Genomic DNA, 136917 nt, shown 5'->3' with positions numbered 1-136917 from the left:
ATTGGTTAATTACGCTTGTAACCTTAGGGATTGATCTGTAGGATTAAAGTAGGCACTGACAACCCGATATTTTATCAGTCCATGGGATTTTATAATCACGACTTCTTATAGAGGTTAGGAAGTTAATGTCTGAGTTGTCTCCTTCTTTACTCCGCTCTTTAGAAAAACGTAGTACACTACTCCGGTGGGTCCTACATGAGTTATCTAAAGATCCTAGTGTGGGTTTTACCGTCGTGAAACATTAAATCAATGATGCACCTGATTAGTTGTTTTATTTCTTAAAAGATAATTCCGATAAAGACGAAGGGGGGATTCAAGGAAACCCTAATCGCCGTTAATCATGTGAATCACAAAAACCTAATCTTGCATTCGGCAGGGCAATTTAACCTTGCAATTCTATTCATTTTTATTTAATTTTCGCTTTTGAAATAAGTTTTGCTAATTATTGAGTTGAATGACAATCCCTGTGTAGAACGATACAACTTAATACTTTACTACTTGTTGCAATTTGGTGCACTTGCCAATTTCTTCCATCAAAAGGGCATTTGTAGAAAGGCCTTCATGGGTTTTTCAGAGTATTGGCTTTTCTTGCAACACATCTTCAAGGACACCAATGATCAAGTATTTTGACCTCACCATTAAACATGGAGCTTAAAGATGAAGCTCGACTTTGAGAGCTATTTTTTACCATACAACCACCACTCATAATTTTCGATTCAATTTGAACAAGTTTTATGGAAGAAATTTTGGGGATTTCATATTGTAAATGAGAGATTAAAAAAATTAGGGGAGGAAAGAGTCGTTGTACAATAATCCTGTCTTTTGTCCCTGTCTTTTTCTCACTTTCGGTCAAATTGGTCCCTGAATTTACAGCATAGGACTTAGCAAGCCACGTCACTGGTTAACATTCCATATCATCACTATTAATGACCCAACTTGACGGAGGGACTCCATTGATCAACATTCGAAAAATTTATGGACCAATTGGCTATTTTGAAAAATTCAAGGATGAAATTGACCGATGCATGCAACTTTGGGGATGGAATAGCCTATTCATTTTGCAATAATAATTTTAATTAGTAAATAGTATAATAATATTTATATCTATTGTCTTTCTCAACGCGAAATGAATCATCTCAAAAGCTGTAAATAGAGAAGGTCATCTATATAATTACCAAAATTTCTATTATAATATATTGAACAGATACACCGAATACTTTAATAACTTTCTATTAATACATCCATCAAATTAAGCGTACAGATCATCCGCCACAACCCCAATTAGCAAAAAATTTAGTGTATAGTTATAATATTTGTCTTTCTCAACACAAAATGAATAGTTTTGTCATGATGACCTGGAAATGAACTACAACAGTGTGAAAATTAAATTTGCATAGTTTTGTTATAAAAGTACAAATTTTAAACGAAAACACGTGAAAATGGTAATAATTATAATTAAATTTAAAATTCTAAAGATATCAATCGAGAGAGTAAGACCCCGCAGAAGGATCACGGTGCGACCGGCAGGTGCAACTTGACAAACCGATTAGGTTACCGCGTCCCGATGAATTCATCACTTAGATAGTCTACTTAAAATAATTGAATTCGACTTGACTGTTAATTTTTTCCAAAAAATTAATAGAGTGTATTCAAAGAATCCTAACCGCCACTAACATTCTGCAATCAAAACAGGTAAACTTGCTTTGTTCCCAAATAAGTAACGCGAATTGTTTAGACGAAACGACAATCCTTGTGGATACGATACTCTACTTATCACTTTATTAATTGGTAAACAATTTGATACACTTGCCTAATCCGGCCATCAGGAAGACAGAGCAACAATCCTGAAGGAGGGATTTTTTTTCCAATTCGGTTAATTTTGTCTCTGTCTTTTTCACACTTTCGATCAAATTAGTCCCTGAACTTATGGTATATGACTTGGCAAGCCAAGTCATTGGTTAACATTCAACATCATCATTGTTAATGACCTAACTTGACGGAGGGACTCAATTGATTAATATTAGAAAAACTTATGAACCTATTGCCTATTTTGAAAAATTCAAGTATGAAATTGACTAGTGCATGCAACTTTGGGGATGGCATAACTATTCATTCCGCAATTATATCCATCATTCGTTAATCTAGATATTTAGTACAAAAATAATAATTTTATTTAGTAAATAGTATAATAAATATTTGAATTCTATCGTCTTTCTCAACACGAAATGAATCATCTCAAAAGTTGTTAACGGAGAAGCTCATCAATATAATTAATAAATTTTCTATTATAATATACTGAATAGATACTCTGAATACTTTAATAACTCTCTATTATTGTATCCATCAAATTAAGCATTCAGATCATTTGTCACAACCTCAATTAGCAAAAAATTTAGTTTATACTTATAATATTTGTCTTTCTCGACACGAAATGAATAGTTTTATCCTTATGACGTGGAAATGTATTACAACAGCAGTTCAATATTATTTTATTTTTTAAATAATATATTAATTCGCCATTATTTTTAATCTTAAAAAAATAAATATAGTGAAATCCATGAAATCCATGAAAGGAAATAAGTTGAAGAAGGTTCTTCACTCCTCCTATAAATTCCCCTTCTCTCTCAGCCATTCTCCTCACACAAACACAACCAAAATCTGTCTCCTTTGTCACTGATTCTTGTGTAGTGAAGTTAGAAACTCATCTTTAGCCAAAAGTTTTAGATGCCCTTTTAGCTTTTTTCAACAATGACTTCTACACCAACCCCTCCACCAAACAACTCCTCAGTCCCTGCTGCTCATAGACCTGCTGAAAATCATAATCACAATCACCAAAATCAACAAAACAGTAGACATAGTCACCATAGTAGCCATAAACGTCCAAGAGACCGTTGGTCTTCGTCCTCTAGGCACTATTCCAATTCAAACTCTACACCTTTAGCTGTTGCTGCTGCTGCTGAAGTAGGTGACAATGAAAGTGCGATTGCTGCTGTTGCTGCTGAATTAGGTGACAATGGAAGTGCAAGTGCTGCTACTGCTGCTGGTAGTGGCAATGGCAGAGGCAGAGTTACATATTCCTCCAATTTGCTGGAAGGAAGTCAATCAAGGATGGCTCCTGAATTTTCTAGGAGGAGGTCAACACGGTTCGTGGCCAAGATGCATTCTGGAATGCCGAGGGTGACTCCAAATAAACATCCTCACAGTGCTGCGGCGGATGAGGCACTTAGCTGTCTATTCAAAGCTGGTAATAATATTGCCGCTATTGATAATGTTTTGATTACATATGAACATAAGTTATGGGAGGTAGAAGATTATATTTATATGCTAAAAGAGTTTGGTAATACTCGTAGTCTTTTGCTTGCTACTAGGTGTTTTGAGTTCATTGTATCGAACCAAAATGGGAGGGGTAATAAAGGAAAGTTAGTAGGTGCTATGATTGGCACTCTTGGTAAGTTAGGGGAGATTAATCTTGCCTTGGGATTGTTTGAAAGAGCTAGGCTCGAAGGGTATGGAAGCACCGTGTATTCCTTTTCGGCCATGATTAGTGCATATGGCCGAAATGGGCGCTTCCCTGATGCCGTGGATTTGTTCAGGTCCATGAGTAGCTGGGGAGTTGTACCTAATTTGATAACGTACAATTCAATCATTGATGCTGGGGCCAAAGGGGAAGTGAATTTTGATATAGTCGTTAAGTTTTATGACGAAATGCTAGCCAACGGCATAATGCCAGATCGGCTTACTTATAATTCACTCCTTTCTGTTTGCGCATCGAAGGGTATGTGGGAAATGGCTCAAAAATTATTGAGTGAAATGGACCACAAACGTATTGTTCGGGATGTGTTTACTTATAACACATACTTAGACACCTTGTGTAAGGACGGACAAATTGATTTGGCTAGAAGGGTATTCGAAGAGATGTTGTCGAAGAGAGTCTGGCCAAATGCGGTGACTTATAGTACACTGATAGATGGCTATGCCAAAGCCAACCTCTTGGAAGATGCCATAAACTTGTACAAAGAAATGAAGCTCCGATCTGTTTGTCTTGATAGAGTGTCCTATAACACAATGGTTGGAATCTACGTGAAGCTCGGAAGACTTGAGGAAGCTATTCAGAAGTGCAAAGAGATGGAGAGAAGTGGAATTAAAAGAGATGTAGTAACCTACAATGCACTTTTGTCTGGGTATGGTAAGCAAGGCATGTATGATGATCTTAGAAGACTATTTGAAGAGATGAAGGCTCGAAATATATATCCAAATACGCTAACTTACTCTACAATGATCGACATGTACACTAAAGGTGAATTGTTTCAGGAAGCGATGGATGTTTATAGAGAGTTCAAGATGGCAAGAATCGAGATTGATGTTGTCTTTTATAGTGCAATCATAGATACACTATGCAAAAATGGTTTAATGGAGTCTTCTATTATGTTACTTATAGCAATGATGGAGAAAGGAATAAAGCCAAATGTGGCCACCTTCAACTCCATAATTGATGCATCTCAACAATCGCCAACTTTGGTTTATGGAGTTAATGGTTCCTCTGATGCCATTGACTATCCCATTGAACAATCGTCTCCTATGCTTATTGATGGTGCTTTTCAGAATAAGCCGGGAGAGGACCGGATTTTGAAGATGTTCGAGCAACTTGCTGCTGAAAAAGCTGGTCATATAAAGAAGGATAGGAGGGGACGACAAGACAAACACTGCATAATGTGGCTCTTCCAAAAAAATGCATGAGCTGAACATTAAACCAAATGTTGTCACTTTTTCAGCCATTTTGAATGCTTGCAGGTAAATACTTTGACAATATTTCATCAATTATATATCTTTTGTAATGTGTGCATTGATATTTTCGCATGAATTATAACCATTTTCAAACCATATAATCTGATCCATTTTGATGCAGTCGCTGCAATTCATATGAAGATGCTTCAATGTTGTTAGACACGTTCCGCTTATTTGATAATCAGGTGTATGGTGTCACCAATGGACTCTTGATGGGTTACAGAGAACAAGTATGGTCTCGTGCTGAGATTCTGTTCGATGAAATCATGCGTATGGATTCTTCAACTTCGTGTGCCTTTTATAATGCCCTCGCAGATATGCTGTGGCATTTTGGTCAGGTAAAACGTCCAGCCATTAGAAATTGCTTCTGTTAATTTTCTAATTTGTTTATCTAACATTCTAATTTTCTGTTTTTTTACAATAAAATTGATTTTGACATCAGAGACGCGGAGCTGAAATGGTTGTAACTGAAGGGAGGCGCCGAAATGTGTGGAAAGGCGAATGGTCGATTTCTTGCTTGGATCTGCATCTGATGTCTTGTGGTGCTGCTTGTGCAATGGTTCATTCGTGGTTGCTCAGTTTGCACAGTTCTCTTCTTCAAGGCATTCAACTGCCTAAGTTTGTGAAGTAAGGATCTTTACTACCTATGAATTTTGTTTTGTTTTTATTTAATTGGATTAATAAGATGATTAAATTGTTTATTTATTTTTGCAGCATTTTAGCTGGATGGGGTAAGCACAGCAAGGTCATGGGTGATGGAATTTTGAAAAGAGCTGTTGAAGCACTCCTTGATGGGATGGGATCACCATTCAGAATTTATGAGAATAATTTGGGAAGATTGGTGTCTGCTGGAGAAGAGCTGGCTATATGGCTGAGACAACCTGGTGTTTTCAATATGCTTGTTCTGTATGATGTCCTAAATCTTTGTCAAGCTGCTGCTCTTCAATATTAGATTGATAGCTACATAGCACCGACACTTCAGATTAAATGTGTCTGGTGTCTCACATGTGTCGGCGACACATGTGACTACTTTCATTATTTTTATTTTTCAATTCATTACTAGTGTCGGAGCATAGTGTCTGTGTATGTCTTGGTGTTTCATAAAACCCCAACGTTTTATTGCTTTCTTTGGTTTAAATGCAGTTTTTGAATTTAATGTCTTGTATTTTTTTTCAGTCTTGTATTGCCCCGTTGTAGGGGCAAAAAAAAAGGTGAATGAATAATACTAGTTTGCTCCATTGATCCTTGTTCTTTTTTCCTCAATCTCATTATTTTATTGCAATACTTGAGTTATAGGATAAAGTCTTCTAATTATCATGACAAAGACCATTAAATCATTATTTTATTTTATGATCTGATTAGTCATGATTCAATCGAATCATGACTAACCAGATGCCAAAAAAAAGAAAAAAAATTAAATAATAAGAATGAGATGAAGCATGCAATTGCAGATCAACCAATTCCATCTGGTTCAATTATACTAAGGTAGAATCAAAACCAAACCAACCAACGAGCCGACCGGTTCTTGGTTCAACCTAGTTTTTTCGGTTCGATTTTTAAATCATTAGTTTGGGGTTATGTTGGATGTAAATTGCAATAAGTTATTTGAAGGATGTTCTCTCATTTCTAATGGTGAATTTCTGCTATCTCATTGATTAATGATGGAATTTTCTTACAAATATATCAGTAGACAAAAATTGCTATCAGTAGACAAAAATTTCTCATACAAGAGGATAACCATTATTAATGAATTTGGCTATCAAGCACAGAACTTCGTTTGTACCTTTCAATATATCTTCTAGTCTTCAAGATATATTAAAAAATACAAAAGAAGAAGATTGGCCTAATACAGGCTTTGGGCCTATAATTGGAAGAAAAAATGTCTTAATGTTGTAGTTTAAATTTGGTTTTCGAAAATTATGATTGCCCTAAAAAGATATTTTTCATTCCTAGTAACATATAATATTTAGAGGAAATAGTTGGTTCATGCAAGTGGTTATTTTTTCAAAATCCTACTGATTTTATATTGGGAGTAAGCTGTTAATAAAAAAAAAAAATTCTCCCTTGGTGTTGAAGTAATGGAAAACTAAAATTGATGTCTATGAGATAGTCAGCTTAACGGTAAATAAAAGTTTAAACTTGAAATCGAAATATAAAAATGTTCAGCTAAAAGTAATACTTGCTTTTGGAGATGACCATCATGTAATTTAATTTTTTTTTTGGGATTTTAAATTGAAAATAATTTCTTACAAAATTATTTGTATTACCATTATCACAATGATTGTTTTAATTTTTTTTTGCATTGAAAACAAAATTGAAATGATTTATTTTTACAAGTACTCTGCTCGAATTTACGAGATTATTCATTTCGTGTTGAGAAAGACAATTATATTAAAGTATTCACTAATTTATTTCCCAATTAGGATTATGATGTGGATTAGTACGTATTCATATATATATATATATATATATATATATATATATATATATATATATATATATATAGTATATACTTTAGTAAATATTAATGAAAATTTTGGAAACTATATCTGTATCCTACTCAACTTTGAAATAATTTCATTTCGTCTTGTGGTGGTTGAAAGGTAGTAATGTTGTTTTTAGCTTCGGTACATATATTTGGTGGTCGAACCCGCTCTTATGTATGGGCATCAACTGACTATTTTGTATTAATTACTTGACTGCGTTCTTTCCGTGATTGTTTCGGCACACCTTGTGCTGTAACAATTGTGCTGTCAGTGTTACTATAATTCATTTTTGCTTGTTAAAAAAAACCCATGTGGAAAATAATTGCTCATTCACAATGGAAAGGTTTTGGTGTAACAATGGATGCCTGATTCGGTTTACGAAGGAAATTCAATTTAGGGATTTTGTAAAATTAAGGTTCTTCAATTTAGACATTTGATTTTCAGATTTTTTTTATAAATTATAACTATTAAAATTTTCAATTTAATTTCAATATTATTGACATGGAAATGAAAGTATGATGATGTCACAATGTATAGGATCTACATCATTAATTAGCGCACCACATCATTCAGAAATAAGGAGGACTAAAAAATTTCGTTGACTTTTAAAATAGAGGGACCAAAATACTCCCTCTGTCCCGCAATACTTGACCTATTTGGGAAAAAAATTTGTTCCACAATACCTGACCTTCTCAAATTTTTAAGCTTAATTTGACAAGTTTACCCCTTATAGTTACTTTTTGTGGTCTCCATGTAAAGGTTTGTAGTGGAACAAAGAAAGTAATCATTACTTAAAAAAGTGAAGGTTTAAAAATAATAATAAGGGCAATTCAGTAAAAATATCATTATCTTTCTTTCATCATTACACTTTTCTTAATCTGTGTGAAATGACCAAGTAGGTCAAGTATTGCGGGACGGAGGGAGTATGATTTTAGAAAAAGAGTATAAAAAATTAACAAAACTGAAAATAGAAAGACCAAAACAAATCTTCTAAAAAAAAAAAAAAAACATAACACTAAGATCGCTTCTTTCAAAAGCACCCACCAAAATCCCAAACCTCTCAAAACACTCCTCACTTCACTATCGTTATCCCTCTGATCATGGCAAGAATCGTTGCATCTTCCTTCAAACGCCTCTCAACCCAATTCACAACGCGCCTCCTCTCCGCCACCGCCTCCGTGCTCTCCAATCCTTCATCCCTCACACGGCGTTGTTTTGGCGGAATTCACAACCGCGCCGATTACTCGTCCTGCGCCCTACTCGAATTGCCTTACCCCGACTTCCATCGGCCTACTGAGTTCCGTGGCCTCGATTACAACCACTGGGTCATTGTTATGGACACGCCTGGTGGTGAAGGTGCTTCTAAGAAGCAGATGATTGACTGTTTCGTCCAAACCCTCACAAAAGTTCTTGGATGGTACGTATACTATTTTCTTATTCTTATTTTTTTAGGGTTTAATTTCTTATCAAAATTTATGCATGCATTTCAATACTCTTTTTGGATTATTTTTTCAATACTCGTTTATCCTTTGAAACCCTTATTTTTGTTGTGATAGAGATTTATGTTTTGAAGCCATAATTTTGGTTTTAGTTTGATGGGTGTTATTGTTACTAAATGATTTTTGTTGTTTGGTTTTCAGTGAGGAGGAAGCTAAGAAGAAGATTTACAATGTGTTTTTTGAGGGTGATGAGTTTGGATTTGGCTGCGAGATTGATAAGAAAAGTTGCCAGAAGCTCAAACGTATTTGTTCCGTAAACAATATGGCATTTCAATGAATTATTTTGTTGTTTATTAATCGTTTTCTTGTGTAATGTGTTTATATTGTTATTTATCTTTGAGTAGGGATTCCTGGAGTTATGATTGCCATCCCTGATTCATATATTGGGGATCCTGAGAATAAGGACTATGGCGGTGAGGATTTTGTAGTGCTTTCTTAGTTTTATACTTGATTATTTTCTTCCATGCATTTTGATAGAACCCGTGAAATCAAGAAATGAAACTGATTAATGGAAAATGATGATGAGCTTAAGAGCTATACAATCACAGAATGTTCCTTATCGTGGTGTTCTATCACATTTTTTAGCTGATACTTATCCCTGATCTTTCATACTGATTTGTGTTTTCCTCCTTTGAAGCCACCCACCATTTCTGATCTAATGATTTGTGACCTATAAAACACGGTCACTCCTCGGATTAGGCGTGTCCGGTGTCAGACACGTGTCGTGTCCGACACGACACCGGCACTTGTAATTACACTGAATTATGCGATTTTTTCAAATTATTAGCTGCGTCGGCGTGTCCGGTGTCCGTGTCCGTATCCATGCTTCATAGTTTGTGACAATTTCCTGTTTATTTTTCAAAACTTTGATTGGTTATAACTATGTAATAGATTTTTTTATAGAGCATATTCTTAATTAATTGTAGGCATAATTGAGAGCCATTCACGAAATTTTTGTTTAATGTTCACTACAGTTTCCCTTCTTTTACTTTTCTCTTTATATTTTTAGTTCATCTTGGCAAAGTTAATCAGTAATAACTCTCAATGTCACTGAATAATGGCTATCTCTGAATGCTAATGGACTCATGCAAATTCTCTTTTTACCTCTTCTTTGTTGCTTCACAATTTTATGGAGATTCAAAATCAAACACTTGAAGAAACCACTTTTCCTATGCCCCTATTGAACAAACTTTTGTTAGACCCGAACTCCATTTTGTCATTTTTTTTTAGTATAGGTTAATTAATTATCTCTAAATCATGTTTGTGCAGGTGAATTACTTGTGAACGGAAAGATTGTCCAGAGACCACCTCGCGGTACGCAACATGAGAAGAATCTGATACATACGGAGGAATAGAGCTTTGGTACACGTCAGTTCGCACCAAATTAAAATAGTTCCCCAATCCCCCACTATCCCCGCCCCTGGTATACCGAAAAAAGGGAAATTATTTCTAAGAACTACATGGGATGTGTGTGACTTGGAAGTGTGCCTCCATTTTTGGCTGTTATTTTATTTTAAAATAGCTGGTACTTTCGTTCGTTTAGTTCTACACATTTTTTTCAAATTTATTTGAATCAATACATAAAAGTACCGTGAATCAATACATTTTTTTGGAGATTTTGGCAGAAGGATAACAATGTTGACATTGTATAACATAAATGATTAATTTGGGAGAAAAAAATGACAAAAGTGTTATCTGAAGTTAAGTAAATAACGAATTGTATAAACAATTTTAATTTATATTAAATCTTATAGAAAAACATTAATGTTGCAACAAAAATTACAACTCGATCCTTTAGTTTTGTTTTTTTTTCAAAATCTGAAAATTGGGTTTTTGGCCCAAGTAAAAGTGAGTGAGTTTTTTTAAGCTAAATTCTTTATGTTGACATTAAGTTTTTTGTTGACTGGCTTTTTTAATCACATTAAAAATGGGTATTATCAAGTAGAAAACAAATGAACAAAGTGTTGAATTGTGTTCATTGGTAAATGATTACAAGCTTATTTATACATGAATTAGGGTGTATCATAGTAAACATAGAGTGACTGTATCTAATGAACTCTAATCATTAAGCTTGAGTCTTTGCTTGCTCTCCAAGTTATTTGCTTCATCCTTGTTATGAGTTAGCTTGTGCTCCAAGGTATCATCTTCACACTGACTGTGTAATAGCCCCCCACAAGCTGGAGGTTGATAGAGGTCTAGCAAACCCAGCTTGGATAGTAATATGCCAAAAGGTTGAGGTAACAAAGGCTTTGTGAAGAAATCAGCTAACTGGTCTTTGGAATTCACAGGAAGAAGCTTTAAAATACCAGCTTGAAGCTTTTCTCTGACAATATGACAATCAATATCTAAATGTTTTGTTCTCTCATGGAAAACAGGATTGGCTGCAATATGAAGTGCACTTTGATTGTCACAAAAGAGTACTGGAGGTTTATGGCAAGTAACATGTAAATCTCTGAGCAGGTAAAGGAGCCACTGCAGTTCACAAGCAGCAGAAGCTAGAGCTCTATATTCAGCCTCTGAAGAGGATCTGGATACAGTCAATTGCTTCTTGGTTCTCCAAGAGATAAGGGAATGTCCAAGAAAGAAACATTGGCCACTTATGGATCTTCTAGTGTCAATACAGCCTGCCCAATCAGCATCAGAAAATCCTTGCAAATGTAAAGATGAGTTTCTGGGGAAATGAAGACCTTTACCAGGACATCCTTTGAGGTATCTGAGAACCCTTAAAGCAGCATGATGATGAGTTTGAGTTGGTTTGGAGAGGAATTGACTGAGTTGTTGAGTGATGAAGGTTATGTCTGGTCTAGTAGTGGTCAAGTAAAGTAACCTTCCTACCAGCCTTCTATAAGAAGGAATATCATCAAATGGAAGAGAGGAATCATGGTGAAGTTTGATGGATGGATCAGAAGGTGTTGAAACAGGCTTGGAATTGATAGAGCCTGAATCAGATAAAATATCCAAACAATATTTTCTCTGGCATAATGAGATACCCTGTTGAGAATGAGCAACCTCCAGACCCAAAAAGTATTTGAGTTGACCTAAATTCTTGATCTTGAAGGAGTTATGTAAAACAGATTTAATGTGATCAAACTCAGTCAAAGAGTCTCCAGCAAGAATAATATCATCTACATACACCAGTAAAACTGTAAATGAAGAAGCAGTTTTCTTGATAAACAAGGAATGGTCTGATGGTGCTTGTATGTAGTGATGTTGCAATAGAACAGATGTTAACTTTTCAAACCATTTTCTGCTAGCTTGTTTGAGACCATACAATGATTTCATCAGCTTGCACACCTGATTTGGTTTGGGAGAGGAGACACCTGGTGGAAGAGTCATGTAAACATCTTCTTGCAATTCACCATGGAGAAAAGCATTATTTACATCAAGCTGATGTAAATTCCAGTGATTTATAGAGGCCAAAGCAAGAACCAATCTTACTGTGGTCATCTTGGCAACTGGAGAGAAGGTGTCAACGAAGTCAATGCCTTCAATCTGGTTGTACCCTTTTGCCACAAGTCTGGCTTTGTACCTTTCAATAGAGCCATCTGCATGGTACTTGACTCTATATATCCATTTACAACCAATAGGCTTGACATGTGCTGGTAGGTCAACAAGTTTCCATGTACCAGTTGATTCAAGAGCAGACAATTCAGCTTGCATGGCTTGCCGCCTCCAGTAATCAAATTTGTTTGCCTCAGAGAAGGATTTAGGTTCAGGGTTTGAATGTAAAGAGTTAACAAAACAAGAATGTTGATTAGACAACTTATGATGTGAAATATAATTTGTAATAGGATATAAAGAAGTATAAGCATTATTGCACACATAATCTTGCAGATAAGAAGGAGTATGGGAAATCCTATTTGATTGTCTAGTGGAAACAGGTAAAATGGGAGGAGAAGGAGTGTTACTATCAGGAGAAGGAGTAAAAGGTGGGTCATCAACAATGATAGGAGGAGCAGGAGTTATTTCAGATGAAGAAGAAAGATGAGTGGGAGTGGAAGAAAAATACTCCCATTGAGAGGTAATGGAGGCAGAAGTGCTGGGGTAAGGAAGAATGTGCTCATGAAATATGACATGCCTAGAGATATATATGGCTCTAGAGTGCATATCTAATAAAATGAAACCTTTATAACCAGATTGATAACCAAGGAATATGGATTTTCTGGCTTTGGGATGCAGTTTTGTTCTATGAGCTTGTAATGAAGAAGCATAACATAGACAGCCAAATACTTTGAAAGAAGAAATGTCAGGAAGTTTATGATATAGAACCTGAAATGGGGATTTATTTTTAAGAACAGGAGTGGTAATTCTATTGATTAAGAAAACTGCATAAAGGACAGCATAAGACCAATATGAAGAAGGAAGTTTGGACTGAAACAAAAGGGCTCTACCAACATTGAGAATGTGTTGGTGTTTCCTTTCAACTCTTGCATTTTGTTGAGGAGTTTCAACACAAGACTTTTGGTGTAAAATACCAAGAGAGGCATAAAAGTCAGGAAGCATGAATTCTGGTCCATTATCAGACCTGATGGTTTTAGGGGTGATATTGAATTGATTTTGAATCATGATAATGAAGGATTTAACATGATGTGAAGCTTCAGCTTTAGACTTAAGTAAAATGATCCATAGAAATCTACTATGATCATCAACAATTGTTAAAAAATACTTATGACCATGAACAGATGCAACTGATAAAGGACCCCATATATCAATGTGTAACAATTCAAATTTTGAAGATGCATGAGAAGAACTAGATTGAAAAGGAATATGTTTTTGTTTAGCAAAGTGACAAATGTCACATGTAGCTTTATTATCATTAACAATGGAAGAGTACAAAGATGACATATTATCCATTCTTTGATGGGATAAATGTCCCAGTCTGAAATGCCATAAGGCTTTGACAAGAATAAACTGACTTGAATTACAAGAAACATCAGAAATAGGAGTACAAGGTACATTTATTGTGCTAGAAATTGAATTAACAGATGCTAAATTTGAACTATGAAACTTGTATAAGCCATCATGCTGACTAGCCAAACCAATCATCTTCAATGACATTGTGTCCTGTATAAGACATTGTTTGTCAGAGAAATGAAAAACACATGATAAAGATTTGCAAACTTTAGCAACAGACATGAGGTTCAATTTGAAAGTTGGGCAATATAGAACATTGGTAAGATAAAATTGGGGATTAAAAGTGATAGTACCAGCTTGATTGATGACAACATTAGTGTTATTAGGCAGATTAACATAGACAGGTTTAATGGAATAAAGTGAAGAAAAATGAGATAAATGGCTGCAAATGTGCTCATTAGCACCTGAATCAATAAGCCAATAAGAAGTTGAAGGTAAAGAGCGGGAATGAATACTATATATACCTGCAGAAGAAGAGGAAGCAGTGTGTTCAGGAGTAATGTGATGAGAAACATTCACATGGTTGGTGGTGGGGCTAGGAGAGGAAGTTGAGGCTGAGGAAAACAAATTTGATTGCTGAAGCAAACTTACAAGCTGATTGAGCTGATCCTGAGCCAAACCAATAGAACTAGAAACATTGCCAATACCACTAGAACTAGTAGAAACACTGCCAGAAGCATTGCTTGCATCAGAAGGTTCCACTGAAGAAGCATTAGCTTGAGAATTACCAGTATGATGAGACTGATTGGGAGGTTTATTGGGAAAACCATGTTTCTGGTAACAATATTCAACAGTATGATTGTATCTGTTGCAAAAGGAACAATATCTAGTGGAAGGTTTATTGAATGAACCTCTTCCACGTCCTTGTGGCCTTCTAGCATCAGAGGCATTCACAAGAACTGAACCTTCATCCAGAGAAGGAAGGGAAGGAACCAATACATTGTTACTTTCTTCCTGAACTACCAATGAGAAAACTTTGTTCAAGGAAGGTAAAGGGTCAAGAAGAAGAACTTGAGTCTTCACAACTGAAAACTGATCATTGAGGCCAGTGAGGAACTGAATGATTTGATCTTCAACACGATATTCCTTGTTGGCTCTCATTGCAGCGCATCTACATTGAACTGGACAAGTGCAATTAGGAAGAGGACGATGTGAATGAAGCTCTTCCCATAAAGCTTTCAACTCAGTGAAGTATTCCAAAACAGATTTTGAACCTTGCTTGAGGTTGTTAATGGAGGAACGCAGACTTGCAATTCTAATGCGATCAACCTTTGAAAATCTTTCTTTGAGATCTTGCCAAACATCAAAAGCTGTGTCATGAAAAACTATAGTTTGTGCAATAGAATCTGAAACCGATGAAATAAGCCAAGATTGCACAAGGTGATTACACCTTTCCCAAGCATTTTTGTTAAGATCATCATCATCTGGAACTGGAAGGAATCCATTGATGAAAGGTAGTTTATTCTTCGCGCCAAGTGCACGCTGCATAGATCTACTCCATGCAAGATAATTGGAACCATTGAATTTTGGTGAAATTACCACAGAGTGAGGACCTTCAATTGGATGAACGTAAAACGGAGATTCAGTATCTTCATGTTGATTACGAACCATGATTAATCAAAGAAAAGGCGAAAAATTGAAGAAACAGAGATGATGAATCACGAGAAATGAGAAGAAAAAGAGAATCTCAATGAATAATTGAGAACAGAAACAAGAAGAAGATAGCGAAACTGAAACGAATCGCAAAGAAAAGTGTAGAAAACAGAGCAACGATGAAGCTTGAGCTTCAAGCTTCAATGGCGGAAAACGGTTATGATTGGATCGTAACTAACTTTCTCTCTCTTGAAGAGAGAAACTGATACCATATTATCAAGTAGAAAACAAATGAACAAAGTGTTGAATTGTGTTCATTGGTAAATGATTACAAGCTTATTTATACATGAATTAGGGTGTATCATAGTAAACATAGAGTGACTGTATCTAATGAACTCTAATCATTAAGCTTGAGTCTTTGCTTGCTCTCCAAGTTATTTGCTTCATCCTTGTTATGAGTTAGCTTGTGCTCCAAGGTATCATCTTCACACTGACTGTGTAATAATGGGTGAGTTTTCTGTAGCTAAATTAGGATTCGTTGACACTAAGTGTCAAAGAACGAGTTTCGTAACTTGCATCGTAATAACTTTTTGGCACTATACTCTTCTCTAATGTATTTTATTTTATTTCTTCTGTAGAAATTATCATTTAAAAGATTGAAGTTTTATTCTCAAAATTGTTTGAAATCAAAGAGAAGCATGGAGTCAGGAAATTATGTATCAACTCCCGATCTAGAATCACCTACATCTTCATATGTTGGTTTCAAATCTCCGACCTAATAAACTTTTGGTAGAAATATAGCTATGAAAAAATGGACATGGATACATAAATATGTAATTGTATTATAGTGAAAAAAAATATTATAATAAATATTTTCTATTGACTCTTCATTTTGTGATTTGAATTTCAAACAAAGAAGTTCACTGCTACAGAAATGACATTTCACATCAGTTGAAATCGACATTTCACATCGGGTGGCAACCGATGTAACTAAAGGTGATGTTGTATGTCATTTACTTTTCACATCGGGCAATGAACCGTTGTGATATGTCGAAAACCACATCGGGCGGGCAGCCACTGATGTGAAATGAGATGCAATAGTGTGAAAAGATAGGAATTCACATCGGCTGTACAAAGTAGCCGATGTCACATAGGTGTTATTCACATCGGCAATAATCTGCACCGATGTGAATTTTTGTGTGCTAAAACACCTTTTACATCAGGTGAATTTGCACCGATGTGAATTACCACGTTTTTTTTTAAATATTTTGAATTTTCTGCTTACTAGCCTGGTACAGTACCGGATAAAATCTGCCTTTTTTTCTTTGAATGGACAAATTTTCACAAGATTTAATACTTATAACTTCAACCATACTTGTAAATCAAACAAAACCTTCAAAATCTCTATGTCAACCAAAAAACAAGAAGGGTACATCCACAACAAACAAGAAGGTTCATACACACAAAACAACACAAGAAGTGTCATCCTAGAAATAACATATCTCCCAGCAGTACCAAAACAAAGAAAAAAAGGTCTCTCTCTTCAAGTGCCAACATATGTCTCAGCTAGAAATAACAACAAACCAACAGTACTAATTAAACATCGAAGCATATATCCTCCTAATAAATCCTAAGTTTCATACAATTCAAGAAAACAAGTTGCCCAATCGTTTCGCAAAGCATACAACTCATCTTCTGTTAATGCTGTTGTATCATTGAATACCTACAGTTTGTACAATAGATTAAAATAAGTAAAATAACAATAAAGATATGTCTATCTATCTTAATTTGGAATATATATATATATATATATATATATATATATATATATATATATATATATATATATGGTGCAAACATATGGTATACCTTTATCCAAGAGGTAGTAATATTAGCAGAGACGATGTCTAGCATGTTCTTCATCACATAATATCCACAATCAGTTGTGTTAGGTTGCATCCTTGCCTACAAATGAATTTAATTTTTATATAGTGAATAGATATATAAAAAAAATCACTACGAATGTAACCATTTCATCTACACATACCTTAGGACGAAGCCAACGAACCTTTTTTTTATTACCGTTTGCTAATTGATGAACCTCCAGAGCACTAGGTTAAAAAAATCATCAAAGTAAGTTCTATGTTTTAGTGTTATAGGATTTATAATATAACAAATGCAACATAAAAATACACTTACGCTAAAACAATTTCCTTCATTGTTGTGTTAAGATCTCTGTTAAATGAACAAAGGACAACCAATGTATTATCCTTTGGACAAATGATGATTAATTTCCAATGCCCTCTATACACGTAAAAGAACAATTATTAACGTTTAAATTATCAAACATAAATAAGAGAAAACACAAATTTATATATACTTACTCCATAAGAAATGGTGCCAAGTACGATTTGTTCATATCACGCAACCTAGTTCGTATGTAGGATTTAACTGGTTCTATATTCATTGCGGAGTTTGATTTAAAACTCAATTTTGTTGGGTCCAAAAATCCAAACACATTTGATTTGTTTGTTTCAATACAGAGACGGTGCATACACCTGAATAAATTTGAAATCAATATTAAATATTGTAGTCATGAGACATAACACTAATAGTTATTGAGTTAGAGAGATCAACCTTCAATCAAATAAAAAAAATATTACACAAAATATTACACAAAATATTCTTTGCAAGGAAGGAAGTCTTAATTGTCATGGTCTCTATTACTTTTGAATGCTGCAGAATATATTTTGCAAATCTGAAGTACCATTGTGTGTCTCTATAACCTCTTATGTAGCATGGATCCCAGTTAAATTCTAAACTAAGTTACATTGTAGTTTATAAAGTCTAACAGAATTCTAAACTAGATGGAGATCATTTTTGAGTCATACTAAAACCGTATAAGGACAACCTATAAAGTAAATCTATCAATGACTATGGCATCTATAGAGAGAACAAATTTATCGACGGGTCTTACATAAGTTACTAAATATAGTGCTTAAATAAGTTGCTAAATTCTAAAAATAGAAAAAAAATCAAGAAAAGCATTGAAACCAATAAAATTCAAGAGATATGATAAAGAAGACATTTGAACCAAATCATTCATCACAATGAGAATCAAAACAAGCCAAAAAATGAAAAACCACAAAGAAGACAAGTGAAGAAAGTTCACTAAACACACAAATCAGTTGCAACAGAAAGAAGGGCCACCAGATTGAATTTCAGGTCAGTATAAATTTTGAAGAAAAAAAAAATTGGACAAATTTTGAAGACCTTAATTAGAAAGTGGGGTTAAGCAGCATCAGAAATCAAAATGTGTACACATAGTTATAAAACAAATGGAACATGAACAAAAATGCAGAAATATGCAAGTAGTATTTGAAGTCATTTGACACACAATTCTGGTTCAATTAGGATCCAATCTTAAGTAGTGAAATTAAGTAAATTCCTATAATGAACCAAACATACAATCTATGTAGTACTAACACAATCTATGTAGTACTAACGCAATCACTAGTCACGTTGACACTGATAATAATTTGAGAAAATGAAATAATCGAAAGTAACCACATGTGTCAAAGCCATACCACTCATTATATTTGTGAACAAAACTACAAATAAATAAAATAAAAAAATCTGTTGGTGGAGTAGGGGATAAACGAAGCAGAGACCCAGCAGTAGAGTTTGACGAAAATACACATCACCGTCAACATCATCTTCAAATCAATGAAATATGCTTACTACTTGCTAGCTGGCTTTATTCCAATAATTTTCAATATTCTAATTTAACAACTGTCTACGAAGACAACAAATCTATCAACGACTCTGGCAACATAAAGCGACTTTATCAACAGCTCCATTCTTAAGTTATATAAAAAGAAAATCTCTCTCTAATATTTGAAGTGGATGAATTGACGGACATTGAACATTGAGAGAAACGGCGATTTGGTATCATTCAAGAATAAGTACAAATTAAATTTTAAAACGAGTTCAAAACGAGTTCAAATGGTTTGAGAACTTCCAGTGAATGTCGAATTGCAGAATCACGGTGGCCAATCCATTTGGAAATCGAGATTGGGTTCGAGTTCAAATGAAGCTATAGATTTAGTGATATCTAAAGTGCACAAATTTTAAATTAAAAGTACTAATTTAACACATGTTATATCCAACTAAATAGTAATAGGGTGGAATGGCTTTCTTTGTTCCCGTTAAATACTTACTTGGTAAAAAAGTTGTAAACAAAAGTAACTAATGTGATGCAATGACTACAATCCAACCTTTCATTCTACGATTGGCTTCATGTTGCACAAATTAGAACTAAATTAGCATCTAGTACCCCTAAACAACTCAATTAGTTTTCCACACAGAACATCAACCAGAATCTAGTACACGTTCATTTATGTATATATGATGTAATTAAAGATAAACTTACATGTTCAACATTTGATGGTTAAAGTAAAGGGATCTCAGTTCACATATGATCAGTTGCAAATTGCAGAGGTAGAATTTTTATTTTAATTTTTAACGGCTAAACATATTGGAAAAAATTGACACCCAACCTTGTAAGGCAAGACTGAACAGAATGGCAAACAAGCTAACAAGCCTCCTCATAGAGATACTATACTAACACGAGAAAAACAAGTGTGAACACGAGAGACAACTTTTTACCACTCAAATAGTAGTCCCTAAATCCAAACATTACAGCAAATAAACCACCAGCATTAGACTCCATTGCAACAATGATTCCATACTGGTAATGCATTGGGAAATTATATGACAAAAAGGTCATAAAAAAAATCCAAAGCACGAAGAGACATGAACAAGAGGAATGTAAGATTTCCAAATACAAGAAACCAGAAACAGGAAGCCTTATACACGACCATCAACGACTGAAAGTCAAAGATCAATCATTTCAACAAAATAGCCCTTAATAAACAACTACATCTTCTAAAACAACTATAAAACTCAGCACCACACAAGCAGCAACACGGACCAAGCAATACTCGGAAAAGCATAACAGACCACCGCAACAGACATAATACTTGCAAAAGCCTGACAAAATTTGAGAATTATGATAGCAACACAACAAGAGAACACATATACCCCAACCACACAGTTGATGTATAAATTTTATATGTAAAACTTAGTAACCGCATACATTATTTAACACCATTGATCAGATTTGAGAAGGTACAAATGTATTTCTATTTTGTATATTCTCATTTACTCATAAGTTAGCACCTAAGGTGAAAAAGATATATGGTCATGTATGTACTAATTAGACCTGTAGTCTTTGTTCCAGTCATGTACGCACACCATGAAAAAGATTGGAAACCTAAAAAAAAATAAAAAAAATTACAACTACTCTGAAAGAATATAAAGAAACTATTTATCATCTGAAATTTCAAGCTTAAACCACTAGAACTAGGAAATGTCAACTTGCAGAGTTAAAGGAAGATTCTTACATGACAATTTGAACTTGTATGCACATTGTTATCTTCACATCTTAGGAAAAATAGATGCTCTAAATACTAAATATGAGCTTATAAAAATATCTCAACTCAAAAGTTCAAAAATTAAAATGCTTAAGCATAACAGAACAATTGTATGCGAAAACACTCTTATGAATTCTTTTTCATCTATTATTACTCAAACCAGCATTAACAAAAATGATAATAAAAAAATATATTTTCATAAGTTCGTATAGCTCCAACTCTCATATAGATCCAAAGTTTGAATCCTAATAAATAAACTTTCACACTAAGTCAAACTTATTCTTTCTAAACCAATAACTATAGCTTCAAGTGATTCAGGAAAACAAAGTCTTTAACCTGAGAAAATGAAGGAGGGGAGCTTAAGAAGTGCAAACGATGGCGAAACACGACGATGAAGCCCAATTGCACAAATCTGAGAACGCAAAACTGATATCAAAAAATTACATAGATTCAATTACCAAAACAATATTAATATAAAAAAATAAAAATATCAAAATTAGAACTTTGAAGATTCACAATCCAGATTCAATGAACAGGACAAATTTAAATGCACAAAGCAATGATGAATTAGTAAAAAGGATAACAAAATCTTAAAATAGACACCAAACAAAAAACAAAAACCTCAACTCGGTGAGAACTTACGGCGTACGACAAGAACAACGGCGAGCGAGGACGACAATTTCAAACAGAGAACACCGGTTCTGATATCTTCAAAGCTATGGGTTCACGAATCGGAGATGTGCGTGAATCACAACTTCCAACTGAGAACGAAAATGTCAAAACGAGAACTTACAGTGTTAATAGTGTTCGTGAATGAGAATTTAGTGTCAAAACGAGTTCAAATGGTTTGAGAATTTACAGTGAATGGCGAATTGCAGAATCACGGTGGCCAATCCATTTGGAAATCGAGATTGAGGAACAGATTGGGTTCGAATTGGGTTCGTGAGGGTTTGTGAATGAGAACGAATTGGGTTTCGAGAGGGTTTGAGAATGAGATTGAGGAGATTTAGGGTTTGAAAATGAGAACGAATTGGATTGATTTGTTGATTTGGTGAGTGAGATTTAGGATTTGGAGAGTAAGATCTAGGGTTCGTATGAACATTGTGAGGGAAAAAAGTTGAAACGCGATAATGTGGAAGAGAAAGAAATGGGAAAGTAAGTAAAAGTGTGGTATTTTTTTTTTGAAAAAAAAAATAAAAAAAGTAAAAGTGTGGTAGACTTTTCCCATCAGGTATTATATGATTTGCTGATGTCAAAATTCTTTAATATTTATTTTCCCTTCAGGTATATCTCCACTGATGTGAAACCCTTTGGCAAAGTTCACTATAATTTCAAAAATGCCACCGTGTTGCTTTTGACATCAAGTAATTGGTCCACTGATGTGAATATGCTGATGTTAAATGTCTTTTTTCTAGTAGTGGTTCTTGCAAAGCATACCTTAAAAGGTTTTTTGCAATCTAGATTATCTTTAATCATTTTTACATTGAAAACGTTAGACTAGTCTATTCCTTTTATTTTCTTTGACAGGCCACTTGGACTCAAATTCTTTTTCTGACATATCATCTTAGCGCAATGAAATTGAAGTTTAGAACATATCATCTTGAGTTCGATTCGATCCACATTATGTGACCTTTGTTTTGTTTTTCAGTTTAAAATCTTAGGTACATAAAATATAAAAATAAATTGGATTTCAAATACTGATAATTTAACGCCCCCTTATCAATGCTCCTCACAGTGAGAAGGGGGCACTTTTTTTTTGAATCGACAAATATTATTAAACGCCATCCCATCAAGACGCAAGGTATGGACGAAAAAAGATAGAAATGGTGCCGCATATAGACGGTACACCATAACCACATAAAAACACCCCTAAAGATAAACCACCAAAACACATCACCCCCTAAAGCAGACTCCAAAAAAACAAGCTATGTAAACACGGTATCCACCAACGCCCATCGTTAATTACTCACCCACAAAGAACACACTCAGAATAAAACTCCCAGACCCTAACACCCAAGCTGAACCACATTTTGAAGAGCACCTAACCGAAGGATTATGCAGCTATCACAAACCTCGCGACCTCCGGTCCACCGAAAGAGCACAACACAAAGCCCAAAAACCAACTTAAGTCAAAGAACTGACTCCCGATCTTGAATCAAAAGTGATCGGCCCACCAGACTATAGTACCAAATTAGCAGGGCACCCCTCGCCCCCGGTACACCAGAGAAAACCAAACCAAGTCAAACAAAGATTGCAGCTAGACCCCGACTCCTGATCTTGAAACCAAATAAACCGGCCCACCGAAAACCAGCACACAATATGTAAGAGGAAGGACCTGGCATGCGAAGTTTAAACAACAAGCAAATCAAAAGGAAAAGGCTCAACACAACGTAACACGCGTGTCATACCCTAATTTTGGACCTAAAAATATGTGCTCAAAATGTTTTTTATCCCTGATATGTGTCTCTGACCTTTGAGAGATTGCCAATCTGCTACTGTTTACTCTGATATTTTGCTCTGCTGTATTTGTATATTTCTACTGTCTTTGTTTGAAAATACTTTCAAATGTGATTTTGTCTGTGTTTTCCTGCATTTCAAACCATCCAAAAGGTTCTCTTGCATTCCCAATTGTTTCTGATTAACTGCACTTCTTTTTCAATGTTATTTGCAAAAAATCATGAAAAAGGGTATTTTAGTCATTTCCTGCATTCAAACTCATTTTAGTCCTTGTAAATTGTATCTGAGTCTTTTCAATTTGTTTGTATGAATTCTTGCTTTAATTCCATGTTAAAAAACCTTTTCAAAAATTGCACTTGACTCATTTTGAGTTAATTTAGCCCCTAGAGGCATTTTGGTCATTTCACACAAAATTTTGACAGAGAGGTATTTTAAAATACCTCATTTTGTAATTGTTTCATTTTAGTCCTTTTGTTGATTTTATTTCTTTGGTTTCAATTTACGTTTATTACAAATTACTTTGTTAAAACCAATTTTATTAATTTTTTTTGCATTTTAGTCCTCAAGTTTTAATAATTGCATTTTTAAGCCCTTTTCTTCATTTGCAGATTAGTCCTTCAATTTTCTTATTTTGCAGAAAGGTCCTCAAGTCCAATAAATCCAAAGCCGAGTCACTCAAGTTCAGGGATAGGTGGCGCACTCCTATTGGCTCAAAAAATCATAGTTGTCCTATAAATACCGTCCATCTCATCACATGTGTCAGAGAGGGAGAACCCATTAATCGCACGCCACATCACAAACACTTCCCATTTTTCTCTCTCCATTCGGTTAAGATCAAAACCCAGAGAAACACCAAGAACGTGAAGAATAATCCAAAACCCTAAAATTCCAGAATGCAAATTCAAGATCAAATGCAACGAATTCGTGATGATTCTCAGTGATTCATTGAAGAATCTTCATCATCGAATCATCTTCTCTGCAATTCAAGTGTGAATCCACCACTGTTAGTGGCGAACTCAAGCACGATCATAGAAAATATTCAGAGAAGAAGAAGAAGAGGGATCGAAGGTGAAAGATCTAACCATAGAAGAAGAAGAAGAGGAATCACCGATTTATTTTTGATTCAAGCACTTACCAGAAGAATTTGAAGCTTTCCTAAAGATCTTTCGATTCAAATCTCCGATTAAAATCAGGTAATCACAAAGAACCTCTTTATTTTCATCGCAAAAGCTCAATGAAGGTTAGTGAGAACAAATAAACTGTGAATCGAAGCAGATAAACGAGCCTCAGAACTTGTTCTTTCGAAAAACTTTGAAAAAGATTGAAAAGATTTGAAACCGAATTTCCAGATGTAGATCTACAACGTTTCACCGTTTATTTTCCAGTTTTGAGTTCATATTTGTGTTCGTATTGAAAAAATAATTGGATTAGGGTTTATAATTAAGAAGATCGAAGTTGTTTGAGGGGGTGTCGGAAACTGGAAATCACGCCGGAGAGGATGAAGATTCCAGCGGATCTATGAAGATCCCGGCCGATCTTCATCTTCCCCGGCTATTTCTTTCCGAAAACCGACGAAGGGGAGAGAACCGGTGAGAAGAGAGAAGTGAGAGCTTCTCTCACTAGAATATGTTAGAGAGAGAGAAAAAGAAGAGAAAAGTGAGGAGACTGGTGTGGAGAGGGTTTTATAAACCTCTCCTTCGCCTCTCAACCGTTAGATCTAGGTTGGAGTGGATCCGGATCAATCCAATGGTTGAGAGCTTTCCCTATGATCCGGATCCATTAGGTTTGGGCTTGGGCTTAGTCTTGTACTGGATCTCGTTGCCTTCTCTATTTTCTTGCTATTTACACTCTGTGTCTTTCTTTTTATACCTCCTGCCATGCCTAAAATCCTTTTAAAATTCTACAAAAATTCATGAATGATTCTTGTAAATTTTTGTGGCCTTTTTGTGGAAATTTTGTACTAGAAAAATTGATAAAAAATGATGTGATATTTTCCTTGCTTATTTGTGAAGTTTCATGTTAAAATTTTGTGAAAATTTGCATAATCTTGAGTCCAATTCTTGATATATGTTTGTGACTTGTAACGTGTGAATTTGTGATGAGATTACTACTGTTTTGGTGTGTCTTACTGTATGTGAATATGCTGTGATTAATTACTTGTTTTACAAGTTTTGTTTGTGAATAATAAATGAAAGATGTGTCCAATGTCTTCCTAAAAATGCTTATTATTACACATTTCTTCGATCCTCTTTGAAAAACCTGAATGTATGTCTTTGAAAATGTATTTGATTATGAGGATTATAAGTCATGTGAACTTGACATTTTGTGGTATGATCTTTAGGTATATCTTTCACTTTGTTCTTGCTTGGTTTCATGATGATTTTCTTACTTTTGTTGTAGTGATCTTACTTGCTTTATCTCTTGTTATTATATCATGTGCTACTAACCCTTTTTCCATGTTTCATGTGTCACATAAGCATCTCATATCCCACCCTTTTCTATACCTTAATTTCTCGCACCTTATTTCTTTACGGTTCATTTTTTTGGTGCAAGATTAAGTCCTTGCAAGGATAGTAGTGTGTATCTAGGCCAATGATGTAAAAGGACAATGGACAATAACTATATGCACCGACACTCACCGACACATGCACACATATCATGTGTATGCTTTAGATGTATGCTTAGGGGATGTATGTTTTAGATGTATGCTTAGGAATTGGAAACTTAGGCGAAAATACATTTTCAAAAAAAATATGAACAATCTCACTTGAAAATCTTTTCTCAAAAAATAGGAGTCAAAACTCCTCCCTTTTCTCTTTATTTTCTTAAACGAAAACTTCAATGAATTTTAATCATACTTAGACCTTTTTCGCAAAATAACTAATCATACCTCACATTTTCCAGAGTTTTATGCCCTCGAGGCCTCTCCTCCCCTTTCTTCAAAAATCCATTTTCAAAATTAAAATTCAACCAACAAAAACAAAAACCCTTTTTGGAAGTGAACTACGATTGGTTTTGATCCCTTAAAAGGGTACGTAGGCAAGGAGCCAATACTCCTCCAAATCAAATAAAACAAAAATCCAAACACATTATTCTCCCTCCAATTCTTAACCTAGCAAACCTTTAGGTGTGAATAGCATTTTCAAATAAATAGCATTTAAAGGTAAAGCGTTAGGTGTAGAAAGTAAAGACGGCTCCTATAGAGTACTATAGTTGTTATGGGTGCCTAACACCTTCCCGTAGCAAAAACAACTCCCGAATCTCGATTCTCAAGGGTTTTTCCTCATTTTGCCCTTCCCAAGAAAAAATGGAGATATCAAAGGTTAGAAAGGTCCAAGCTTAATCAATGCTTGACACCCGAAAACCAAGATAAAACAACGCGCCCTCCAAACTCCGTAAACACCTAAACCACCCAAAAAGCACAACCAAGAGCTAGAGACGACGAACATGGATCCGTTTAACAGAGGCTGCCTCCAAAGGAAATCACCCCAACAAACACCCGCCTCCTCACCTAAACAACACCTCCCACCCCCTTAGGTAGGTCATGTCCGCAAATCATTCCGACACTCCAAACCTCACCAAGACAGCCCCACCAACCACCGCCACCACGTCAAATAATGGACATACAGTGACCCCGAGGGGTCTGCCACCAAATCAAGCAAAATCTAACGATACACAGCCACCGGTGCGGACAACCACAACCACTGCGATCCTTAGGACAACAAACGATCCGGGAGTTCGTTGAAGGGGGATTAATCGTGTATGAAATAGATGTCACCACACCTGCACCCGCCGAAATCAGACCACACAGATCAGCAGCACACTACACCACCTTCGCACCACACGACCGTCACCACCATAGTCCACCCCATAACCACCTACACTACAACCGAACCACCCACCAACACCACCGTACCCAACCTCGAAACCACCCAAAACCACCACTAAAAAACCCGCTTCAGCACCACCGAATAAACCTCCACTAAAACCTCCACGAAGCACCACTACCCACCACCAATGCCGCAACCCATAAGACCTGAACCGGAACACGAACTAACATCGAAAGAAAATTCCGACGACGAGAAACAAATTTTCGAAGCTGCAGCTGAGAAAAGAGGACAAAACAACTTTGTTTCTTCCTGCAACAACTTTGTGTTTGCTTGGTCCAGCCGTGTTGGAAAATGTCATGTTAACCGCTAAAAATCCTTGTACAACCACAACTGCAAGTAAATCATAATGGCTAAGCATCCAGGGAAAAAAAAAAGAGCAGCAACAAATCCTCCGTCGGATTTGGAACGGGATCGGAGCACCACCACGGACCCAAAACAGATCTGGAAAAAGGAACACTGTCAGAACTTGGATCGGGATCCAGAAACGGATCTGAAAAACAGAACAAACCAGGGAAGTCGGAACAGCAATAGGAGAAACTCCTCCCACCACCAACAACTCCACCGGATCTGGAACAGAGCACCACCACGGCTGGATCTGGAAAATGGAGCACCACCTTAAGGGGGGAAAGAACGGTGGTGCAGAGACGAAGTCTCGTCGCACCACCACAGCCATGGATCTACATCAAGCTAGCTGGATTTGGATAAAGGGAGAAAAACAAGGATTTTTATCTAGAGAGAAGTCAGAGAGAAATTTTGTAGAGAGAGAAGAGTGAAAAGGGGAAATTTTATAACATTCATAGTGATAAGCGACCAGTTGTTTTTCCTTATTACTATATATACCAAAATTTACAATAGTTGCGGGGATGAGGGATCGTTTTTTGGTGTGAAATTAATTAGAGATAGTATTTAGTTACCTAACTACTCAATCCCTTGTGAAACAAGCAACTGCTTAATCAGTATCAATTTTAATGAACAAAAGAATAAAAAAGTCAGTCAAAAAAAATAAAAATAGATACTGTGATTATTCAGGACATTGACTTTTGAGAAACATCAACAATTGAAAAATTAATTTACGACTAAATTTTCATCTGTTAGGGCCATCTGACAAATCAATGCAACAAAAATAACAAATGAACTGTAAATTATTTTGTCCGAACAGTTACTAAGATTGAATATTTGTAAGGGTCATTTATAGGTAAATCTTCCTCTTGGTTGCTTAATCACCATCGATGTGGGACTGTTGAAAGTTGAAACCAAACTCCACAGTGCTCATGTTTCTAGTTGTTTTTATCTGTCTTGGTGCTGAAAATTTGAATAATAGTATTGTTTAAAACTTTTAACTTGTTCAATTTTTTTATTCATATGGGATTCGTTGCAAAGAATAATTGTTCAATTTTGGATTTAGAACATAACTGAGAGGAAATTGAGCATCATTTCTCCTCTCGTGTCTGAATTTTTTTCGAAGTAAACTGTCAGGCTATGTGTTTTTTTTGGTACACCCGAAGAAGAAAAAAATTACAAAAACAAAGAAAGAAAAAACTATCTAGAAAAGAAGGTCCCACTAGCATCAGCTAGTAGTAGCATGTTGATTCCAGCAGGGGGTGCTCGATGGACCAGAAGGACTCATGGCTGCCTGCACCAAGTTTAGCTAAATAATCTGCACACGCATTTCCCTCCCTTAGAGTATCCAAAACACGAACCTATCAGTCCCTTGCCAGGAGCTCTTGGATATTCTGAATAATTGGGGCATAATGGTGCCAATAATTAACTGTCATGCTATATATGATAATGTTATGCCCTAATTTTGGACCTAAAAATACTTATTCAACTCTTCGTTTCTTGCATTTCAAGCCATTTGATATATCTCTGATCAATTGCATCTCTCTCTGCATTTCATTTCAATTTTATTTGCAAAATTCACATGGAAGGGTATTTTAGTCATTTCCTATGTCAAATTTCTCTCAGTCTTTCAAAATTTTGTTTGAGTCCTTTCAAGTAGTTTGAACAAGTCTCTGTTTCATTCTATGTCAAAATCCATTTCAAAATTGCATTTGAAGTCATTTTGAGTCAGTTTTGCCCCTAGGGGCATTTTAGTCTTTTCAATTGTCAAAGCTCTGTTCAAATCTTAAAAATTGCCTCTGAATCCTTCAAGTTGGTTTAAATAAACTTTTGTTTCAATTCGCTGTTAAAAATCCATTTTTAAATTGCATCTGAGTCTTTTTTAGTCATTTTAGCCCCAGGGGCATTTGGGTCATTTCACACGAAATTTCGGCAGAGAGAGGTTACTTTAAAGTACCTCATTTAGGCCATTGGTTCGTTTTAGTCCGTTTTGTCATTTTTAATCGTTTCGCTTTACGTTGTTTTCCAATTACCAATTTTAATTCATTTTATTTTATTTTTTTAGTCCTAAATTCCTAAAATTTGCACTTTAGTCCATTTTTGTCCAAGTCATTGTCCATGTACACGTGTCAGGTTTTTATTTGTCCAAGAGTTAGTTACGCCACATGGCAGTTTGTCATTGGTCCAGGCATTACAGTCATCAGCTATAAAAGCTGACTCAATGGTCAAAGGTCAAGGTCACCAATCACTTTCTGCACAGTCATCACAAACAGATTCCTTTCTCTCTCTCTCCACATTTTCAGATCAAAGTACCAAATTCTTGATGAACTTGATGAATGTTCATCAAGAACACCAAGAACAAACCCTAACAAACTTTTCCAGAATCAAAATCATCAACACATAATCATCATCACCAAAATCATCAACACATAATCATCATCGCTGTTAACCAATTCGACCTGAATTCACATCAGAATCCACAACGGTCTCAATCATCACCGAATCAGAATCACAATCAGAGAAGAGGAAGAGGTCAAAGGAAATCAAATCGAAGCAGTTGCGAAACTAGGAATAACGAAGCAAGCTAGCAAAAGGATTCAACGTCATCTCCGTTCGTGGATTAACGGCAAGAGGACGAAGAGATCGAAGTTGAAATTGTTCAGAACCGAATCAGGATCACAATCAGAGAAGAGGTAAGGTCCTTGCCTCTGTCGTTGTTGTTGTTATTCAATTTGTCTTTGGATTCAAAATTTTCGAACCCTATTTTCCTAGATCTAGCATCATATCGAACGTTTTTGCGAAAATTGATCCTAAATTCGGGTAGAGAAGGAAGAGAGGAGAAGCTCAGTGAAAATTTTTTTAAAAAAAAAGAGAAGTTTAAGGGTTCCGGTGCGGCGGCGCCGCCCTGTTGGGCCGGCAGCCACCACGCCGGCGTTCTTGAACTCGTCGGAGAAGACAAGGTCTTCTTGCAGAGCTTCTCTCTCTTCTTTACATGTTAGAGAGAGAAAGGGGAGAGAAGAATGAGGGTTTGTGAAAGGTTTTTGGTTATATATCATGCTTGTGCTTCCACGCGCGCGCGTGCGTCCTCTTAAGGTGTACCTGCGCATGTTTTGGCCTTTGGATCTTGGATCTGATCCAGGCGGATCAATCCAACGATCCCTAGGCCTCCTGTTAACCCGCATTTCAACTGGATATGGGCCTGGGTTTGATCTGTCTGCTTGAGTCTTTGTTTTGTAACTTTCTTGCTATTTTAACACTGCTCAGTGCTGTTTACACCACGTTTTTTACCAAAAACCTTCAAAAAGTTCCCCAAAAATTCTTGATGCTTCTCTTGATATTTTTGTTGATTCTTGGTGATTTTTACCTGTTAATATTGGCTGGAAAATATTGGTGAAAATGTTGATTTCTTGATTAGTTTAGCACTTTTAATTTTGTTAAAATCTTGATAAAACTTCCAAAAATGGTGTGAAAGTTCTTGTGATTGTTGTTGATGCTTGAGGCTTGTTCCTTGTGTTATTTTTGCATGTTAGAGGCTGTTAAAAATATATATGGTGTTTCTCATTAGTATTTTCACTTGTTTGGTTAGATTTTTTGTGAGTTTTTACTATGTTCTTGATTCCAATACTTTGACATATGATAATGCTACTTGATGTGTGATTCCATGATACATATACTCTTGAAATTGTGGTTATTCTACTGTTGGATGTGCTGATTTGTGACTTACTTGTGTTACAAGTTATGTAAATGACTCTATGTGGAATTAAAGTGCAAAATAGGCCTAAAAATGCTTCATAATTGCTTAGTTTAATGCTTCTCTCTAATCCTCATGGTTAAAGTTGAAATGGAACCTCTAAAATTGATTGAAATATGAGGGTTAGGAGTTATGTGTTGGCTTTGCTTTTGTGGTCAAATTTTAGGTATATTTTACCTTTGTTTTGATGTATTTTGAAGTTTTTGTGATGTTTACTTGCTTACATTTTTTTCACCATATTACACCATGTGTTACTAACCATTTCATTTCATGTCTCACATATCTCATAAGCATTCCTACTTCATCCCATATTCATCTTACTTCTTATACTTTAAGATTTATGCAAAAATTAGAATGTAATACTTAGGAATTTTGTAATATTTTACTTCATGTCATTTTAATTTCTTGGCAAAGAGGCCATAGAATGTAACTAGGTCAATGATGTAAAGGACAATGGACTCTAATGATGTGCACCGACACAAGCACCGACACATGCACACACATCACTATATAGTTAGAATATGCATGTTTAGATGTATGTTTAGGATTGTATGTTTAGATGTATGTTTAGGCTTTACACTTAGAAAAATCAATTTCAAAAAAAATGTGAATAACATCACCCAAACCATTTTCAAAAGAAACCTTGGGATCAAAATCCCATTGTATTTTCCCTTTTGTTTTCTTAATCAAAAATTCAATGGAAATAATCATACTTAGACCATATTTTGCAAATTACTAATTCAAACTCACAATTTCATAATCTCATGCCCTTGAGGCCTCTTTCTATTCTTCAAATTCCAATTTTCAAACTTAAAATCAACCAACAAAAACAAAAACATTTTTGGAAGAGAACTACGGTGGATTTGATCCCTTAAACGGGTACGTAGGCAAGGAACAAAATTCCTTCAATTCAAATAAAATAAAAATCCAAAAACATTCTTCTCCCTCCAATTCTTCATTTAGCAAACTTTAGGTGTAAATAACATTTCAAAATAGCATTTAAAAATAGAGCGCGCGCGTAGAAATTAAAGACGGTTTCTATAGGATACTATAGTCGTTATGGGTGCCTAACACCTTCCCGTAGCGAAAACAACTCCCGGACCTCGATTCTCAAGGGTTTTGCTTACTTTTTCCCTTCCCAAGAAAAAATAAGATATCACCGGTTTAAAAGGTTCAAACGTAATCAATGTTTGACACCCGAAAACCAAGATAAAACAGATAAGCCATTAACTTTTCCTTGTGCTCAAGCCCAACTTTTGTTCTTCAATATTCAGCACCTTCTGTTTTTAGTTCCCTTTACACTTCTCATATGATTTTATTTCCTTTTCTTGGAGAGGTATTTGAAGAGAAAGAAGGCGATAAAAGAGCAACATTTGTGAAGGAATAGGTAAGATGTTAATACCTGCCAAAATCAAATTAATCTATTACACTGTAAATAAAATAATATTAGTATTAAAGTAATTAATAATCACAACATGTCCTGTTAATATAGTTTTCTATTGCATTGATGATTCAGGGACAATCTATTTGACCATTTTAGACAAGATGATACATGAAATATATATTGTGAGATGAAGCATTACAACAACAACAACAATTTATTTATTAGTAAATCTAAGGCTTTGTTTGCGAGTTTGGAGGGGAGGGGAAGGGAAGGTTTTAACGGGTGGAAAATATGAGGGAAAATAGAGAAATCTTTCAAAAAAATTAAAATAGTAGTTTTTTAGAGAATGATAAATTAATGCTATGATTACTATATTTTTAATTTCAAAAATAATATAATAACATAGATTAAATTTGAAGAATTCATATAAATCCTACAAAACCCCCCAAAACTCTCCTCCAATGCAATTTTTTAGTTCCCCAAATACAGAGGGTTTAGTATTATGAAGAAAAGTTAACCTCAAAAGCTCTCCACTCGCATTTTCCTCTATTTCTTCCACTTGCTCATTCCTTTTTTCCCAAGTCTTCCCTTCCCTTCCCCTCCAAACTTGCAAACAAAGCCTAAAGGTGCCACGTTCAAACATGTAGTAGCTAAAAGTATGAAATGTATATTTATGTTTCACTCTATGAAAAGTAACTCTTTCAAGATGAGTAAATGGATCAACAAAAACAAAGCATATTTTTTATTCTTTCTATAGAGTAATGATTGATCATGAGCTTACAACACATGCAATGAAGATATTGTCCGAGAAGTTATTCAAAGAATCATATGCATAATTTGAGTAGAATGGAACATGCAAATGAGTCGATTGATGGATTGGGTTTACAGTTTAGAATTGAAAGAAAAGTTTAAAAGTAGAAATAAGAAAGAACAACAATGAAATGGCACACATTAACAACCATTATAAAAATTATGGAGGAAAAACAACAAAAGAAACGTAGCATTTACAAGTTAGTGGTGCTTCTTAAAAATTCTAGAGTAGACAAAAATCTTCAAGATTCTAGAGGCAACCCCTCTTCAAGTTCACTCCACTTGTCACTGTTTTTAGGAAACTCGACCTTGATTTTCTTAACAAGCTTATTAGCGCGTCATCAACCTTTGAAACAAAAACAAGCCCATTCACAAGATTTTTCATTGTAGTAAGAGTAGGGAAACAACCATCATGAATCATGTCCATAGCAATATCCAAAGCAGATTCAAACTCCCCACTCTGGCACACAAAGAATCCTAGAATCGTTTCTTCATGTGATGAAACAAACTTGGAGCATGTTCAAGGTCCCCTTCCACACTGAGCGCGAACGTCAAAAGATAATAATCATTAGAAGACGGAATCACTGGCGCCTTGACATATCATAAAATACACACTTGGCCTCAGGAAGCATCTTCAACTTACATAAACCCTCTAGCCTAACACTATAACAGCCAGGACAAAGTTTTATCCCATATTTAAAATACATAGTTCTTATCAACGAAACTAACTTTTCAATTTCCACAAATTTATGTTGTAATTTTAGAGTTTTATTTTATTTCAAAAGTTATTTGGAAATATGTGCTAAACTATTATTTTGGCCACATGTTCATATACTTAGTCAAAGTTGTAAATGTGGGCAGGTACTGGTGCTTGAAATTAGCCTTATTTGTAGTTTTCTCTCCCTACGATTACATTTATTTTTTTGCTTTGATCATGTGTTAATTACTTCCTAATTATAAGGAACCACAAAACTTGCTCACCATACAAAAACCTTACGGTTCTTTTTCTTTTATTTTCACAGTAGAAAAAACATACTTGCTACGGAGAACTTACCTCTCCACACAAAATTAATTTCCTCTTCCTTAGGAAATCAAGTTTAGGTTTCCTGGGTGCATCATTCCTGTGTTTATTAGATTCAAGCTGTTCTGTCACCTCTGAATGTTATTCATATATGGGAAGAACATGTTGTATCATGGGAGGGGGACAGTGACTTTGTCACGCCTCATGTTATATAAAGGATTACTATTTGGAAGGTTAACTATAACCTTTTATGGTTTCGTGTTTGTTCACTTCGATTTTGCCGACTTCAAATCACCGCAATTTTAAGAACAAATAAGTTTATTGTTCTCTCTTTTACCTATATTTTATTGATGCTTATATTTATATATGTTGATTATTATTTAGAGATAATTATTATGACCAAATTTTCCTACAATTTATTCTCACTAATGAAACCAAGGTACTCTAGATCAAAAGTCATAGCATTATGTTTAACACAATTGATACGCATGTCTTCCAAAATGGAGAAAACAGAACTGGTTGAAACAGAAACAACAATATAACAAATAATAACCAAGTTATATGTCTCAACATTGGGTTTAATAGAGTAAATTTTCGGGAATGCATTGAAAATTCGCGTTGCATACGGAGGATTTTTCGCAATAATTGCAGCCATGAGTTCGGAGAGAGTGGTTGTGAAAGCATAGAGGATGACGAAGGATTGAGAGAAGAGGGATGCAGAGAGGCATATATCAACGATAGTTTTTGGATTGGTTTTAGATTTGAACTGGAGACAGAGAGAGGATTGCAGTGCCGAGGAGTGCTTGGGAGAGAGAATTGATGGGCTGTGATTGGTTTATGGATCAAAGATAGGAGTGGTGTAGTTGACAAGACGGTGAGGGGAACTCAGTATTGGGAAGGAGTTAAGAGAGAGGATCGTTGAGTAATGGTGGAATGAGTTGAGAAGAAGACGAGAAGCCATTGATGAAGTCACTCGAACTTGGTTGGTGACGGATTAGGGTTTTTGAGTAGAAAACAAAATCAACGATGGAAACAAAATCATATTGACTATAATATATAAAAATAAAGTATATTAAATGAAATAATTGATTTCATAAAATAACAAATGATTTGGTATCCTTAAAAAAAAACAAATGATTTGGTATCTCGTTACACAACAACCCCTGAAAGGAAGGGCGAAACAAGGAGGACAACGGGTAGGCGAAATGGAGGTTTGGGCGCTAGAGGGGTTTGGTGTTGCTCATATTTTACAAGAGATGCTGACTTATAAATCTGATCATATTAATGAATCGTTTCTGGATTATAGCTAGAACCTGCTTTTTTTGGATCCATCTCACATCAATAACTCGGCCCCTACCACCTATAGGTAGTTTTAGACAAGTTTCCTTTGAGGTCGATACCTGAATCCCAAGTATAGCTCGTAATAATCTATCTTCAGGAGCATATGAGGATTCTTTCGCCATTGGTATAAATACGACTTCCGTTTCTTTAAATTTGTTTCAATCAAAATGATACCGTAGCCTATTCTTCAAACTTGTGACGACTAAAAAGAACAACAAAAATAACAAATGAAATAAACACTTATAATAAGTTAAAGATATAATCAATTTCTTGTATATATATATATATATATATATATATACTTATTTATTTATTTATTTATTTAAAGGATCTATAGACAGATTCTATCTGAATTATAAGATTTGGAGAAATTGGTATGAGTAATGAGAAGGATAGATGTAACACCCTATTTCTATTAAGCGGTAAAACGCGCGAATACATCAGACATATTCTAGAAATAGATGCTACGTCTTCGAATAAACCACAAAACATACATGCATAAAGATCATGTTTACACAATATAGCAGCGGAACATACATATAATTCATAAAACATCTCCAAATAAAAGAACATGATACAATTGTATCCTCCAAATCTCGAATAACAAAATATCTCAACAACTCCAAGATACATAGTCAAAATGAAACAACATGCAAGGACTATCCTAGATCAGAGCCCTAATCTAGACACTTGCATGAAAAAGAGGAACTCCACTCCTCGGCATCAACAAGCAACAACTAAGCATCCTGCACGCCGTCTACCCATCCATACAGAGAGGTAGGCGGTCCACCACAGACCACTGAGGGTTAGCATTACATCATCATAATCCATAAAAGATTTAAACAAGAACATTGAAAATGAAAGATATATGCAAGAATACAAAATAACGAATCATACATGTATTCACAGTATTCATGATTCTCATACCATTCAAACCATTCCATATCATCATTCCAAGTTCATATCAACAAGTGTATCATACACGTATCACATATACATAACCCTCCTTCCTAGAACACTAGCATCACATGATCATTATTATCCCCCATCACTTACATTTCAAGCTATCACAGCATAACAGACATATTCAATCTCTAATCAAGGCATCGACACAAGCTCATCATTTATCAATAACAATCAATGAAAGGATTACTCACCTCATTCTTCACTTAGCATACTTAACTCAACAACTACAGTTCATCATTTCAAAATTAAAAGCAAATAATCATCATCATCAAGGAAATCACCACATCATATGTATATACATATACAATTCTCACTTCATCATTATTATCAAATTAATCATCATCAAGTGGGTTCACCAAGTGTATAAGCACAAACAATTAAGACATGCAATTAGAACATAGTTCAATTATTCACAACCGTCAACAAATTCCACCAATGTACATATACATCAATCCACATAATCACAACGTTCACCAAATTTCACCCATGCACAATTCACCAAGTCACATATTCAAATATGTCACAACTCATCAATTAATCAAATGCATGCAATGTTCTAGACTCTTCTAGATGCATGTGGTACCAAACTCCTCCAAGGTCGTCACCTTATGATGCAACAAAAACATCATTATCAACGGCTATAATCAACGGCAATATGGATACAAGTATCCGGTCAACGGCGATATGGATATAACATCCGACACGACATATGATGCATGAACATATGACTCATTTCACCATGCATATGTTCACAATAATTCAACGGCTATAATCAACGGCTATAAATCAACGGCTATCATCAACATTCAACTATATCATATAGTTTAACAACTTCATACAATTCCTCATAATCAACGGCTATATGTATATACATGCATTCCTCTCCAATCACATCCAAATTAGCATGTATAAACTCATCACCAACAATAAACATTTAACATGTTCAACAACAACATATCATAAACATTTTCATCACCATTCAATTAGTATATATGCATCGACAACAATTCACCACCACTTGACATATACATACATCATCAATCATCTCCACATAAATCAACATATAGTTGCCACATTTCCACATAATTCCTTACAATCCAAATAGAGGAACAAATACAACATATGATCACAAACGTCATATTCATCACTCAACAACCATTCATACATCATCTCATAATCATATCAATCTAATCATAGAGGGTTCATAAGCAATTGGCCCTCAATGATTATTTTCAATCAAGTTCGTCTCAAAAATCACAATATTGAAAATAATTGAGCACCTAAGCCAAAACCAAGTAAACGAGTTCAATTGCCTATGCCATGTATCCTCTCAAGTCACTTGTGCGTGCAGTAGAGGCTACGTAAGCATTTCATCGGCCAAATAGGACGAATTCATGAAAATCACGAAGTTCGTCTCACTTTATCACTTTTCACAAAAATTTCCATTTTCAAAACAAAACAAGTTAGATCCATCACCTCATAGGTTAAATGCCATTAAACACCTTAATTGAACTCATAAAACATAAGTTATTTCTTTCATAAAAGTACCCCTAGATGATTAGAGAGAAGTCCATATACTTAGGAATAAGTTTGGAAACGATTGGATTGAAGACAAATGCATTTTTGAGGTTTCTGGGCTGTTAAAATCGCTTCATGATCCGTAAGATCGCTTCACGATTTTCACAGCATCAGACTGTGCAGAAAAATTTGATGTTGCTGTCAAAATCGCCTCATGATTCGCGAAATCGCTTCATGATTATGACAGCAACAGTTTATGCAGAAATCAACTTTCAAATACGAATTTTCTCAAATAATTGCTATTAAGTCACATAATCCCACTCCAATACTTCCCCATCATTTCCAAAACTTAACCCATTATCAAACCCCTTATAACCACCACTTAAAAAACTTGAAAAATCATTTCTCATTCCAAAATCACTTAACTAGCTCTTCACATAAAAACCTAAGTTTCTTCCCAAAACTTTTCACAACCAAATCTTATAACTAAAAACAGAATTTCATTAAACTTATACCAACACAACAACATCAACATTTCACCTTAATTCATCAAGAATCACAATCCACAATGAATAACTCATTTTCATCAAACTCTTAAAACAACAACTTCATTAAATGGAACACTCATGGCATAATTAACAACATCAAAATCTCTTCATCAATTCATCAATCTTGGTACCCAAAGCACCAATTCAATAACAACATGTTCCAAATCAATAATAACAACTAATGAACACAAATTTATGCACAATTCAACACCACAACTTCAATTCTCATCAAACTTGCTCAAGAACACAAAGCACCAACAACTATGCATTTAAACATGTTAATTCACATACTAACATACAATTATCACATAAATCATGTTCTCAAACATAACAACAACAATTATGCACGAATTTTACAACAATTAGGTTCAATTCATCAATTTAACAAAAATGGGTCAAGAAAAAAAAAGATGAATTATGGTTGAAACCTAACCCTCTTACCTCTAGCACCAAGATTCTCTAACCCAAACTTCAATTTAGCTCCTAGATGATGAATCCCCTCCTCAAGCTCTAACCCTTGATCTTGTTCTTCCCTCTAGCCTCTATCTCTTCTCTTCTCAATGAAAATGTTTGTAACCCTATCTCTTCTCACTAACATTAGTTTATAAAGGCTCACTTAATGGGCTTATCTCACAAACCTTAATGGGCCTAACCCATTTCTAATTCAACCTCAAAAATGTTACTACTCACTTACCGGTAAAATATAACACTAACGGTCACTTAACGGTAATTAAAATAATTACTACACCCTCTCTAGTAACTTGGTAAAATAATAACTTCCACTAAACACTAAAAAATAACTTTCTGCAAAATTACAAAATTGCCACTGCCCTCAAAATGACCAAAATGCCCCTAAGTCCAAAATTGCCACTACCCTTCTAACACCGAAATCTACGATTCCCAACCAAAAATACACGCAGAGGCAAATAATCACATAAGAGCACATATAACACACATAAATAAATAATAAAATAAAACTAGCGAAAGTCGGGCTGTTACAATAGATAGAATTCAACAGTCTTCAAGGGTGTAGGCGTCCAACTCGGAAACTCACATATACTAAGCTTCCTCTTCTTGTAAATCTACACCACAAGGGTGTAGGCGTCCAACTCGCAACTAGAGGGTCAAAATATATTCATAATAAGAAATGCATAAACACATGTATAGATCCGGAACAAAGAACACATCATTTACATTTAGGCATGTATACATCACATACATGAATTATTCACACATTTAAATGTATACCTTCATTTAATAAAATCAATAGGCTTCAATCAACATCTTATAATAACAAGTAATAACAATAAAAAAAAAATCCTCTCAAGGTCGCAACATCATAATCCAATTTCAGAATACATCAAATTAAAAACAAGGTTCTCCGTATAAATCCAACATAGAAAATAAATAAACAACTCCCAAAAGATCCTAATCAGAGCCTAGACTAGACTCCAAAGGAAAAGAAAATGTGGAAGCGTCAAGCTAGCCATCGGTACTCACGCCGTCTGCACCGTCCTCAACCTGCACCTCTACACCATTTTACAGTGGCGAGGAGACCAAAAGACACTGGATGGTAAGTTTACATTCAACATTATGAAACTTCAAATTCAAGTATAATATATTAGGGTTTGAAATATCACAGATATATATTCATTCAATCAATAACATCAAGCATACAAGAGTATTCATAATCAATTAAACACCAAAATTTTTCTTATATCATTCTCAATTCATCATAATCATCAAAATACACAAGAATCATCAATTAGAGAATAGAATCATGAACTCATCTCCACTTATATTCACATAAGGCATATAATTCATGTAATCAAGTATGACACATTTCACATCGACTCATATGCATGCAATGCTCTATACACGACTCTACATACATGTGGTACCATTTTTGGATGTCAGAGTTATTTTACCGATTGATCCCATCAACACTCATTAACACTTAGACTTGACCATGTATGCATGAACATATGACACAACTCCGCATATATTCATACATTATAACGCAAGTCACCAAAATCATCACTTTATACATATATATGTTCATCGTCTTTATTCAACATCATCATCTTTCATCATTTCATATATGTATATTCATCATCAAAATCATCATCAAATTATTCTCATAATCATCGTCAAACACTTACTTCATCAAAAAAACCATATCACTTCATCTAGCTCAATTTACGTTTAAAGACGATCAATCAAATATGTTAGCCAATTCACATTTAAGGAATACATATCATAACCATGCTAACCATCAATCATCTTCACAACAATAGCACATAGCCCCATTCAATATTACACAACATGAATCATTAATTTCCAAAGTTCGCCTATTTCCTATAATGTCAAAGTTCCTCTGTTTTCTCAAATTTACAACATTCAATTCAGTTCGAATCTAAACTAAGTTAAACCAAGCTTAAGTACTCAATTATACATCAATTAACTAAGTTTAGGTTTTGGGATCCATTGGTATGCTTTTAATATTAAAAGACGACGAAAAATCGAACTTCCTGTGCAGGACAGGCCGCACGGTCGTGCTGCCTAAGTGCGAATGACTGGAACGGTCGTGCCACAGGGGAACACGGTGGTTCCAGACTGACAGTACATGATTTCTACATTTTTTTCGTTGTTCGACGTGCGTGACTCTGTTTGCAAAATCGTTTTCGATCCCGATCGTGCCAAAATAATCCTAAACACTTAAACCGTTTTTACCCTGCTGTTTAACCTCATTCCTATTCGAAACAATTTCAATTCAACCCATCTTAAAATAACTTATTTCACATAATCACTTAAAAATGACTTTTAGCTTAGAAACCCGTTTTTCCCAAATTCAATTTTACATCCAAGACTCACAACCAAAACAGAATTTCATACTTATTACTCCTCATAAACAAGTTCACCAACATAATCATAAAGCTCAATTCATCAAAATATCATTTCATGATTAATCATCCATTACTCACAAAATTCACCAACAAACCACAGCTTAATTCAAACATCACAATTAACATAATACATTCCTCGAATTTCAACATACAAACATGTCCAATTACATAACAAGAGTAGCTAGAATTCCTTGCAAAGAGATGAAAGCGGTGTTGAAAACAATTAAGAATCACTCTGTAAAACATAATCTTCCATTGTTAAAGTTATATCGAAGGTGGATGATGTTGAAAAACGGCAGATTCTGCTTGTTCTCATTCTTCTGTTAATATAGATTGGGAAAATTGGGTTGTCTTGCACGACGAAGGAAGAAAAACAATGGGGAGAAGGAAAAATCAACAGCTTCCACAAGCGATGAGGGGAGGCATAAGCGTTTTACTGCTAGTTGTTAGTGGTTGTTTCTTGGTTTTCGTTCGGGTGGCGGATAGTCATCATGAATTTTTTATCTTATAATGTGAGGGGATTGGGGAGTTTAGAAAAAAGGAAAGAATTGAATAGGCTCTTTCTGGACAAACACCCTTTTATCATGTGTATTCATGAAAAAAAACTTGGCTGCGTGGACGACTCAATTGTATCTTCTATTTGTGATAATTCTGGTTTTGGTTATTTTTTCAACCTACGGTTGGGGAATAAGGTTTGCAAAATACTCTCCAATTATCTATGATGATCGCACGGGTCTTTTGTTTTTATATATGTTAAATAAATAAACATTTTGTTAAAAACATACAAACACTAAAAACAATAAATTAACAATTCATATAATCTTACCAAGACATCTGTTTAATTTGCACAGTTGGAGTATATGATGACATGATTTGTTGAATCATGTCTGTCCAAAAAAACTCTTCATTTGCTTTTAATATTTATGGTGTTAACATATTTGTCTATGTTGGAAAATGTGTGTGGATAAAATGCTCCTACAAAAATAAATTACAAAAAATTAACTTATATAAAATCAAAAAGAATATCAACTCATATCAAATTAAAATTACACGTTGAAAGTAAGTAAGATGTTGTAAAGATATCATACCTTTCAAATATTGTATTTCAACGTTGCAGTGTCCATTTAGGGTAACTGAAACTTCAAGTCTTCAAGGTAACCCGATTAATTAGTGACTGTTTTATAGAGAGGCATATGAGCATTACTCCAATTTCATAAATTCCTAAGAATGAATGCAGTATAATCAAAGCAAATTGCTGCATATACTATTGACTATCAATGGTGGAGGTGTAACACCCAAATTGAAAGTGTCTAGAATATTCATTAAGTGCGTTAAAACTGATATTGGATACATTAATTATACAATACAAAAACGACATCAGTCAAGAATTTAGATACAAAGCCAACATGAGTCTTATGTTACATTATTTCTCAAGGATAGTCGAACGAAACTTAAATACAAGTTCATTACAACACATCTCATAATATAACATATGCATCAACTAGAAAGACACAAAGTTGGATCCACGGAAGCACGATCAATCCAAAGCTTTCTCTTTACCTTTGCCACGAAAGACCTGTGAACCTGAACAAATAAGGAGAGAGATGAGACGTAATGTCTCAGTGAGTTCTACCTATTCCTAAGCTATAGGTAACCTCGGGGAAAACCTACGGTTACCTCGTGTCTACAATACAACCTACTGGTTGATTATACGTGTGTGGTCATGCTTGCCTAGACGGTCGTGCATACTAAAACCGTCGTAGTTTCTTCATATAAAACAAAGGTTTAGCTTACATCTTACGTGTCAAGGCGATCGAGGGAATCTAAGATCGCTATACCGAGATACGCTAGTGCATCAAGGCCTAATACTTAACTTATTCATGACACGATTCTAACTGGACGAGTAGGAAAACCTAATATCGTCGTCGGTAATCTTCATAGCTTACTCAAGTCCTAACATCATAACATACACCATCGTATTCATTAAGTTAGAGGTTAGCATTGAACAATAACATTATCTGAGTTCAATTTTTACGGAGAGCCCCGAGGTGGAGTAATCCCGAGCATAATCCCTATCTAACCGATGGAAACCTATCTAAGGTAACATCTGAACTCCCTCAGTGTCGTACGGGCCCCTCATGTGAAGCTTATCCCGTTTCACCTAATGGAAACCCCTTGAGATTCAACCTAGTGTGAATCACAAGAGACACGACACCTACGTCTTACTTATACTTTCTTAGTGAATAGATCAAACTAATCGCTTCACATTCTATCATACATACTATGATGAAGTTCTATTCTCGACAAGCTATGTCGAGGCTCTATGTTCCTTCCCTTGCTTAATTCATCTCCACCCCATCATGTTTCGAGTAAAATTCTCATAAGCCGTTCTTGCTAATTAAGCTAAGATTACCATGATTTTCATTTCAAGAATCAATTGATGTTATGTGCATTGTCTAGATGTTGTTTTGGGGTTATAAAGTTATAAAACGATGAAAGAAAGACTTCGGAATGCACCATCGACCCTAGAATGGACCAACAGGCCAAAAGCATGTTGGCCATTCCAGAGAGCTGCGCTAATGGCGAAAATTTCTGGGCAGCTGTCTGAAGAATTTTGCTATTAGCGAAATATTTCGCTAATAGCGAGTTTCTTCAGGTCTGTGGTGTAAAATTTGAAATTTTTGACCCAAAACTCATCCAAATGGTTCCTGCAATGCACCAAAACATCTAGCAACATATAGAAACAATAATAAACATATTCCATGACAATTTTAACAAGTAATCATCAAGAATTAGCATTAGGGTACCAAAAATCTAACTAACAAACTTGGCACAAAATCATAACTTCCACACCAAGAAAACGCAAACCAAAGGAGGGTTAACTATCTAAGAACTCACCTTGCACCAAAAAGAAGTGAAATTCAAGTATTCTGAAGCTTATACCAGCACCCTAGATATGTAGAGATCAAATTGAGGAAGCTTGCATCAAGTTCTCTTAGTTGTTTTCCATCAAGAATCACTCATTCCTCACATAGATGCTTGCTCGAAGAAGATAACACTAGTAGTAGATGGATTGAAAGAGATGGGAACCAATTAGTTTAGAGAGGGAAGAGAGCAATGTTTTCTTCAAAACCTAGAGAGAAGAAGTTTGAAACAAATGAGTATTTTGGGACCTAAAGTCCTTAAATACTCCTCATGCTCAAATTTCAAAATTGCCCCTAATCTTAAACGCGCGCATTTTATCGTTAACAGGTATTACATCGTGACATAAAAGAGCGGGTTATTACAGGAGGCATATCAGCTTATAACTGCAAATCAATTGATTCTATTTTATCACAATTATTTGGAAGCGGAAATATTGATTCCAACTACTCACAAAAGTACTCACCTATGTTGCCGTTTTTTTTTACAATACCTATTTTTCCGTTATAAGCATGGATGGAAACCAAAACCCTTTTTTTTACCAGAGAGACCAAACATTTAGTGTTTTTTTTTTCTTTGGCAAAAATTTAGAGCCTTGATAATTTTTATTATTATTATTTTAGAAACTGAAGCATTAATTCATCCGCTAGGTAGCAATTGTTAAATTGGAGGGCTAATTTACGTTGATGTTTATTATCTCTAAATGGAAAAATGGATTCATCCACTAAGAATATAAAGTGGTTCTAAGGAATATAAAAAGGTTCATTAACCTGAAAATCTATTCCATAACATCATATGCACTAAAGGTTGTATCATGGTAGTAAAGATATGGCACTAAAGATTAATGGTAAGACATGCTAGATTAGAGTGAGAGGGCAAAATTGGAATGAGGTGACAAAAAAAGAGGCCAAAATAGCAATTTTATTATAATAATAATAATAATAATAATAATAATAATAATAATAATAATAATAATAATAATAATAATAATAATAATAATAATAATAATAATAATAGAAATAGATAGATAGATAGATAGGGGGTATAGAAAACGAAATCGATGGTATATAAAACCAATGCACAGTAGCCAAAAAAATAAAGCAACAGAAAGAGATAATTGTGAAAAAGGAAGATCAAGCTAATTTTCTTGTACATCCAACAACCGTGAAAACCTTTTATTTTGTCTATGGTGCAAATTCAATAACAAAAATTGAATGAGGAATTAGCACATTAAAATCATTGATTGAGAAATAATTAGATACCCAAAATCACAGCAACATCAAGTAACACGAATTTAACATGTAATCATCAATGATCATGGAGTAAAATGAAGAAAACGTCGACCCTTTTCTACCCATTTGTTCAAATAATTCTCATGTGAATATAATCTCCCCCCTTATCTCAAGAATTACCAAAGCTAGCCTATCCTATGAATGAGTCTGTCTCCAATCTTCTCTTCTAGTCTCCTAGAGTTCTTCTTCACCACCTTAGATCCTCTTTGTGCCTCTTCTCTCAATTTACTATTGTGAGTTTCTAACCCTAATTATAATAAGACTACGATATATTTATATCCTCTTATTTGGGCTTAATTTTCGCACATCCACTTACTGAGCTTGATCTCTATCATGTTTATTCTCCACAAATCCTCTGCATTTTATTTGTGGAGAATAAACATGATAGAAATCAACCCTAGTAAGTGGATGTGAGAAAATCAAGCCCAAATAAGAGGATATAAATATATCGTAGTCTTATTAGAATTAGGGTTAGAAACTCACATGAGTAAATTGAGAGAAGAGGCACAAAAAGGATCTAAGGTGGTGAAGAAGAAGAACTCTAGGAAGCTAGAAGAGTAGATTGGAGACAGACCCATTCATAAGGCTAGCTTTGGTAATTCTTGAGATAAGGGGGAGATTATATTCACATGGGAATTGTTTGAACAAATGGGTAGAAAAAGGTTGAGGTTGAACTGCATCTTCACTTGTCAAAACACATGAATGGTCAGTCCAATTACTCTTTTGGGTCACCAAATGTAAGATGGTTATCATAACAATGCAATACAACTTAAGTTTATTTTGAATTATCTTATAAACTTATATGATAGCTTCTAAATAGATCCAACTATTATTTTTAATTTTGGGAAAATTAATTGTACTGAGAGAAATTAGAATGGAATAGAATCATGAAATGTGATAAAATTTAAAGAACGTATAAAAACCAACACACAATCTATTTTTTTTTATCAAAAGAGATAATATTGGGCTTTAAGAATTTGTGCCCTGTTACACTCAGATCAACATAATATTGGTAATGATAACAATTTTAAATATTATTTGAAGCAATGACCTAGAAGAGAACGTATAATAATGACAAATAAAAACAAGAAATTAAAACAGAAAGCTTGTAGTAAAGACAAGGAAAAAAGTATTGATGATCAATACATCAATGATGTTAGATCCAATACTTTTATTCCTAAACTTTTTTTCATAAACTCAAAGTTCACCTGATAATTGAATAGATAATATGAAGCAAAATAAGCATTAAAATCAATATAATCATATAGTTGTCCCTTCGAGGACATCCAATAAAATCACAACGATGCAAGGATATAATCATACAAATATGAATCATATGAACGTATATTATTAATGGTATACCTTTGGTAATTCTTCGATTTGATTATGTGATTTGTAAATTCATTTCTTTGAACATCTTCTCGATCTACACATTTACCTTCATCCATTAATACAGAAATCAAATTTGGGCAACCGATCTACAAAGTTTGAACAAAAACTAAACATTTAGTAGAGTTCATGATCAAGCTATTAGATCAAGAATTAACTGGTTGTAAATCAAATTGAACAGTAGCATGTTGACAACAAGATTTGTTTTGAGAGAAAGTTGACAACAAGATTAATTTATGAACTTACTAGAGAAATTTAAGAACTAATCAACTTTGGATTTAAAGAGGCAGGGAGATCTAGAAAATGATTAATAAAAAAAGAATATCAAAGAACACAAGAAAGTAAAAACATATTATATGAATAATCACTAAAGAAACTGGAGAACAAAGACAAAGTAAAGAAGAAGTGCTATTGAAAAGAATAAGAGGAAATTAATGAGAAAAATTATTGTCGATTCGACCACATTTATATTGAATGAGTATCAAAAGAGAGAATGGGCCTTCAGATTTGTGGACAATGGGCTTGGTTCAATTGAATTCTGCTCTTTACCCAAATAGATTTGCTCATTCACAAAGTAAATAACCAAAATGCCCCTGCGTGAGTTAACTCCCGCAACATGAGTTAACTCCCGCAGCATGAGTTAACTCATGCTAGTGCAAATCTCATTCACTCTCAGCATGAGTTAACTCACGCTAGTGTAAATCTCAGCGTGAGTTAACTCACGCTAGTGCAAATCCTGTGTAAATCTCTGCGTGAGTTAACTCACGCAGGGGCATTTTGGTCATTTACTTTGGGAATGAGCAAATCCATTTGGGTAAAGAGCAGAATTCGGTTCAATTTATGTTAGATACAACATCAGCCAAGGAAAATTGCTTTTCTCCCTTTTGTTTATGCTCATTCCCATCTCAAACTTCCTAAAATAACCCCAACGCGAGTTAACACATGCTCGCTAGACCCAATGTGATTTAACTCACGTTGACCTCCAACATGAGATAACTTGCGTTGGTTTTAGGTAAGCTAACAAAGCAATAATTCGTGACAGAGATGTTGTTTTTTTAAGCCCCTAAACGTGCATTTTTTTACAATATCCATCATCGGCTATCACCACATTCATTTATCACATTCATTCATTCTCTATACCTTATGTTCATTTTTTTAATTCCCAATCATTCACTACTTTTTTTAAAAACATTCATTTGCTCAATGGTAAGTATGTCTTAGAAATATGAATTCATTTTCAAAATAAATCCTAACTAAAAATACAAAAGTATGCAAAATAGATTCCAAAATGATAGAAATGACAAATTTATTTAGTTTTAATTTGATCTCCGTTCAAATCGGGCAATAAATGAAGCATTACATTACATTACATTCTTCATAAAGATGTGGTATCATCAAGTTGTTGGATTTAAATTATATTCAAGAAAGTTTGCCGAAAATGTTGGCATTGAAGTGTCTTATACTTAGTGTAAAAATTTGCAAATCTCTTTGAAAACTCAAAAGAATGAAGAGAACACATTTTGTATTCTACAAAATCAACTATACATGTTCTCACATCGAATTCCTTCATATAAGATGAGTAGTGACGAACATGAATGCATTTCAATATATTAATTTCAAATTAATCCTAATGTCTTGTCAACTGACAAGTTTCAATTGACAGAGGAGTTTGATCAAGCTCAAAACAACATCTTAAAAATGCATTCCCGCTTGTCACACTCATCTTATTTTATGTCATAGTTATAGGCATGACTGTTTTTGAGAAGAGAAAAATAAGGATTGAACCTGTGAGTGATTGTAGTTCCTGGTCTTATTATAAATGAAAGGTATTTGCATAATAAAATAGGGATAATATATTTATTTTTTTTAAGGAAAAAAGAGACAATATATTGTTGAATAAAAAATAAGTTTTGAATGAGCAAAAGTAAGCTTAATCAAAAAGGACATGGTCAAATAATCATGTGCACCACATTTCACATCAACTTAATTTTAAGGTATAATTAATTTATAGGTTTTGTTTTGGTTCTCTAATTAATAAAAATTACGTTTTGGTCCTTTATATAACATTCTGTCAGTCATTTTAGTCCATCTATGTTAATTTTAAATTAAAATGTCTTAGGTGGACCAACATTGTAGGTGGTCCACTGTAGACCTTATTAATTTATTTAATTTATTTAATTTTAGCCTTTTGATCATTTTAAAACAAAATAAACTTTTGGATCATGCAAGACCATTTGATCTAATAATGAATCACCAACACATGATTTTTCTTTCCTTTTCTTCATGAGTTTCATTCTATTTCTTCTTCATCCATATTCATAAACGTTAAAGCCCAGAAGAAGAAAAACGAAAAAAAAAACTCAAATTCATTTTTAAATCTTCATATCTTCTTATTCCAAAACTCATAAATGCCCGGTTATATCTTCCAAATGAACTTGCACTACCATTACTTCAATTTTCTCGCACTAGCTGACTTCTATTTACTTGCTTCTAGTAGGAGAATTCAATTTACTTTTTTCTGTTATCTCTTCCGAATTAAATTCTAATCTCTTCCATCACCATAAAGTTTAATCTCTTCTAAAATGGTTGACAAAAGCATGTCTGAGGGACCAAAACGTAAATTTTATTAATTAGGGGACCAAAACGAAACTTGCAAATTAATTAAGGGATCAAATGTCCAATTAAGCCTAATTTTAATTAGCTTTTGAAATATTAAAGCTTTCAATATGGCTATTGTTGGTAAGCAAGCTTGGAATTAATAACAAGTGTGATGCCTACAGCATTGGCTGCGTAATCAAGCACATCTCATGCCTACAGCAAAACTACACACCATGTGGAGTGAGCTTACGGTATCAAAATTTTTGCAGCCAAAGACAAATCAGTGGAGCATGGCCTTTGTAAACTATGTTTTTGATAAGGATACAGTAGAACATATATACAATAAGTTGATGTTGTCTTCGGTTCAACAACTCGATATGGCTACCTTGAGGGTGGAGAAAAATGGTCAGTACACAGTTCATGGCACATACCGTTGTCGCGTCATTTTTCGGAGATCAAGGCTATTTGATTAGCGTTTGACTCACTATTTTATTTCACGACTGAACATTTTAAAATTTAAAGAAAATGGGAAAAAAGTTCAAACACCCCATTTTGAAAAGATTTAGGGTTCGGGGGTTAGTTACATAAAGGGAAGGTGTTAACACCCTTTATGTCCGTAGTACTCTACGGGAACCTCTTGGTTTTATTTAAATAATGTGCTATAACTTGCTTATTTTTGAAAAAAAGAATTTGAAATGATTAAAAAAAAAAGGGAAGACCTAATTATCTACATTTTATTGATTTGGAAGGACGAGTGTCCTCTGCCTACGTACCCGTGAGGGATCAAAACCTCGTAGTTCGGGGTTTAAAAACTGACGTTTGATTGGTTGAGTGTTTTTTATTAGTTTTGAAAAAAGGTTTTGAAATGAAGAAAAGCCAAGTGGCAAAATAAGTTTGTTTGTATTTTTTATGTTAAAAGGAGACTCAAAGTAGAATTAAATTGATTTAATGTTTGATTAAGAAAACAAAGAAAAAAGACGGCACTTGATTTAAGATCAAGGTTTATTTTAAAAAACTATTTCTGTTTGGGTTTTGTGATTTTTGAATAATAATTGAACAAAAATTAAAACTATTGGAGCATAAAAAATAAAAGCGTAGGTACCTTATGGTGTCGTTGGACCACCACAAGAACCACTAACCTAATCTAGAAACAAAATAAGAGGCATACACACACGCACGCACACATATACCTAAGCTATTACAAAAATACCTATTAATACATTCTATGGTCTGCGAGAAAATAAATAAAATACATTGAAGCCTAATATTTACATTCTAAATTCTATACAAGACATAGAGAAATAAATAAATTACATAATACCTAGTTACATTCTAATTCAATACGAGTTGAAAGAAAATAAATAAATAAAATTGAAATGATGACATGAAAATAAATATGTGAATGTTGGTAACTAAATATCATAAAGAGGAAATAAAACGCTAGAAAATAAAATATAATGCAAGGGGGTATTAACAATGCATGAAAATGATTAAAAAGAGACTGTGGGGCGTCCAGGCAATAAACAGGGGGGTATGCAGTAAGTAAAGTGGAATTGAAGCTGGGCTTAGTGCAAAAAGAAATAAACCGAGTCGGTTTGGCAAGTTGGGTCGGTCACGGACCCTGGAGCGGGTCGCTGGGTAAATGAGCTTGAAATGGGCCGTCTGATTGATCAGACGGCCTGGACTTGATTAGGTGAGAGGCTCCAATGGCCACTGGATCAATCAAAAGATCAAAGATGCGTGGGTGTATGTTGACACAGTGCACCAGCGCACACAGGAATACACAGTGCCTATAAAAAGGCTGTGGACAGATTTCTTTCATTTGCATCAAGTTTTTCTCTCTCTACTCTTCCCTTCTCTCGCCTCTCTCTGTAGTGTTCTTCACCCTATGAGTTTTCCGGCGGCGGTTGGCCGGCCAGGGGTGGCGGCGCCGCCGCCGGTATCTGCCAAATTTGCTTTTTTCTTAATTTTTCGCTGTTTCTCCTCCTACTCTCTCTTCTCTATCATTTTCCCTAAGCTCTCTCTTCTCTCTCCTTGATTGTTCTTCTTTTTTTTTAACGATCTCTTCTTCTCTTAAATCCCTTCTTCTTTTTGATTTATTTTCGAATTTCTATTTCTTCTACTCTCCTACTTCTATTTATTCTAAATTCAAAAATTCAAATAACAAATACAAATCCCTAGATCTAAAAACTAAGAAACCTACCTTTCGTGTGGTTTGTTGCTTGAATCGGTTCTGGTGAGTGATTGTTATGCGATTCTGCGATTGCTGGATTCAAGTTTGTGACTTGTGCTACTGTCAGGTTCTGTTAGTGCGGCTCTCGACCTGATTCTGGCTTGAGGGTCTGCTGTTTGGTGCGTCTGCAGGTTCCTTCTTGCGTCTCTGCTGGTGTCTCCTTGCGTGTCCCTGCCATCCTCTTTTCTTGTGTTGTGCTGGTTATATTTATAGGGTAAGATTTTGGACTTAGGGTTTGTTAAAGAGAACCGAAATTGCCTTGGCTTGGGGAGGAATAGACTCTGCAGATTGGGCGTGATGTGCGATAAGTCGTTTTGACTTGAACCTGGACCGTTTTCTGTGACTCTTTGGATTGAGATGAAGAAAAAAAAACTGGATTTGGATTACTGAGTGTGTCCAGGCTGGGATGAATCTGGAGGCAGCGACATGCTTGATGAACTTGGACCATTTCTTTAATTTTTATGAACAAATACAAATAATAATAGAAATAATAACATGTGAAAATAATATAAAAAGGATTACGCAGACCTTTGGATTTATCTAAAAGAGCGAAATAATTAACTAAAAAAATAAATGACTAATTAAAAAAAAAATGACTAATTAGAAAAAACAAAAAAACAAAAAACAAATTAATTTTAAATAAGATAAAAGATGGAAATACGATTTATAAAAAGATAAGAATGATAGAGAGAAAAGGGCCCGACTCGGAATCGAGTATGAGGTATTTTAAAATACCTCTCTGCCGAAATTTTCATTGAAAATCGGAGACTAATTAAGGTCAGGCAACACGTGTCGGTGTATGAATGTAGGATCCTTAGGTCAAAAATTGGGGTATGACAGATGCCCCTATTTAAGTTTCTTCGTCTGGAGATTCGAAGATGAAATCTTTGATTCGATCGGAGCGAAGAGACTTAAATACAAAGTACACCAATTTTGGACCTAAGATGCTATAAATGCTCGTGAAATGCTTGTATGAATGCAGGACGACAGAGTTGACTTGACTGAGACGAGAAATAACAACGGGATATCCAAATTCGTTGAAGAAAAAGGGATCCGACTCCGCTAGGGGGAATGTAGTTTCACTGGGGAAAGATTGTCTACTACCGTATTGGTTTGGTATGATAGCTTAAGGAAGACGAGACTCTTAACGACATCTCTAGAACAGCTAACGCTGTGGAGGACACTGCTAGAATTGAAATTGATTAGTGACATCACTGGAACAGCTCACGCTGGGGATGACACCATTGAAATTGAAATTGAAATTGAAATGGAAATTGATTAGTGACATCACTAGAACAGCTAACGCTGGGGATGACACTATTGAAATTTGAAATTTGAAATTGAAATTGATTGAAATTGAAATTGAAATTGAAATTGAAATTGAAATTGAAATTGAAATTGAAATTGAAATTGAAATTGAAATTGAAATTGATTAGCGACATCACTAGAACAGCTAACGCTGGGGATGACACTTTTGAACTTGAAATTTGAAATTGAAATTGATTGAAATTGAAATTGAAATTGATTAGCGACATCACTAGAACAGCTAACGCTGGGGATGACACTTTTGAACTTGAAATTGAAATTTGAAATTGATTAGTGACGTCGTGATAAATACGACCATGCATGAATAATGTTGTGTATGATGTGTATGAATGAAAGTAATAATGCGTGAATGTGTGGATGGATGAATGAATATAATGAGTGTATAGACTGGATTGTGCTAGATGAATTTGATGAAACGAGACAAGGCAGGTAAGATGGGAAGCGGATTGACATCACAGTACATACACTCGGCAAACTTCATTGGAGATGATATTATTGCGAACAAAATCGAGCCGTTGACGGGGTGGAGTCTGGCACAAGGTAGCAATTGATGCCCCTGGGGATAAAGCTCATTGTTGACCAAAAATCTGGGAGAAGTCGCCATTTGTAAACCAACACAAAATGCTCTTCCAATGACCCACCTTAGTCGTCGTGCCTTTTCTTGATTTGTTCGTTTCTTTTATTCTTATTTTTTTGAATCCCTAACTTTTGCCTGGATCGCCCTTTCGGGTTTTCAATCCACCGGGAATATATTCCTTTTTTGTGCCCCTAATTTTTGCCTGGACCGCCCTTTCGGGTTTTCAGTCCACCGGGACGCTCTCTATTGCCTAAGTCGCCTTTTCAGGTTTTCGACTTAGCGAGCTCGATTTTTTTTTTTTGAAGGCTTCCCACAGTGTCTAGCCATATGCCCGTTTTAGTAGGATTTAACCCCCCTTGAGGGGAGTGTCGATGCACACTTCTTTTACTCTCTAGCTTTATAACGCACTTATTCGTTTATGCCTTTTAGAGATGTGAAAAAGTTTTAAGAATTTTGCTTCAAAATATTATCATCAAAGAAATAGAAGAAATTTTGGAAAAATGAAATAAATGAGAATTCCAAGTAAAGGGCAAAGGCTCAAATTTTATTGATTGAATGGTGGCCTGCCAAGGGCGAGACTCCATAGATCCTTACAAAATTTTGAAAAATGGTAATTTAAAATGGAGAGGTACTTTGAACTTCATAACCCTAAATTTCTAACAACTTTGAATTCCGCTGCTTTTGATGCTTCAGATTGGAGATTCTTTGATAGCAGGTATGTCTCAAGTGGATTGTGCCAGACTGGATGCAGTTACTTTGTCTTTTCTTTTTATCCTTAATTTTTGCATAGACCGCCCTTTCGGGTTTTCAGCCTATCAGGATGATTTTCTGTTTAATGTCTCTAACTTTTGCCTGGACCGCCCTTTCGGGTTTTCAGTCCACCGAGACGCTCATTCTTGCCTAAGCCGCCCTTTCAGGTTTTCGACTTACCGAGCTGTTCTTATAATTTTTAGACAAAGTATTTCTTGACTGCATCCGCGTTTACAGTACGTGGAAGTTCTTCACCATCCATGGTTTGAAGAGTCATGGCACCACCGGAGAAGGCTCTTTTGACAACATATGGACCTTCATAGTTAGGCGCCCACTTGCCCCTGGAGTCTGGTTGGAAAGTAAAAATCTTTTTGAGCACAAGATCACCTTCTTTGAATTCACGGGGACGAACTTTCTTGTCAAAAGCCTGCTTCATCCTTTTTTGATATAGTTGACCATGACACAGGGCAGTCATGCGCTTTTCCTCAATCAGATTCAATTGATCATACCTACTTTGGACCCATTCAGCCTCTGATAACTCAGCTTCCATCAGAACTCTCATTGAAGGAATCTCAACTTCTACGGGAAGTACAGCCTCCATACCATATACCAAAGAGAAAGGAGTTGCCCCTGTTGACGTGCGTATGGAAGTACGATATCCGTGTAATGCAAAGGGAAGCATCTCATGCCAATCTTTATATGTCACCACCATCTTCTGGACGATCTTCTTTATATTCTTATTTGCAGCTTCGACAGCGCCATTCATCTGAGGTCTGTAAGGCGAAGAATTATGATGCTCAATCTTAAAATCATCACATAACTCTTTCATCATCTTGTTGTTTAGATTTGTCCCATTGTCTGTAATGATCCGGTTAGGGACACCGTAGCGGCAGATAATATGATTCTTGATAAACTTGACCACCACTTGCTTGGTCACATTAGCATATGATGCTGCTTCAACCCATTTGGTGAAATAGTCAATAGCCACTAGAATGAAGCGGTGCCCGTTTGACGCTTTTGGTTCAATCCTTCCAATCATGTCAATGCCCCACATAGAGAAAGGCCAGGGAGACGAAAGAACATTGAGTGCAGTCGGCGGCACATGAATCTTATCGGCATAGATCTGACACTTATGACATTTTCTGGCGTGTTTGTAACAATCAGCTTCCATCGTCATCCAATAATAACCCGCTCTCAATAGCTTCTTAGTCATTGCATGCCCGCTTGAATGAGTTCCGAAGGAGCCTTCATGTATTTCATGCATCAATAAATCAGCCTCGTGCTTGTCCACACATCTAAGCAATACCATGTCAAAGTTTCTTTTATACAAAACGTCCCCGTTCAGGAAGAAATTGCCAGACAGTCTTCTTAGAGTCTTCTTGTCTTTATTGGATGCCCCGAGTGGATACTCTTGACTCTGGAGGAAACACTTGATATCATGGAACCATGGCTTGTCATCAACAACTTCTTCAGCAGCGAATACATGAGCAGGTCTTTCAAGACGTCTGATACGGATCAAAGGCACTTCATTCCAACGATTTACTTGGTACATCGAAGACAGGGTAGCGAGAGCATCTGCCATCTGGTTCTCATCACGAGGGATGTGGTGTAGCTCGACTTTGTTGAAGAAGGTCAGTAATCGTCTTGCATAATCTTTGTAGGGAACCAAGCCGGGGTGACGAGTCTCCCATTCTCCCGTGATCTGATTGATTACGAGGGCTGAGTCACCATAAATGTCGAGGATCTTGATTCTCAAATCAATGGCTTCTTCGAGACCCATAATACATGCTTCGTATTCTGCCATGTTGTTTGTACAGTCAAATGTCAGCCTGGCAGTGAAGGGGATATGTGCACCCTCAGGAGTAATAATGATTGCCCCTATTCCGCTTCCATAAACATTAACAGCTCCGTCGAAGATTAGACCCCATCTTGATTCAGGATCTGGACCTTCTCCGAATAACGGCTCGTCACAATCTTTCATCTTCAGATACATAATCTCTTCATCAGGAAAGTCGAACTTGATAGGCTGATAATCCTCGACTGGTTGGTGAGCTAAATGATCTGCAATGATACTCCCTTTGATTGCTTTCTGGGTACGGTACTCAATGTCATATTCAGATAACAACATCTGCCACCGGGCGATTCTTCCTGTTACTGCAGCTTTCTCGAAGACGTACTTGATCGGATCCATTTTAGAAATCAACCAAGTAGTATGATTAATCATATAGTGACGAAGGCGTTTGGCAGCCCAAGCTAGAGCACAACATGTCTTTTCGAGCATGGAATATCGAGACTCACAATCAGTAAACTTCTTGCTTAAGTAATAAATAGCGTGCTCCTTTCTTCCAGTTTCATCTTGCTGCCCGAGCACACAACCCATAGAATCTTCTAACACAGTCAGGTACATGATCAGAGGTCTTCCTTCAACTGGAGGGATAAGGATTGGAGGTTCTAGCAAATACTCTTTGATGCTGTCAAAGGCTTTCTGGCACTCTTCTGTCCACACAATACCTTGCTCTTTGCGGAGTAGCTTGAATATCGGCCCACATGTTGCAGTCATATGAGAAATAAAACGGGAGATGTAGTTCAGTCGTCCGAGAAACCCTCTTACTTGTTTTTCTGTTTGTGGAGCGGGCATTTCTCTGATAGCTCTGACCTTGTCGGGATCTACTTCAATACCTTTCTGGCTGACAATGAAGCCCAAGAGCTTTCCGGATCTGACGCCAAAGGTGCACTTGTTAGGATTCAAACGAAGTTGATACTTTCTCAGGCGTTGGAACATCTTCAGCAAATACTCGACATGCTCATCTTCAGTACCTGACTTGACAATCATATCATCTACATAAACCTCAATCTCTTTGTGCATCATGTCATGGAAAAGAGTAGTCATACCTCTCTGATAAGTAGCACCTGCATTTATTAACCCAAATGGCATTACTCTGTAACAAAAAGTGCCCCAAGGGGTAATGAAAGATGTCTTCTCTCTATCTTCTGGTGCCATTTTGATCTGATTGTAACCGGAGAAACCATCCATGAAGGAGAAAACTTTGGACTTTGCAGTGTTGTCAACTAATACATCAATGTGAGGTAGTGGAAAATCATCTTTGGGACTAGCTTTGTTCAAATCACGGTAATCAACACACATTCTGACTTTACCATCCTTCTTCGGAACAGGCACAATGTTGGCGAGCCACTGCGGGTATTCTGATGTGACAAGGAAACCTGCATCAATCTGTTTCTGTACTTCTTCTTTAATCTTGAGGGCCATATCAGGACGGGCTCTTCTCAACTTCTGCTTGACTGGTGGACATTCAGGCTTCAACGGCAGACGGTGCACCACAATATCAGTATCCAGGCCTGGCATATCTTTGTACGACCAAGCAAATATATCAACATATTCTCTGAGAAGTTCTATCACTCGCTTCTTGACACTTGCTTCAAGTGATGCCCCAATCTTGACCTCTTTCTTGTCTTCTTCGGTACCCAAGTTGATCACCTCTATTACTTCCCCATAAGGCCGAATGGCATTTCTTTCTTGTTCAAGTAACCGAGAGATTTCATCGGGAATCTCTTCATTCTCTTCCTCTTCCGCCTCAAACACAGGGGATTCAAAGTTGGGAGAGATCATAGGGCTATGTTGTTCAAAGGGTTCATTGATGTTTAATCTGCACATATGATTGATGATTTTAGAAAATAAGTAAATGCAGATTTTTCGAAGGTGATCATATTTTTTGGTTTTTTGTATTACCATTTTTCAGAAAAAAGCACAAAAGAAAAAAAAATAAAACAAAAGTCGGGAACAAAACGACATTTTTATTTAATTGATGATAATTTTTTGAAGCAAATGGCCCTAGATAAATTCACTTTCGCTTGGGGCGGGGCGAAAGGATTTTTTTGAAAAAGCATAAAAAACAAATGCATTACTTGGACAAGTGAGCAACAAAAGGAACATCTACAGCGACCCAATTGTGGCTAGACCCTCCATGAGTCACGAAGCTTCGTGGTATCCCCTCAGGATTGTCTTCAATGATATCATTGGCTTCTGACAGGGCATTAATAAAGCCCGCACTGTGGAAAGTATCTCTTGCTGGCACGACGATATTCCAAGGCAAATCAGTTGACGGAGAGAAACCTAGACCTTCTCGACGCTTGTTCTCTGGCAATTCTATCAACTTCCCCCAGCTTGCAGATCCTCCAGCTTGCACTATGCTCTGAGCATCTTTTATAGAGGAAATAGATGCTTCACTCTTCTTGGTATTCTCTTTTTCCACGGCAAGTCCCTGGAATGACGTCCCCTCAACACTGTCGGCCTTGATAAAAGAGAAAGACGACAAATGGCTTACTAACAGGGCTTCCTCCCCATTCACAGTTATCAGCTTCCCATTATGCACAAACTTCAGCTTCTGGTGCAATGTAGAGGTTACTGCGCCAGCTTTATGAATCCAAGGGCGACCTAGCAAGCAACTGTATGATGCCCGGATGTCTATCACTTGAAATGTAATCTGGAAGATCTGCGGCCCAACTGTAATAGGCAAATCCACCTCCCCATGGACATCCTTCCTCGAACCATCAAAAGCTTTTACCATTACCTCACTTCGTCTTAAAGGTGTACCCTTGTAAGAGAGCTGGTCATAAGTTGTTTTGGCCATCACATTTAGAGACGAACCGGTGTCTATCAGCACATTTGACAAAGTGTCGGTCTTACAATTCACAGATATGTGCAAAGCCAGATTATGGTTCCTCCCCTCTTTCGGAAGCTCTTCATCACTGAAACTCAGGTTGTTACATGCAGTGATGTTCCCCACTATTCCTCCGAATTGACCAACTGTCACATCGTAGTCCACAAAAGCTTGTTCCAGGACCTTTATTAAAGCCTCCTTGTGAGCATCAGAATTCAGCAATAGCGACATTATGGATATCTTTGATGGAGTCTGCATCAGTTGATCAACCACCTTGTACTCACTCTTCTTGATTAGCTTGAGAACCTCATCAATCTCAGAACTTGCATTGGTCCCACTAGACTGACCGATATCTTTGACTGCATTGGGATCTTTAGCTTGGGTCTCCTCGATCACCGGAGCACTAGCTTTCTTTGGGAGCACCACAGGAACAATACGCCCATTTCTTAGCACTCTACTGACTTCAGCGACATTCCCTGCAGACGGCAAAGGTGGTATTGGAACTTCACGACCGTCCTCTATCATAGTGGCATTGTACTTATAAGGAATGGCTTTCTCAGAAGCATAAGGCATCGGACCAGGCAAACAGATCACTAGAGGAGCAGCAACTGACTTTCGACTGTCGTAGAATATCTCCAAAGGCTCCTCTGAAGTTATAACACATACATCATCGCACTTTCTTTCAACAACAAGTTCCCCTTGGTCTAATAGTCCTTGAATATCATCTTTTACTTTCTGACAACCTTGAGGATCTAGAAGACACACTTCACAGGTGGCATGATCATGTTCAAAGAGAGACGCTTGACACATCTTGGTATGTATAGGGACCAAAGGTGTCCGGATGTGTTGGACGTTCAGGATGAGATGAGTCTTCTGGCAATCTTCGATCATGTTGACAGTTGTGGTACCATGGTTTGGCAACGGATTGGTTTGAACATTCGGTGCTGAGTCTGTGAAGCTTATCTTCTTGTCATTGATTAGTTTCTGAACTGCATACTTAAAGTTATAGCAATTTTCGATATTATGACCTCGGCCTCCCTGATGAAAATCACAAGTCTGGTCAAGTCTATACCATGCTGGCAATTTTTCTGGCACTGGAGAAGGTGCTCTGGTCTGGACCAAATTCTTTTTGAGTAACCCTGGGAGTAATTCAGCATACTTCATGGGAATCGGATCAAATCGTGTCCTTGGAGCCTGTTGTCGAGGTTGTTGATGTTGATACGGTTGTTGATCGGCATTGGGAACGGTTGTAATAGCGGCCACATGTTGATAGGCCGAATATTTTTGCTGAGGCCGCCCTTTCACCATACTGACCTCCTGCTCTTTCTTTTTCGAACTACTAGCGGGGACACTTTCATTGATCAATCGTCCTTCTCGGACTCCTTCTTCTAGTCGTACACCCGTAGCAACCATCTCAGCAAAGTCCCTGGGGGTACTTCCGACCATATTCACGTAATAGAACTGACTGAGAGTTTTAAAAAAGAGCTTGGTCATCACCTTCTCTTCTATGCGCGGGCTGACTTGGGCAGCAGTATCCCTCCACCGCTGGGCATACTCTTTGAACGTTTCTTTGTCTCCCTGAGTCATAGCTTGTAGATCACTTCGATCTGGGGCCATATCCACATTGTAACTGTATTGCTCCACAAAAGCATCACACAGATCTTGAAAAGTTTGGATATTTGTTTTATCTAGATTTATGTACCATTTTGAGGCAGGACTGGCCAAACTTTCATGGAAGAAATAGATAAGGACTGAATCATCCTTGGAATAGGCAGACATTCTTCTCACATACATTGTTAGATGTTCCTCAGGACAGGATTTTCCCTTATACTTCTCGAAGTCCGGTACCTTGAACTTGTGGGGTATTTGAACATTTGGCACCAAACAAAGATCATAAGCAGTCTTCCCAAATACTTTCTTCCTGTGGAGGGCTCTCACATCTCGCTGAATTTCATCATATTTTTGCTGCAAGTCATTCACTCTATCATAGGCTTCCATATCCCCTGAATGGTAGATGAGCTCTTCTTCTTGTGGAATGGTATGCATCACAGGTGCTGAATAGGTCATAGTGACTGGAGGAGCTCTCATAGGAGGTGGAGGAACATGAGCTACATATTGATGGGTAGGCATCTGAGCTTCACAAGCAATGGGATGGAGTATTTCGCCAGCAGTAAGAGGCGGGAACCAGGGCACGGAACGTTGTGGAGCAGAGTACTCCGGAGTATCGGCACAAAACATCCATTCAGGGCCAATAGAAACAGTTTCGGCTTGAGTCCTGATAGGAGGAGCAGGAGGACGTGCTTGAGCAACCGTCAGTGTCTTCATCAATTCAGTCATTTCGTCCATCTTGGTCTGCATGGCTGCAATTTCCTCCCGAAGCAATTGATTTTCTTGCTCGAGAAAATCCATCTTCTCTTTATGATTGCTCGAGTGTTGTACATGCGAGTTGATTTCAGACGAGGACGCCATGACACTTTCGAGGTGGGTTGACCTTTTATGGAAGAGAAAAATTTGTGAGACTCAGAATTGAGACTATGAAATGCAGAATGATGCATGATGCTTTATGCAAAAATAGACACGATTTTTTTTTTTGAAGGACTTGTCAAAGTAATTGTAAACATCATAAGGAACATTGTTTCATTTGATAATTTGAAGATATCACGAACAGTTTCCTTTTTAAAAGTAAAAGCAAAGTTAAGGAAAAAGTCCCTCACAAAGCTAAAGTCTAGTTAAGACTTTTGAAAATGTATTTCTTGGTGTCCCTCTTTATAAGGTTCATACATATGATGTTTACAAGACGACTTATTTAAGTCCTTCGATGTTTTGATGAGAAAAAAGTTTTTATGAATGAATGCATGTATGGTGAGGTTAAGTCCATAATGTTGGAGTCAAGGGTAACAGCGCCATTTGGTAAGTACTATGGTTTTATTTGCACTTGTAACAAGGGTTCTACCAAGTTCCCAGAGTTATCAACCACTTCCGAACACTATCAGGTTACGGAAATACTTCCGTTCCAATAATGTTCGTAAGAAAGTCTCGTCTGAGTGTGGTATCGCGTGTCAACTAAACCAAGATTACTCATGATTAGCCACCGCACCACGTCCTAAAAGGCCAAGAGGGGTTAAAGGTAACTAAAGGTCCTCAACTTTCGACAGTCACTTGAAAATAACATGCCAAACACGAATACTCATGCCAACATAGTATACTTCCAAGATTCCTAAGTTGAGTGGGGTTATCACATGTGTCACAAACCAAAATTCACTCTTGGCAAGGCACTATGATTATACCACCGTCCTATCTTAAATTTCTCTCAAGTCCAGGTGTAGGACTTATCTCACCACTCACGTTAGAAAGGAGAAAGAAGAAGGATGAACAGATATACACGTATTTCCATCTTTTATTTTTGTTTTTTAAGCAAGTTATAGCACAATAGTTAAATAAGACCAAGTTAGGCTCAACCCTCTTAGGGGGTAGCCCCCAGCGGAGTCGCCATTTCTGTCGCGTCATTTTTCGGAGATCAAGGCTATTTGATTAGCGTTTGACTCACTATTTTATTTCACGACTGAACATTTTAAAATTTAAAGAAAATGGGAAAAAAGTTCAAACACCCCATTTTGAAAAGATTTAGGGTTCGGGGGTTAGTTACATAAAGGGAAGGTGTTAGCACCCTTTATGTCCGTAGTACTCTACGGGAACCTCTTGGTTTTATTTAAATAATGTGCTATAACTTGCTTATTTTTGAAATAAAGAATTTGAAATGATTAAAAAAAAAAGGGAAGACCTAATTATCTACATTTTATTGATTTGGAAGGACGAGTGTCCTCTGCCTACGTACCCGTGAGGGATCAAAACCTCGTAGTTCGGGGTTTAAAAACTGACGTTTGATTGGTTGAGTGTTTTTTATTAGTTTTGAAAAAAGGTTTTGAAATGAAGAAAAGCCAAGTGGCAAAATAAGTTTGTTTGTATTTTTTATGTTAAAAGGAGACTCAAAGTAGAATTAAATTGATTTAATGTTTGATTAAGAAAACAAAGAAAAAAGACGGCACTTGATTTAAGATCAAGGTTTATTTTAAAAAAATATTTCTGTTTGGGTTTTGTGATTTTTGAATAATAATTGAACAAAAATTAAAACTATCGGAGCATAAAAAAAAAAGCGTAGGTACCTTATGGTGTCGTTGGACCACCACAAGAACCACTAACCTAATCTAGAAACAAAATAAGAGGCATACACACACGCACGCACACATATACCTAAGCTATTACAAAAATACCTATTAATACATTCTATGGTCTGCGAGAAAATAAATAAAATACATTGAAGCCTAATATTTACATTCTAAATTCTATACAAGACATAGAGAAATAAATAAATTACATAATACCTAGTTACATTCTAATTCAATACGAGTTGAAAGAAAATAAATAAATAAAATTGAAATGATGACATGAAAATAAATATGTGAATGTTGGTAACTAAATATCATAAAGAGGAAATAAAACGCTAGAAAATAAAATATAATGCAAGGGGGTATTAACAATGCATGAAAATGATTAAAAAGAGACTGTGGGGCGTCCAGGCAATAAACAGGGGGGTATGCAGTAAGTAAAGTGGAATTGAAGCTGGGCTTAGTGCAAAAAGAAATAAACCGAGTCGGTTTAGCAAGTTGGGTCGGTCACGGACCCTGGAGCGGGTCGCTGGGTAAATGAGCTTGAAATGGGCCGTCTGATTGATCAGACGGCCTGGACTTGATTAGGTGAGAGGCTCCAATGGCCACTGGATCAATCAAAAGATCAAAGATGCGTGGGTGTATGTTGACACAGTGCACCAGCGCACACAGGAATACACAGTGCCTATAAAAAGGCTGTGGACAGATTTCTTTCATTTGCATCAAGTTTTTCTCTCTCTACTCTTCCCTTCTCTCGCCTCTCTCTGTAGTGTTCTTCACCCTATGAGTTTTCCGGCGGCGGTTGGCCGGCCAGGGGTGGCGGCGCCGCCGCCGGTATCTGCCAAATTTGCTTTTTTCTTAATTTTTCGCTGTTTCTCCTCCTACTCTCTCTTCTCTATCATTTTCCCTAAGCTCTATCTTCTCTCTCCTTGATTGTTCTTCTTTTTTTTTAACGATCTCTTCTTCTCTTAAATCCCTTCTTCTTTTTGATTTATTTTCGAATTTCAATTTCTTCTACTCTCCTACTTCTATTTATTCTAAATTCAAAAATTCAAATAACAAATACGAATCCCTAGATCTAAAAACTAAGAAACCTACCTTTCGTGTGGTTTGTTGCTTGAATCGGTTCTGGTGAGTGATTGTTATGCGATTCTGCGATTGCTGGATTCAAGTTTGTGACTTGTGCTACTGTCAGGTTCTGTTAGTGCGGCTCTCGACCTGATTCTGGCTTGAGGGTCTGCTGTTTGGTGCGTCTGCAGGTTCCTTCTTGCGTCTCTGCTGGTGTCTCCTTGCGTGTCCCTGCCGTCCTCTTTTCTTGTGTTGTGCTGGTTATATTTATAGGGTAAGATTTTGGACTTAGGGTTTGTTAAAGAGAACCGAAATTGCCTTGGCTTGGGGAGGAATAGACTCTGCAGATTGGGCGTGATGTGCGATAAGTCGTTTTGACTTGAACCTGGACCGTTTTCTGTGACTCTTTGGATTGAGATGAAGAAAAAAAAACTGGATTTGGATTACTGAGTGTGTCCAGGCTGGGATGAATCTGGAGGCAGCGACATGCTTGATGAACTTGGACCATTTCTTTAATTTTTATGAACAAATACAAATAATAATAGAAATAATAACATGTGAAAATAATATAAAAAGGATTACGCAGACCTTTGGATTTATCTAAAAGAGCGAAATAATTAACTAAAAAAATAAATGACTAATTAAAAAAAAATGACTAATTAGAAAAAACAAAAAAACAAAAAACAAATTAATTTTAAATAAGATAAAAGATGGAAATACGATTAATAAAAAGATAAGAATGATAGAGAGAAAAGGGCCCGACTCGGAATCGAGTATGAGGTATTTTAAAATACCTCTCTGCCGAAATTTTCATTGAAAATCGGAGACTAATTAAGGTCAGGCAACACGTGTCGGTGTATGAATGTAGGATCCTTAGGTCAAAAATTGGGGTATGACAACCGTGATATCATCAATAACGATAATGCTACAATTCAGCATTGTGTAACAGGGTATTGGAGCATTATTTGGAATCTCAAACTCCCACCAAAAGTCAAAAACTTTTTATGGTGTGTTTGTCGAAATTGTTTAACAACATAGTTACGACTACAAAGTCATGGTGTGCAGTGTCCTACAGATTGTGCGATCTGTGCAAGACCTAACAAAACCAGTAGTCACTTGTTTTTTAAGTCTAATAAAAGCATCAGATGTTTGCAGCACACTGGTCTATGGAATGCAATTCTACAAGATGTGCAGCCTATGTCGTCTTGTGTGGATTATATTTTCTCAATTCTCCAACAGCTGGATGCACACGAATGATGCAACTGAAACAATTCAAGACATTTGTGAAAGAGAGGGCTCCTTGCTCACCAATTGGCAAAATGCGCAACTTTCTAGTAACATAAGACCAAGTCCGACAACAAATCAACCCACTTGGGTTTGCCTTGTGGTATTGGCTTAGGATCTGGGAGTATGTTCCACCTCAAGGTTTCAAGTTTGATTCACTCTCGTGCCAATTTTGGTGAGCTAATTTAGCTTCTTCAACAAACAAAAATAAAAAGTCCTATAGCAAATTGGGATTGTGTGCAATGAACAAAACCAAGCGTGGACAGTATAAACTAAATGTGGACACATCCATTTCCAATTCACTCAACAAGGTTGGCATTGGAGTGTGTATTAGGTACGAAAAGGGGCAACTTTTTCTTTGCAATGGGTTAAGCACCTTCATCTGGTGACATGGATTTTGAAATGGACTCTAAATCGGTGGATGATAGTGTTTACGGTATTAACAGTGGTATCTCAAACTACATGGGATAATTAGTGATTTTAGATACATGCTCGCTTCTGATTTAGTGAACTCTTATCTAGTTTAGTATCATTATCGAACAGTAAGCCATACTCTCCTAAATTTTCTATTATCTGCACCTTCTCTTGTCAGAGCTTTCCTTTGATTTGTGCATCAGCAAAGCCCGTTATGATTATCCTTACTATCTTGTAAAAAATTAGTGGCCTGAAACAGATGAAGTTTGGTAAGCTATATCAAATATTAAGTCTCCAAAATCTCTTATTATAATTCATTAAGCAAGCGATTTGCAAGAAGTTCAAGTTGATGCACGTAATGTAATTGTCAATAAATCCAATCATCTACATTCAATATTATAAATGTAAACAAAAAAAGGGTATAAATCGGGTATCCTCCACACAACTGCGGAGACTAATCCCTCGAACCCTGTGTGACCCAAATATGCAAAATTTTCAACCAAGTCAGTACAAGTTGGTAAATTGATTTCGTACGATGTTTAAAAGGATAACATCTTGAACAAAACTAACAACTAACAAATTTGATTTCATTTCCTAGTTGAAAAAGTTAGCATCGTGAAGTTGGATGCATTAACAAAAGATAAGAAGCTTGAGCACCATTGTAGAAAAACAAAAAAACAAAAAAACATGATGTACTTCTGTCTAAATTTAAGTAAAAATCATGTCCTATCTACTTTATACAACACGAAAACATCCCCGAGTGCTAACGGGAAGAAGCACATTATTGTTATTTTTTTACATGGATTCCTGAGAATAATCTAACAATTAATTACTAACATTTTTCAATAAAAAAAAGTCTTTGTTTTATAGAATATATTTATTCTTAATTTAACATATTAAATTTATAAGTTTTAAACTATGACAATCAATAAATTTTGAAATTAAGAGTAGCAAATAATTGATATTTTAAGGATCTTCCCCCACAAAGTTGAACCAGGTTATGCTACGAGCATTGTGATTTATGTGGGAGCTAACAGTGGTGTGGATCGATCCATTGGATCTAGAGCAATCATCTAAGTGAGAATGATACCACATTTCCGCTGTATATTTATGGTATGAAATATTTGAGTCTTCCCACTTATATATTGTTTAACCTTCACTCTTCTATTCAATGTTGGAATGGACACAGGGCCGTCCCTAAGAATTCGAAGGCTCGGCTCTGGGAATAAAAAGAGGCAAGTGATAAAATCAAAACACATTTTTTTTTAAAAGAGCAATGTTCTATTTATATTTTTTAAAAGATAAATACAAGGTGCCGTATATATGCGCTACACCCAAAGGTGAAAATGACTACCGTATACATGAGGAACCCCTACCTAACAACAAAAGCAAGAGGACCTAATTCTAATAGACTTAAAAGGCTAAAACAAGAGGACAAAAAATGGCTGGGGGTATTAAAAAAAATTGGAGGGCAGTAGTACTAGTGGGTATTAAAAAAAAATTGAGGCCCATGGCTGGGGGAGGCCCAGCTCTGTTAAGCTGTTTGCACCTCCTAGGGCCGGGCCTGAATGGACACTTGATCACATCACAACATTTTCTCCCTCGTGTATGACTATATTCTAGCTCGTGCTTGACACGGGTATCCATACTAGTATTACTTGATAAGTTCTTCAAGTTCATGGTTCTATTGAGTAGTAAAAATATATATCCACATGGAGTTAAAATAATTATCAATCTAATTTGTTTAGATTAGTTGAAAATGAATATTTTGGTTAAGAGAAATGGTTGTTTTTAGATTAATATTCAGATATTAAAAAGTATCATAGGATTGAGGTTTTCATCATAATGTTAAATACTAGACATTCCATATCTATTTCTCTATTCTATAAGGAATTCATTTCTAAGGATAGTGTGTTCTTTGTAATTTCATTTTTCCTCTTAGAATACATGAATATATCTCAACAATAATCAAGCCTATTCTCATGGTGGATTACCATTGAGCTTTGAGTGCAACCTTATTGTCCCAAGACTCAAAACTATTATTATGTTTTGTTTATCTTGTCTAATCTCATTTGATCCAATATCAAACTTCACTTCTTGGTCCTTCGTTTGATATTTGAGATATGATTAAATAACAATATCAAACTTCACATCTCGGTTTTTTGTTTGATATTTGTTATAAAATTTAATAACGATAAGATTAGGTTAAAAAATGGATTCTTATAAAATAGAATTTAGACTTAGGTTGATTAAGATTCAATCATTAGATTATTCCAACAATTCAGATACGAGAATAGTCTACTCACTCATGATCATAGTAGACAATGGATTAAAATATAAAGACAAGAAAGTAAAAGACATAACTTGATTTCCTCTTTGTATCAAAATTACAAGTGTGTAAGATGTCATTTTGCATTACAAATTAGGTCTATTTATAGCCTAGAATCATAGACAAGATATTAAATACGAATTACAAGTTTTAAACTAGAGAATTGCAAAAGTTTGTAACAACTATTTTTCTTTGCACAGAGGGCACGGTGGTGCTTGTGAGGCGCACGGTCATGCTTGCCTACGTTGGGGAAGGGTGCACAACCGTGCTTGTGAGGCGCACGGTCGTATGTGTATGTTGGTTTGATGTTCCTCGATCGACCTACAACAAGGAGCGCACGACCTTGCTAAAAGTGAGAACGACTGTGCTGCTATTTTATGCCTTTTTCATTGATTTTTCTTCTCTTTCTTGGCTCTTTATCCTCACTCTTGATCCAGGTCGTTGTTCTTCATATTTTTTATTCTAAAAACAAAAACAATTGATTTGAAGGTAAAATAAAACTAAAACAACTTAAATTTGATTGAATTTAAATGATTAAAACACCATAAACTACCACTTATCAAATTCCCACATGCTTGAATCCTTGATTGTCGTCAAGCAAAAGGCAAAGAAAATCAGCAACACAAGGTTTTAGACCCATTTCTGTTATCAATTGTTTGTACAAAGCGTTGGTCAAGGTTTTAGCCAAAAGATTAACAAATGTTATTGGCAATGGCAACGTGATCTATGATTCTCAGTCTATTTTATCAAAGGGAGGCATATACTAGATGGAATTTTTATGGCTAACGAAGTGTTGGATGAAGCACATAAGCTGAGAAAGGAATTATTATTGTTCAAATTTGATTTTAAGAAGGTGTACAATTAGATTGATTGGAAGTATTTAAATGTCGTAATGGGGAAGATGAATTTCCCCGTGTTTCACAAATATTACATGGAAGTGCGAGTACCGCAGCAAAATCAGTTCTTGTGAATGACAACCCTACTGATGAATTTTATTTAGAAAGAGGTTTTCACCACGATGGTCCAATATCTCGTTATCTTTTGTTTGATGTTGAATGATTGAACATTATGTCGAACGCTATAGTGCATGCAAGTTTATTTTCTGGTTATAAGGTTGATCAGTCAAATGTGGTATGTATATCTCATTTAAAATTTGATGATGATATCTTGGGGACAAAAGTTGGGCAAACATCAGAGTCTTGAAAACTAATCTCATTTTCTTTGAGGGAATTTTGGAGCTGAAGGTGAATTTTAATAAAAGGATGTTGATAGGGTGAACATTTCTTAATCTTGGTTGAACATTTTTGGTGTTGAATTGTTGATGGTGTGAACGTGTCTGATTCTTGGTTGAGCATTTTTGTACCACGGTATTCCGATAGGGAGTGACTCTCGGCTATTAATCTTTTGGTATCCGTTGATTGAGCACATTAAAAAAAAATATCTATGTGAGAAAACATGAATCTATCTCGCTTGGCTCTTCTGAAATATGCATGTCCTTGTTAATAGTCTAATACAACAATACAATGCTTCATGGTAGTTTTAATATTAGAAAGAAAAATAAAGTAGCTCCTATCTCACCAAATACAACAATAACATGAACAACAATGCTACATTGATATATCAAGCAAATTTTTATTCACGAGCTGCTCATGAAAGCGCACTGCTAGTAGTGTTAAATTTTAAAACCACTATACCTTTGAATTTGGCGGAAATGATGGCTGATATGTGTGATGATAAGCCAATCACAAAGTGTCAACTCATGTCGTGAAATTATCGTGAAATGGTTCTTCGCTTGATCTAGCATTTTCCTAACACGAATAATGTGATCCAATTGCTTTTAATGTTTTAATTTACACGTGTCATATTCTGATTCGAGAATTTCACGCACATTACATAAGAAAATGCATGCAAAGAAAATGCACCAATTCGTCATTTGTATTCGTACAACACAAATGATGACAAATTCAAAAACCCTCTCATTCTTTTTTCTCATTCATCCTCACCCAAACGACACCATTTTCTTCTTTCTATTTGTGTACGAGTTTTTCTTTATATTAGTACTAACAAATACCAATCACAAAAAGAAAAAAAAATAATTCTCATTTCACGTGCTTTTTCATTTCTTCTAGATATTTCTTAGGGTTTCAACATTCTTCATCTTCTCTCACACATTCAATCCATTTTCTCCATCAAATTCTCGCCGTCAAACACATTCTTCTAGCACAAGGTAACTCCATAATCTCTCATGTTTCATTCTTTATTCTGCTTGGTAATAGCTTTTTCTCTTCAACTTAATAATCATCTATTTCAAAATCACTTATTTCATAGTAAGATTTTCGTCTAAATAATATCCACATTTTACTTTGAGCTTATTTTTAGTTATTGTTGGTATCTCTTTTTTAGTGTATCCCTTTCTTTCTAGTTGATTTTATGATTCTCATTATTTACTGTTTGCATTCAAAGATGATGGTTTTAATTCATAATGTTTCACATTTTAGGTAAGAATCGGTAGAATCAGGCGAGGTCTATGAAAGGAATAGATTTTCTTTGTTAATTTCTCATATCGTTTCATACTGGTTCATAATTTATACTGATTATTGTGTACTTAATTATTTATGTTCTGATTTTTTCATAATCGATTTATTTCTTTTTAGTATAGTTTTGAGTGTCTGAACAAAAATCATAAGGACAATGATATTATTATCGTTGTAATCATAAACTCATAATAATTAAATCATCTATTCTATACTTTACTTTTTCATGGCTTCATTTTAGTCGATTTATGTAGCAGCTATTGTTTAGCAACTTCTTTGGAATTGATTTTATGATTTTCATTTTCAGATGTACCAAAATTTAGAATATACTCGTGAATCTGATTTGGAGTACTACAAACGCATATATTACAAAGACTTGAAAGATGATTACTACAAGGACAAACTCAAAATATCTGATTCAACATATCGTTGCCCATTTTGCTACAACAAGGACTACTACTCTTTGAGTGAGCTATTGAGACACACGTCCACAATTGTGGGTGACTTGCATGAGACGGTTAAAGATATTGCTAAGCATTCAGCTCTTGAAATGTATATTGAAAGCTACGGTGATGTTAAAGTTGGTAAAGATAAGTCTCCTGTTGTTCGTAATGATAAGTCACCTGCTGTTAGTACTGCTAGTGATAAGTCAATTAATTTTAGTATCACTAACGAGAAGTCACTTGTTAAGAATGTTGCTAAGGGTTCGTTGGTTAATGTGAATTTGGGTGATGATGATGATGAGTTGTTTGTATATCCATGGATGGTCATTTTGAAAAATATTGTTACTGGTTTTAACCCAAAAAGTAGAAAGTATGTTGCGAAGGATCCAACGAAAATTAAGGAGGAGCTGATTATGAAAGGGTTTCATCCGATGAAAGTTACTGCACTGTGGAACCTTCATGGACAATTACCCTTTGCAATTGTTGAATTTGGAGGACAGTGGGATGGTTTCCACAATGCTATGAAGTTAGAAAGGAGCTTTCTAGCAGAGCACTGTGGTAAGCGGGATTACTTGGGTTTACGGAAGCAGGAGCGAGGAGATAGACTATTTGGTTGGATGGCACGTCGTGATGACTATGATATCAAGGATATAGTTGGCAAACACCTCCAGGAAAAAGGGGATTTGAAAACGGTTTCTGGAAAAGAAGCCGAGGACAATAGGAAAGCAAACAAGCTTGTCTCTGGTTTGGAAAATACCTTAAAGCTGAAGACCAATGAATTGGAACAGACAACAAGCAAACATCATGAGGCGAAAGTGTCCCTAAGGAAAGTGATGGAGCAAAAAGAGAAGATGCTTGAACATTTCAATAAGGGTATGTTGATAATTAAATTGAATTGATCCAATATTGGTATTCCTTCTCATTGATTTAAAGGTGAAACATTATCATTTTTACTAATATATCTATGATTTTGGTTAGCTTACATTCTATTGCATTTTCGAATGATTTATAGTTGATATGAAATTTTAATATTTCATGGTAGCTGAGTCTGTTTCATATTGTTCCATTAGAAATCAGCAAGATGCGGCAGGCTGAACGCAAGTATCAGGAGAAAGTATCTAAGGATCATGAAAATGCCAGTCTGGAGCTGGAAGTTCGGAGGAACAAACTTATAGCCCGTGAAAAGGATCTGCAAAAGCGTCAAGAAGATAATCATAATGAGAGAACCAAGCTATATTTTGAGAAGAAGCAGGTAATGTATTTTGGCTCTTTGAATTTATCGTAGCAAAGCTAGATAAATAATTCTAACTTTTTAACTCTCTCATGAACACATTTTTTCTGATAGTGTGTTTCTAAAATTGTAACACATTTCTTTGAAAGTGATCAATTTATAGGAGAACTAAATTGGCTTCTTTAAAAATGGACCAATCACAAAGAGTGTTGTTAGCATTCCTTACTCTATGGACCATTCGGTCTTTTGTATCAAATTACGTACACCAATCCCTCTTATTTTTTAATAACTTATGACGAATTAAATTCGTTCTTCATCTTGTTGTTTACAGAATGAGATGGCAATAGCAGAGCAACAAAAGGCTCGTGAAAAAATGATGTATTTGGCAGAAGAACATAAGGCACGTAGTTCATTTTCCTATTATCTACAGTTTTTAATTAAGTTACATGTATATACTTGAGTTTTGAGGACTCTTTTGGTTGGATGTTGCAGAAAGAAAAAGAGAAACTTCAGAAGAAAATTCATGACCTGGAGAGAGGACTGGATGCAAAACAAGCATTGGAATTGGAGATTGAACAGCTGAAAGGAGCTTTCCAGGTAATGAATCACATTAGAGATACAGATCTAGATGAGAAGAAAAAATTGGAAGCAATCAGAATGGAGCTGCAGGAAAAGGAAGAGGAATTAGAGGGGGTGGAAGATCTTCAACAAACACTGGTTGTTCAGGAGCGCAAAACTAATGACGAATTGCAAGATGCCCGCAAAAAGCTAATAAGTGTATGTCTTCCGTAACCAATCTTTTACAAAGTCGGGATAGGTTTTTTATTTGTAAAAATTTCCTTGTTAAATCTAAGCATAAATGTAGGATAATTTATATTTTTTAATTGACATAAAATTGTTTTATAATAATTATAGAAGAGTGTCCTATTTTGCAAACATTCAAATCATGTTTTTGGAATCTTATTTAAGTTGCTTGGAAGACAGTGTCTTGTTCACATGTATTTACAACAGCCAATGCAAAACGTTCGGTGTTTTCATCCTAGTTTCTATATCTAAGGAATTAAATTTTCCAATGCAACATCCTTTTACCTGAATCACGTGGTTACTTGTTTCAACTATATATTAGCTATCTAGTTGTTTGTCTCTAAAGATGATGATTTTAATACATAAAGTTTTACATTTTATGTGAAAATTGGTAGAATCGGGTCAAGTTTATGAGAAGAGCATATTTTCTTCATACATTTTTAGTTAATATGTCATGATTTCATTGTTTGTTCATAGTGGATTGGTTGCCCAAAGAACAACACTCAAGCTATAATTTCTGTGAAAAGGATGGGTGAACTTGATATTAAGCCATTTCTGGAAGCAGCTAAGAGAAAATTTTCTAATGAAATGAATGAGAAAGCAGCAACTAAGACTAAGAGAAAACTTTCAGAGGCAGAGAAAATAAAAGCAATCGAGTGGTGCTCGAAGTGGGAAGACTGTGTTAAAGATCCAAATTGGCATCCGTTCAAAGTTGTAACTGATAAAGAAGGAAACTCCAAGGTACAATAACTTCGCGAATTATGTTTTTTCGTTAAAGTTAATATTTTTTTCTCAACAGTTCTATTAAGACAATGTTGGATATATTTATCCCCTAAAGCATATAATGCAGCATTTCTTATTAATTAGAAAGAATAGTAATTGGTACTGTGTAGGGATCTATTTACTGAAGCTTGCTGTTGTTAGCACTTATTTGGTTTTATTTGTTTCCCTTCTATGAACTGCATAAAATATGATCTAATATATGTTAGATATATTTCACAGGAAATTTTAGACGGAGAAGATGAAAAGCTGAAAAGTTTGAAGGATGAGTTCGGGGATGAGGTGCATGATGCAGTAGCTACAACTCTGAAGGAGTTAAATGAGTACAACCCTAGTGGTCGGTACCCAATACCGAAACTCTGGAATTTTAAAGAAGGAAGGAAGGCTTCGTTGAAGGAGGGTGTTTCCCATTTAATTAAGCAATGGAAATCAAATAAGGGAAAGAAAACTTATTGATGCTTCGTTTCGGAAGTAAGAACTTATGCAAGAAATTTAGTTGAAATTCTAGCTCGAACAGAATTTGGTATAACTCAATCTTATTGCCAATGGTTGGTGCCTTGGTGGCGATACTTCTTATGGTTGTTAAATATAATTACTGATAACATGTATGAGATTTCCTTAAAAAAAAATAATAAATCATGTAGGATCTCTTTCTTTAGGAGATGATTCATATGACTTTTGGGTTAAAATTTTGAAACAAGTTGAAGTTTTTTGAAATTGTTGATTTCCTACAAAAAGTAATCAAGGCGAGTAGTAGGTGGTACTATCAATCGTCTCCCTTTTGTTGTCTGATTTAAATTTTTGTGTTGAAACATTGAAGTTAAATTCATTTAAAAATAAAGCATTATTTCATTTCCATACAATAAAAGAGCATTATATTCTTGATTTAGTTTTTTCTCAAAAAAATGAAAAATATTGATTTAGTTTGAACTGTTTTTTTAACAATCAATTAGATGTTGCCTTAAAAAACAATTTGCTATAAAATTTATATGTTGATGCTCTATACACCAGTACAATCCTCTAAAGTACATCAGAGATATAATTCTAGATTTTTTGTGAATGTAATTATCTTAAATTTTGCATGATTTTAGACATTTATAATTTATATAAATTTCCTAAATAATTTCTCAAAGGCTTAAATATGTGTCCAGTCCCTGCAAATAGGCCTCAGTTGAATTTTAGTCCCTGTACTTACTAATCCTCCCAATTTGCCACTGCAAATATTAATCACTTAAAATTTGGTCCAAATTAAGTTAACCCGCCTACGTGGCAGGTGATTAACGCACCCATGTGGCAAGTGATGACTGGGTGCAGAGGTTGGCATGTCATCAAACCAGACTTGAAAGGACATTTTTGCCCTTAATGAGAGAAAGGCAATGCAAATGACAAAAATGCCCTCTTCTTCTTCCTCTCCCCATCCCACTCCCTCTCCTTCGGTTTCACCCCACAACCATAACCACCCACCCACTCCCTCTCCCTCTGTTTCTCCCACCACCACCCACCACTTTGAACTTCAACGGAACTATTTATCACTGATTCGAACTACACCGCAACTCAAAACAAAAATTGCGCTTTGTTCACATCTGTTAGTTACCTTAGCTTTGTTCGATTCCTTAGTTCCAGTACGTTGAATCAAACTTCGCTCCATCGACAACACCACCACCATGACATACGAGTTTCTCTACCTTCAAGCTATTCTTCAAATCCAAATCCAGTTCGTTCCAGTTCCAAATCCAGTTCGTTCCAATTCCAGTTCGTTCCAGTACCTTGAATCCGTTCGTTCCAGTTCCAAATCCAGTTCGCAATCTAGTTTCAAATCCAGTTCCAAATCGTTCCTCCAGAAATCGCAAAGATTGACGATTTCATACTGGTGATGATTTCTTCGATGAAACTATTACTCAAACTTTGCTATCCAAACATGGGAAGGTACGTGTCCACTGGTGACGATTTGGGCCTGTGTTCACTGCAGAGCGATTTTCGAGGGTGTGGCGGAGAACAACGTTGGAGCAGTGGTGGTGAACAGCAGGTCGTGGCGGAGGGGATGCTGGAATGGAATTTGGAACTTGAAAAAGGGTTGCTCGCTCAGAAAGAAGTGGTTTTGTGGAGGAAGTGGTGGTGGAGGAGAGAGTGTCGGTGGTTGGGTCGATGGAGTTGTGGAGGTGAAGGAGAAGAAGAGAAAATGTCCAGAATGAAGAGGGAAGAAGAGAGGGTAGAAAGAAGTTGGAAGCCAGGGGTATTATTGTCTTTTCACGCATCTCAGATTTCATTAAGGGCAAAAATGGAACTTCACATGGTAAAAGCTGAGTCAGCCTGACAGTTTCCAGTCACTACACGCTACATCAGCACCACGTCGCTAATCACCTGCCACGTAGGCGGGTTAACTTAATTTGGACCAAATTTTAAGTGATTAATATTTGCAGTGGCAAATTGGGAGGATTAGTAAGTACAGGGACTAAAATTCAACTGAGGCCTATTTGCAGGGACTGGACACATATTTAAGCCTTTCTCAAATACTGCAATTGATGTCCATTTTTTGTGTTACTTTAGATTTATAAGTACCTATAATGTATGCCTTTAACAAAGCCTCTTGTCTAGTGGATGTAAAGTTAATCCTTGAACACTATTGTGTTCTCTAATAGTGGTGGAAATAAGTTATGGTAAATTAGACTTTGCAAGATCTAAGTCTTATTTGATAAATAAATTTAAGGTCTTAGTTCGACATGGTATATGGGATAGGCTTGTTTGTGGTTTGAGTTTTTGACATATACTAACAAAGAAACATGGGTAGGTTAGGGAGTGACGCAAATATCTAGCAGAGGCTTCTCCGCTGGAAGTAGACTCGGCCGCAAATCCCTGTCGGTTGGATGACCAGATCCATTTCCTCTCCTCAAGTAAGATTTATGTTCAACAAGATATAGACCCACACATTGTAGAAATAAATTCGATTTTGTTGTTTTTGTATATTCATTGAAATTGGTTTCCTGAATAAAACAATTTTATGTTGACAATACACTTCCTTTGTGGTTTTGGGGTAAAATAAAGTTTTAACATAGATTTGCTAGTTGATGAAAATGGCAATTAAGAAGATAACTTGCTTGTTGCCATCTAGTTATAACTTGGTAAACTAAAAATTCGAACTACGAAAATTATTATTATAATCTTCTTCACCATTTATTTTAAATTAAATGTTTCAATAAAAAAGTATGTAAATTAGTATTCACTGTTAGGTCATGGAATGGTGTGTAATATAAAAAAGAGTTCGGGCCATAATGATAAAATGGAATAGAAGCCAATTTGAATAAGTGAGAGCAAGGATTTATCGCAAAGATTCCTCAAGTCTAGGAGTTAGTCCACCCTATAAAATGTTTCCATATGCATCTAGAACACACATGTTGATAGAAATGATTATGTTAATTTTTTGATTGGTCCATATGGATGCATATTCGTTGTTAAAATGTTTCTAGTGTTTTTCTTGTCAAAAAAAAAAGTTTCTAGTGTTTCGCCTGACACAACAAACATGTAAATTATAATCATATATTGAAGAAAACCTATCAATTGCAGTAAAACACTATGTGCAACACATTAATAAATTCTATTATTGTTACTAATAAATGGAAATATATTGTACCAAAAAAATCAAAATATAACACTTAATAAAGAAAAGTCGATAAACTATTCAAATAATAACAATATAATCCTTATGAAATAAATACTATTTAATCGAAAGAAAATCTTAGGCTCCAACAATTTTTCATGAAACTAATATAAGGAGCCTATGAATTGTAGAATTCACTCACAGAGAACCCATGTAAGTCAAACAAACGTGGAAAATTGTAAGTAAAACAAAAAGTTAGTCAAAAATGAAATTGATATAAATGGTGGTTAAGTGGATTTGATCAAGTGTTAGATTAATACCAACTTATGATGTCATCAACCAAGTTCTTTCTAGGAAGATGGTATAAAACCATTATCAAAAAATTATGTGTTTGCTTTGGCAACACTAACACGAAATAGAAAACGATGGCAAAAAATCTACTATAATTATAATTTTAGCTGCACATTAGGAACTTATATTTTCTTGTTGGATCAAATGTGGACTAGGATATTAAGTAATGCAATGTTTCACATTACACATTCACTCATGATATCGAAGTAGTGATTTGAAACCAAATGCAGTAATGAATTTGCCATGAATCAAAGATCCTCTATTAGCGAACCATTATTTAAAAATTTAGACTTCAACAGATAAATAGGTAAAAACTAATGCGAAAAGCAGATTGAAGAATGAAACAAAAAATATTGAATTAAGAGGATAAGCAGATTTTAGTGTCAGGGACTATTTTGTCTAACAGAGTGCATAATCAAGGACTATTTTGAAACTTTAATACATTAAAAGAGTATTGTGACTACTTGTTACACATTCAGGGACCAACGTGACAATTACCCCAAAATTTATCTAGCTAATTAATTGTACAATCTGGCAATTAAATGAGATTAAATGAGAAGGAATGAGGGATAGGAAAAGGGTGTAGAATGCACCATATAATAATATGGAGAAGAATAAAAGGGAGTAGCAACATTGCAAGATAAAGAGTGACACCTACATTTTTAATGATGTGGTACAAATAGTATGAGTTGTCATCACCAATATTTAAGGATCTAAATTAATAGATATAATAATAGATTACTTCATTTGAATTTCACTACTACCATCGGAGTCTAGTGAAATGATTGGTGTGTAGTGTGTGCGAGTGTTGTAAACGTCAAGATAGCGATTATATTCCTACATGCTTAGTGTTGTCAATTCAATGGTCACCAAGTACTTCTTGTTACAATTCCTTTCACCTTGCTCCATAACACACAAAATATATACAAGCCATATCAGCAAGTACAGATCTATCTTGGATTCCTTTTCAAGAACTTCTATTTTGGACACTATATTTTGGCTTCCTTTTCAGAAACTTTCAGTTTTGGCCGCGTGTCTTGAACGTTTAAACTACAAGCTTGCGGTTGAAGTGCTTGCTGCTGAGGGACATGATACTGGACCACAAACTTATTTTGACCCAAACCAATGGAAAAGCTTATTACTAGTATCAGCAAAATCGAGAATAGTCATAGAGATATTTTATGAACCTGCAAGAACCAACTGTTGCCAAACTCAATGAGGTTTTGGTAAAATGTGCATTGAGAAATAAAAAATAGAGACAATGTTTGATAGTCTTGATTTAGGTTTTAGAATATTTATGTCAAAGGAACTGGTTTCGAACTAAAATCCACTCTGTTATTGCCATAAACTGACACTAATAACAGAAAGCATTCAACTCTGAAGAAACGAAATGAGAAAGATAGAAATACAATGTTTTCAAGGGTCGTGCGTCTTACATTCCAGAAAGTCCCAACACCTTCCATGCCTTCTTCTCTCGCTCAGATATAGAAATTCAAAATTCCTAATTAAAATGTAGTTGCTTTATACGTATTAAACCTGATTCACTTTCAAAGAGTATTATCAAAGATAATCAAATAATAACACCTAAAAGAAAATAACATAAGTGTATGGACTTAACTCCCCACTTGTTATTTGTCAGAATGATTGTTAACAATTTCACAAATACCTTTTAAAACAAAAACAATTTCACAAATACGAAGAGTTCAAATGAAGAAAAAAAAAGATGTCTGAAATATCAGAGTGTTCGAATACAAGCTAGGTCAGTTTGTATTTCCCAAATCTTATAAAACATCTTTCAAAGTTGATTAAGATCCAATGATAGGTCAACTATACAACAGATCATGACAGTATACCTCTATGTACATTCATGCAAAAAAAAATTAAAATAAAATAAAAACAATTCTGTTATTCTATCAAATTTATAAAGACAAAACACAGAAGCATATCAAATTTATAAGGACACATATAACATAATTGAATTTTTTGCTCTTACCGGAAACAAAAACCTTTCTTGTCACATTAAACTTCAAACTTTTACTCAGTCTCTGGTTGTCCATACTCATGATAGAGAATTTGACGTGATGGAAATACTAACATATGGGAATATAGACGTCTACTTAGAAACTGAAGAGATGGTGGAAATTATTATGTCTACTCCTTAGATCGTTGTCTGATTACTTAAGTTACCTCTGAAACCAACGACCTAGGAATAGAAATATAAAAATTTCAACCATCTCTTCAGCTTCTACAGTAGACTAGATGAGAATTGAGGTATATGTTACCATATCATAAGCAATGATTGATGTACGGTCACGAAAGTTGTCCATCTGACCAAGTAATAAACATAAGCACAACATTCCTTAAAAATAAAAGAAAAAATAAGCACAACATGGTCAAAATTAACAGATGTACCGTTACGAAAAACTACGAGTATCCAATAAGTAAGATTATAGGCACAACTAGTTAGCAATAACAGATGCTCGGTTAATCTTTAAAAAAAAAACAGATGCTCGGTAAAGAAAAACTAGGAGTATCCCCATAATAACAAGAATAAGTTGATACATGATTTAACCTTATCATCGTCACCCATGACGAACCACCGTACATCTTTCATTCCTAAATGAAAGATAAACTATAATTAATTATTAACACTTGTCATTCAAAAAAAAAATCAAATTCAAAATTATAGCAACATTATCACACAACAGTTTGAATGAAGCATACTCTTAACCAATCTAATAATGATAGTGTGGATATGATTAATATCAGAGAAACAAACCAAAGAGAAATAGAAATTAATGTAAGTTACATTGTCTAAGTTTACAGTATGCTAAGAAATATGTTCGAGTTTTAAGAGGACGTACGACAAAAACTTTCAATTATGTACAAGCTAGCCACCAAGATAAGTGAAACAATAAAACCAAATAAAAGGGGCAGTTGTCAAAATAATGAAAGATAACTTAAAAGATCCACCAAATAAAAGATGCATCAAGGTATATGTCACCTGTTTTGTAGCTTCTTAATCATACAAATTAACATTATTTTGAACATGAAATTAGGATAGCAAGATGAAGGAAATAAAGAAACACTTTTGAGAGACCTTAATCAATTCATGATTTGAAAGGTTATTTTGTACGTGAAATTAGAACTCAACTCAGAACTCTTTCATAAAAGGTTTATCATTTGGAATTTAGTGTGATAATGATGGTTCAGTTTGCTAAATTAAGCAGTAAAATCAAATTAATTAAGGGGTTTTTGAAACCTTCTAACAGGAAAGATCGTCAAAACAAGTAAACTAGCCTAAAAGGTAGCAAGCACAAATAAACCAAATAGGTGCGTAGTTCATGAACCTTCATCTCAACTGGTAAGCACATATCATTATCAGTTGAGGAAGATTCAGTTGAAGATGAAATTCATAGCACTTGCTCAATGGTTATATTATCTTTAAGCTTCTTCGTAACCCTTCAAGCTCGACGGTTATATCGCATTTCAGTGAGTAAGCCTTTTTGTCACGCTCATCTGCATTAACCAATTACAAGTGTTGTACCACATCTTTCAAAGGATTCCTCAACTTCTTTACTTAAAAGGTACATCTAGCTCATAAAAACAAAATAAAAAAACTATTTTACTGTTCAAGGCCCATAATAGAAGCAACTAATAGGTACCAAATAATCATATACAAAAAAATTAAGGGAAGGATTTTTTTTTTATCCTAGACAAAAGGACCATAATCAAAGCAACTAGTAAATACCAAATAAACTTAAATACAAAACCTGTCAAACCTTCCTACTGGAAGCCATTCCCCTGTATAGATCTTTAGGTAAGCCAATGACAATAGAACCAAGGGCTAACTATCATATACTTCAAGGAATAATGTTCCAAAAACAAACCACAGGCCATCGTAGGTAAGTCAGGCCATTTCTTTACATTATCAGTGTTGTCGATAGCAGATTGTGAAAACTAGCATTTTGTTCAAATTCTGCTACACTACAATGCTCTAGAACCACTAAAGCCACAATTTGACAACACTTTATACCAAATAGCGTTTACGGAACAATAGGGATTTTTTCAAATTACGCTACACTATAGCGCCACAATAATTGTTGTTTAACAACACTGATTATCAATCTCTTAATATCGCAGTGTAAAAATAGATTCAGGCCCTGCCACATTTAGTGCATCAGCTGAATCAATCACATAAATTAAGATCAAGACATTCTTAAAATTTCAAAGAAAAAAATTGACTTTTAACCAGATACTTCTCACCTCAATTTTTATATTTAGGGACAGAAAATAATTTAAAGTGATATACATCATTACACAATTTCAGTGAATGTGATGGAATTAATGGAAGAAATAGATCAGTAATATAAAACAAAGAGTATATCATTTCCGAAAATCAAATAAAAATACAGAAGAATAAATATCCAACTGTACACAGAAGTAAGCTCCCTGAGAGAATCGATGCTCTTTGTTGTTAACAATCCTAATTTTTTCAATAGATAAAAGGTAACAAAGTAATTAATAAAGCCTTGTTTATTTAATCAGCAATTGTAAACTTTTTTTCCTCCTGGATATGGCAACATCAGCATGAATCAAATAAAACTTTGAAAACAATAGATTGAATAGTCGGACCAAAAGAGTTCAAAGGGTTGAGACAAAAAAACCAGAGAATGAAAAGGTGAAATCTGAATAAGCATTCATGTAGTTACTTCACATCTATTTATGGTAGAGTTGTTACATAGCTAACTGTAACCGACAGCCGCAACGAATGACGGAAAATAGTTAGTTAGAGATGTTACAACTAAGTGACTGAAGCTGATTTGTTTGCAGTAATAAAATATACATAAAAAAAAATTTAGGCTTAATTGTTGTTTTGGTCAAAGCCAAACTAGCTTTTAACTTTATCGATACAAAAATACACATAAAACATGTATAAAACAAAGTATGATTGCAATCAATTTCAATTTTATGAGATTTTTAATATTGTGCCAAATTATTTATGTAAAAACATCTATCTTAAAGTCTTCATTTGTTTTAATTAACTAATATGTAATAGAACATACCTTTTCCCTTCATGAATAACCAATCACTATGAAGCGATCGATGTGTTCAACAGGTGGCAGATGATGTACATACCAATTCTACACATCCGAAAATTGCATTAGAATTACAAGCATTCTCTTTAACCAACAACAATTTTGAAATAAAAGCTTTGAAGCTGGTGTCGTTGTTTCTAGGGTAAAATCAGAAGTTGAAAAGCTTTATCGTACAGAAGGGAAGAAAGTTGAAAGTTCTTTTGGTGATACAAATTTTCAAGTTTTGCAAAAATATGGTAGCGATTCGGTTGAACGAGCAGGGAAGCTTGACCCTGTTATTGGACATGGTCAAGGGATAGAAAGGCTTGTCGGGATTTTATCAAAAAGGAATAAGAAAAATCCTATTCTTGTAGGAGAGCCTGGTGTTGGAAAAACTGCTCTTGAAAATGAAGGGTTGGCTAAAAGGATAGGAAGAGGTAAAAAAGATCTTGAAAATCTTGCTAATGCAAGGATATTTGTTTTAGATATGGGCACATTAGTTGCTGGTGCTAAGAGCAGGGGTGATTTTGAAGAGAGGTTGAATGAAGTTATGAAAGAAGTGGAAGAAGCTGAGTGAAGGGTAATTTTTTTCATCAATAATATTCATCTTGTTCTTGGTGCTGGTAGAATTGAAGGATCGATGGATGCTGCTAATCTTCTCAGACCAATGCTTGATCGTGGTGGATATCTTAAATGCATTGGCGCAACAACAATAGAAGAAAACAGGAAGTATGTTGAAAAAGATGCACCATTTGAGAGGAGGTTTGTACAGATTGATGTGGCTGAACCTAGTGTTTCAAATAGCATTAGTATGCTTCATGGAATAAAAGAGATATATGAGGATCACCATGGCGTTATAATTCAAGACAGTGCTATTGTTGCTGCAACTCAATTGTCTAGTCGATACATAGCTGCTATGTTCTTTTGTCAATAGTGTACAAAAGAACATGCCAACTATGTATCGACTAGACAGTTAAGTGCAGCAACAATAGCACACTATCTTGAATTATAACACCATGGTGATCCTCGTATATCTCTTTTATTGCATGAAGAAAACTAATGGTATTTGGAACACTAAGTTCAGCCACATCAACGTGTACAAACCTCCTCTCAAATGTTGCATCTTTTTCAACATCCTTCCTGCTATCTTCAATTGTTGTTGTGTCCATGCATCTAAGATATCCACCACGATCAAGCATTGGTTTGAGAAGATTAGTAGCATCCATTGATCTTTCAATACTACCAGCACCAAGAACAAGATGGATTTCATTGATGAAAAGAATTACCCTATCATCAGCTTCTTCCACTTCTTTCAAAACTTCCTTCAACCTCTCTTCAAAATCTCCCCTGCTCTTAGTACCAGCAACTAATGCGCCTATATCTAAAGCAAATATCCTTGCATTAGCAAGATTTCCAAGATCTATTTTACCATTTTCAAGATCTTTTTTACCTCTACCTAACCTTTGAGCCAACCCTTCAACAACTCTTCTACAAGAATAGGATTTTTCTTGTAACACCCTGGATTTTGCTCCAAGGCATTACGCCTAATATTATTTTCTTATTAGAAAATCACTACTATTTTTTTCTTTAAATCATCAATAGTAAATTCTGAATAAAAACCTATACAAAAATTCTTAACATAAATATCCTTCAAATTACTTTTAAAATTATAATTCGATCAAAAACCCAATTTGTCCCTGTACGCACTTCAAGCAAAACTTCAAAGCATAAACATCTCTTCTTTGGTACCTAAAAATATTGGTGTAAGGGGTTAGCTTCCAACCACAACAAATTAAAACTAAACAAGGAATTAAAAATCAGAAAATATACATATACTACCCTTCTGCTAAAAATTAGATTGTTTTCATAAAACTTTAGAGAGTAAAATAAATAAACGTAACAGATACAGAAGAATTTTACCTTGTATTAGTTATATGGCCTTAAGAAAAAACAGAATAAAAAGGAAGTGAAACCACTGAAATTAAATATCAAGGTTATTCATCAGAAATGTCAAAATAAAAACATTACTCACCACACTAAATTTTTATAGCTTGCTTACATATATAAATAAAAATAGCAAGATTAAGCTTTCATCCCTTTTGCATTATTATTTTTCTTTTCTTTTACAGCTGCACATAATTTCTTAAAGAAGATGACTCAATCTTCATGAACTTTTATGGAATGCATATGTGTATGCATGCTCCTAAAACTATATGATGCGGATATAATCAGCCCGCCAATAAGGCACCACACAGAATATAATTGTAACCCGCCACTAACGCACCACACAGATGCATATGCCATGACATGATAATGAAAATAAATGCAATCCCCACCATTTAGGCAACCACACAGAAAGTAATGACACATTATCATGCACATGACAAAAGAGTTCATCCACAAAAGTCTTATTTCTCTTCTCATTATTTTAGTTCCATAATAGTCTCAAACTTATGTTCAACAGCCCGAATCATATACCCTCACATAGAAATTAAATCAAAATTTTATCCAGAGTCCACATAATAAGTTTTACCCACGCATATATTTTCATGAATAATAAGCAAATTTCATTGTCCATCAACTTAATTCATCCTAACTGTGTTAGCTACAATAATTAATTAAGTAATTAACTATACCTATACTACCAATTTAGCTTGTTACAAATCTTTTTAACCGTACTGGAAAATAAAATAAGACTTAAGCATTTTGTTCCAAGAACTATAGTCACATATATATGCTCGACATTGAACTTACATTAATCTATTCACCGTAGAGTAAAGAAAGCATTGTTCTCCAGGAAGTAATATATTCATGTATATACTAAAAAAATAAGAATTTTATTAATTTATACAAGGATTTCAGGTACTATATTATTATTTTTAAAATTAATATCTTTTTCTTTTTAGCATACAAACAGCATATAAATACTTTACAGACTTACAAACAGCATATAAATACTTTACAGACTTCTAATCCAATGTCTAATTTTGAGTTGTATAGGGAAGTGCCCTTACCTGTTTTCCGTTCTAAGCCACGATTCTAAACCGTCTCAAAGCCGCTCTCATATGAAGAAGGATGGAGAGTTTCGGGATAAACCAAAATTGACAGAAACAGATACCATGAATTGCCCGATAAATTGAGAAAATTGTTTTGAGTTGGATAATGAAGAGAGGGAGCCGTGATTACTTTTGAAAAGTGAGAGGCTGATTTGTGAGAATTCTATAGGATTGGGAAGGGAGTATTGGATCAATAAGCCTAATTTGCAAGATAGGTAGTTGGTATCCAAGATTCAAGGATCAATAAGCCTAATTTGCAACTCAGGCTACTACGGTTAGAGAGATAGAGAAAGAACTATAAACCACTCATAACATGACTAATCAGAGAGATGTGTCCTTGACTCAAGCAAACAAAAGGGAAACTCACGGTTAAATAAGTAACAATAATTTGAGTGAAAATAGGCATTGACTAAGCACAAAATAACCACATACAAAACAATAGGAAAGATTTTTGGATAACCTTTAAAGTATCTAAAGATACACATGATTTACTATAGTTTTTCCTCATGCTACTACCTCCTTGTCAATATTATATATATATATATATTTATAAATATGAGAAATTCCCATTACAGTATTTACTAACACTTCAGATAGAAATCTAACTCGTATTTTGGTTTAAATAAAAGTAGATAGATTCAATAATTAGTAAAATTTAAATTGATTTACTATGTTGGAGACAAATACACAGAAGATTATCTTATTATACTCACACACAATTGATCAATCAAAAGCAGATAACTAGATAAATTACATAAAACTAGAGGTTGTGATTAATTAATTAATTAATTGAAAATAGAGGGTGTACAAGTTTATGAAATTCTTTACACGTAAATAAGTTGTTGAATAAAACATATATCAAGAAAATTACTACGAAGTACATTTTTAATGTATATAAAATATCAGGATCTTACAGTTCTTATTCCTTTTTGATAAAATCACGACAAGCCTTTCTATCTCTTGATCAATTCCAGGGTCAAACTTCCCTGCTCATTCAACCAAATAGCAACCATATTTTTTCAAAACTTGAAAATTTGTATCACCAAAAGCACTATCAACTATCTTCCGTTCTTTACAATATAGCTTTTCAACTTTTGATTTTACCCTAGAAACAGCAACTAAAAAAAACTCATTGCAGTAAAAAATATTCTACATCATTGAAGTGAAAACATGAAACTTGAAGAGCACAATGTTGTCAATCACCGATTGCGGTAAATAGCGGTTTGTTCAAATTCCTCTATGCCATATCGAAGCTATAGCTGTTGTCTCGCAACACTGGAAGAGGATAACAACAAATACTTGTACTTGCTGCAATCACGATGATGATGCGAGTATGATGGTGGTGCAAGCATGATGGTGCACCGGAAGAGAAAATGCAGTCAAGTGAGAACTAATAAATTGAAGGTGAAGATGCAACCACCGAATGAAACCCTACTTTGTACATGAGAAATTAATGTGAGTTTTTCCCAGCAGCTCCTATATGGAGTGACTATTGATCCTTAATTAACTATCATGGCGTGATTCTTTGAAGGATTCATTGCAAATTACTTGATTAAAGTCTTCAGAATGATTTTCAGGTTCCAAGTTCAAGTTTGGAGTCATCATTTACATGAATCTTCTACGAGTTAACTGATTGAAGGTAATTGGATAGATCAGATGTACGAACATGCATGCAAGTAAAAGAAAATAATATAAGTGTACGAAGGGTAAATGGATATATGAAGTTGAAACTGCCACCAACAAGCACCAAAGCCTACAAATGTGGCACTGGCACGTAAGGTTTTCCTAGTTTCTACCTGAACATACGTAGTTACTAGTTAGTACGTAGTTACTAGTTAGTGGGAAATAAGAAGAAAAAAATATGTTGTATGACTATTATTTGTGTGTTGCGAGTGCAGAAGATGCAGCAGCATGCAAATGTCATGACAACACACACAAGGGAGAGGTTAAAGCATGTAATCTTTTTTTTATTTTTTTAAAGAGGTGCAACACAAGGACTTCCCAGAAGCATGTAATATTTTGAAACAAGAAATAAAATGAAAATCCTAACAAATTTCTAGGAAGAAGATATTGATACTTGCAAATTTGACAAAATCTTATATACCCTATGCTTTTTATTATCAATTAATTATTCACAATAGCCTAATGACTATGATAAAAAAAATAAAAAAAATCCAGCCTCCATTTGAAAGAAAAAATTGAAAATAGAATTGATAGTTTATAAATATTACATCATATTCTAAGAGAGGTAATTTAAAGTTATATACTTAATCAAGTTCAACATTGTAGTAACATTATCACAACAATTTGAATAAAATACTCGTAACAAATCTATTACTGATAATATGGAAATGATCAATATACAAAGAAACAAACAAGAGAAATCAGAAACTTAATTTAGGTTGTCTTGTCTAAGTTTTACAATGCCTCCAAGCCAAAGGTGTAATTCGCTAAGAAATATGTTCGAGTTTGAAGGGTGCGACAAAAACTAATGATATACAATGTAATGTGTTTCTACTATCCTTCAATACTAAGAATGCTTATCCCGCAACAAGTGGTTTGTTCTCTGTACCTCTTGTATATGTCAGCTTTGTAAAACCTTCATTTCCTAGTCATCAAAATAAGTGAAACAATGGCACCAAATAAATAATGCAGCTGTGATAATAATCAAAGATAACTACAATAATCAAACCAGTCACAATTCAATTATTTCCCTTCTTTTCTTTTTTATCTCATTGCTGCCAATTGTTTTGTAGCTTCTTAGTCATACAAAATAAGATAGCAAGATAAAGGAAATAAAGAAACACTTTTGAGCAGACCTTAATCAATTCAAGCCATTAAACAACTGAAAAGTGATTCAATCAAATTCATGATTTGAAAGATTATTTTGTACATGAAATTAGAACTCAACTCCGAACTCTTTCAGAAAAAGGTTTATAATTTAGAATTAAATGTGGCAAAGAAGGTTCAGTTTGCTAAATTAATTAAGTGGTTTTTGAAACCTTCTAACAGGAAAGATTGTCAAAACATGTAAACTAGCCTAAAAGGTATCAAGCACAAATAAACCATTTTGTAGATGTCAAATAGGTGTATAGTTCATGAACCTTCATCTCAACTGTTAAGCACATATCATTATCAATTGAGGAAGATTCAGTTGTAGATGAAATTCATAGAACTTGCCCAGCGGTTATATTACCTTTAAGCTTGTTTGTTGGTAACCCTTCAAGTGATGTGTTTGTTGCTCAACAGCTATATCGCATTTCAGTGAGTAAGCCTTTTTGTCACTCTCATCTGCATTAACCAGCTACAAGTGCTATACCACATCCTTCAAAGCCTTCCTCAACTTCTTTACTTAAAAGGTACATCTAGCTCATTAAAAAACAAGTAAGTTTTATTGTTCAAGGCCCATAATAGAAGCAACGAATAGATACCAAATAAAGAGATACAAAAAATTTAAGGAAAGATTTTTTTTTTTATTCTCGACAAAAGGCCCATAATCGAAGCAAGCAACTAGTAAATACCAAAGAAATTCTAATTTAGGGTCATCCGAAATCATTCCTAATCCTATTAGCAAATCTGGAGCCCTAACTATATATTTTTTGTTAGAAATTGCACTAGTTTCTGGACAGCCGAATTGTCATATTACCAAAAACCAGAAAACCTGTCAAACCTTCTTACTTTCTTTTGCAGCAAGGCAGTGACAGCAGAACCAGAATGTTGATGTCAAGAGTACAGGCCCGTAATGGAAGCCAATGACAATCGAACCATGGGAGAACCAGCATATACTTCAAGACAGAAAGTTACAGAAACAAACCACAGGCCATCGTAGGTAAGTCAGGCCATTTATTTAAATTATCAGTATTGTTGATCGCGGATCGTAAAAAATAGCATTTTGTTTGCATCAGTAAAATAAGTTACAGAAAAGGACAATAATGGTTATATTCAGGTCCTAAGAATGTGATCAGGTTCATAAGAATATCACCGAAGTATATCAGTCTCTCACCAATAGTGTAGGCGGGAAATGAGTTACGGTTACGCACAGAGAAGAGTAGCATGCTTGAGTTACGGTAACACACGTTGCTTACTTTTACAACTACCAGTTCCAAATTAAATTCAAGCATCAGACAAGGCCATAATACATTATGTGGTAAGCTGTAACAGTTAGCTTCTAGTAGTTAGCAAAAAATTGAACCGATATCAAGTTCGTATTCCTGTTGTTTCCAACTTGAATGCTGATAGGACTGAACTATGGTTATCATACAAATTTCTCTGGTCACAGTATATATCACAGATGTGTGTCAGTCCTGTCAGCTTGCAGCAAAACAAGTTCCCGCAAAATACTTGACAGAAAAATGACATTTGAAGGAATTGCAACCATAGATTTTCCATATACCTCAATTTCTTCAAACCAAAGAGAAACTTCTAAGGTTCCAATCTAATACACTCCAGCTTTAATATATATAAATATTTTTTTGCATACAAATTGATTTAGCTTCTAGACAACTAGATTGTCCACATTACCAAAAACCATAAAATCTGTCAAAACTAGATTGTCCAAAATAAAATGTTCATTGATCAAAGAATCAACACTTATCTCAAAAAGCTATGACCTTCATCCCGTAAAATCTGTCAAGCTATATTGGTTGTTCTAAATGGAAATATTTATTACTTTTTCAAAAGTAGAAAAGAAAAAATCTATTCAACAGTATACACCCAAGCCAAAAACAACTACCCAACTATGGATTCGCAAACAATTCATAGAAAATACACGAGGAACAGTGACACCTAGCTGCAAACCATTTCCATGATCGAACCAATATCACACAGAAGATGGATAAGAACAAAGAGAATAATACTCCTTCAAAAAAAAAAAAAAAAAAACAAAGAGAATAATACTAAACTTGTTAACATAGAGTTTCCATCAGTGCCATTCTTTTAAATGTATTTCATGTAAGGTTATGGAAACTTAAAGCACACAACAAAAAGAGTCTAATATTTTAGACAAGAAATCTGAACAATAGCAGTAAAAAAATATCCACTAGACTGGTTTCATCCAGCACAGAACAGTATATTATGTATCAGTGAAATTTATTTAAGAAACAAAAGCAAATCATAATAGGAGCCACAAATAGTCATGCCAGCAAAGAAATGTCCTTTTTTTCAAGAAGAAATGATTCACTATATAATTTTCAAAATATGCGAAAGAAAAAAGAAAGACATGAACTATATCTCAACTTTTTTTCCTCACAATATTGCTATATGCAAACCTCAAAAATGCATTTTGAAACTAGCAGAGTATCTGCTGCAACATAAACATAACTCGAACACACATGAGCGTTATGATATGGCAACACCAAATTTATAGCACTAACCTTTTACTACTAATAAGGAAAGTTTTATTTTTAAAGGCATTTTTCTTTAATAAAAATTCATTTATTGTCCTTTATTTTTGTTATATTTCGATAAGTTAAAGGTAGAAAACTAAAATTAGGAATCAGATATATGAGTTCAAACTTAAAAATGATTGACGAAATACTAGTTTAAGTCCTTGAAACTTTGTTAACAATGATCCGCAAAAGTTTGACTTCTGTTAAAATGTTTGTATCAAACATGGGTTCAAGAAGCTTTTACATGCTTAAGCTTATGTAACCAAAACAAATTGTTTTAAAATAAGGAGATTAACTCCCTACAACAAAAAATTAAAATTCCCAAAGAATGGAAAACATAAATAGATTGAAAAGATGGAAAAGAAAGATAGAATGCATACTCTCAAAACAGTTATGCATATGCATTCTCCATCTACATGAAACCTCTTATTCCTGTCAATCCAAGTTAACAACTTTAATCAATATGTGTATTGAAACACCAACCTCTTATTCTGCTAAAAACATAAATGCAAACTAGCTTTTAAGCACATCAATTTGGCTTTGAATGTGATAAATAATGAATCTACAAATCAGAAGTTGACTCATCATGGCAATCAGAAAATCACTCATTGGTTCTGCTTCACTAAACCCTTCATTTATAAATACACATGAAAACAACAGTTTCTATGCAATGACCAACGATTTACATAAGCAGAAATCACAACCAATACTAGATAACAACCTTCTGAAACATAATTATAAAGTAAAAAAGAAAATGACAATATACAAAAATATATCATAATAAAACATCGATTTCACACAAACAATGACAGAATTTTAAATCAACACGTTCTAATTCAAGGTCTTAGTGAATAGGAAAAGACAAAGGCACAACTAGATCGGTAGCCAACATAGTAGTAGGCAATACAAATAACTATACGCGTTTTAAATCATTGAGAAAGAGAGAGCATTTCCCAAGCTGACTTCAATGACATAACTATATTTACATTTCTAAAAGTAAATAATTACAGTAACCATAACAGGGGTGGAATATTACTAGAGACATAAACACCTAAAATATATCATAGTAATGGATAAACACGAAAAAGGAGTCTAGACTCTAATATTTCAAGTGTATAAGAAAATTATTAGACAAATTACAATATTGCAATGGTCTCTTATCAATTAAACTAGATAACACCAAATAAAAAGCACCAAAAACATATAAAAAATAAATATTGGATAGCTGTCATCAAAATTAAAAAAACCAAATGCATAATGAGAGATCATCTTACTTGGTATTTCCATTATAGTAGACCTCTAGCAATCATTTCACGAAGAAGTTTCTCCGCCTTTTCATTCTCATCTTTATGAAAAAGAGCCTGAACGATAGTTTCATAAGTTACAGCATCAGGAATGATACCATTGTCCTTAATTTTTGACAACAAGGCCTCTGCTTCATCAAACAAGCCCTCTTTACAAAGTCCATTGATCATAACATTATACGTTCGGATATCTAGACTATAACCCTTAATCAAAAGATCCTGAAAAATATCTCGTGCATTCTTAAGCCGTCCTCCTTTGCATAGTCCATCAATTAGTATACTGTATGTATACATATCTGGTTGAATGCCCTGGTCTTTAATTTTCTTGACTAACGCAATAGCCTTGTCAACATGATGATTTTTGCACAAAGCATCCATTAAGGAATTGTAAGTGAATATATCAGCTGGTTGATCAATATCATGCATCTCATCAACAAGCTCCCAAGCATAGGAGATTTTCCCAGATTTGCACAAACCATCAATTAGAGAATTGTAAGTTACCATATTAGGAGCAATGCCTTTGAAACACATTTCATTAAAGAGACTCATGGCTTCATTAACCATTTTAATCTTACAAAATCCATTAATCACGATACTATAGCTATGAGCATCAGGAGCCACTCCCATTCGAGAAATAATGCTTAACACATGTTTGGCCCTATGCACTTTATTAACTAGGCAATATCCATCCATTAATGAACCGTAGGTAACAACATTTGGTATCACACCTTCTTTCATCATCACAGCTATCACATTTTTAGCTTCTTTCATCTTTCCTTCCTTACATAAACCATCAACCAATATATTAAAAGTATAAACACTTGGGTTGATGTTTATCGATACTATTTCATGGAACAAACCAAATGCTTCTTTTAATTGACCAACAATGCAAAATCCATGGATTAGAGAATTGAAAGTGACAACAGTAGGAGAAATTCTCTTTGTAATCATTTCAGAATATAACGCATAGGCATCAATTACCAATTTATTTTTACACAAACTATCAATGATTGTGTTGTGCATTACCACATCGGTCTTGACCAATTTCCCATCAATCTTTCTCAACATTTGCAAGGCAGCTCTTGTTTCCCCTATTTTACACAAGCCATTGATTAAGGTCCCATAAGTAACATGATCCAAGTGAAATCCAAGTGCAAGCACATGGTCGTGAAAGTGTAAAGCTTCCTTGACCTTACCATTAAGACACAAACCTTTGATAAGAGTATTAAAGGTAATGGTATCCGGGTGATAACCCATCTTTAGCATCTTGGCCACCATAGAAAAAGAAAAATCCATTTCACCAAGATGGCAGTAACAATTAATGACAGTGTTGAAAGTAACAATATCAGACGTAATTCCGTTGAGTTCCAATTGATGAGAAAGGTATATAGCAGTGGGGTAATGGTTGTTGTTGTTAGTCTTAACAATGGAACCTAAAATTTTGTTAAATTCAATGATGGATGGAGAAGGATTCATACGAAGCATGCCATAGAATGAAGAAACAGCATTGTCAACATCAACAGTATTGAGAACAAATCTAGAGTGGGAGTGTAATTTTCTTCTTAAGAAGGGAAAAAGAAAAGAGAGAATATACGAAGAAAAACGAAACCTGAACATTTCACAGTGGAGAGGAGGGGAAAAAACGGAGCTTGAAGAAGAAGTGGGAATCAACACAATGAAAGACGACAATCACAATTAGGGTATTGAAGGGGAAAATGTTTTTTTTTTTTTTTATTTATTTTAAAGAAAAGAAGGGGAAAATGTTTGTTTTAGTCTTTTACTTTCATTTCATTTTTTCTCTAGCTCTTTTTTTTTAACTATGGTCCAAACGGTGGCAAAAAAGTGGGATATTGGTTAATTTTTTTTGTTTGTTTTGGGATGTGTTTATCGAACCAAACACCCCCTAATTAAAAGTGAATTTAATCTAAAATGAATTATGATTGGATAACTGAGTTTAATAATAAATTTGAGAATAAAACATATATTTGGTTTTTTTTTTGACAAACATATATTTGGTTTTGGTTAGTCTTGTTCGTGTAAATTAATAACTATCTCCTTTATTTATTTATTTATTTATTTATTTATTTATTTATTTATTTATGGGAGATTAGTCACTTTAGTCACTGAATAGGAAAAAAGTCGTCACTTTAGTCCCTGAATGCAGATAAATTGCAAAATAGTCTCAGAATAGACTCTGTTAGTCAATTTAGTCCCTCAATGCAGACTCTGTTAATCAATTTAGTCCTTGAAAGTAGACTCCATTAGTCACTTTAGTCCCTGAAATTGACCAACAAAATCAACATTCAAGGACTGTTTTGCAATTTCTCTGCATTCATGGACTAAAATGAATACTCATTTCCCATTCAGGGAGTAAAGTGACTAATTCCCCTTTATTTATTGAAGAAAATAAATATTTCCTTTATTACTACTAACGTTGAGACGAGTGCCTATCTGCCAACTTTTTTTATTGTGTTAATATGTAGAAGTTGTGAATATTAGTTTTTTAGTTTTCATAATGTATATATATATTTTGCACTTTCATATTGTAACAAACTAAATATTTTGAAAATTGGAAAAACAAATTCGAAATTAAAAGAAGTTTAGATTTCTTTCGAAATAAAAAAGTTTATTTATTTTTTCTACAAAAAATAAAAATTATGGAAAATATTTTTTCGTGATTAAAAAAAAACAAAAAAATAGATAATATTTTTTGAAAAAATTGAAAAAAAAAGTGCTTATCTAATTTCTAATTTTTTTTAATTAAGTTCGAAAAAAAAATCATAATTTTTTTCTTATTTTTTAAAATTTTTGAAAATAATTTTTAGAATTTTTAAATTGTTTTTTATTATTAAATTAATATAATTGTAAAAAAAATAATTACAAGTCAACGTGCCACATAATAAAAAAATGTTGACTCAGCATGCCACCTAAGCATAAAAGTACAATCAACTATCTTGATGGTTTAAAACCAAAGAATCTTCATATTTCAGAGATGAAATCCAAACTTCTTTTTTTTTTACAGGGAAAAAACTGAAAATGACTTATATTACATGGGGTAAAATACTATTAACCCTTGAAAAAATATCACTTTTAACTCAAATGAAAAGCAATTAAGATTATCTTTTCCCAATTTTTTTTTTAATAAACAAAGAAGTAGCACATGAACACGTTAAAACTTATTGGTTTTTTAAAAGTTATTTTTTCGTATAGTAAACAAACATAAATAACTTCAATTTTTCTTTGAATCTCACAAAATTATATCTCTAGATTTTTTTAACAAAAAAAATAAATATATTTTTTTTTAAAGTTGAAACGAACACACCCTATACATACCTGCGTCATTGAGCTGTCAAAGACATGAAATTAGAAGACTAGTTATAATCCAGGAGAAGCAGAATCCTGTGATATAATTTTTGGTAAGTTTATCGATGGAATGTCAGGTCAAATGGCTTCCCAAATACAATCATTACCAAGCATATATAATCACATATGTGTATGTGTAGTCTCTCATGCCACAACTCCAACCCTCTCAAACACACCTCAGTTATCACCACATGACTCTAGACACAATACTCATTGATCCAAGTTATTTAATTTGTTTCTCTCCATCATACACACACTGCATAAATCAACTAAAAACCTCATGTTATTAAATACTGCTACACTTTGTACATCAACAATTTCTAATTTTCATTTTCAAAACCATACATTTTCCTTGTCTTCATATAATTATAAATACTTACTATCTTTCTGTATCTGGCATTGACAATAACCTTTAATGTTTTCATAGATACTTACTATCTTTCTCGATACATCCTATTCTCACTATAACAGTATAATACATACACCAGCAATTTCACCTCAAACCATCACTATGTAGCAAACTATACATTCAATCCTCCCCCGATCTTCATTGTCTGCCATCAGCACTACTTCATTAAAATGGACTGATCAAGAATCATATTGAACCGATTACAGATCAATGTGTAATAACCATTGTTATAAAAAACGTGACTTAAGTCTCAAAATCCTGGTTTTTGCGACTTTGTGTAGCTTCAATGACTCAAATCCATAGCAAAGTCCCAAAAACAGGCAAAATCCTATCAAAATCGCACAAAATCGTGAAATCCGTTCAAAATCACAGGATTTTGATGGATTTTGAAGGATTTTGTTCATTTTTTGATAAGGGTCAATTTTTAACCCGGTTCGTAAATTGACTCAATTTGAATCCATGACCCGGTTCTATAAATACCCTAAAGGCCAAACATTTTCATTCTTTCACTTCCCCCACACTTCCTCAATAGTTGCACGGGATTGTTCACTTTTCATCTAGTTCAAAATGAACTAAATCTAACTAGATTGCCTCCTTCCTTCAATCCATCATCCTTTCCTTCAATCAACATATATTTAGCATTATTTTTGTTTTGGTAGAATCAAGATTTTTGTTTTGGTAGAATCCTCGATTTTGATTGCGATTTTACGAGTCCCGACTTTACTATCCTATATCGATTCTACAAAAGTCCTTGAGTAAAATCCTTCGATTTTGATTGCAATTTTACGAGTCCAGATTTTGCTACTCCCCTTCAACTTAAGTAAAGTATCGATTTTGATAACCTTGGTAATAACAAAAAATGGATATATTACTGAAAGTCAATAGAACATACATTTAGCATATTGGGATGAATTGTCATGTAGCTAATGCCATTAAGATGTATATTGCTACATCAACAAATTTCACATGTTTTCATTTATTTTAGATAGATAAGAGCATAGGGTCAAGTAAGTTTGCTTCATTTCAAGGTAACAATACAGACAGGTGACATATTTTATGAATCCATGACACTAATGATATTTAATCAAAGTCAATTGAGTCTACCACTATAACATTGAACCTACTTACTAGAAAATAGAATGAAGGGGAATTACAGTTGCAGACATTTGTTAGAAAATATCATGTATAAATAGCCCATTTGATTGAGTGCTGGATCAGTTTAGCCTGAGATATATCCTCTCAAACTCACATAATATGCTACTCACTCAGCATCTAAAAGAGCCAAATAACTCCTCATTTCAGATCTCAGAAACTTACTTCTAATGGTTGCTCATAGATGAGTCTCAAATAAGGTTTTGAAGAAAAAAAATGCAAAAAAAGGCGAAGAACAATCAATCCCAGACTCTCCTAATAGTTGCTTGATCTGCAAACGTTATTTTCCAAACGCGGACAGTTTGTTCAAAAGGTCACCTTCCTACAAATAAAGATAGTACTCGCTAGAAGGGAAGCTATGGGACACACAACTCAAATAGTAATAATAAAAATATACATACTCAGATATGAAAATATCCAAAATTTATATGAACAAATGAATACACAGTGGAAAGCAGAGATTGAAATCACGATGAAATTAAGGCTACTCAAGCATATCGAAACCAAATAACAGCCACCAATTTCTGTTTCGAAATCTGAAATCATTAAATGGAAAGAATCAAGATCTCATCAAGGATAGATTGCAGGCCTAATATGTGCTCCTCTCTTGTCCAAAGAATGAGGATAGAAATCATTGTCAAGAATAAAGACATAAATAAAAATGATCAAATGCATAAAAAGATTGAGACAAAAATCGGGGTATCAAGAGCATAATAAAAATGCATTATACATTGAAAGTACCAAACATTTTGAATTGAAAGAGGGTCTTAAGAAAATTGAGAGATTATTTTTTTTATTATGAAGGAAACATAAAGAGCATTACCTTCCATGGTCAATCCCAAAATCAAATGAAAGGTTATGTTCTGTGATAGCTATTGCCACTTAACCATTATTTGGTGCTTTAATAATCTTCTCAATGGGAATGAATCCATGCAGGAAAGAGAATATGTAATACAAGACACCTTGCAGTCCCTTAACAAAGCACCGACACAAACATGGATACTCAACACGAAACTAACACTGACACGTCAAAACCGACAATAATTTGTAAAAAATAATTAATTGAATGTAACCATATGTCTGTGTCATATCAGACACCAGATTCGCTTTCTAATCTTTGTCAATTTGCAACATTATTTTAGACAGGTAAATATCCTATCACAAATCACCATATGTATGACTTATAAGATAGATATGATTGAAGTCAAATATTTATAGTGACCCAACAATTTTGATAGACATATTAATGTGCAAAAATAATACTCTCATCGTACAACAGAATAAATGAGAAACACTTGCAGATTTTGTATGATGTGCGAAATAATGATCTCACCAATCAAATACTTTTTCCTCACTCATCAAAGTGTTCACTAAACTTGATATATAAAAATTGATCAAATTACAATCTAACTGAACCAAACAAAGATCAACATAACATTCGCTTCTATCCAGAATTGGTCAAGTCAAGTTTTTTTCCTTTCTTTCTTTCAATTTCTCAGAGTCCAAAGTGACTTCTCAGTCCAACTCAAACCTCTTCCTATAGTTAACAACAAACCCATACACCTCTTTCTCCTCATCAACAGATTTGAAAACACACTCTCTTTGCTTGCATCTCTTTGCCCAAGCAATAGGTTTTTCACACTCCTCCTCAACTTTGAAGTTGCATAATTCCTCATAAGTATAAAATCAGCTATATAAAGGGATCAAAGAAATATCAACAAACCCAAATGTGTCACCACCAAAATAAGGCTTGTCTCCAAGCACATTCTCCAATTCATTTAATCCTTCAATCAACTCCTTATTTGCCAATTCAATCTCATCTCTCTTTCCAGCCCATATCCTCCCTCCAACATCACCAACCTTCTTGTTGACGAAATCAGCCCGAAACATGGCTTGAGCTTTCTGATAAGGATCTGAGGGTAGAAATATAACTTTATCCTTTCAAACCTCATCAATATACGCAACAATAATGACGGACTCAAATATGTGTTTTCCATTATGGATAAGAACTATCTTCTTGTGAATTTGGTTCATTTGCAAAAGCATTTGGATCTCTTTTTCAAGATATTGTTCCTTGTACTCATACTTTAATCCCTTTTCTGCCGTTGTCAAAGACAATCACAGAGCTGAGAAAATTGGAAAGAACTAGATTTTTAGATAATGTGCTTTTCTTTTTTGATGGAAAACTTGTTGAAAATGAGATAAAGCTTAATAGTCTTTATATCATAGTCGATTGACAACCTTGGTCAAGTCAAGTGAGATTTCTCAAAGTCACTTTTTATTTCTTCTTTAACCAAGGGCAACTACAGAACCCACATCCACCTTAAGTTCATAACCACAAAGTCAGATCTCAACTGCAGCAAATTGTAAGATTAATGAAAGATAATAAATCATAACTGAATCAACCATTGGCACCATCATAGTATCAAAGAAATGAACATATCAACACATGGCATTTATTAAAATTAAAGTGATAGTGAGACCATTGAATAATCCAGCCTTTGAAAATAAATAAATGAATAGATCATAATGATTGTATACTTGACATCAAAATTCAAAATAACCAATTAAATAATGAGAATTTATCTTACCCAGATTAACTCTTACAATAGACCTCTAGCGATCATTTCACGAAGAAATTTTTCCGCCTTTTCATTCTCATCTTTATGAAAGAGAGCGCGGATAATAGTTTCATAAGTTACGGCATTAGGAATGATACCATTGTCCTCCATTTTAGATAACAAGGCCTCTGCTTCATCAAACAAGCCCTCTTTACAAAGTCCATTAATCATAATAGTATACGTTCGGATATTTAGATTATAACCCTTAATCAAAAGATTCTGGAAAACATCTTGTGCATTCTTTAGTCGTCCTCCTTTGCATAGTCCATCAATAAGTATATTGTATGTGTACATATTTGGTTGAATGCCTTGGTCTTTAATTTTCTTGACTAACGCAATAGCCTTGTCAACGTGACGATTTTTGCATAAACCATCAATTAGAGAATTGTAAGTTACCATATTAAAAGCAATTCCTATGCAGTGCATTTCATTAAAGAGACTCATGGCTTGATTAACCATTTTAATCTTACAGAATCCATTAATCATGATACTATAGCTATAAACATTAGGAGTCATTCCCATTCGAGAAATAATGCTTAACACATGTTTGGCCTTATACACTTCATTAACTAGGCAATATCCATCCATTAATGAATTGTAGGTAACAACATTTGGTATCACACCTTCTATCATCATCACAGCTATCACACTTTTAGCTTTTTTCATCTTTCCTCCCTTACATAGAGCATCAACCAATATGCTAAAAGTATAAACATCCAGGTTGTTATTTTTCAATATCATCTCATGGATCAAACCAAAGGCTTTTTTCAATTGACCAATAATGCAAAATCCATAGATTAGAGAATTGAAAGTGACAACGGTAGGAGAAATTCTCTTTGTAATCATTTCAGAATATAACTCATAGGCATCATTTACAAGTTTATCTTTACACAAACCATCAATGATTGTGCTATACATTACTATATCAGGGTTGACCAATTTCCCTTCAATTTGTCTTAACACTTGTAAGGCTTCAGTTGTTTTTCCCATTTTACACAAGCCATTGATCAAAGTACCATAACTAACTTGGTTCAAGTGAAATCCTAGTGCAATCACATGGTCTTGAAAATGTAGAGCTTCCTTGACTTTACCGTTAAGACACATGCCTTTGACAAGTGTATTGAAGGTTATAGTTGTGGAGTGATGATCTAATTTGAGAATCTTAGCAAATATGGAAAAAGCAAAATTCATTTCCCCCAAGTGAGAGTGACAATTAATGACAATGTTGAAAGTAGCAATATCAGGCATAATTCTGTGGAATTGCAGATGGTGAGAAAGTGAAATAACAGTGAGATAATGGTTGTTGTTAGACTTAACAAGGGAACCTAAAATGTTGTTAAATTCAACAATGGATGGGGTAGGATTCATCCGAAGCATTCGATGGAATGAGGAAACATCATTGTTAACATCAAAATCATTGGATTATGAAATAATGGATGATGAGATTGAGATAAAGAAGCCCTAATCGTCGAAGATGAGTGTGATTGGAATGGAATCAGAAAATTGCGAGGGTAAGAAACGAACCTGCTCATCAGCATTAAAGTAAACAACATTTTGCTCGAAGACTAATTAAACAAGAAAGGAGAACGCTTCAGTATGAAATCACGTTGATTTGTTTTGGTTGTAATTTGTTTCTCCTCATCCGCGTTCATGGATTTCATAAAAGGGATTTGTATTTGTTGCTCCATCGCGGATTATAAAATCCTTTTGAATTTTTTTTTCCCTTTTTGTAAACATTTTTAATATTTTCAACTACACTTCCTCTTTCTCAAAATACATATCTTTCTGTTAATATTATAAGCAACAAGTTCATTCAATAAATAATATATGTGATCAATAGTATAGAACACATACATAATTTATTTAATGAATCTAAAAAAATACATTTTTACTTATTATAGTGGCTGGAGAGTGTATCGTATTTTTGCAATGTGTATTACTCAGACGGCTTATTTTAACCATACTTTTTAACTAAGGTTGCGTTTGTTTTAAGTCATATTCTTAGATTCTTGGAAATAAAATGATAAAAATATACATGTTTGTTACAAGTTTACTAATTTTATTCGTAGATATAAAATGTTCTTGTGGATAGAAAAAAAATTCCAAAGAAAATGGTGGGAATACTGTTTCCTTGAAAATGAGAATAAATTCATGTGTAAACTACCTATTAATCTCCCTATTTTTAAGGTTCCTGAGAATATTATAATGTTAACTAAACATTTTTTTTAAATACATTCGAATAAAATTCAATCTTTATATATATTCAAAGGATTGTTATTTTTAGGAATAAACTTAGTAAACAAACACACCCTAATACATAAATACAAATGATAGAATATAAGATGTTGTTTGACTTGTCTCGATTAATATTTTTAAAATATTAATTTTTATAATTTTTTACTGTAGAAAATTAAATATAATAACGATCAAAGTTGAACATTGACATATATGAAGTTCTTGATTTCAACATTTGTTATTTTTAGGAATAAATTTAGTAAACAAACACACCCTAATGCATAAATACAAATGATGGAATATAAGATGTTGTTTGACTTGTCTCGATAAATATTTTTATAATTTTTTATTGTAGATAATTAAATATAATAACGGTCAAAGTTGAACATTGACATATAAGAAGTGCTTAATTGCAACATGTATTTTCAAAAGCATGAATTATTTCTTTACCATCATATCCCTATTTATTTACTTTTCTTATTCTTCAATTATCAATAAATACTATGTTGAAAACATAAATTAATTCTCTTTCGTCAAAGATAAAATTGTAAAATCAATAGTAATTTACAAACAAATTTAAAATTTAACACTTCCATCAACTTTCTTAGTTCCAGTGATTTAATCAAACAAATTTTGCTAAAATGACATATAATTTGAGATGGAGTATATATATTTTTAAGGGTATTGATATTTATATTTGTACACGTTTACTTTCTCTACATTTATTAACGGTCTAAATTTTTATCTATCTAGCTCGCTCTTTTTATCAATTTCCAAGATATAATTTTCACATTGAGTATCTTAAGATAATGACACATGTTAGAATTTCATTTATCACATCTATCATACAACAGTTTTAAAAACTGGCTCGAACACTAGTGCAAAAGTGACATAAGAATTATTTGTATTATACCTATTTTATTAAAAAAAGGTGTGAAATTTAAATAAGGTGGCAGTTTTGTAAATATATTGTAAATTTTGTTTCAGTGTGTAAGTTTCAAAACCTAATTTTAAGAATAAATGGGGTCAAACATGAAATAAAAACAAGGTGGCAAACTTGTAAATATTATTTTATAACTGATTTTAAGGAAAAAGGTTTGAAATATTATTATATTAATTGTTATGTTAATGTTTTTATTTCTTTGCAAAGATTCGAACCCATGACCTTCAACTTTTAAATCTTTAGATTAAACCAACTTAACTATTTATACTCCTAAATATCATTGCAAACCTGATTTTAAAAAAAAAGGGTATGATATCTTTTCACCGTATGTTTTTTTAAAAAACAAACAAAATAATCTTTTCTTCACAATCCTGGACCCACTTAAACTTTCCCATCTTACTCCCACTCTAACTAAAAAACTAAAAAAGAAACAAAACAATTCCCCTCAAACAAAAAAAAAACAAAAAAAAAACCCAAAGAAACAAAATAAGCTTGTTTCTATGTATATACGATCACTACCTTAAGTCCATTCATAAAACCAGATTCAATCTTTTCTTCATCGTACCCTCAATCAAACTATGCTACTCAATAAAACCAGATTCATCATACCTTAAGTCCATTGTTCAATCAAACTCTTCTACTCTCCAGTTACTTAATCGGTTCTCAAAAGGGTCTGATTTACTACAGATCATCCTATTCATCCAACCTCACCGATTACTGGTTCGGTTACCCATTGATCTAACCTCACCCAAACCTTCATATTCGTAAAACCTCCCTCTCATCATTCAATTACTGGTTTAAAAAGGGTCTGATTTCAACTGAAACTGTCTTTCTTCTTTTTCACCTCTCTGAGTTTTCGGGTTTACTTCAAGGTACTATCTTTTTCCCTTATGATTACAGCTTTGTTTTAGATGTATTTGTTATTTGGTTCAGAAGCATGAAAATTTGAATATATTTGATGAATTTCATTCAATTATTGCCGACCCATTTGATCATAGCTGTTAAATTTTTGATTTTTTTTTCCATCTGGTTATAATTTTAAAATTGATACTAGTTTGAATGATTGAGTGAATCAATAGTGTTATAATGATTGTTCAACTATTGGGTGAATAAATATTATGTTTGTGAATCAATAGTGATCACAATTTTTTTTTGTCATTATGTTAACGTGACCTGTTTTTGTAATCAATGGTGTTTTAATGATTGTTAAACTACATCATATTTATGCATTGAAAACATATGCATAACAAAGCACATGAATATAAACAATCATCATGGTTTGTGTGTATGAAGTCCCTTACTAAAAGGTGCAGAACCTGAGCCAACCCTTCTTAGGCTAGACAAATCACAACCATCTTTGCTAGCATATTGTTTCACCAATGAGTGGATCACTGTTGGTATGTTATTAACTTTATGCTTCTCGGTAGCGACAAGCATGGCTTGAAAATCATATTTTTGCATCAAAAATGTAGTAACACCAACACACAACAACCCAAATCCAAAGAACATCAGTCCATAGACATGAAACATTGGAATGAAGGCGAGGAAAACATCGTCTTGTGTTGTAGATACATCAGCAGACCAACAAAGTAGTTTCATTATGGTTATGATATTTGCATGTGTCAAAACTACATCTTAGCTTACTTCTGTAGTCCCTAAAGAGTAAAGTATAGCGGCAGTGTCTGATCACTCCACATGAACACGTGGAAACTCTTGTGAATCATAGCAGCCTTCTATTAACTCTTCAACTGATAAAAACTTTCCATCAAATGTCCCAGTGGTGAGAATTGTAGGAACTCCAGTTGGGACCAATTTGTGTAACTCTTCTGGTTCTGAGATAGCTAGTTTAGCACCTGAATCATGTACTTGTTTTGGAATTTCTGAATCATGTAGTTTAGCACCTTTTCTAAACTCAAGTCCATGGAACAAAGCTGTTGCATGTGAGTAAACTGATCGACGAATCTCACCGCAGGTTACACTATAGTTAGTACTTAAGTCAATGAATGCAATTCTTGCATCAACAAGATCTCCTTGTGGGAACTGTGATAGCACAAGAGTTGCAGTGTAGAGATCTGGCTTTGTTGGGATTTCATGTTTGGTTTCAAGCATGACAAGAGAATGGTAAATTCCTGTTCGTGGATTGTAGCCACTTCTGTTATCAAATGGAGGCAGAGATTCGCTAGATTCTTCTTCAATGGATTACCAAATTTCCTCTCCTGACATTATTTTTTGGCAAAATTGATAGATGTGTTAAGCTAGTTGTCAATGCAAATGTAGTGTGGCTGTGGCAAAATAAGTGTGCAGCATAAACAACATCTATAGTATATACAAGGATTTTTTTTTTTCGTAAAGTACTAGGACTAACATTGTTAACTATGTCAGTTGTATGCTTGACGTATATAGCAATAAAGTAGCTAGTAGATATATGCTTGACATTGTTAACTATAGTATATCTAGAGTGAAACATATATAGCAATAAAGTAGCTAATAGATATATGCTTGACGTTCTCTACATAGGCCAAGATAAATAAATTGAAAAATGAATATTCTTTTCATTAACCATAGAATATTTGAAGGTTTGTCTTCTCTCCTCTCTCCTTAATTGAAGTGTACTATAAAATAAGTATAAAATTAGTATTACTATTTAATATAAAATAACCATAAAATAAATATCTTCTCATGCACATGAATTTTATCATTATATTATTATACTTTTATGGGTTACTTTAGTATTTGTTTGTAGTTGAATAAAGCATTGGGTTTGTTTATTATGATTGATTAATTTTGTTTGAATGGTGCAGGTTGAGTTTACTTCTCTGTTCACGACTTAAGGTTACTACAAGTGACTCGATTCCTTCTCTTCGTTCTATTCTTCTATTCGGAACATCTTCGATCCTAGATTTTCTCCAGAGCGTGAAACTCAAACTTGTAAGTTTTCTATAACATTATATTGATTTTAGCTTCACTTGAATTTTTATTTGTTTTTTGTTGTGGTTGAAATAATTTAAAGTTGGGCTCTTTGTGTTGGATGATTTTGAGTTTGAGTTGATTAAACTAAATGTTAGATTTTTTTTTTTTTAACTATATACTATTGATGTTGTTTGTTTGTTTCGTCTGAATTAGAAAACATAATCTGTTAATGAGCAATGCTAGCTTGTAAAACCCTTATTTTTCCTAGTTAGTTAAATAAAATTCATAGGATCTCACCAAATAGTGACACTCGGTGCATTTAAGGTAGCAGAGAGTTGCAGTAAAATTCAAGTGTTAGGATCTCACCAAATAGTGACACTCAGTTAAATAATAACCCTTATCTGGAGTTCCTACAATTCTCACATCAATTTTGTACTTGCATAGGATTTCACATCAAATGTCCCTTTCTAATTTCATATTCCCCCAATCATATGTTGACCAGAGAGTGTTGATGTGGCATTTTAACTTGCATATGCTTAACCATATTTCATGGTGGAAATTTGGAATGAATCTGCGAGCTCTTTTTATGTTTCTAATTCATCATATGAAAAAGCTGGTTTGGGTCATTGTGTGTCTCGGCTGTGTTGTAATGTTTTTTGTTGATTGTGAATGTATTTTCTTAAGTGCTTGTAATGTTTATCCCTTGATATCAATTAGTGAGAGTAGTATTTGGGTCACTGTGTGTCTCAGCTTTGTTAATTTTTTTAGTTGTGATTGTGTTCATGTGTAATTTTCAGCAGTTAAGTGTATGTAATATTTATTCCATATCAATTAAATTTCAGTGTAATTTATCCCTTATCATAATCAAGATGTGCCTAATGGCAAATCAAACTGATTTTTTTTTTAATTTAATGGGTCTAAGGTTTAATACCAATTACTCAATTTGAATTTAATAACATTATCATAATCACGATAATGGCAAATCAAACTAAAACATAATGTACATTTGGTTCAAGTGTATCTCATCGAGCAAGATATTGCGTCTAATGGCAAATCAAACTAAAACATAATGTACATTTGGTTCAAGTGTATCTCATCGAGCAAGATATTACATCTTGTGTGATGGGTGTGAAGAAACCTCTTTACATCTTTTTTTACACTGTCATATGCGGCCTTTAAGGTTTTGAGTATGGTGTTCCATCGGCTTGGTTTAAATTTGGTAACTCAGCATAAGTTGTTTGTTCATTTTGACTGTGAGTAGGGAAGTGAAAAAAAATAAAAGGGAGAGGTTTTTGGTTAATTTTTCATAGGACTATATGGTTGATTTGGAAGTCTAGAAAATAGTGTATTTTTAAGGCAAAACATGGGATGTTAATGACATGGTTGATGATATAAAGTTGCTGTTATGGATGTGGTGTATGAGCAGAATGAAGGTATTCCTCTGCCTGTTGCTTGAATATTATTGGTCCCCTAATGATTGGTTCAATAGGCAGTCCTCCCATTGGTGATACGAGACTGTTTCTGTGCAGTTTCTGTGCTCTTTTGGTTCTGTTATGACGCGGTGTTTCCTTTTTATTTGCAGTTGCTGGTTTGGTTTTGAAGGGAGGGGATGCCTACTGCTGTGTGTTTTTTTTTTCCCTCTGTTTACTGCCTCTGCTTTTCTGTTTTCTGTCTTGCAGATGATAATATAATTTATTGCTTTTGTTCGCTGGGGAATGAGCCAAACGAGACTTTTAAGTTCGTTCTTGAAAGGTAAAATTTCTTTTACTATTTCGTTGAGATTGCGACTGATTGTTTATTAAAATTACATGTTTACTCAACATATTTATACTTTTGTTGAATACTTTATAGTAATAGTTAACTTGCATATTGATCAATTATTATATGGTTTATTGTATTCATTTGTAGACACATAAACATTTTACTATTATGTATAATTAATGAAAATCATGTCACTTGTTTTATTTGTGTTGGAACTTGTAGATATATGATGATCCATCACCAAATGAGAAAGATGCCGTTGATGATGAGACAACATTGGGCTCAATTCTTTTTGTAAATAGTTAAAGAGCAACACCAACAAAATGAAGATAAATGTTAAATATCAAAGAAAGGAATCTTATATATCTATACATGCGGCCTGCATGTTAGAATAGAGTGAAGGTAGTCCACATGCCTTAGTACTATCTTCATTCATCTAATTAGTTTTTTTTTTGAACTTTTTTGTTTTTAATTTAATTTCTTTTTCAATTTCTTGCTTTTATAGGTTCAGGACGCTGCGTTGGAGGCTAAGCTCCTATGGCTTATCCAATGCGATTTTATGCATAAGTTAAATACAGAAGGGAAATCAGTTCATTAACATTTTCCTAAGCTATTTGACATTAACGTTTTCCTTAATATCCTGCAGAAGGGAAATCAGTTCAACAAATGATGGATGAAGCTCTTCGAAAAGTCCCCAATAAAGATAGTCAGTATCATTGCTTGCATGGACATTATTTTTTATGGTGATATTTGTTTATTTTTAACTTGCAAGAGACAGAAATATTGATATGATATATTCTCTTATGTAATTCAATTTCCAATTATCAGTGAGACCTTCTGAAACATAAAGACTCATGAAGGCAATTGGAATATTTTTGTGTGTTATCATGTGAAAATGATATTGATTAAGTATTGTCTTGAATGAGTAAGACCTATTCAGTGTTTTTATTCTGAAGAATGTCATCGTATTGTGAACTATTTCTGAATGAGTTTTATTTAAGAAAAATAGTTATTTGTATGTTCATTTGCAATCTTAATACACTTTCATGAATGCATATTGGTTTATGAAGAACTATTATATTCTAGCAAGTAAAAAAAATGCATTGTGGAGTGGAATAGCCTAATGCCCTGCCTGTAGGTGACATCGTCCCTGCAGGTTGATTTTTTTTAATGCGGTACCATATTTTTCACACCTGTTTTTTGTAATAAAAAAGGTGTTATATGTCCATTTCCACACCCGTTTTGTAATAAAATAGGTTTTAAAAATACATATATCACACCCTTTTTTACAAAAAAAAGGGTACAATAAGTAGTTTTTACACCGGCTTAAAAACAGGTGCGGTATGTAATACATACAACACCCGGTGATATAACCCCAGTTAAAAACAGGTCTTAAATCTCTAAAAAAACAGGTTTTAAATCCCTTTTCTGCACTAGTGGAACCGGCCAGTCTGACTGGGAACCGTTGAGTATGTTAGGTTGAGCCACACATCGGATCAGTCATGTAATTAGACGATGCAAACCGGTGAGACTCACTGAAAACCAGTTAAACTGATTACTCAACCGATTTTGGAAGCAAACCGATTTAATTATTACGCCCTCCATCTCAAATTATGTCATTTTAGCGAAATATATTTGTCCTAAATTATATGACATTTTACAATATCAAATTTATTACTTTCTCATAATGTGTTTTACTATTTATTACTTTATTTTTTTCAATTCTTTAAATTTATGTTTTTCATACCATTAATAAACGATATTTTATTAAAATAATTTATGATTACTCTTTTTTATACAATTTTAATTTCACTTTTTTTTTAGGGAACTTTAATTGCCTATATGTGAAATTGCTAGAATGATATATATAATTTGGGTGAGAAGGTAGAAGAATAAAATTTGAGTACCAATAAAAATAATGGTTTGATTAAGTTATAAGAGAAGTCGATAGATACTTTGTATCAATGATATGATCAGCAAAAAATTAATCTATGATCGGCAAGGTTTGATACATACATCATGAACCAAGCTTTCAATAATACATTAAAGTAAGATCCTTTTATATCGTTTCAATCTGAAGTGCAAAGAAAACGGTTGACACAAGAAATATTAAAATTTAGCCTAAATATTCCATAAGAATAATGTATTGACATATAAGCATAATTAACCAGGAACAATTTGTTGAATCAGTAAATACCATGACTGTGTTACCACAATATTTTCAGAAGTTTATTTGACTGCTGGTCCATATGAACTTATTGAAGCACAAAATCACAGTGGGGACAAATACAAAACACAAGAAACACTTGACCAATAGCTTGCGGAGACACTCCAAAGCATTCAAAAATCCATAGCATACTTTGATGAAGACCAACAAAACATAGTATAAAAAAGGGAGCATCTGCTTGTCCATAGACCTATGAATAAGAGATTAAGATATGTATAGGAAGCAGATGCAATATTATGATGTACATTTGTTTTGTATTCGTGACATAATATGATCATAGTTTTGCATGCCATAGAAAATAACTTGATTTAACACTTAAGATACTTTGAACTGCTCATGTTAATAGTTATTTTAGCACATTAATATAAATGGATCCATTGATGAACAATTTCAAATTGCTGGTGTGGTAGGCAAGTGAGAGTATGGGATCTGTGAAAAAAAGGAAGAATTTAGTGTTAATTGTTACAACTGTAACTTCCAGTTAATCTTAGCTAAATCTGTTATCTAGTTCACTAATGGTTAACTAGACTTGTGGCTTTCTTTCTAGGTTGTTGAATCTTCCATGCCATTGAGTTTTGTCCATTCATCATATCATTGTGTTTTGTCCATTCATCATACTTTAATCCACTATTGTTCTCATTTATATAGTGACTGCAGGATGATCTCACTCTCGGTCATCCTATATGTTATAATAATTTCATTTATTTATTGAGCTTTAAATTTTGACTGTTCGGTCGTAATCGTAAGATCTGTAACGCATTGGTTGCGTGACTGTGTTGTTCCCTGATCGCAGGGAATCCAGGTCTGAGTTTGAGACATCTATAGTTTTTAAAATCCGACTTCTGAAATAATAATAAAAGATTATCTATCAAAATATATTCTTGGAAACATCAACGGAAGCTCCAAATCTCCAACCTTATACGAATGTTACAAGTTCTGACTTCGGCTTCTTCAATTACTTATACCAACCGAATATTCTTTACTACAAATTGCATCTAGTTTCTGGACAGCCCAATTGTACATCTTACCGAAAACCTTAAAACATATCATACCGTAAAACCTGACACATAGTGTGCTATGCATTCATTTTGTAAATAAAACCATGCTTTGTAGGCTCTTTCAGTGTAAATGGAGTAAGTATTAGACTACTGCTTCTACCTCTATATCTCATGATGTTTTGCTCATTCAGCATATTCAACCAGATCTAACTATACAAAAAAAAAAGGATTTTTCTTCTTAAAAAACCTACACCCAGCTCTGTCTACAGAACCAGAAAGCTTTAGGACTATAATAGCCAACATGTTTTTCTATCCCAACCAACCTATGAGGCTATGAGCATCAATATTAATAACAAACAGAAATTTGTTTCAAACAGATCATGATATTAATGCATTCAAAGATAATAGCTTCAACTGCTGCAACATTTTTTTACCTGGAATGCATTCTATGAGAACAAGAGCATCATATTGAATTACAATGCTTTACACATTCTGGTCTTTCCTCGATTGGAGGCACCATCGCACTCCCGAAGTTTCTGCTAAACAAGGATCAGTTGCACTCTCAAAAAATACTCGACCTCCCTCTTAAATCTTCTTGTTCAAAATCTAACTTTGTTTTAAACATAAGGGAATTTCGCATCTGCCTTCAAATAAACATGGAAGAGGTTTGAAAGTTAGACAGAATAGATTACATAGTGAGGAAGAGAGAGGAAATAGAGTAACACTCTTGAGCAGACCTAATAATAATAAAGCTGCATGGCAGGCACACATCTAAATAGTAACAAAGAGGCTTCAAATGAATTCAGACTTACTTGACTAATAAAAGAACTCTTAGAAGTTGGTCGACCTGTCGGATCATCATCAACCATGGTGAGCAACATGGTAACTCGTACCAATGCAATTTAAAAATGGGACAGAAATCAAGACAATGTAATGCATGTTTAAAGGAATTGAAGGAAATGGACAAGATATTGACAAGAATGATCTTTTTTGAGTGAGTTAAAAGTGCTGATGAATTTTCTATTTTGTGTCTAGGTTGTACACTTGATGTATGGCATAGTGGTGCTAGATTGCTTCAACCTTTTAATTTTCAAGTGAAACTTATGTCACAATTTTTCACTACTCTTGTAAAGTCATATAAATGGAATGTAAAAGATTTATCGTGATTTTTTCTCTCTATAAATTTATTATTTTATATGGAATTAAATGTTTTATTTTTAAAATGTTGTCCTAGCCTAAGTTCCTAGCATTCAAAACTTCTCCCTACATGTTTCTAGTGGGTATAAAGGATTTAATAGGTAAATTCAAACCTAAGACTTGTTCTCTCACAACCTTTAGTATTTAACTTTTAAGGCCTAGAAAACACAGTAAACCCACCTTAACTTGATGACTCATGACTCCAGTAGGTTCCATTTCTAAAAATATCCCCAATTATATTCAGGCCCTAAGAATGTGATCAGGTTCAAAAGAAGATCACTGAAGCATATCAGTCTCTCACCAATAGTGTAGGTGGGAAATGAGTTACGGTTACGCACAGATAAGAGTAGCATGCTTGAGTTATCAGAAGGTAATTAGCAGAAACAAGATACCTCATTCTAAAAATCTAAAAAAATTTGAATTCTTTGCAGAAAATAAGCCTGTTATTCTTACACAAAAAAAACTCATCGCAGTAAAAACAGTATTGAATTGAGAACAGGAAGCTTGAAGAGTACAATGTTGTCAATCACGGGTTGCGGTAAATAGCAGTTTGTTCAAATTCCGCTATGCTATAACGGCGCTATAGCTCCTGTCTCACAACACTGGAAGATGATAACAACAAATACCCGTACTTGCTGTAAACACGATGACGATGCAAGTATGATGATAGTGCAAGCACGATGGTGCACCGGAAGAGAAAATGCAGTCAAGTAATAGCTAAGTAATTGAGGGTGAAGATGCAACAACAGAATGAAATCCCTCAACTTTTTACATGAGAAATTCATGTGAACTTTTCCCAGCAGCTCGTACATGATTGAGATAAGAAATTTGTTAGGCACTGTGAAACTATAAAGAGCTCAATCAACACCAAAGCACCAAAACTTTAGAAAAAGAGATAAAGCCAATAGATGGAGAAAGAAATTTGCTTTCTAATTTTCACAAGGGATCAAATTGCACAAGAAAGGAGTCTTTGGAATTGTTTAAATAAGGAGTTAACTTTTAAAAAAATATGTTGATTAACATAGTCCCACGTGGCTCGGTTAATATATAGGAGTCTTTGGAATTGTTTAAATAAGGAGTTAACTTTTCACAATTTTGAGTTTTAAAGTGGACCAAACCTATCGCTATAACCGGTATACCAGTTCAACAGTTAAGCCAAATCTTACCAATTCTTCTTGTTACCCGTTGCCACCCTGATAACAAGTTGAACCCATTAAATCGGCAGGTTTGGTTATGATAACACTGACACAGAGTACAAAATCGAACAGAGCTGGTAGCAATTGAGATCAAGCAAATATGTATATAAAGACATGAACTAGATTCTTATCCTGAGCTGGACCTTTATAATGATTCGAGTATGATTTGGAAGATGAAGATCACTATGGTGCTAATGCATTAAAGGTCTCAAACCCAAAATAGGAGCAAAGTCAAAACAATGAAAGAAAAAAATATCCAAATTTGAGCTTGTTGCTAAGAGCTTGTACTGAGTGATTCTATCAAAAAGCTACACTATAGATTCAAATTATTGTAATGTTGTAAAACAAAAGATAGATTACAATTTGTTATACTGATATATAAAATAATTTTATAGCCACTATAGATATCGACACAATCATCATCAACATTCCACAACCAACTAAAACTTCTTGATTTGCAGACAAATTACATTGAAGAACTTGATCCAAAAATGGACCTCTTTAAAAGGAAGTTAATGCAAATCACAATTGTAAGTAACCAGTTATCACAATTGGTGGTTATGTTACTTCTATAGAGAGAGAAATTCACAGTGTATATATTTCAATGTTTTCATCATGTCTTTGTTTTACCTCAAAAAATTAAAAACGAATACATAATAAATGCATACTTGTGACTAACCAATTTTGCCAAGATATAATATACTTATTGCTTCATTTCAACACTCAATAACATATACCAGAACATTAACATTAAAATCTCCTACCTTCTTAGAAAAATTGGTATGTGATATTACTCACTAAAAATGATCAATGAATAAAAAACGATCCTTAAAAGTAAATGAAGTTGATTGACAATGCATTGCAAAGATAAAGGATAACTATGTCAAGACAAAAAAAATCATCCATTGACACCATTCTAATTTTGAAATGAACATAACAACAACACATGACTTTTGAATTGAAGTGATAGTGAGAACAATGAATCGTCCACCTTCTTTTGTAATTCTTGTAGGATAGCCAGGTGTAGGAAAAACTGCTGTTGAAGGTTGGCTCAAAGGATAGGTAGAGGTAAAAAGGATCATGAAAATGGTAAACAGATGTTGGAAATCTTGCTAATGCAAGGATATTTGCTTTAGATATGGGCACATTAGTTGCTGGTACAAAGAGCAAGGGAGATTTTGAAGAGAGGTTGAAGGAAGTTTTGAAAAAAGTGGAAGAAGCTGAAGGGAGGGTAATTCTTTTCATCAATGAAATCCATCTTGTTCTTGGTGCTGGTAGAATTGAAGGATCAATGGATGCTGCTAATCTTCTTAAACCAATGCATGATCGTGGTGGATATCTTAGATGCATTGGCGCAACAACAATTGAAGAAAACAGGAAGTATGTTGAAAAAGATGTAGCATTTGAGAGGAGGTTTGTACAGATTGATGTGGTTGAACCTAGTGTTTCAAATACCATTAGTATGCTTCATGGAATATACGAGGATCACCATGGCTTTATAATTCAAGACAATGATATTGTTGCTGCAGCTCAATTGTCTAGTCGATACATACCAGCTATGTATCGACTAGACAATTGAGCTACAACAACAATAGCATTGTCTTGAATTACAACACCATGGCAATCCTCGTATATCTCTTTTATTCCATTAAGCATACTAATTGTATTTGGAACACTAGGTTCAGCCACATCAACGTGTACAAACCTCCTCTCAAATGGTGCATCTTTTTCAACATACTTCTTGATATCTTCAATTGTTGCTGTGCCAATGCATCTAAGATATCCACCACGATCAAACATTGGTTTGAGAAGATTAGTTGCATCCATTATTCCTTCAATTATACCAGAATTAGGAACAAGATGGATTTCAATTACCGTTCCTTCAGCTTCTTCCACTTCTTTCAAAACTTTCTTCAACCTCTCTTCAAAATCTCCCCTGCTCTTAGCACCAGCAACTAATGCGCTCATATCTAAAGAAAATATCCTTGCATTAGCAAGATTTCTTAAGATCTGTTTTACCATTTTCAAGATCTTTTTTACCTCTACCTATCCTTTGAGCCAACCCTTCAACAACAACAGTTTTTCCAAAACGTGGCTCTCCTACATGAATCGGATTGTTCTTGTAACGCCCCGGATTTTGCTCCAAGACATTACGCCTAATATTATTTTCTTATTAGAAAATCACTGCTATTTTTTTCTTTTAATCATCAATAGTAAATTCTTAATAAAAACCTATACAAAAATTCTTAACATAAATACCCTTCAAATTACTCTTAAAATTATAATTCGATCAAAAACCCAATTTGTCCCGTACGCACTTCAAGCAAAACTTCAAGAAGATGACTCAATCTTCATTAACTTTTATGAAATGCATATGTGTATGCATGCTCTTAAAACCTGTCAAATAAAATCATAAAAATATAAAAATGCCACCAAAATATTCTAAAAATCAAATAAAACTAGTGCAAATTTTTTCGGATTTTTCTGAGAATATGAATAATTAAAAAAAAATGAAAAATGGGTCTAAACGATGGAATTTTGGATTTTGAGGGGCGGAGTCCCATAAGAAGTCCCTTCTAGGGGAGTCATGGTCCTTGAATTTTTTCTGATTTTTTGGGTAAGTTTCAGAGCAATCCGATCAAGCAGCCCGAAAACCCGATTTTTGACTAAACAGGTAACAATGACCCAAAACAAAAGGATAAGAGTTAGGAAGATTAATATTGTCCCTACAATGACTATACATGATACATACATGTTTATGATTTGTGCTGATACGGTTCGGATTATATAATCCGAACTGTTTTAACTTGATAAAGGGTGTTTAGGGGGTTTCCGGATTATCTAATCCGGAAACATCATGTGACACGCCCTATTTTTGAAGTTTCCGGATTACAAAATCCGTAACTCCATTTTTCACCCTATAACAAAGAAAAACACCATTCCGGATTATGAAATCCGGAAACCCCAAGAGCATTTTTGGAAAAAACGCAGGGCGCGCGAGAATCCTATAGGATGGGAAAAGTAATACTCTAATTCTTTTTTCACTACAAGAAAATATACATTTCACATCAGGGATTTCACATCAGTGGACAAAATAGCTGAAGGGAAAGCTAGCACGGTGGCATTTTTGAAATTTTATTGAAGTTAGATTTATCCTTCACATCAGTGGAGCCAAGTAGCTGAGGGGAAAACTAAATAACCAATAACATTTCCCATCAGTGGATTTTTGAAGTGAGGGGAAAACAAAAGCGGTGGCAATTCCGCAATTTTGACCAAACTTCTCTTAACCAATAAAAAACACGCTTCATTATTTTATTTTTTTTAGGGAAGAAAACACGCTTCTTTGTAGATCTCAAATCACCCTTCATCCTTCAGATCCACTTTCTCTTGAACCTTCACGATTCAAATCCTTCACTTTAAAACCCTTCTTCTGCTAATAATCACACTCATTGAAGCCATCGTTCTCAACGTTTCTCTCAATCGTGTGTTGTTTTCACTCAATCGATGTCGTTCTCGCCGTTGTTCTCACTGTCTCGCCGTTTCTTGCTATGGTTGTCGCTGTCACTGAAAGCAAAGCTCTTCTCCGGTAAGTTTTCAAAAAGTGAATGGGTTTTCATACTGTGATTTCTTTGGCGGGATGTTTAGGAAGGTTATTACTTGGTAAGTTCAAAAACATGTTTGGCAGCATTTAGGATTGATGGGGATAGTTTTATATAATTCAAGCAGCAGAAAAAGATGGGACTGGAATTCCTATATCATGAAAGAGAAGATACCCATCCATAGGAATAAAAAATTAGTATAATTGTGGGCATCTTATTTTCTTGGGAATCAATAGTGCCCTAGATTTTCTTTTATAAGACAAATTTTTTTTAAGAAATTGTGACAAACAGGAGAATGTAATATTCTCACGTTAAATTGCCTGGGAATATTTTACATAACCTCAAACAAACACACAGATAATTTTGTCGAGGTTTTAGGGTTGAACATAAAGTGGGGAAAGAAAGGTTAAAGACTTATGGATATGGTTTGATATCATTGGGGATTATGATTTGATTTTGATTCAAAAAGGTTAAATACCAAGTTACCAACGCTTATTTATATTACTACAAGACTCTGAATCATAATTAAATAAGGATACAAATCATGCCTACAATAAGAAATATGAATAATAATCATAAAAGATAGTACTAACATAAGAAACCAATCCTGGGATGAAAGATACTTGAAAGTCCATACCAACAGATTTGTAGATGTTTCATACATATTTCAACAAATCTAAGATACTTTACATTCCGTCTGAGATACAATTCAAGTATTATGATAGATTTTTCATATATGATAATATAAGATGTTATTTTCTATCCTATGAAAACACACCGTGCTAATTTCTTTAGATCTATCAAGTTTTGTTTGTGCAGCACTTTTTTCATTGAAACTTTATGACATGTGTTCAATCTATATACTATTGTTGTATTGTATTGGTGTATTCTTAGAATCTGGGCTTGGGGTCTAACTAAACCCACCAATCTGGTTTGGAAAGTGTGGGCTTCTTAAGCCTCATAAGCACGAAGTATCTCTAGGCAATATGGGATTAAGCACACCCTTCACATTTACCACAAATATCAATGTTTTTGAGTTTATACTGATAGTTCATGTGCAATCAATCAATTGATTTATAAAATAGACAAGTTATGTTTGTATAAGAACAATATGTCTGATTTAGTTGACAGCAATGCACAGTATATTTGGATTTTTTTGCGCTTAAGTAATGATAGTTTCAAGGTGTACTTGCAGTACTTCAATCAGATTTTGACGGTTGTGCTTGAGGTGCTGGATGATTCCGATTCCTTAGTCAGAGAGCTCACTCTTTCGTTGATAGTTGAAATGCTCAAAAACCAGGTTCGTACTCTGTTTTATGCCATTTTTTTAGACCTCTCATATCAGTACCTTCCACTGTATCTTCCTATCTATAAGACATTTTTGGGATTTCAATAATATGGTAAAAAAATATAGTAATTAGTTTTGCAGATTATTTATTTATTTTTTACTTTTATTGTTAACAGAAAGATGCCCTGGAGAATTCAGTTGAGATTGTAATTGAGATGTTTTTGCAGATTATATCCTGATCCATCTGGTCTATTTGCAAGCTTTGCTAGAGATGTTTTTGATCTTTTAGAACCTTACTTTCCCATTCAGTTTACACATGTAAGCTCAACGTTTCACATATATTTCTCCATTGAACATCAGCCATTTATGCATTCTGATTGCTATACCTCACTTAGCCAATGATCATATATGATCCACACACCAACAATCTGAATTGTATGAATGCATCTCCCTGTTTTTCACCTATGTGGCTATGTCATTATATATTGAATACTGATGCTAGAAGACTATGAAATATGGAGATTTTCTCTGAAATAATCCATCTTCACTCTGTTATTTATTTTCAATCTTTGTTTCTTTAGCAGACAACCAGTGGGGATGCTCATGTGCAAAGAGATGACCTATCAAGGAATCTGATGGTACGTGGAACTTCTATCCAGTCTTTGTGGTGCTGAAGTCTTTCAGTCATTGATGAGAACCTAGGTGATTTTCAATCTCCATTTGTTCTGCTGCTGTTATGTACTGTTATGTGTGACATTTATGTTTATTCCAGTTACAAAGAACAAATTACGTGTGTTGATTAATCTATTATGTATAGTTATAACTTATAAGGAAAATTAGCAACCCATATCTATTAGGATATTTCCAACTCTAAATAAATAGTTGAAAATATATTGTGGCTAAGTTATGGAAAAAACAGTATCGCCAAATTTTAAAAGCCCTGAACCAAACAGACTCTAAGAATGTAGTTTTTGAAGGCAAGCTGGCATGTTTCATTCATTCAGGATGCTGCAACTTGATTTGTTTTAGAAGTCAAACAAGTAGTTTTAGTCATTATTATTATATTCTTCAGGATGTAGTTTTAGAAGTCAAACCTGTTCATTCAGAATGTAGTTTTTGAAGGCAAACAGACCCTAGGTATCATATATTCTTCAGGATGCTGCAACTTGATTTGTTTTAGAAGTCATTATTACTAAGACCAAAATGTACTTTTAGTCCACTTATTGTTTAATTTAAATATATTTTTCGTCTCCAATTTTAAAAAACCAGTTTTTTGGTTTCTAATCTAACCTCTTTTCTTCTTCCGAATTTTTGGTTCATCATCTTCTCATTTATGAGTATTTTTTTATGATATGATTTATTGATTCATGACGTGCGACCGTGCTTATTAGCCACAATGTAAATCACCGCTTCATTATTTCAAAATTATTCAATCCTTTGATAAATTTTTGTAGTGTAGTTGTTTGGTTCTACATGTAGCTATCAAGACTTATATGTATGATGTATGGCTATATGTTTAGCAGTAGTGCTAGTAACTCCAATTACTACTGAAATGTGGAAATTGATTATTTTGAGGACGAATTAAAAAATGGTTTACCTCATGAAGTTTTTGTTTGAGAAATATTTTTTTTCACATTGGTTAGATGAAAATGATCAATGAATGAGTCTATTATGCTCCTTTTGATATGTTCATATGAAATTTTAAGTGTTAATTAACCACATATTCATTCGACCATAGATTCTTAATTAAAAAAAATGTATTCAACCGTAGATTGTCATGGCTCGTAGATTCTTAGGATACCCACGTCGACCGTAAAAAAAATGAAATCATATACTTTATTTTCTAAAATGACTGATGTGGGACAATTTTCTTCAAGCTTAAACGAAACTAATATGTAGTGCAACAAATTTTGTCAATATTGTCTTATTTTTTTCTTCTAATAATTGTCTTATTCATCGGCCTTTTTAGAACTTGCTAATCATTGCCTTTTTTTTTTCCAGCCAACAAATTTAGAATCAGCACCAAAACGCCATGAGAATTGGATAAGACCGGCACGGTAAAAGTCTATGTGAAAGGGTAGAATTTTAAGTATTGCCGATAAAATTGTAAGTATTCAATCGATGTAAACTATCTATGGGAAAGGGTAGGATTTTAATAGAGATCTGATAGATTCTGGTATGTACTATGCAGAGATTGCAATATGTGAAAGTGGTACTATTATGCAAATGATAAATTTTTGGCAGATCTTATTTTATAGTGCTGGTTTCATTTTATGATTCAATTATCAGCTTAATTAATTAGTCACATATTTGGTAAGTTTACATATTATAGATAGAGTTGTATTTTTTTTTTCAAATGTTATTGTATGTTTGAATTATAACTAACAAAGCATAAAAATAATTATCTGCTTTGGCTTCTAATTTGTTGCAGATTTGGTATTGTAGTAAGCTTTTGCGCAATAATAATATATTATCATTTATTTTCACATCGCTGGGATTGTCAACCGATGTGAAATATGAATTTGAATAAATATGGGACTTAAATTCACATCGGTGAATCATGCGCCTGATGTGAAATAAACTTATTTGACATCAGTTACAATAGTACGACCGATGTGAAACCGTATGCCTTAGTTTAAATTATCGAATATCACATCAGTGATTGGCTGCCCGATGTGGAAAAGAACTTTTCACAACGGTTTCCAACCCGATGTGAAATGTTGTTGACATACAACATCACCTTTAGTTACATCGGGTGGGACCCGATGTGAAATGTCGTTTTCCACTGATGTGAAATGTCATTTCTGTAGTAGTGTTTTTAGGAAAGAGTGTTGGCATACTCGGTCAATCAATGTCCCACTTTACATTTTGGCCCAATAGCCCACTTACTTGTAAGCACTAACCCTAAAATTGCAAGTGAAAGAAGTAGCTGCCCTTTTCATTCTTTTTGATTGAATCCATCGTTTTCTGAATTGAACCATACCATACTTTTTTTCTTGCCTCTTCATTTCTTCTTTTAATGTGCAGCTCTTCATTTCTTTCACTTCCTTCCACTTCGTTCTTCCATTTCTCTATCTTAAATCTCCCTTCCTCCAATGTTCTTTTTCTGAATGGGGCTTTCAACTTTCGACCCATTATTCTTTATCACCGTGACGAAATGCAAATGAAAAACATAAACACGGTCCGACCCGATTAACCGCCTGAACCGCCGGTTTTCGCGGTTTCACTCCGGTTTTTCGGTTTCCCACCCGGTTCTAATGTAGGCCGGTTTTAAGGGTCATCCGAACCGGATATAGGTCCGGTTCACGGTTCAACCGGTCAAATCGGCCGGTCCGGTCCGGTTTTTACTAGCTTGTCTTAACCTATATGATCCGAATATAATCAGCCCGCCACTAAGGCACCACACAAAATATAATTGTAACCCGCCACTAAGGCACCACACAGATGCAATGCCATATCATGATAATGAAAATAAATAAATGCAATCTCACAACCACACAGAAAGTAACGACACATTATCATGCACATGATAAAAGAGTTCTTCCACAAAAGTCTTATTTCTCTTATTATTTTAGTTCCCATAAGAGTCTCAAATTTATGTTCAACAACCCGAATCATATACCCTCACATAGAAAGGAAATCAAAATTTTATCCAGAGTCCATATAATTAGTTTTACCCCCCATATATTTTCATGAATAATAAGCAAATTTCATTGTTCATCAACTTAATTCATCCTAACTGTGTTAGCTACAATAATTAATTAACTATACCTATACTACCAATTTAGCTTGTTACAAATCTTTTTAACCGTACTGTAAAATAAAATAAGACTTAAGCATTTTCCTCCAAGAAATATAGTCATATATATATGCTCCACATTGAACTTACATTAATCTATTCACCGTAAAGTAAAGAAAATATCATTGTATGCATTGTTCTTCAGGAAGTAAAATATTCACGTATATACTAAAAAAATAAGAATTTTATTAATTTATTCAAGGATTTCAGGTACTATATTATTATTTTTAAAATTAATATCTTTTTCATTTTAGCATACAAACAACATATAAATACTTTACAAAATTCTAATCCAATGTCTAATTTTGAGTTGTATGGGGAAGTGCCCTTACCTTGTGTGTTTTCCGTTCTAAGCCACGATTCTAAACCGTCTCAAAGCCGCTCTCATATGAAGAAGGATCGAGAGTTTCGGGATAAACCAAAATTGACAGAAACAGATACCATGAATTGCCCGATAAATTGAGAAAATTGTTTTGAGTTGGATAATGAGGAGAGGGAGCCGTGAATACTTTTGAAAAGTGAGAGGCTGGTTTGTGAGAATTCTATAGGATTTCCACGCTAATAATAATGAAATAAAAGAGAGGGTGCTTGGAAAGGATGGAGGAAATCATTCAAAATAGGTAGTTGGTATCCAAGATACAAGGATCAATAAGCCTAATTTGCAACTCAGGCTACTACCGTTAGAGAGATAGAGAAAGAACTATAAACTTGGTAAACTACTTGGACTTTGCCACTCTCCCCACAACTAATGATCATACATTAAGTTTTCCTCAGTTTATTTTAAAGTGCCACTCATAACATGACTATAGAGTATTTGAAACGTGGAAGGTGAATTCCTTATATTTAGCAAGGCATACTAGGTCAACAAAAGTGAACATGACTAATCAGAGAGATGTGTCATTGACTCAGCAAACAAAAGGGAAACTCACGGTTAAATAAGTAACAATAATTTGAGTGAAAATAGGCATTGACTAAGCACAAATTAACCACGTACGAAGCAATAGGAAAGATTTTTGATTTACTATAGTTTTTCCTCATGCTACTACCTCTTGTCAATATTATATATGTTTCTACATATAAGAAATTCCCATTACAGTAAGTTTTTTTTTTTTTTTGAAGTACCATTACAGTAAGTTTATTTACTAACACTTTAGATAGAAATCTAACTCGTATTTTGGTTTAAATAAAAGTAGATGGATTCAATAAGCAGTAAAATTTCAATTGATTTACTATGTTGGAGACAAATACACAGAAGATTATCTTATTATACTCACAAACAATTGATCAATCAAAAGTAGATAACTAGATAAATAATTAAATTACATAAAAATAGAGGTTGTGATTAATTAATTAATTAATTGAAAAGAGAGGGTGTATAAATTTATGAAATTCTTTACACATAAATAAGTTGTTGAATAAATCATATATCAAGAAAATCACTACGAAGTACTCCCTCCGTTTCAAAATGAGTGTCGCTTTAGCAAAAAAAAATTGTTTCAAAATGAATGTCACTTTCAGTTTCCAATGCAATAATAACTTTTTCTTTTCAATTGTACCCTTCAATTAATACTGTGTTACACTACTTCCAAAGTATTATTCTTTCTTTAATAAAAAACAATTCAATAGTGGATTAGGATAATTTGGTAAAATTGCTATGACATTTGACTACTTTATTTCAGTCCTTAATCTGTGTGCAATTGGCTAAAGCGACACTCATTTTGAAACGGAGGGAGTACATTTTTAATGTATATATAAAATATCAGGATCTTAAAGTTCTTATTCCTTTTTGATAATATCACGACAAGCCTTTCTATCTCTTGATCAATTCGAATAACAGGGTCAAGCTCAAGCTTCCCTGCTCGTTCAACCAAATCACTACCATATTTTTTCAAAACATGAAAATTTGTATCACCAAAATCACTTTTAACTTTCTTCCGTTCTTTACAATATAGCTTTTCAACTTCTGATTTTACCCTAGAAACAGCGACAACAAAAAACTCATTGCAGTAAAAAATATTCTACATCATTGAAGTGAGAACTCGAAACTTGAAGAGCACACTGTTGTCAATCACCGATTGCGGTAAATAGCGGTTTGTTCAAATTCCTCTATGCAATATCTGAGCTATAGCTGTTGTCTCGCAACACTGGAAGAGGATAACAACAAATACCTGTACTTACTGCAAACACGATGACGATGCGAGTATGATGGTGGTGCAAGCATGATGGTGCACCAGAAGAGAAAATGCATTCAAGTGAGAACTAATAAATTGAAGGTGAAGATGCAACCACCGAATGAAACCCTACTTTGTACATGAGAAATTAATGTGAGTTTTTCCCAGCAGCTCCTATATGGAGTGACTATTGATCCTTAATTAACTATCATGGGGTGATTCATTGAAGGATACCTTGCAAATTACTTGATTAAAGTCTTCAGAATGATTTTCAGGTTCCAAGTTCAAGTTTGGAGTCATCATTTACATGAATTTTCTACGAGTTAACTGATTGAAGGTAATTGGATAGATCAGATGTACGAACATGCATGCAAGTAAAAGAAAAGAATAAGGGTTAATGGATATATGAAGTTGAAACTACCACCAACAAGCACCAAAGCCTACAAATGTGGCACGCAGTGGCGGATCTTCAGTAAATTTGTTCCGGGTGCCAAACCACTATGAAATATATAGTTATAGTAAACAGTGCAGGTTCGAATCCCCACAAACATGTTTTTTTGAATAAAATATGTAAGAATACAAGAGAAATATGTAAAAAGAAGATGGCGTGAGTGTCGAACTTGCAACCATTGGGTGATTTTTAGACTACCTTTTTTAGACTACCTTTCCAATGCGTCAGCCGAAAACTAATAGACATAATACGCCTAATATAGTATATATTGAAAACCGAGGGGATGCCATGGCTCCCATGGGTATATACTAAGATCCGCCACTGGTTGTAAGGTTTTCCTAGTTTCTACCTGAGCATACGTAGTTACTAGTTAGTAGGAAATAAGAGAAAAAAAATGTATGACTAACATCAGAAAGTAGAAAATCACGAACATATATAAAATTAAATCAATGTCGGTGAAAATCACATCGTCATTGAAAGAAGACTAAAATACCCCAATCATAACCTTAACCTAAAAATTTACATCAATTTTAACTTATTATGAAGTAAACAACGACGACGGCATACCAGAGAGGGTGCGGTGAGATAAGAGCAACAAGGATGCGAGGCAATGGCGCAACGACGACGTACCAACGAGGGTGAAACAACATATAGTTCAGCTTTAGTTTTATTAACAGCTATGATTATTGCTTACTCTCATTAACAAGTTCTAAGAAAAAATTGGTATTATAAATTTTCCAACCTTTTCTAATCAGAGACCTTATTTAAAGATCTAATAACATTTATGTTACTAAGCAATTGTGACCACCATACATTTGATCTAACAATTTGTTTTTCTTGTATTTTCATGGCTACGTCATTCTTGGGTTAAATCAACAGTTCGATAATTCATTAGCCGCATATGATCAATTGACGATAAAATAGTACTATAATTAATTTAAAATTAACTACTTCAGTTGTAAATCTTTGTCATATGTGTGTTTACAATTTTTTGTGATGTTTTGAAGGTCGATTGTATTGTGTTGAACTTAGTGGTTACATCTTAAAATGATATAAGTGTTGGATAAATTTATTAGAATGTACTTTTAGCAATATTCCTGTGCTTTAGAAAAAGGCTAAGGGATGTTTTTGAAATTGAGAACCTCATGTGTTGTTTGGTTTTTAACTGAAGCACATCATGAAATAGTTATAGCTTCAATAAGCAAGTTCTTTCAAGTAACTTTCGAAAGATTAATCTGGTTATTTATTGAATATTTGAACTCAAGGTGGGTTTGACTGCCGAGGAAATATCCAAGAATGAGCCCGACGAGCCACAACACATGCAGGTCACTTTTTGATCCATCTCAACATTCTTATATTATCTGTTAAATTTTGGGAATATTATCTATTGAATATTAACTTTTCTATTGGTGAAACAGATGACAGATGCTCGCTGTAAAATTTGCAACCAGTAAAAATTTGGCGTGATGGATATTATCTGTGCAGGAAATGCTTACCGATATATGGTTAACACGTTAATGCTTTACTGATATTTAAAATTTCTAATTCATCTCCTGCTATTTCTATGACTTCAGCTTGATTGTTGCTCTACTTTTTCAGCTAGAATGCATCGCTTGTGGTTCTTCCTGGTTTGCCTCTTGCGATGCAGTGTCTGTCCTAACATAAGGATGCATCAGATTCAAAATGAAATGTATGCATGACCCCATAGGCAATTTAGAAGTTTGATGTTGGGAAGAAGCTAGCGAGTCCCCTTGAATCTTACAAGACCAATGACATCTTTATGCCACCTATATATGAAGCTCATAAATCATTTGGCAAGTCGAGGAAAGATGAAAATAGCAAAGCGTCCATGTATTGATGGCTATAGACAATAAAGTATATATGTCCACATAACTCACTGCACTAAAATTGATCATACAAAACTCTTCCAATGCATATCACAGGGTCCCTTTGTGTTTAAGTATTTGTATGAGTGCAAATTTAATTACTTGTACGAACAAATATTTGGATGAAAGTGGATTTTTGTTTTGTTTCAATATCACAATTAATATCTAATAATGAGAGATTTAAAAGCGTGGAGGATCATGTGTTGGAAAACCATAATAAATCCCCTATAGCATCAGAGGCATGCTTTTTCACTATTCATGTCTATCCAACACCAAGGAATGTATAACCTTGCAGTTTGTTCAAAATTGTTTACAGTAAAGTGTTTATACTTTTTTGATTGAGAAAAGAGAAGTTACAAAATGATTAATGAGTGATAAACCACCAATACACTAGTATCGTATCAGTTAACTTGCTTCACAAGCTTCTGTCACTTTGTAGCTTCACCATTACTACTGTGTATCATACTTAGAGTAGCAAAACCATATGTTATAGCTGTCAGTTAGTTAGAAGCTATGTGAGTTAGTTAGAATTACAAGTTCTATATAAAGTTGCATTGTAACAAATTGAACATTATTCAATGAATCAGTTTCAATTTCTTTGATTTTTTTCTCTTTCTTCTTTCTTAAGTTTCTGCATTTTCTCTGATTTCATCATGGTGATGATGAACTTTATGAATAATTTCCTTTTCCAAGTTCAATTATGAATGATAAGTTTCATAACTTCCATGTCAGGGTCCCGAAATTGTAGAAAGAAAAATCCTCTTTTAGTCTGCACCACAACACCTCGATTTGTAAAGCATAAGTATAAATAGACATGGTCATTGAAATGACTGTGCATTCACCTATATGCTATTTGAAATGTTTGCCTATTAAGCCTGTAAAGTGTCTGCATATGTAGTATTGAATTCAATACCATCTCTTTTTTTAGGGATCTATATTATCTCTTACTGTTAACCCCTAATAGCAAATGTCAAAAAAGAATTAGGACTGATATAAATCTGTCAAAATGTAAAAAGAAATGGATGAGGTCATTTAAAATAGAAAGATACACATACATAAAGTGTGAAATCAATATACAAAAGCAAGTACAAACATGTTTAGTATTGATGCCTCATGAGATGAGTTTTGCGTTTGTTTGTGCATCTTGGTCCTGTTGTCTAATTAATATTCACGCAGCCAAGCATATGATATCACAACTCACATATTAAAGCCATCAGAAAACTCTTGCACTAGAATCACTCAATCAATGTAGCTGACCTCGTAAATTATGAAGCATTGACATAGTAACACAACACTAACATAATGTAACTATATTATGAAGGTAACACCAGTAGTGATTACGCCTTCATGTGCAATCCACTGAAGTCCACAAGAAAATATACCAGAAACATAAAAAATCAAAGCACAAGTTCAAGAAACAATATGGGGACTAGCAAGGAAAAAGCAAGGGCAAGACTAACCGGCAACCTTAGACCAGAGCAACAAAACATAAAATCTACAAATTAAGCAAAAGAAATTGTCCTATGCAGACCAATATCTGGTACTGTCCTGATGAAAGTAGTAAGCTGCATGCAACCACCTAGAGCGACCCAAATATCTATCACCAAAAAACCATAAGCTCACATCAGACCAGAAAAACGTAAACCTATACCACCAAACCGAAGCCCAAACCAACAAAGCACCCAAAAATTCTACAGAAAATACCATATATATAACACCTCCCTCATTCACCGAGCCAAACAGTTCATTTGATCTCAATAACATATGCATATTTTAAAATTGATGGTATGACAGAAAAAATTAGTGGTATCAAAATTGATGCAAGTGTAAAAATATCGGAGTAGGTCCATTAAACTCTAGTTAATAAATATATTTGCCTTTTCACCCTTCCAACACTTCAATCCAACACAACAATCTCAGCACATCAATACAGCATGGATTGTAGTACTGAAATACAGAATAAAACAGAAGCATCACAGTCCCTCTGGAAAAATGGTGAAATACAAAGTCTGGGCATCAAATCAGAGCATAAACAGGAGAAATACTTATGAAGCATGGACACTCCTCGGATTAGGCGTGTCCCAGTGTCGGACATGTGTTGTGTCCGACACCGACACGACACCGACACTTGTAATTACACTGAATTATGTGATTTTTTCAAATTATTAGCCATGTCCTGTCCGGTGTCCGTGTCTGTACCCGTGGTTCATAGAGAAATACAAACTAAATCATAATTGCAAGTAGCAAAATTGGCTAAATAGTGTCACACGATTAGCTATGAAAACCAGACTTCACGATTAAGTGACACCTAAATAAGAATGGTTTTGCCGCTGATCTGCAATGGCATTAATCGTATTAAGTAAACCAGACTCCACAATTAAGTTTAGGAGAAACAATTCCTTTTCAAATTGTAAGCCAACCTTTAACACCAAAGCTTTTGCCTCGTCCGACTCACTTTGAATCAGTTTTTGATAGGCTCTAATATGTACACATAGGCCCAAATGTTAAAGGCCCATTTAGAGGGGAGAGTTAGTTACACAAGAGAAAGTGGAGTTGGTTATATAAAGGAGTGAAAATAGAGAGTGAGGGTTATCTTTGATCATTTTGTTCAATTAGAACCTTAGGGTTGGGTAGAGAGAGGAATGCCTCTTCTCTGAGGAGCTTTTGCTCAGGGTTTACAGGGGTTATCTTCTGTAATACATTTATTTCAATTCAATAATACAATCTATTTCTCTGTGTTAATTCGAGTTTCTATCAATTGGTCCGACCTGCCGGATTCATTAGAGACTCAGATGGAAACTATGACAATCACACTGCAAAGTATTGCTTCTCAGATGCAGCAACTCGCTCAACAGATGCAGCAACAGAGCGTGATTCTTACTGAGTTGAGCAAGCAGATTGGTAAGAGAAGAACAAATCTGGATGGTGAATCGTCTCAGAGTGAATCTTGTTTAGCTGGGAAGAAGATTCTTTGGCGTTATAAGCCAGAATACCGCAATGTGTTGCCGCCGCCAGATGCGGAAGAGAAGTTGGATTTAGAATCGGAGGTCCAAACTGAGGTGAAGCAAAACTCGGAAGTGGAAGGAGTGTTCGATCTAGAATTGGAAGGTAGTATCAACTTGAACAACAATGACGAGGATTGCGACATTCAAACAGAGGTGACGCTGGAAATTGAAGAAGAAACAGAGAAGAAGATGAAATTGGACTTCTATCTAAGTTCGTCGACACTTGTTTCAGGAAGATTGATCAATTTGCAAGCACCGCCGGAAATCGTTAACACCGAATCAGGTATGGAAAGAAAAGGGAAGCAAGAGGCTACTATCAATCCAACAACACCGCTGAATCTGTCATATCCGCCTTCATCGGAACCACCTCCGGACTCCGGTCAACCTGTGACAACTGTTCCACGGCGAGCACCGCCGCCGAAACCACCAGATCTACATGATTTTGTTGATGGGGAAGTCTACGCGAAATCGAGCGTCAAGAAGAGAGGGAAGGTACAGATGAGTCTTGGTGGACCGTCGTTAAAGTCGTCGGAACCACTGTACTCCGGTTGCAATTCAGTTCACAAGTGTGGCTTCGTTGCTGAAGGTCAACAAACAACCCCTCTTCTCTCTCATGTGTCACCTAATGGACATTCCATACCTGTTATGTGTTATGTTGACACAATGCAATGTGAGTTTGGTCAACTTTATAACGAAAAGGTTCAGGCTAAGATGGTTATTAGCTCTAATGTGCCAGCTGCTCAAATTTGGAGTACAACAAAGAATAAAGCCAGCTACATAGGTATTGACATGTATCAACTCCCTGGGGTACTCTATTGTCTAGTGTTTGATCATGTAATTAGTGAAACCCCACACCACCAAAGGTCAACATGGCAAGAGCTGCATGCTTTAAACCTTATGACCTTGTTCACAAAATACAAACAACTTGGTGTTGATGGGTCCAAAGCTGCAAAATTCTTGTTTAAGCACAAACTGGCTGATTCACTAGTTTACTCATTGATACTAGCAAATGTTACTTGTCTGAGATATTCCTTGGTAATAAGATTAGCCATGCTTACTTTAATTCTTGTCATGAAACACAAAGGGAAAGATGGGAACCCCTTGTTGATTGAGATCACGCAACAATGGAAACTTATGGACTTTTTAAAATACTTCAGGAAAATGTTTGATGTTGTTATGATCTTAAGTTTGGAAGTTCTCCCTTGTTTTTTATCACCATGTGATGATGACTCATTGGTGCAGCCAATTTGGGAAAGGATGCACGTGTATGTGTTGAGATCTTATGATGATAAGAATGCTTTGTGGGAATCTACATTGTTTCAAGGAGATAGGAAATATGGGCTTGTTTCTAGAAAATACGGTTCTTGTATTCAATTTGGAGCAAAATCATATGACCTTATGGTGTGGGATGAAATGATGTGTGGATATGGAAGTAAAAGACACTCTGCACCTTATGTCAACATGATATCTGGGTATTCATCATTCTTTATGGGCTAGTAATACTCAAAAGAATTCAATTTTCCTATGGTAGTTGCTGTTAAGGAAGTTTGTTGGAGAGTGCTCTTCACCTTTCATGGATTGCTCAACTTTGTATTTGACAGAGGCAAGTTTGGTGTGAAGGAAAGAGTGGCAGAAAGGGAGTATATGTTGCTATCCATGCATGGACTAGTTTGCAGGGACACCATTGAGTTCAACAGTATAAAACAAGCAATTGGGAGTTATTTTCCTCTGCCTTGAGGACAAGGCAGCTTTTAAGGGGATGGTATTGATAGGCTCTAATATGTACACATAGGCCCAAATGTTAAAGGCCCATTTAGAGGGGAGAGTTAGTTACACAAGAGAAAGTGGAGTTGGTTATATAAAGGAGTGAGAATAGAGAGTGAGGGTTATCTTTGATCATTTTGTTCAATTAGAACCTTAGGGTTGGGCAGAGAGAGGAATGCCTCTTCTCTGAGGAGCTTTTGCTCAGGGTTTACAGGGGTTATCTTCTGTAATACATTTATTTCAATTCAATAATACAATCTATTTCTCTGTGCTAATTCGAGTTTCTATCAGTTTTTGACAGCAGCTATCTGACATAGATGACTGTTTTCATCTCTAATCACAGCCGAAAGTCCCTAGCTTCCACCCTTATTTGGGCGCACCATCAACATTCAGTTTGTACCAACCTGCCGGCAGATATTCCAACACACCTTTGAAACCGACGCTGCCAAAGTTTACAGACTAGCTTGCAGTTCTGCACTGTTTGAGCTTATGAAACATGTGATTTCTGACTAAGCCTGGAGCATGACGACAGCTTCACTCAAATACTACGCATCAATAAAATGGTTAGAAAAAGTTTTGTAATTAGATATATTTGCATCACTTGTTGCAAAAAAAGAAAAAAGGAAGTGCTAAGATGAACTTAAAATTGTGCAAAGAAAATACTGCTACAACAAAATCATCAAGTCAGTTTCGCCAGCAAGGAAAACAATTTATCATCCTATCAAAAAAAGGAAACAAATTTTTAAAAAAATAAGGTAAGGTTAAGCTAATTATTGGAAGAGGGGGCAATATCATTATGTACGTTTGTTTTGTATTCTTGACATAAGCTGATCATTGTTTTGTATGCCAATTAAATACTTGATTTAACACATAATACATGTAGATTTAGATATTTAAAACGGTATTCCAGCATATTCATGTGTGGATTTCCATTAATGAAAAGTTTCTAATTGCTGGTGTAGTAGCTACTAGTGAGAGTGCATTATGTGTAAGAATTAGGAAGTTACTGTAACCAGTGACAACTTGAATTTCCCGTTCAGGTTAACGAAATTTGTTAACTGATTCAGTTATCTATACCTATTAATAAAGCCAATACTATTTTTTGGTGTAGCCTTTTTTTGTAAATCCCAAAATGCCCTTACACTAACTCATTTGACCAGTTATTAAGAAAAAAATCAACCGCCTTGCACACTAAAACTACAACCGCTGCCATACACCACTTAAAACACAAAATTGTCTTTACCCAAAACATTTCCAAACAAAACATTATACAATTGAAAATCTGTTGAGAGAGGAAGAAATAAGTTTGAACACGACATCAACAAATTGAGGACCAATTCAACCTATTTTGACTACTGCTCCAAATCACAGGTTTCATAACTACTATCACATTCATGTTTTTTTTTTTTACAAATGCTTAAAATTTAATTCCCCACAAATGGCTGAACACGTTGAGCAAATATTTTGTAAAGAAAATGGCAGATAATACAAAAAGTGGTTACATATACTATGATCATTGCTTTGCCTTGGATGTTTTACCATTTATTATATTTATTGTTCACATCTTTTTTATTATTAGTAGCATGGATTTTTGTGTTTGTCACTTTTATGTTCCCACAACAACAACTAACGTATTTGCAAGAAATGCTTGCTTCTCTTTTCTTTCTTATTTCATGGTTTGTTTCTTTATAGTTTTACATCGTCTACAATATGACTTGATTTTTATTTTTGTTGCATGTTCATGCCTGATTTTTATAGCCAAAACTAATTACTATCTATAATCTATAACATACAAGAAAGTTTTGTTCCGAAAACTCCCTTAGCAATTATTATCGGTTAACAACACCCAATCTCCATCTTTCTGTGTAATTGTAATTAAACAAGCGGTTTCTAAAACTGTGATCTCATTCGCTTTCCCCACTCTCAATTAAACTCATTGCCAAAAACGCTTCATCCTCTTCCACTGTATAGACAGTTGAAATGCATACAGTTATAGCAACTAGCAAAGTACATGAGAGAGAGAGAGAGAGAGAGAGAGAGAGAGAGAGGAAAATATTGTGAAAAAGGGGCCACAAGAAGTACGTTTAATCAAGTTTTTTGTGTAGAATTTAAGGATTTTTGTGCATTTGATCATGAGAACGTTGAAATGGTTATGTAGTCATGGTGACTTTCATTTTAAATGGTCATGGTTAAAAAAAAACAATTGTTATTCAGAAATTTTCCTAACCGTTCACCATTTTAATGGCATGGGTTTTCAATTTCATTTCTTTTGTTGAATTCACATTCATGGATGGAGGAGATTGAATCACTAACCTTCAATTAATTAGCGGATTAAACAGGACCACCATCTGGAATAAATTTTTCAGCAACTCCTTTATTAAGAGTTTATAGTTGGATTTACATCTTAAATTGGACAAAATTCATGTTACATGATTTCTATCTTGCCATTTTGTGTAATGGTCCGCCAAACTTTGACAAAATTTTAAACAAGAGTTTATAGTTGGATACTTGGATTTACATCTTATATTGCAAAGTCCCTTTTTTATTTGATTACCTTTTTGTATGTTTTATATATCACTGCAACTTATTCACAACAAAAATATAGCATTGAGATTGAATTTTTATACTTATTCTTAAGTCAATAACAATAGTGCAAGGTATTGAAATTATTTATCAACTCAATATTAATTTGTTAGATAAAAAAATTAATATATCAAAGAATTTCACAAATCATTATTCTTGACCAATACTAATAGTGTTCTTTACAAGTACGGAAGAAGGTAATCAATGGATAACAAAGACTCAGTTGAGATAGACAAAATGAAAGTCAAGAGTAAAGGAAAAAGAACCCACTTGGGTTAGCCTGGTGGTATTGACTTGAGATTTGGGATTGTCCTCCTTAAGGTTTCAGATTCAATTATCTCTGGTGCCAAAATAGGTGGGTTAATTTAGCTTATTCAAAAAAAAAAGAGTAAAGGAAAAACGATGTGTTGTTGACATTTTCAGAAAAGACGAGGCATGTGATACGTTGTGGTTACATGATCGGGATGCACATACAAAGAGTTTACGCTCTAAAGCACGGAGGGCAGCAAAGCAACGAAAAAAACTAGCGGTAAAAGGTGTTTTTTACTGCATTAATTTTTCAATAATTATATCTGATTTTTGTTTAAAAAACTGTCAATTGCTACTTTGAGATATTCTATCTTGATGGCTTCTCATACTTATATTTGTTATCTTTTGTCAGTATCAACACACAACAAAATGTGTAAGTATCTAACCTAAACTATAATAATATGAACAATTACTTTTTCACCGGTACTCTTATGATTGTTCTTGCTTTTTAAGGTTTAAATGCTTCCACTTTTTAATACTTTAATTCTAAAAGTAAATGTATATTGTGTCAATTTCAACAATAATAGTCATGTATCTACCCAAAAATGTAAATTTACTTGGGTTTAAGGTGGAAGGATTAATATATCATTTGTTCATTCCAAATCAAATAGAGCGACAATGTGTTTATCCTCTTAATGGGGTGGCTTTGTTTTAAGTTAAGTGCATGTAGTGGAAAAATAAGAACAAACATAAATTAAAGCAAATGAAGTAGCCTATATAAAAGAAGAAATGAAGTGAAGTACGAGGAAGAGGATAAACCCCCTTCAAGAGTCTGAATGGTGTCAATCGTTTTAAGTTTATTGGTTGTTAATTTTATTTGCAATCGAATTGTATTTCGTTCATGTCTAAGAGTACAATCACAATTCTAAGCAGTGATTGATGTAATCTATACCTATTAATAAAGCCACTAGACATTAATCAATGAGGGAAGTAGTAGTATAAGCAAGCTTGAAAAATAAGGCACTAGATAGATCAAAGTACCAAGAGAAGGTGCAAACAATATGGAAACAAATCCACGTAGTGGGATGAGAAGGCCAAGTAGTGCGGGGATGAATATATACATGCTCAAGTATTATGACACACAATTTGGTATAGTCCCAACATTATGGTTACCATTTTTGTTTGTTTAAGTCACTCGAGAAATTTGTGGCCTTCATGGTCTTTGTTTGGTGTTGTTGTAGTCATCACTACATCCTTTTATTTTATCTTTCAATTTGTAAAAGCTATACTCTTTAAGAAAGTCTTTCAAATATCATTCATGTATCTTCTTTATGAACTAAAAGGAATGTGTTGAAATAAAAGACGGCTAAAAATTAAGTAAAAATATTCTATATATGAATGGTTGTTTTAATGTTATTTCTTCTATTTATGAACCCAAACAAAATATAAAGAATTGTAATATATTATTTTATCTGTACGTTCATGAGAAATATATAAATTGCATTCAAACTTAAAACAAAACCAATATTTTCACAAGAAACATAGTCAAGTCTATACAAATGTTAGCACAGTAGAAAAAGCGGATAGACGGGCACGGGAGTGCCCGTCTAGACGCTAGTGATTAGATAATTTCAAAACATTTTAGAATCTATTATAAATATAATTGACTAGAATACAATACTATGATATAGGTATAGCAAGGAACAATCCAATTAAAGTCTTGCATGTGACATACCAGATTTAACACTATATATACATACATCAATCCATATCGCAAGCATGGCAATGGTAAAGGTTTTGGGAGATGATGGAATATG

The 136917-nt window shown here is 34.4% G+C and overlaps 6 protein-coding genes, 4 long non-coding RNA genes and 4 pseudogenes across 13 annotated transcripts; 6 read left to right on the top strand and 8 right to left on the bottom strand.

Moving 5' to 3' along the window:
- Window positions 1-2748: 2748 nt before the first annotated feature.
- On the top strand, window positions 2749-5737 carry LOC146916394 (uncharacterized; annotated as a pseudogene).
- A 2200-nt stretch (window positions 5738-7937) lies between these two features.
- Window positions 7938-10125, top strand: LOC146916393 (multiple organellar RNA editing factor 5, chloroplastic/mitochondrial-like). Its single transcript, XM_085721611.1, has 4 exons — window positions 7938-8688; window positions 8912-9012; window positions 9115-9183; window positions 10040-10125. Exons 1-4 carry the CDS (start codon window positions 8372-8374, stop codon window positions 10123-10125), a joined length of 573 nt encoding a protein of 190 aa, XP_085577737.1. The 5' UTR covers window positions 7938-8371.
- A 6582-nt stretch (window positions 10126-16707) lies between these two features.
- LOC146916392 (uncharacterized) lies at window positions 16708-21995 on the bottom strand. Of its 3 annotated transcripts, none has more exons than XM_085718526.1 (8): window positions 21632-21995; window positions 21415-21533; window positions 21109-21198; window positions 17662-17835; window positions 17477-17581; window positions 17325-17388; window positions 17147-17242; window positions 16708-17000 (listed from the first exon to the last, which is right to left on the bottom strand). In XM_085718526.1, exons 4-8 carry the CDS (start codon window positions 17829-17831, stop codon window positions 16908-16910), a joined length of 528 nt encoding a protein of 175 aa, XP_085574652.1. In that variant the 5' UTR covers window positions 17832-17835; window positions 21109-21198; window positions 21415-21533; window positions 21632-21995; the 3' UTR covers window positions 16708-16907. The 3 variants fall into 3 exon arrangements, with proteins under 3 accessions (XP_085574652.1, XP_085574651.1, XP_085574653.1); XM_085718525.1 differs by having other exon boundaries at window positions 21109-21184; XM_085718527.1 differs by lacking the exon at window positions 21109-21198.
- Window positions 21996-54673: 32678 nt separating this feature from the next.
- Window positions 54674-62325, bottom strand: LOC146916391 (uncharacterized). Its single transcript, XM_085718524.1, has 2 exons — window positions 58715-62325; window positions 54674-58455 (listed from the first exon to the last, which is right to left on the bottom strand). Exons 1-2 carry the CDS (start codon window positions 61936-61938, stop codon window positions 54990-54992), a joined length of 6690 nt encoding a protein of 2229 aa, XP_085574650.1. The 5' UTR covers window positions 61939-62325; the 3' UTR covers window positions 54674-54989.
- Window positions 62326-71571: 9246 nt separating this feature from the next.
- Window positions 71572-74978, top strand: LOC146916390 (factor of DNA methylation 4-like). The gene is made up of 6 exons (XM_085716980.1): window positions 71572-72580; window positions 72778-72959; window positions 73270-73338; window positions 73431-73715; window positions 74220-74483; window positions 74745-74978. The coding sequence occupies exons 1-6, from the start codon at window positions 71572-71574 to the stop codon at window positions 74976-74978; spliced, it is 2043 nt and encodes a 680-aa protein (XP_085573106.1).
- A 7318-nt stretch (window positions 74979-82296) lies between these two features.
- On the top strand, window positions 82297-84123 carry LOC146916389 (chaperone protein ClpB1 pseudogene; annotated as a pseudogene).
- Window positions 84124-88871: 4748 nt separating this feature from the next.
- On the bottom strand, window positions 88872-92598 carry LOC146916388 (uncharacterized). The gene is made up of 3 exons (XR_015015025.1): window positions 92370-92598; window positions 89799-89967; window positions 88872-89210 (listed from the first exon to the last, which is right to left on the bottom strand). It is a non-coding gene; the product is annotated as an uncharacterized LOC146916388 (long non-coding RNA).
- A 470-nt stretch (window positions 92599-93068) lies between these two features.
- LOC146916387 (uncharacterized) lies at window positions 93069-95285 on the bottom strand. The gene has a single exon (XM_085718523.1). It carries the CDS (start codon window positions 94908-94910, stop codon window positions 93276-93278), a length of 1635 nt encoding a protein of 544 aa, XP_085574649.1. The 5' UTR covers window positions 94911-95285; the 3' UTR covers window positions 93069-93275.
- A 4377-nt stretch (window positions 95286-99662) lies between these two features.
- Window positions 99663-100335, bottom strand: LOC146916386 (putative glutathione S-transferase parC pseudogene; annotated as a pseudogene).
- A 428-nt stretch (window positions 100336-100763) lies between these two features.
- Window positions 100764-102206, bottom strand: LOC146916385 (uncharacterized). Its single transcript, XM_085717788.1, has one exon. The coding sequence runs from the start codon at window positions 102204-102206 to the stop codon at window positions 100821-100823; it is 1386 nt and encodes a 461-aa protein (XP_085573914.1). The 3' UTR covers window positions 100764-100820.
- Window positions 102207-104318: 2112 nt separating this feature from the next.
- LOC146916383 (uncharacterized) lies at window positions 104319-109609 on the top strand. Its single transcript, XR_015015024.1, has 5 exons — window positions 104319-104888; window positions 106818-106944; window positions 108606-108678; window positions 108910-109089; window positions 109193-109609. It is a non-coding gene; the product is annotated as an uncharacterized LOC146916383 (long non-coding RNA).
- Window positions 105289-106239, bottom strand: LOC146916384 (beta-phenylalanine coenzyme A ligase-like; annotated as a pseudogene).
- Window positions 109610-110802: 1193 nt separating the features above from the next.
- On the bottom strand, window positions 110803-113566 carry LOC146916382 (uncharacterized). Its single transcript, XR_015015026.1, has 3 exons — window positions 112725-113566; window positions 112347-112556; window positions 110803-111104 (listed from the first exon to the last, which is right to left on the bottom strand). It is a non-coding gene; the product is annotated as an uncharacterized LOC146916382 (long non-coding RNA).
- A 4114-nt stretch (window positions 113567-117680) lies between these two features.
- On the top strand, window positions 117681-121449 carry LOC146916381 (uncharacterized). 2 transcript variants are annotated; one of them, XR_015013820.1, is made up of 5 exons: window positions 117681-117891; window positions 119100-119204; window positions 119369-119510; window positions 119774-119894; window positions 121194-121449. It is a non-coding gene; the product is annotated as an uncharacterized LOC146916381 (long non-coding RNA). The 2 variants fall into 2 exon arrangements; XR_015013819.1 differs by having other exon boundaries at window positions 117682-117891; window positions 119777-119894.
- The last annotated feature ends 15468 nt before the right edge of the window (window positions 121450-136917 follow it).

Source organism: Medicago sativa, chromosome 6, assembly GCF_051527215.1.
Source record: "Medicago sativa cultivar Bolivia chromosome 6, Bolivia_mono, whole genome shotgun sequence".
NCBI lineage: Eukaryota > Viridiplantae > Streptophyta > Magnoliopsida > Fabales > Fabaceae > Medicago > Medicago sativa.
This window is presented reverse-complemented; position numbering and strand designations above follow the sequence as displayed.

What these genes read in the sequence shown, in the direction of transcription:
- LOC146916393 (XM_085721611.1), top strand. Translation starts at nt 8,372, where the DNA reads ATGGCAAGAATCGTTGCATCTTCCTTCAAACGCCTCTCAACCCAATTC. An exon ending in CTCACAAAAGTTCTTGGATG is followed by an intron (nt 8,689 to 8,911) that starts GTACGTATACTA and finishes TTTGGTTTTCAG; the next exon opens with TGAGGAGGAAGCTAAGAAGA. An exon ending in TGAGAATAAGGACTATGGCG is followed by an intron (nt 9,184 to 10,039) that starts GTGAGGATTTTG and finishes ATGTTTGTGCAG; the next exon opens with GTGAATTACTTGTGAACGGA.
- LOC146916392 (XM_085718526.1), bottom strand. Translation starts at nt 17,831, where the DNA reads ATGCACCGTCTCTGTATTGAAACAAACAAATCAAATGTGTTTGGATTT. An exon ending in TTGGCACCATTTCTTATGGA is followed by an intron (nt 17,582 to 17,661) that starts GTAAGTATATAT and finishes TTACGTGTATAG; the next exon opens with AGGGCATTGGAAATTAATCA. An exon ending in TTACTACCTCTTGGATAAAG is followed by an intron (nt 17,001 to 17,146) that starts GTATACCATATG and finishes TACAAACTGTAG; the next exon opens with GTATTCAATGATACAACAGC.
- LOC146916391 (XM_085718524.1), bottom strand. Translation starts at nt 61,938, where the DNA reads ATGGCGTCCTCGTCTGAAATCAACTCGCATGTACAACACTCGAGCAAT. An exon ending in TTTGTTGCTCACTTGTCCAA is followed by an intron (nt 58,456 to 58,714) that starts GTAATGCATTTG and finishes TCATATGTGCAG; the next exon opens with ATTAAACATCAATGAACCCT.
- LOC146916390 (XM_085716980.1), top strand. Translation starts at nt 71,572, where the DNA reads ATGTACCAAAATTTAGAATATACTCGTGAATCTGATTTGGAGTACTAC. An exon ending in ATTTGGCAGAAGAACATAAG is followed by an intron (nt 73,339 to 73,430) that starts GCACGTAGTTCA and finishes TGGATGTTGCAG; the next exon opens with AAAGAAAAAGAGAAACTTCA. An exon ending in ATAAAGAAGGAAACTCCAAG is followed by an intron (nt 74,484 to 74,744) that starts GTACAATAACTT and finishes TATATTTCACAG; the next exon opens with GAAATTTTAGACGGAGAAGA.
- LOC146916387 (XM_085718523.1), bottom strand. Translation starts at nt 94,910, where the DNA reads ATGTTCAGGTTTCGTTTTTCTTCGTATATTCTCTCTTTTCTTTTTCCC.
- LOC146916385 (XM_085717788.1), bottom strand. Translation starts at nt 102,206, where the DNA reads ATGAATCCTACCCCATCCATTGTTGAATTTAACAACATTTTAGGTTCC.